The sequence below is a fragment of the Pieris rapae genome, chromosome 19 (assembly GCF_905147795.1).
Source record: "Pieris rapae chromosome 19, ilPieRapa1.1, whole genome shotgun sequence".
Lineage (NCBI taxonomy): Eukaryota > Metazoa > Arthropoda > Insecta > Lepidoptera > Pieridae > Pieris > Pieris rapae.
Genome location: NC_059527.1, coordinates 885,393 through 1,029,571, shown reverse-complemented (window position 1 = coordinate 1,029,571; position 144,179 = coordinate 885,393). Strand labels below are relative to the sequence as shown.

Here is a 144,179-nt window from a genome sequence, read left to right as displayed (position 1 = left end):
GTTTCTATTGCATTTAGAGGTACATAACCTCCATACTAAAGTCCTTTTATTACTCGTATTATTCTATATAGAAGGTTATATGCAAGGCTATTGAAAGCCTCCCCCATATACCTATAGATAATCAATAAAGGAAAACCACGCGAGATTGAACATTTGTCATTAGCTCACAAAAGCACCGGTATGCGGATAGTCAACCATTGTGCGACGTAATGTATGGGAACACAGCTTTGTGCTCGCAAACGTTCGAAGTCGACGCACGTTATATTGTTTTAATTCGAATTGTCATTTTGATATAGTGTGGCATATAGTATTAAATTCTTTAGTAAATTCTGTCGGTCTTCGAGGGCTAAATAGTTTGGTATTTGATTGGGTTATATTTTATTATCCACAACCCACCATTGGTGTTTTAAACCTAAACTCGAGTCCCGAATTATTTGTCTTACATGATTTATCATGATGACATTTGTATAATAAAGCCAAATTTATATAGGTTTTTTTATTTCAGATAATGTCTTTACAACATTAATTTCATAAAATCATTCTAAATGTTATTTAGAATCTATTATTTTAAGTATTTATATTTAGAAGAATCTAAAATGAAAGAGATCTGCTGACGACACAGGGAATTCCAGTGTCGTCCACACTTTCTCTTTCCACTGTAAATGTATATATGTAATAAAATATTATTTCTTTCTAAATAGATATATCATATGTGCACTTATTGAGGATAAAATATCATGGGCTCTTTGTATCACTAATCAATCTAATTTATCCTGTTTTACTAATAATGGTCAATTCGTTTACGAAATAACCATTGTCATATTAATTTAGATAAATGGCATTTATTGAAGATTAATGATTGTTTAATTTGGTTAACAGCGGGTTACTATATCATCTATTAACTGTAACTAAATAGTTATTAAGTAGTTCGGTAGCTTAATAATATATAGATTATACGAGGAAACATTTATTTTTGTATATTAATTATATATTCAAAAACTATTGACTCAATTTTATTATCACGCCTCGTTTTATTTATATAATTTATTCTATATAATAAAACATGGCTCTCAATAATATTTAAAAATATATTTTAGAACTATATATTTTCTGTAGATGCTGACACAATTAACACTTGCTTCAAGTCACGCTTTACCAAGACTCCACACATGGGAATAAATGCGTTCAATAGACAATAACAAAAGCAATCAACACAATAATATGCAATTTGTCTTTTTTCATGGATCAAAAACATAGATTTCAAAAAGAGAAATAAAAATGTATCATTCAATTTACACACCCAATGAGGCCGTTTCAATACACCTGATTTAGTTTAGAACTTTCGGATATATGTTTATTTTATGCACCCTAAGGCTTTACCAAAAGTTAAGGTTTCGTTTTAATAAGGGAGCGCTTTGTGTGAAAATTGTAGGAAGAAAACGTAGAGGTAATTCGTATAATCTTATGACTTACTGGCTTTGAGGGAAAAGGTCTACCTTTAGGATACTATATGTTGATTTAGTAGGTTTTTCAAATAATTAATTTTCTATTTTCTAAGTTTATATTTCAGAGACTCTTTATGTTAAAATAATATGTTGGTTTGCGTAGTGTATTGTAGTGTGGTCGTTTCCAAAAAATTCTGCACTGGCACCATACTTTGGTCATCATAATATACATATTACATAATATAGTATATTATGAGTTTAGAGAATATTATAAATGAGAATGCACTGATTATATATTTTCATGTTGTCAAACTGTCAATGTGAATTGTTATGATATTTCTACTGTGTAAAGTTCTTATTTAAATACATAAGTTTATGATATTAGTTGTGGTTTTCTAACTTTAGTATAGATATATTTTTATGCTATTCATGATAATATATTCAAACTTTCATCAGCATCACTTCGATGGCTTCTTCCACAGTCCGCTTCACAAGACACTTTCCTTTGCGAACTAGCGAACTTTGGAATCAACCCCCAGAGGGGGTCTTTTCGGAGAGTATCTTCTCCCTAAAAGGCTGGCATAACATCTACTAAAAATGGGTGTCCATGACTTTTTGGCCGTCCACTAGGCTCCAGATTATTTGATTTAAAAAAAAACAGATTTCATGTTAATACAGATTTTGACAGGGAAATATTCAATATAAATAATTGAAATTGCAACTATCTAAAGATTGAATGGAAAGGACAGATGCGATTGCATATGCATCGCTTTGAAGACGTTATCGAAAATTCAATATCAGTGGGTTCGGGATTCGATTCTGACGTAATCTTGTTTGGCGCTGTTCGCATCTGCTATCCCCCTCGTAGCATTTTCAAGCGATTGCCTCCTCTACTGTGAAAACAGCATTACACGATTACTCCTTGTATATGTCAAAACGAGAAACAAAATTAAAAAAAAAACTGCCTCCACATCTCGTCCTATAAATGAATTCCCTGCTGGGATGTAGCCGCTTTTTCGTATTTATTGATTAATTTAATTTCGAACTAATTAATTTCTTTATTAAAACAGAAATAACATAGTACATAAAAATATATCTAATAACTAACCTTAAAATTTAATTATTAAAAAATATTATTAAAAGGAGTCCCTTTAGGCAAGGTTCCGAAGATACTAGCAGCGTTCCCCCTTTGAATAGCTAGACTAATTCTTTGTGCGAGGTAGCTGCCAGCTCTTCGATCTCCTGTGATGTCGACTAACCTTTTTGATAATTCCCTAAAAAGCTTTAATGCGTTAGGACTCGACACCGAATGGGACAAAATCATATTCAGAGCCTAGACCCCTGTATTTGCAGACTTTAGCTTTTTCAGCCGCATCACAAGCCGCACCAGCTCTCTTGTTAGTTCCATGAAGATTGGAAGGGGCCAGTGTGTCTGAACAGGTGGCATCCCATTAATTAATTAATTTTGAACTAATTTTATTTTCAATAAAATCAAATTCTAAAGAGACGAGAGTAACGCACTTGTAAATGTTCCACCAATGTCAATATCGGGGCGGTATCAGATGAGCCTCCTGCCCCTGCTTCACCTTCGCATTATTATATTATAGTGTTAGTGTAATATGCCAGAATTGCACTTGTTGCTAGGAAGTAAAGATTTACAATCTAAATGCACTCTGTCCGGCGTTCCATTAGCGTAATGGACCAGTTCGCGGTAAAAGGCCTTAAAAGTTCATCAATTTAAAAAACGATGCAAAAATTCAAAAGCTTGATAATTTTTTGATATATTTTTAACTTCAAAAGAGTAGCTATAGCTATATTAAAATACTCAGTAATTCTTTACATTACTTAAGATATGTTACAAATTATTTTAGTTCAATTTGAACCATAATGCCTATGAAATATTCTTCATGGAGAGTTAAGTTTGGTAGTGGGATTATGTATGCTAATGAACTTAATATGTATGTATAAATTACATACATATTTAGCTAGGATTTGATTATATAATTCAGGTAAATGTAAAATAAATTGAAACCAGAAAATGCTAATCAAACCTTATTTTTATATTATGTACTTAACTGGATGGTTGGAGCTTTTTTAGTTGTAATTTTTTTCTTGCATATTTGAAATTTTTATGTTCTGATATAATTTATATTATGTATGCGTATATGCGTCATACTCGTGAACGGGTGCTACTTGTGGTGACTGTTCGACTTGAATTTGTGTATGCGGTGATATTAGTTGTTTATACTACGTATTTGCGTGTTGTTCTCATAAGTATGTTAGTGCGTGCTCCTATTTCACCATGCCTCCTGCGAGAGGACTAATCTTTAGGTTATATTTATTTTATTATTCTTTATTACTTAAGATGTCATATGGAACATGGTGTAATGGTTGCAGCTCCTTACAAACGATGTGTAAAAGAAAAAAACTTGGTGATTAAAATGAGTGGCGGAAAATTTATTGCCAGTTCTTCTGTTCCGTTCTACGGCCTTGATTTGAGAACTGGAAGTTATGATTTGGTTTATTAAGTACAGTGTTTAAGGAAATATAAATAAATAAAATAAATATGTTAAAAATGCAAACCGTTTTCAATGCACACAGTTCTAATATTAATTTTATTCATTCCTAAGCTACTTAGAACTTAGGAAGTGAATAGAAGTAATCCGTGCCATACAAAATACGTCTTGGATCCGGGGTCCGATGGGAAATTCATTGTATCGATTTCCGGTGACTCAATGCGGATTTCGATCGAACTTATCAGAACCCTATTTGAATTATGCCGTATATAGAATTTCCTGGAGAAAGTCTGTGGGGACTTTCATGTTTATACTAAGCGTAATAATAGTAAAAGAGCGTACTAATTCTTAAAATACATTGATAGCGTCAGCCTTCTGCCCTTATGCCCCCTGTTCTATAAAAAAGTATCTTTATAAAATGTGCCTTAAACCAAGCTTAGCGATTTTAGAAAATAGGTCTTAGTCCACGTTCATAATAAATTAATTACTTATTGTTTATAAGCACGAAAGTGCTTAAAAACCACTACTAGATTCTAATATAATAGCCATAATATTTCCTGTTGCGCTCTGTCCGTTCTTTGTTTGTTTTTATTGTATAATCAACTCTTAGAAGGCAGGACATGTTAAAAGTGATTTTGTTTTATTGTTTGATTTTAGGTTTCTTCAAAAATCCTTAAATATTTCTGGAGATACAGTTATGAACGCACTTCCGGACTTTCGTAGATGTATTTTTAAAATTAATTATCAAAATCTGTCAACTCCACCAGACGAAGATATTATGTGGACTATAGCCATTAAAATTCAAGTTTTTAATTAAAGAAGATTTAGAGGAAAAGTTTGAACTTATAAATACTGAGGTTTAAGGCTGTCGTGGAAGCTTACGGCGTTGAAACTCGTTATTAAGGCTACATTTTAAGTCCAGGCTCAATTTTATTATTTCACTTTGAGGTTAAAATTACTATTTCTGACTACATTTATTGCAGGTTATAGTTGTAACGATCACATTTTTGGTCTATGGGCTTCATCATAATAAACTCTTCCAACATAAAAGGCAAAGTAATGTCATCCTTACAGTGTTCTTACATGCACAATTTCTTAATTGCACACACACACACACACACACAAGAATTGTTTAGTATGGCAAGACCACGGAATTGGCTAGGTACAAACACACGCGACACGCAGATAATAATGCTACAGGAAAGTGCAAATAAACCTTTTTAAAGTTGGATTATCAATTTACCTGTAATGATACAACTAATGTGGCCAAATATTTCTCCAAAGTTCTTCAAAAATATTAACTTAAATAATTATAAATTAATTTTCATATAGAACTAGACAGACGTTTGGACACAATGCCTTATATTAAGTGAGAGCCTATTGGAGTGCAATCTTGTTTCTTGAAAATAATTCAGTCCTTTGCTATTTACGGCAAGTCGTGCAGAACGGCACCTGGGGAAGGTGAACAGCGAAGACATCACACTTCAGCGTGCTTCTAGATGAGCGCTGTTTGAAATTAACATGTATGAAGTGAGGGAAAAAGTACTGATAAAAGTTTTCTGTTCGCGGAAAATCTGATTATTTAACGTCACTGACGCGTGACCTAGATAGAATATGATCTATGCGAGCTTTAAAAGCACTCATTTCAGTTACGAGTATTTTCTGATAAAGAACGAAACGACACACGTAAAAACAATATTTGTTAAAATTATTACTTTTAATGGTAGTGAATATGCTTTTTGATATACATATATAACAACAATCTTACAACTTACCGTAACTTTGTATATTATGTTCTTAATACGGTTTAATATATCTTAATTATTGTGGTTTTTATTTTGTTATTGCTTGTTTGCTAGCTTGTTTATGTCATCATATCATTAATGTGTATGTGTGTAAATGTTGTCTTATTTTCTTTAACAATGTATAAACCCAAGTTTTATATAAATTATGCAAACACGTCGTTATGAAAACTTATAATTAAATAAACATAAATAATAATAAATAAGAATAGTAATTCATTACAGAATATTGATCGATATTTTGTAAAAGTGTTGGTATGTTTTTTTTATTTTGTTAAGAGCAATTAAAATGGCAAAAGTTTCAAAATCCTAAAATTAGTTCTTCATTATTAAACCGAATTTCGTAATCGCTGTAAAATGTTACGACCATTAAAACATTTTTATCGCGAAAATTATAGGCGTTTCGAAAACGCTATAAAATCTCTTAATTTCTTTCCAATTACCTTTAAGTCATAATGACAATAATTTCATGCGAAATAATTATCCAGAATTTTAAGGTACACCAACTTGTATTTATTTCTTTGTAGTTAACTCGCTTACAGTCCTGGATTTGATTACCCGCAAAAAAATCATTCAAATTGAAAGGCATTGTTCTTCTTGATTAATGAAACAGACGCTGATTTGTTATAAGACGGGAATACCACTTTGTTACAAGACGTTACACTTTACAATATGTTCTATATTTACTTGTAAGAATACACAGGTAATCTGACCATACCTGTTTCAAAATGTATGGATGAAGTGCCAATTAGCTATGCAACACATAAATTATTCGAAAGATAAAAGTTCCGAATAAGATACTTGGCATTGCATGACAAATAGCGCTATCTGACAGTCGTGAAACGCAAAAATACTGTTTATCTTACAAATAAGTAACAAATAGCTTATTTGGAACTTATCCGGACATTGTGAAACAGGCCCTTAATGTTTTAAACTATTGTCACGACCACGCGCATTTTCACGCGATGGAAGTATGGAGAAAAAATATATACAGATTGCTTTATTTTAAATAGTTGTGGTTCTAGTATATTTGTAACTGCGAGGGGTCAAGTCACTAAAATTAAATTTCATCTCTTCCCTGATTTTTTAGAAATATCCTTATTCATTCACAAAAAAACATAAATGTTTTTCAGTCAGCGGGATTAGACATCTGTCGAAGTACACATGGGGAGAAATTGGCTGTGCCAAAAATTTATCTGGATATAGGAAAAACACTATGGAAATCAAGTTTTATAATAATTTTCCAAAGACATCAAAAGATTTTCCTACTGGAGTTTTTTAAAATCAACTTAATTTACTGAAAAAAAATCTAAAAAATGATTATTTGCGCGAAACGTTATCATTAATATTAATTTCATATCGCATATGCACACAATGTGATATTTTATCACTAGAAATAATAATACAAGAATTTACTATAATTCTTACTCATAATGTTTAATACTCTATGTAAATTTCCTTTTAAGTGAAATTGCATTCCATTATCTCTGGTAGAATATGCAAAGTTTAGATTGTACCACCATAATATTTTTCTACCACGTTCTTGCAAATAAATTAATATTATTGTGTTTCGGACTTATTTACAATTACCGGAATACAAATAATAAAAATTTGTTGGGGTTGTGTTGTCTTCATGAAGCTTCCAAATATGTACTACATGTATGTAGAGCAAGTAAGATCTAATTAATTTAGTGAATTTAAAAGAAACGACGAGCATGTAGGATTTGAGATATTGACCAATCGCCGTTTTATTTTTGCATTACGATAGATGAAAAAGATGAAGATGTATATTCTTATTGAGTAGAAGTTTCTAGACACTATTATCTTTTCATACGTATTCTTATTAAAACAATGAAATCGTCAAATAAAAAAAAACAAGCAGAAATGCCGAAAACCCGATAAAATTCCACGCACAAAAACTATGTCACAAAAATAATCTCTTGTATATGTAAATTGAAATGATACATCAAACAACCCTTTTTATCATCGATATTCTATTCTAACATTTTTTGACTTTGTGTAAAGAAAATAACTTGTCTTGTTAAATCGAAGGCCGATATAAAAGTTATATAAAAAATAAGAAGTTATGAAATCTAATTACTTTAAGAATATTCTTACAAATATAGTAAAAAATAGAACGCAACTCAAGAAAAACAAAAACGTTTTTTTATTATAAATCTTTACTCATGTCATCCTTTCATCTTTCTTATTTTTATCTCTATGTCTCTGTTACCTATTCAATCAATCAATCAAAAAATTATTTATTCATATAGGTAACATAATGTACACTTATGAACGTCAGAAAAAGGAATATACATAAAATGCTTCTAATTATACATTTACTGCCAGTTCTCAAATCAAGGTCGTAGAACGGAAGAGAAGAACTGGCAAGAAACTGGTCGTGGTTTTTATCTCGCTAGCTAGATTTAAAATTAAAACGATTTTGATACCAATTTAGAAGTTGTATTAAATTCAGCGCTAATAATATTGAATCAGTATGCAATAATTATTTTTAAATTAATTATTAGTATAGTATTTTTACATTTCTTAACAAATCAGAGCTTGACTTCAGATTTTACCTTTAGATATAAATCTATATAGTAAATACAATTTAATGCAAGGTCATTGACCTTAGAATTAGTAAATTTTGGATTAAATTGAATATCAAATGTAAACAAATGAAAAACAAGTGTATTTGTAAACCGTTTCGTACGCAAAAATCATGACAGCGTGAAAAAAACGATACGAAACTCAATTAAAAAAAGCGCAGAACGTCGGAAAAAATTTAACATCGCAGGGTTTTCATCAGGGACGTGTCGATCTCCCATTTTTGTTTATTCAACTTTAAATTACTACGGCAAATATTTTCACAGCAAGTTTAATAGGTTTTGGCAATGTATAACAATGTCCACTAGTCAATTTAGATAACTGTCTTTGTACAAAATCTTCAGTTGTTTTGATTAGTTAAGGTGCATCGCATGTGGTTCAATTTGATCACTAGTCTGGCCTAAAGTAAATAAATAAAAAGGTCGATCACGTTACACATTACAAGATCATCATCAGATGATAAAGTATGAGAAGCGTTGTAATATAATATAAATTGTATATTCCAAGTATAGAAATTAAAATTAATAGTTATATTAGGTTTAAAGATATTTATTCTCATAATAGACATTAGTCACTTATATTTAATATTTGAAATTGTAATAATAATAATAAAACTTAACAATTATTCTTATTTTAGCCTTCAATTTTACCTATTTACTTCACACCATATTACACAAGACTTTGTTACCGATATTGCTAAGTTTCAATAATACTATTATTATCATTTCCTACTGAGTTTTAATATATTCTTTTTTTTGCGATTGAGGCGCAAACTAGCTGATGTGGTTTCTGGCAGAATGACCAGCGCTGTGGAACACTCTGCTCCTCAGCATAATGCTGAGCCAGGGCCATTTACAGCCACAGCACACACGCAATATATGCTTGAGACGGGCCGAAGGGGAAAAGGAAAAAAAAAATTACCTCTCTTTATATCTTTTATTTAATTTTTTCTCTTTGATTACAGCTGTGTTGTGTATTTATGTGTGTGTGTTTTGTTTGTAATAAATGATATGTCTATGTCTAAATAAAGTTTAAATATAACATTATATTATATTGGTTTAACCATATGAAATAATTGATTATAATATTCTCATAATCAATTTTTACTATAAAGGCGACATATTATCTGTGAATCTTGCTAAATACTTAAAAAAACTATATAGAAAGAACCAAGGGAAGAAAGAAACGAAATTGCTCTAATAGGAGGAAAAGAGAAAGAAAGTCATAACTAATGTTTAAAATAAAGGAGGAGGCTTATATCGATGATGTACCAATCAATGGTATTTATGTAACTTAGGATGTAAGGATAACATGAAAATTCTGTATATAACAAATGTGAACTTATATTCTTCACTAGCGACACGTCCCGGTTTCGCACTAGTGGACATTTATTTTTATATTATTAATTGTATATATTGATTGATATATTCTTTAGTATTGTGGAACATTTTGTTGTTCTATCATCAATAGTTTTCGCAGCGCGATGCAATGAAAATATGTTATAGGCATTTTTTGACACTAATTATTTTATTTTCTTCAATTAAAATAGCTTATATTCATCAGTGAAAAGGTAGCATTCCAATGGTGAAATAATTTTAAAATCGGCCCAATACTTTTTGAGACAAATCGTTACAAACAAACTTATATACAAATCTTTCCTCTTTATAATAGGTATAACATGTAATTTAGATTTGTAATTTGATTGGCTTAACTAATAGGGCCTTTTAAGAATAAAGAATACAGGCTTTGAAATGATGAAGGACCCTCAATAGATATGTATTTGGTGCATTTGCGTTAATAGTTTATAAAAAATGCACAGAACACATAATACAGATGACAAATGACAATTGACAGTATCTTACACTTAACAGCCACGTTAATGATAATTTTATAAAAAAATATTATTTCACCTAGCATCGAGAACATAATTGGATTAAAAAAAACAAGTGTAATTACATGAATTAAGGTTATATTTCTTACTTCAGCGGGTAAATACAAAATTACAACGTAACCATACTAAGAGCAGCTGTAACAAAGCGATTAAATTAAAAGAAAATGGGGAAAAGCGAGCCAAACGGAAAACCCTTGTAATTTCAAACCGTACAAAGAACGCGAACTAACGAGCGAGATTCTGTTTTTGAAATATTTTTTTATTTGTGACCTACTTTTTAACGACCTACGGTTAAACTTTCGATACGTTGTAATAAAAAATATTTGAGATAGAAGAATGTATGCATAAGTGGGTTTTCTTTTAAAATACATTATTTATTGCAGTTATAAAGTCATTTCAAAGGCCGGCAACATAGCCGCGAGCCCTCTGGCATTGATAATGCCATTATCATTTTACATCAGATAAGCGCCCTGTCCGTTTGCCTCCTGTTCCATAAAAAACCTATTTTGTATAGGTTATATCTAGGTGGTACTGCTACAATTATTTGAAACCTGGTAACTGTGTGGAAAAAATGGTAACTGTGTGCTTTCTGGCAATGTTGCTGTCCCTTTGTATCACTGAAAATCAGATGAGCTTCCTGCAATTCCTTGCCCTCCATTGCTCCCTTTTATTAAAAAAACTTAAAGCAAATGAAAAACAGAAAAAAACGAAATTTCTTAAAACTGTCCCTTAGGTAACCTCTCTTGAGTCCAACCTAATCCAAGCCACATTTACTAATAACACTACATACACGTGGGTAACACTGAAACTTTTTAGAACTGGCCTGTTAGAAACATTGCTAATAAAATATGACGTCTTTGAATTTCAATTTTAGAACGCTTTGGTAACGGAAATGGCGGCAAATCTAAAACTCTCGTTACACGTGAAAATAGACCTAATGCAAGAAAATTTTCTGTCAATGATTTATTATGAATTTCGTTCTGGGTTTACTCAAAAACAAAGCTATGATAGGCTGCGATTAGCATTTCTTAATGATGCCTCATCTGGTGCCACTATTTAAGATTGTTTTTACGAGTTTAAGCATGGACGTAGCAATCTCAATGATAATCCGCGTGAGGGACGTTCTGTGCAACGTATGATAGAGGGAAATAAGAGAGGAAGGTATGAAGTGAAAAAATATTACACGAACATTAAGACGTCAGTAGCTTTGTACCTGATGGAATCCTCATACTTTAACCCACTACCAGAAACACCTTCACATGGGCAGGGGTCGCCAAAGTTAAGATTAGTTCTACGGCGGTAACTCAAATGCTGTATCTCGTCACAGTTGACGACAACTCGATTTAATGCTACGAACCTGAAAACAAAAGACAATCAGATCATTCAATCTTTCCTTTCGAGGTTCGGCCATCTAAGGTTCAGAAAGGAAGAAGTCAAGGAAAAACGATGATTGCCTCCTTCATCACGACAATGCTTCAGAGCACTACGCACAAAGAACTGTTTAATATTTAACTATGGCAGGTGTCGAGATAATGAGACCTGGCGCCCTGCGACTTTCATTTATTACCAAGAACTAAAGATAAAATTTGAGATATTCGCATTACGAGTCCTAAAGATACGGTGAAAGCGTTCGAAAATATCATAGAAGAGACCCCTAAGAAAGAATGTGCCCACTGCTTTTCACAGTGGTTCCATCGAATGCAATGTGTAGAGAGGAACGAATTACTTCTAAAAACAATAAAAGTATTGGCAACTTTCTATATTAAGTCAGTGTTACCTAGGTATTTCTTTAATGATTTAATTTTAGATTAAATCAAGCTCAATTTTTGATTTAAGTATGAGTTAAAGAACTTATACGCTATCCCTAGCTTAATAGAACGCTATCAAGGTAAAAACATTTCTCTAATAGAAAATAATCCGGCGTGGCCCATGCCCATTGCCTACAAAGTAGGATTAAGACCGACCGAAAACAATTACCTACAAACCAAAGCGTCAAAATGGACCATAGCTGGTTAAAACCGCTTCCGACCGGTTGTAACACAATAAAAGGCAATTGCTGGATTCGTGTCACGTCGCCCATTCCGGGATCGGAATTAGGCTATCTAGGATTAAACCTAAAACCTAGTATTCCACCCGACGTAGATGTAAATCCCTATAGTGTACGAAAGGAAATTATATCGTATTGGTTGATTTTTTTTTATCTATATTAATACGTTACGAGCTAGGGGATCGGATAGAAATTGTCAATTAAGGGTTTATTTCTAGAATAAATCACTGAATTACTCACAGAAATGAACTAATTACACAAATCCAAAATACAAACCTCATGAATGGTCAGAAAGTCCATGGTAATGGCTACTAATAAAGCGAAAAGTGAGTTTTCGTTACGAAATACAAAGGTATATATTCATAAGTGAAGTAATATCATATGTGTGCAGAGATAAAGCTAGCCATGGATTTATTTCTCTGAGGAAATTATCTTTTCTTTACAGCGCTCTCCATAAAGGCAGACGCTCATCCAATTATAATAAGCTCAAAGAACGAATGAAAACTGTTGTAAGAAGATTAACAGCCTTCTCGTTGCTTGAGAAATAGTTTTCCAATCGAAGATTAATAAGCGATAACGTATAATAATGAGTTCGAATAAATGATGTGGCATTATACATTATTAAAGCAGTGTTAATATTATTCCACTCGTAATACTGGGTTAGGTTGTGTGTTAGCTTATTTAAATGTGCGACTTTGAAGTAGTGAGTTTAAACTCCAACTGCGTAATATATCAATTTCTGTATATCGATTTATTTTATTTTATAGAACAGTGACAATGCCAGAAGGCTTGCGAGTATGTTGCCGGCCTTTTCGGAGTTGTCTTAAGACAGCTAACACATGTTGTGTTTGACACAAATACCACTATAGCCCATAATAAAAATAATAGGTTTCTGTTATAAATACACATTTATATTTCTAAATATTTTTTTATTTTTGCGCTTTTTTGGCAAAAGCCTCACCAAATCCCGTAATTCATGTCTGCACTATGCTCCCTCCAGTTTCTTTAATTCGGTCTATCCAGATTCTTTTTAATTTATTCTATGGGTACAAGGTACATTATTTAGGTAAAATATAGGCTATATTAAAAGCACGCAGGAATCCTGACCTTAACTGTTGTAAATGTATGTACATTTATGTGCTATTAACAAAAATGATAACACTTAATATTCTTACACCAACGAAAGCTAAATACTTGGTATGGGCTACCAACTATTTCCTCTGCTAACTTTGGTGTAATATGCAGCAAAAACTACAATTTTAATCAAAACAATGCCTCATCAAAATTTTCTAGAAGCACCAGACGTAAATCTAGTAAATTAGTTTCATTATCTCCGCAGTGCAGGTGCAGTTCAAATGCAATTGTTTGACTATCTCCAGCTAGACTTTGGAACTATTCAAGTAATTTATTAAAACTCCTATTGCACGTTAAGTTCTTAACTTAATGAACGGTAATGGCCTGAATTCACTTAGAAAAAAGTTTAATAGTGGCACTCGTTTGAATCAATAAAGGCGACTGTTTCTGCGTTATTTTTTGCGTGGGGAAATGTTCTTATGTATTCTCTTCATGGCGATTGCATGTGTTGTCTTCACCTCTTTTCTGGAGTCAATTAACAGCGATAACTAATCTCTATCCGTCCAACTGTCGCGTCTCAAAACACTGAAATAGATATTAATTTTATGTCAAAGTCAAAAGTTCATGTAACACACTGTACACTTATGAACGTCAAAAAAGAAATACAAATTGAATGATTCCAATTTTACATTTACATACAAACAATTATGAGTGACCAAAAGGTTTTAAAGGATTTTCTTTCTTTTAAAAGATATACATATGTGTATATTACAAGAGAACGATTCAGGTGCAGAACTGTCCAGATGAATGTAATTTGACATTTGCACATGATATCGCGGCACACAAATTGTGACTTTTTGTATTAAAGCTGTTACATGCCAAGGGTTCTTGAATATACCAAAAATATTGTAAATTAAATAGTGAGTGAATGAAAGATAAAAGAATGGAAATGTGAGTTGTTGAATGTTGTTCACAGAGTTATTTCTAACACAGTTCCATTTTAAACACAACCCAAGCTGTTAACCCATTGAGTGATGTTCACAAACGTGAGACAGACGTATAAAGTGCATATTTACCATATTTTTTTTGCCGCGCACCAACTCTATGTGGTACCAGCTGACCACTAAAGTATTTCCGAACCAATTCGACTTAGGGGCGTTCAAGAAAAGAGCGTAAAACTCTTAAAAGGCCGGCAACACACTCGCAAGCCCTCTGGCATTGAGAGTGTCCATGGGCGGCGGTATCACTTAACATCAGCTGATCATCCTGTCCGTTTGCTCGTATTCTATAAAAAACGCATCATTTTCATATATTTTATTAAACATGCCTTGTCTATACTATATATATACTTAATATTATAAAGAGGAAAGGTTTGATTTTTTGTTTGTTTGTATGAATTGAATAGGCTCCGAAACTACTTGGCAGATTTGAAAAATTCTCTCACTGTTGGAAAGCTACATCATTCCTGAGTGACATAGGCTATATTTCATTTTCAAAAAAAAATAGGCATCCTTACTAAAATTACGATAACTTTAACATTTGTTTATTATTTGATACAATTCTAACAGATGGCGCTGAGTTAAAGGTAGTTTAGTTTAGGTCCGTGTCGTGGTACCAACGTTTCACATAAGTTCTCCTACGGTTTCCCTTGATTAATTTACTACTATGAATTATAACAAAACCCTTAGCCACAGCAACGCTTGGCCGAGTCTGCTAGTGTAACATAAACTGTAGATTATGTATGATGTGGTGAACTTAAATAAATAAGTATTCAAAACAAATAACATAATACATAAAAATATACCTAATAACTTACCTTAAAATTTAATCGTCAAAAAATATTATTAAAAGGAGTCCCTTTACGCAAGGTTCCGAAGATACTGGCAGCGTTAACAAATAATAAATAAACACATATTAAGACATGAATTAAAACCATCCCCCAATTCAGTAAAATCCGACCAACACACATCTTTAAGCCAAACCCGTGGCCGAGTGGCGTTCTCAGTCGGTACTTAATTAACTGACAATTATAGGAGTATTTTAAATTAATTTTTGGCACCGAAAACATGGCTCGAGAGGGATAAATAATTTATCAGCGAACACTCCATTGCCCTCATATAATTAAATGACATTTCACGTATGGTGTAATCAAGAGGCGATAAAGTAATTGGTAAAAAATTATGTAAATGTAATCTAACACCTCACACATTCTGCGAAATTGTGTTAACACTGTTGGGAAAGGGATAGTTAATTTAATTAAAAGTAGTTAGTTAGTATTTAGACTAATATATATATATATATTTTTAATTTTAGTTTTGATTAATTAATATATAAAAAATACAGATATATAAAAAAAATGCGGGGTTTAACCTTGGTGTCTAAAGAGCTTAGAGCAACACCACAGTTCAAATTTTAAATTCCTTTAAAAAAAATATCATCACGACAAAAACGAAACGTAAACATTACAAGAAACAGAGAAAAATTAAATCGTTCTGATACCTCATATATAATATTACATCTATCTTAAATTAATGCTGACAGATAAACACATCCCACGTTGGATAAAAATACCGTAATAAACACAAGGGGTTACCATAAGAAAAAAGATACAATTCTACATTATTTATTTTAGATTACAATATTATGAATTATTTTTAGTTAAAAACCTGTGTAAAAGCAAATAAAAAGTTAGTTTATTATTCGTTTTATGGTTAACTATAAAATCAATAAAATATAATCATACACTAGAAATATCTTTTTTGACATTTACAATAGACAATTTTACAGATAGCTTCTTCAATGTACGAAAAAATCATGCAAATTTTCTTTTGTAAATGTCATATTTTCACTTATCCCACACACAATCGTGACGTAAGTACAAACAAAATTAAATGCACCGGCGAAATTCAACAATGGATATATAATTAGACGAATTTACTCGAGTGAAATAAGGGTACTCATTTACCTGGTGAAGATTCCTTCTTTGTTTTCATTAACGTAGAACGTAGCGTTCTTTAGTATTTGATATGTTTTTAATTAAAATTATTTATGAGACATCCGTTAAGGGGTCTATGAAGTTAGCATAATACACAAAAATAGAGGTTCCGTTTTTCCTGATAGCTTTGAGAAAGATTTTTGAACAGAAAGGTCCGTAGTGAACTGTTTCATATTGTTGTTTTATTAAGACTGTTATGATCAGGAACTGGCAGAACATTTTTCGCTTTCGCATACAATCAGGAACTACGGAAACCAAAGCTCTTGTGTGCTCTGTTAACTTTAACACACACCGCGATAAGACAATACAAGGTAAGTACGCTTCAGTTTTACGAACATAATATATTCGAATAGTAAATGTATGAAAGGAAAAATTAAAACTAACGTTTCCTGTCTCATTAACAACATCAAGAAATATGTAAATTAAATTGCGGTGCCTTGAAAATTATACATCTCGTGTTATAAATAACAACTACGCTGAAACGAAGCGAAATAATTGCATATCATAAATTAGCTTTGCGCTAAGTTATCGCTTTATAGGGCTTATATAAGAGTGGAATTTTTGTGATATTAATAACTAATTTTGCTTATCTTTTTGTAGATAGTACCGGTGACCACAGAGATGGTACTTTCCTCGCTCAACTTATCTCAATACAGCGAGGAATTGCTGCCTGTGAAAGGTACATTACCACAGGTATGAAACTTTTGAAGTGAAACTTCTTTACGCACTCAGTACTTACGCAGTAAGCTGGCGAACGCGTGACGTAAGCGTTACGAAAAGTGTGATCGGGCAAGGCGAACGAAGTTAAGTGGGGGATATAGGCAAGAGACAGCAGTTAATATATGTATATTTACATACATGTATATATTGTATACACACATATACAGATGGAGCGAAACAAGTTTGACTTCAGTCGTGTGGTCATAAGCACTCTAGTTTTTTTTATTTGTTTTTATTATTACTGTATAGGTTATGAAAATTTTAAGTACTACAACTCTATATTTGATTATAATCATTTGATTTATATGAATTATTTTACGCATAATAGATTTAAAACCTGTATTCATCCCGAAAGCATTTTAAGACATTAAATTGTATCAAAAGTTATTTGATTATAAGGTTGAAAGTGCATGTTAACTCATTTAATATAAGAATCTTTCCCTTCGTATCCTACTTATAACACGGACATTTTAATCAAAGAAGAAAGAGCCTTCACGCGAATATTCTGGAGCCATTTATCGTGTCACGTGACATGTCATGTCACGCAGACAGGCGGTGACGACGTGCCGCGTGAAAGATTGTTTCGCCTCTCATAATATGATATCTCACTGCTATTTAACCCGAATATAAAGGGAAATACTCATGAATAGAAATATAGAATAATTCACATTTAAAATGATGTTGACTTTAAAACCATACAAATCATAATTTATAGTTATTTACTATAGAGGTAAGTAACGTAACGTAAAAGACAAACCTAGATCAAATTCAAATTCAAAAATCATTTATTCATGTAGGTAACATAAGGTACACTTATGAACGTCAAAAAAAGAAATATAAATTAAATGCTTTTAATTTTACATTTATCATCTGCCAGTTCTCAAGGGCGTAGAACGGAAGAGAAGAACTGGCAATAAACACTTCGCCACTCTTTTTAATCGCCAAGTTTTTTTCTTTTACACAACGTTTGTAAGGAGCTGCAACCATTACACCATGTTGCATATGACAGGTTGAGTAATAAAGAATAATAAAATATAACACATATATAATTCGTGGACTGTAGTATTAGAATAAAATCGCTGCTGAAATATAATCGCCATCATTTTAATTTATCATATAATATGCTAGATTGCTCTTCTTCTCTTAGTGCCTCTCCATTCTTGGAGGTTGGCGGTCAGTCTCTTGAAGCGTGTTTTGCCCTGTGCCAGATGCAGCATTTATTCCACAGTTGCAATACCCAACCACTCCTTAACGTTGCAAAGATGATTTCTTCCTTCTACCATCTTCTTGAACTCATACCATTTAATGTTCCTGCCAGGTCTCTACGCTCACATAGAACTTTTAATTTTCAGACTCCCAGAACCAACATTGCCTTCCGCGAGCCTTTTCACAGGATGTGTTCTTCTTTAGATTCTATCAAAACATTGACCCTTTTTCGCACTCCACTACTGCTTTATTTTTAAGAATAAAATGAAGCAACTGTTAATGTCTTAACTCTGCCATGTATATGTGTTGTTGTCATGTTTTGTTTTGTTTGTATCATATGGTTGTATAAGTGTAACCTATTGTGGATGCATCTAGTGTGTTTGTTTTGTGTTTTATGTTTGACTTTGTTTTTATTGTAAGGATGTTTCTGTTTGGTTTCCGAATAAATAAATACATAAACACGCCCTTTACTCTGGATTTTAACCATTATAATTAGTTGATGGAGGTTGTAGCCGTTGGCGCAACACATGACCTAAGTACGCAACTTTTCGTTGTTAACTAGACATACCATAAATAATTGTTACTTTTACCGTTCAAACTTTATTTACCTGTGCCGTGAAAACTCTCCATTTTACGTCAGCTAAAACATTCAAAAGCGAGCTTAACCTACTTTCAAAGCCTATTTATTTCGATAAAAATAATAAAATGACAAATGTCTGTAATCTCTGGAATCTGCTTTATAAACATTACCCAATACAAATTAGAGGCTTTAGGCATTTCCGACCGAAACTCATTTACGTGAAATTCCAATTTATTAGGATTCCTCAAATTTTCCTTTGGGAACGTGTTTCAAATATTTGAATACACTTTTATTTATTATTGATAAGATACAATCCTGTTTACGTAATCCAAAGTGCGGGATAATTTTATGATTTTGAAATCGAATTTTAAGAAAATAATTAACTAATACACACTTTTATACTTTATACACAATTTATTTGAATTATAAATACAAACTATTGCACATTTATACAAAAATAAACAGTAAGTTTCTTGGCTAATTTTCTTTAATAATTAATATAGTTTCGTACAAAGAAGGTATAAAGGTATAAATAATTATTAAGAATAAATCAGTGCCCGTATCTAAGTAAGTAGTAGTAAGTATCCTTTTTTGGTGTAGGTCTCAGATTTCTGTATCTGTTTCATGATCATCGATCAATGTAATAGGCAAGTAGGTTATTAGCCTCAAATGCTTGATACACGCCGTCGACTTTTTGGGTCTAAGGCAAGTCGGTTTCATCAATATGTTTCTTCGAACGATTGTTAAATAAACAAGACAGAAAGTCATTGGTGTACTGGTAATCGAACTTGCGACCTCAGAGATGAGAGTTGGACGCTAAAGGTACAAGGGGACACTGCTAGTAATATGCCAGTAAACCTAGAAGTAATCATGAATATGAAATAAACGACGAAATTGCAATTTTTACTTTTATGAGAATAAGGTATAATAAAACGACAAATACATAACATTGTTGTTTTATGAATTAATGGTACAACAGTGGGGCTTAAGAGAAGACGTAATGACAAGGATGTGAGGTAATGCTTAGATGCCTTGGCCACGGAGAACGGATGATTTGGAACCACCCGTGGATGGTATATTGGGTTGGGTAGGCCCTGTCGTATATGCATCTAATGCAGGAGGTGCGAGAGAAGGGTCGAGTTAAACCCATAACCACGAGCAACCATGGTTAATATCATGAAGATGAAGCGGGAGAGGCAGGTTAGGAAGAAAGAAGATCCGTAGTTTGCATACTCATAAGGGAAAAAGGCATGATGATATAATTCATACTACAGTTTTGTACTTGACTTAAAATCGGTACATACTTTGAATAATAGAATATACTTAATGACATAATTTTAAATGTTAATTTAATTAATTTATTTAAGTTTTCATTAAAACTAGTCTCCGAATTTGCTAATCTCGAACCATTACTGTTGTTGTACACTCGAGGTATATAATGTAATCAATTCGAGTTTATAACTTAAAGAAGTGCTTTTTAAAACCTCTTAAAAAACCATAAAAAAGACTTCGTCAGACTCCAACTTCTTAGTTAAAAATAAACATTATAAAGAGACGTAAAATGTAATTTACAAGTTGTTAAAATCGCCCGGATACGAAGCGCATAAGTTCCGTCGTCAAACAAAAATATGTAATAAAACCTTTTATTTCACCGTTAATGAGTTTCTGGACCGCTCCACGCTGCAGGATTAAAATTCTTATACTATCGGTTCTCGATTTAAAATCGATTCGCTTGTGAAACGAATTGAACTAAACCTACTAATAAGTTAACGTAAGTGATAGGAATTTGTGATCTCGTTTTAGAGTTTATATTACAGCAGGCAGATGGGTCCTGCCCACCTGACGTTTAGTGATACCGCCGCCCAGGGACACTCGCACTGCCAAAAGACCCGTAAGCGCGGCTTTGTTTGTATAGACAAATACGGAACTTACATTCAAGACAAACCTAAACGAGTTACGGAACGAAAACAATATAAAATCTGATACAAGCCTAGAGTTATTGGTGAAAATTTAAAAAAAAAATTAAAAATTTAAGTAACATTTTAGGTAAATATAAATTATTATTATCAAAACGTTCTAAAACTAAACAAACTAAACGCTCATTTAGAATAAACCTCAAAAAAAAATTAAAAAATTATGTACAAATAATTATAAGTTTAAATACTATAATATAATAGTTTAAATACTATATAATAATACATAACTATAATCCGTAAAAAAGTGTTTTTCTTTAAATGTGTAAAAGTTATGTAAATAAAAGACAATACTATAACCTCAAAAAAATTACTGCGTGGTAATCTGTATATAGAACGATACGTTGTATACAAATAAGGAGAGATATAAGTCAGGACCTTAAGAAGTATAGTAATCCTAATTAAATTTAATGGGCGTGGCATGGCAGAGACTAACGCCCAACAGGGAACTTTATTAAGATCCCACAATCTTTTACAAACTTATATACAAGGGTCAATCAACTTTTATTTGTCCTGTAAGTACTTTGTTTTGTCCCTGACCAATAATCGCAGTTCTAAAGAAAATTAAGTGGTTTTTTGGCATATGTCGCATTTATCTTATTATTAAGCAAACATACGAGTAATTTTTTTAAAATAAATCACTATTAAACTGGAATTTTAATGGTTGTCCAGGTGACAAAATATCTGGATGTAGCGTTTTTTATTTGTCCCCCAGTAGCTATTTACAATGAAACATTACTTTATACAAAAAAATATTATATGGCAATTAATTACGCTTGTACATAATTATTCATTACAATGTTCACTAAGATGCTAGCATATAGATTTTTGTTTGTTTCATAATTTTACCGAATTTTTTGCATGTTCGTTTTGGTCCCTATTATATTTTATTATTCCGACTTCCACCGGACAACGGTAGAAAAGTTCCGAAACCGAAACATAGATGGAATGATCAGTGCCTTGACAATAAGTCAGTCGATTTATTGACAACACTCATCCAACCGTCATTTTGATTTCATCATTGCCGCGGTGTCAGTCGGTCGCGCGCGTTTTGAAAAAGTGCGTGGCTTTTTTGTGTGTCTACCGGACAACCAGCACAAAAACGTTATTTGATATATCATAGTAAATAAAAGTGAAATATATATTATATTTTATTTATATTTTTCACTGTGCGTAAGACGTAATTCAAAATATCATTATTTATTATCAGAAAGCGCAAAGACTGATAAATGTCACTCGGACAACCAGTCACTTAGACAACCAAAACCGTTGTCCGTGGGACATTTTGGTTGCCCATAGGACATTTAATGATAGAATCAGCATAGAGCAATACTTTTCCTTTCAATAATAAAGTCACGTCTGTTATTTATGGAAGACAAATTGAAATCCATCCTATATTAAGTGAGAATAAAGTGACGATTCACAATTATACTGAATTTCAAATGGTTCAGAAGTCTATTTAGTTAGTTGTCCAAGGGACTATTTCGGAGTCAAATTTACTATTTTATTTAAATAAATCGTTCTGCTCTATGTAAATTCTTTAAATATAAATAATTATCTAAAGAAAAATGTTAAAATATAAAAAAAAATCAAATAAAATTATAAAAATAAAATTTATCATTGATGTACACTTAAAAGTTGATTGACCCACAAATGTTATAACTTAAGATAATCACGTCAAAACATTCTAAATCTAAAAAGCTAAACAAATAAGATTTTTTAAGCAAAAATCTTTATCAATTTAACACGATTAATTTAATTTGTAGTAGCTATTTCATTTTGTATAAATAGTAGGGGCTGGCGAAATGCAACGTTGCTTGATGGGCTGAATCTTTTTGCTTCCGCACGGAAGGTGGTGGTATTAATAAATTGCGACTGATTAGAAGCGATATTTTTAAAAACATTATTTAACACCAATTATTCCTTTCTGTGTTGGCCTAGCTTTAGCTACTCTAATCTGAGGTCGTTATTCTGATCCACGGCTGTTTAGCGATTAACTTTCAATCTTGTATAACTAAAATTTAACTTGTGCTTGAACGTTAAAGGAAATTAAATCTTGTGAGGAAGAACCAAGTTCCCTTAGAACCATAAAGACGACGGAGCCTGTCAAGCTGTTGAATACTGGCTGAATTCACAAGAATTGCACTATTTATAATTACAGTTAAATGCTTCCTATAGATTGGATGAACAGTTTTTTCAAGATTTCTTTCTTTATTATAAACGTTGCCATACTAAATATCTGCTAAAATGTTATTTTGGCATACTAAAAATACGACGAAAACAATGTACTAATCAAATACCCTAGTTTCATACGAGATATTGTTGAAAGTTCGCCTTGTACATTCGAAACCGCAAAACAAAGCGGGAGAACAAGTGAAAATACCATTGGAATAACAGAAAACCTGGCGCCGCGGCGCAATGAAAGGTGGAATTATTGGAAATTTATAGCTTACTTTGTTTCCGTTCTCATCGAAACTCCTTTGAAATTTATAAGCCATTAAAGCCTTGCCGTTATGTGTACTGGCTACTTTGTGGCTTTCCCTTTGACGCCATTAAGTACTTTGTAATTATATATTTGTAATATACATTACCAATTCGGCTTAGGATCCTTCTAGAAAAGAGGGTAGCAATTCCTAAAAGGCCGGCAAAGCAGAGTTTTTTGGCAGTGTGTGGTGGTCCATGGGAGGTGGTATTACTTAACATCAGGTTAGTTAGCTCGTTTGCCTCTTATAACATAAAAAATATACAGCTATTAAGTACTTTAAACAAAAAAGTACTAGTAAACTCTTAAACTGTTTACTGTGTTTTTATACTATAATTGTATTTTAGAAAAGATAGCTTGTATAAAATACTGTAAATATATAATTATATTTAATTTGGTATACTTCAATAATTTATTTATTACATATTTAATTATTTTATTTGCAAACGAAACACATACATCTTTACAATAAAAATAAAGTTAAAAATTAAACATAAAATAAACACATTGGATGTATCCACAATAGGTTTCACTAATATAACTATATGATACAAACATTATAACCACGATCATCACTCAATGGCACTAATGGGTGATATAAATTAAGAATTAATGTACACGAATTACAAATTAATGAAAATATAAGCCTTTTGTCCGACCACGGCGGCGGTATCACTTTACATTAGGTGCCTGCGTTTCTGTGAAACAAAGGAAAATTGATTGAACATTAATTACATTAAATCCTTTTTTGAGTTCAATGATGTACGTCAGTTTAAGGTTTTTAGTTTTACAACAAGGCTACACATTAGTACACATTGACAGAACAGTAAGGCATAAAAGGGATTTTGGAAGTACGCTAGACATAGCGATGGCACGAATCGGAATTAGATAACGAAGAATCAAAATTACATTTATATTTATATTAAAGTAACACGTTAATAATGATTACTCATGCTTGACAGAATTAAATAAAGTAGTTAGGAGAGAACCCGAGGGAGCAGTGTTTTGTTTTCGGCACGTGACCTATTCGCTATCCGGGGCAAGTTACGACCTAAGTTCCCGACAACATACGATTATACTCTTGTCCAAACTTGGGACGTTTGGCTATGAAACACGTCTTAAGATACGCGCGTCACTCGTATTACATGTCAAATGATTTTTTCCCTTTCTTGGCCGGCACGGTTACGTCAAATGTTTAGGAATAAAGATCTAACTGTCACTTTGACAACTCATAAGTCATGTCTATAGTCTATATTTTTAGACGCTATTTCTTTCTTTATTAAGTAACAGAGGTTTAGTTTTTAAATTTCAATACCACGAAACTAGACCTAATCATATCAGTATATTATATTAAAGATAATATGAGAACTTGTTTATTGTAAATTGGCACATAAGTCGATAAGTAGTATTAAGATTTATTGATAAATGCAACTTGAGTATGTTACGTTTGTATATATTTATATGTGTAAACTTATATATTGTAATAATTTGAATAATTTGATCTTCGCTGGTTCAATGACCCCAATGCGTAATCGGACGTGTGCGGGACACGGGCTGCAACTTTGACAACTTGTTTCCCGCCATTTGCTTTGATTTGCAGCAGTATAGTTATTGTAAACTATGGCTGTAATTTACTTGTATACGTTGTTATTAATATTTCCTCAGATTAAAGAAAAAATAATTGTGTATTTTCAAAGCGATATAATTTTTTTAACTATAAATAAAAGCCCCGTCCATCACAGATAGGAAGTTTAATTTTCAATTTTATAAATCTATATATTTATTTCACAGTTTATTAGCCACAACTTTTATTTAAATATATGTAATAAAATGTTATTTCATTCTTTTGAATTTGGCGGGCTTCGCACTTTTACAAATTATCTGTGGAAATCAGTAGGACGCATCGGAGTGACGCGCGACGGAATGGCGGATGACGTGCAGATTATTTAGTGCATTGTATCAGTCTAAAAAGATGAATTGATTTTAAAAGGATAAACTTGAGGAGACAATAAAAGGGTACTTTAAATATCGTTTCTTTGAAGTTTCAGGTATGGATAATTGTTATTGTTAGTCAAAAAGATTGTATTATTATTAAAGTGTGATTAATAAACAAGATCTTTGAACTTTCAGAGAAACAAATTTGTGGTTTTTGAAAAAGCGCAACTGAGTTTTCATGGAGTAGCTACATACTGTTCACTTTTAATACTACAGCTTTCTTAACACTAACGGAAACGATGAATTACCTAATTTGTGCATTTTGACTTGTCAAACATATTATTATTTAAATCTAGCATTTTAAATAAATCTACGACCCAAAAAATAAAAATACTTATATACATATGTTAATAATGTTCCACTTTGTGGAACAAGCTGCCCACTGAAGTGTTCGAACCAATTCAACTTGTGTCCCTGAAGAAAAGAGAGGTCGGCAACACACTTGCGTACTTAATGGCAATGTGAGTGTCCATTGGCGGCGGTATCACAGATGAGCCTCCTGCCCATTTGCCTTACATAAAACATGATTGATACCAAAACGAAACCTCTCATGAACTTGACTTTTTCATATTTCTCCCCTAAATTGATAATAAATTCATTCTTGAAACCACTCCAACTCCAGTTGAAAGCCGAAACATTTAGATAAAGAGAAACCTTAATATATAACGCACACACCATTAAACCTGTTATATCTGCAGCATTATTCATGTAAATGCATGTCTTCCGCAGCTATTTGTTAACAGTGTCTTGGGGGAAACAGTACGGACATATAGCTGTGTCTAAAACGATTGGGACTCTGCCAACGTGAATATTTATATTAATTGTTGACTTGTTCTAAGGTGCGTAATAATCAACACTTATCTACAAACCCTTAAACAGAAGTGGTACAGTTTAAAATTGAACTTTATTTTTAAAGGATCGAAAGAAGGGCAACACACTCCCAAGCGAATTTAGAGAATTTTCTGAATTTGAATTCCCAGGTTAAACGTAAATTAATGAATAAAGCTTTTTATAAATTTGACCAATACTTAAATGATCCTAATACTTGGGACTGATTTGCTCCAAGTCAAACAATTTGTGTGACTTAAAACTAAGTGATTAAAAAGAGTTTGCAGCTCCTTACAAACATTGTGTAAAAAAAAACTTGGCGATTAAAAAGAGTGCATCCCTTGTAATTTATATATACTGTGTTATTTGTATTTCTTTAGCAACGAAGTGTAAATAAATAAATAAATAAGAGTGGCGGAGAGTTTATTGCCAGTTCTTCTCTTCCGTTCTACGCCCTTGATTTGAGACCTGGCAGTAAATATAAAATTAGAATCATTTAATATTTATTTTTTTGACGTTCATAAGTGTACAATATGTTACCTATATGAATAAATAAATTTTGACTTTGACTTTGAGTTGCGGAATGTTTCTTGCCCGCTCTACACTACTTTCCACAACTGAGCGTTTTTCAAGGCAGTTTTTGCCGCGCACCACCACTTTGTGGAACCAGCCGCCCACTGAAATATTTCCGAACCAATTCGACTTAGGGTCCTTCAAGAAAAGAGCGTACCAATTCTTAAAAGGCTGGCAACTCACTCGCGAGCCCTTTGGGATTGAGAGTATCCATTGGTGGCGGTATCACTCAATATCAGGTGAGCCTCCTGCCCGTTTGCCCGCTGTTCTATTAAAAAAATTCTTTATAATTGCATTTTGCGGCACTGTTGAGTAGTTAGTGGCTTCAGTGTGCGACTCTCATCCCCGGGATCGTAGGTTCGATCCCCGGCTGCGGATATAACATTAGTTCAAATGGTGAAGGAAAACTTGACGCTTGTCAGGCACTGAATGTTGATCATCAACTTGACTACTAGAAATAATTAATGGAACAATACACAAATCTGACACGGAACTGAAAGGTATATGCATATATAGTGGTAAATAAAATTACCATTTTGTAATAAAGTTTTTAAATTCTTTTTAATTAAATTCTGAATATAACTGTTTAACATATTTTTCGAGCCTCTAAATCCCGTCTCAGCCTGTTAAGTGGTCTTTAAGACGTAATACGACTTTGCCACCAACAGCTTAACATCGTTTTGCTCTTAGCTAATGTTCCGTTATGGTAGCTTCAACACGCCTTTGAGTTTGTTACTGTTTGTCCTTTATTAGGTTATGGGAATACGGAAAAGTTTTATATAAAACTTATATGTAAGGAAAAAAACTAAACGTAATATGTTTTTGATTTAGGTATGTTTTAATTATGATGAGATATGTGAAATGTGACTGTTCCAAATTTAAAAATCTGTAAATTACGTAACTGTAAGTTCCATGTAAAGTGGATACTGAGCTATTATTTTCAAGACATTTGCATCATCATCATCACAAAATAAAAGCAACAAAATCCACCCGTATCACCTTGACGTCTGACATTCAACAACAAAACGCTTTTTGGAACCGTTATGCCTTAGGATTTTTCTAGATCTTCTCTAGAAGAATCCTAAGCAAACCTGAAAGGACGACAACGCACTTGCATATCTCCTCGTATCGCCGGTGTTCATGTATAGTCCTGTTCCTGTTGGTATAAAAAAATATTTTACGTGTTTAGTTAAAATAAATTTATTAACATTAAATATATTTTACTAACTGTTATTTTGTTTTAACGCATTAACAATATACTATTTTTTTTATTTTATAAAAGCTGTAAGTGAAACTACAAAATCTCAAATATTACCTACGTTATCTTAATTAACGAAATAAAATCGAACCCAAAAGGCCGTTTATTTCATAATGTCTTCCACCTCGATAGCTTTGGACAAAGTTTGGGAACAAAACGTTAAAGCAGGTTAATTTATCAATAGCTTTGTTTAAATTCTTAGAGTTCTATCATAATGAATTTAAGGCTCACCTCTGGAGCCTTTTATACGACGCGGTAATGCTACATTAAACTGCTATTAACTTAAAAATCACTGCTATTTTTAACAGAGCATGCAAAAATATAACTTAGATTCAGCCACAAATTGTTTTTGTATTGTTATTTTATATACGATATCAAGTAGTACATTCGTAATAAGCATAAATGTCTATTGGCAATGATTGCTACTTAATCACCAGGCCTATTATAGACAAATTTGAAAATTATGTAACATAGTATAGGAATAATTTAATAATTAGTTCTAATATCAATAAATGTATTGATTGTATATTATGATATAGATCAATTTTTTGTTTTTTTATTTTTCTAACCATTAAGAAATAAATTTAATCGATTCAAGACCAAAGGTTATTAAATGTATAACCTTATGGCGGTCCTTTAAAGAATAGTATTTTTGATTTAAAATGGTTTAAAATCATTTGGCATGTCCCTCAGTATTCATTAGTCAGTCGTCATTTGTAGAGAGATCGTTTACAGTAAACACGTAATAATATTAACTTTCAATATTCATCCGAAACAGTTAACTAAAAGTGGTATGGAGTGGTGCAATTCTGAGACTTGAATTTGCAATACTGGGCATATCGATCTGGCCTATCATAGACATTTATGACTTCGCTGTGATATCGGAAAATCACAGCTATTTAAATAAGTATGTACACCATTCCTACAGTCGAAATCACAGCTATTTTAATATACCTATACCCATCCCTATTGTCTATCAATCGTTACCAAACTTTGAAGTTGGAAGAAACTGTTAATACTTCTTCAAAATTGTTTTATTTGACAATTGCTTAATGAAATAAGCTTGTCGTTTGTGTTGAAAACCCAATTAAATGACTGTAAGTATTTAATTTAAGAACTTAATTATATTTACTTTGACAAATATTTATTTTGTGAAGAAATTAATTCATGAATAAGATTATCACTTTATTAGAACGGAATTCTACAAATAAATTGAAAATTAATTAATTATTTTCTTTCTTTTGAGATATTTTAATTTATGATACTTAATAATGTTTTTAAATATAAGAAAGAGTATAGACATATTCTTCCTTTCACTTTGGAGAAGAGACTCTTGGGCCGTGGTGTTTAAGTCCACAGGCTAATGAAAGATTCATGGTGGCTAGACAGTACTGGTGACCTACTGGTGCTTTCCTAACCAATAAAAAATGCTGTCAGCGTTAAAGGTACACTGCGGCAGAAACAAAACTTTTAAAATTTGTTTCAAATCAAATCAAAATCTGTTTATTCAATTTAGATGCGAATTAAGGCATGAATGTCAAAAACGTTTACTAAATTCGCGAAAGAGCAAAACTACGCCATCCGTTCGCAAAACTACCGGGAGGCCTTGTTCTGAGAAGTTTCAATTTTGTATTTATTAAGTGTAATGTATGTAACATATGTAAATAATTTTACATTCCTAGAATACTTCACGAAGTTGTATAAAATATGTATTAGTACGTTTCCATCGTAACTTCGCAACAAATTACGTAATGTAATATAAAATTCTTCATCGCCTTCGTAATAACCTTTTGCAGGTACCTTGGCACTATCCCAACTAGTACACTGTTTTAATGTTCCTTATTTACTAACTACTGCAATGAATTTTTCTTAACTCGAAACTTTAATCTTGAATCCTTTGACTGCCTCATCTGTTTGCTGGACCTCTTAGGTTTCTTTCCCTTAAACCATAGCAAGTACACAAGGCTGATTCACCACTTGCCTAATGGTCATCAAAAAATCATGTGGAAACTGTCGAAAGTCGACGGTGTGTGTCAGGCACAGGAGGCTGACCACATACGTAGCTAACAGATTGAAATCATGAAACAGGTACAGAAATCTGAGGCCCTCAATTAAAAAGGTTGTAGCTGTTCAATGCTGTTTAAAGTACCAAATAAAAAAGCTAAACGTATTATATATACTCGTTAAATGATTTATCTTCTCAGGTACGGAAGCTTAGACCATTCCTTGCATAGTTTTCGCGTGGCTTAAGAAACAACCGTTAGCGTATCTGATCGTTATTTTTTTTATTAATTGTTCATTTATTTAAGTTGTGCTTCCCTCTCCAATAAAGCAAGAAAATGCTGCCAGCGTTGAAGGTCACTTAATATCAATTTTTTATTAGAATTATTATTACTATATACGTAACAAATATTGTTTAAAATCAAAGTTTCACCCAATAATATCACACAATCTTTTATACAGATTCTTCTCTTATATTAGCTAGGTAGCTTATTTTACTCGAGAAACCATCTCAAGTAAAATACCTTAAACGAATAAACATATGCCAATACATGAATCAATACTACTTTGTCATATATTATCCTTTTCTTTGCTGTGATACGAGAGTGAAAAAGACAAAATATGTAATAACTAAGCGCACGTTCACCGTCTAAGTGAACTGACGACATCGTCCAGAATGTTCGCTGCCAGTGGATCCAGAGAGGCCAGTTCATAACTGGAGGAAGATGGAAGTATGTAGATTTGACGCCAAATGCACATACAGCACTGAGTTACCGGCTAGTACACTAAATAGAAATTTGAGTTAAATGTCGTGTACTCTTTTGAATTAGACCATCATATAAATACGAACTTTTCCAATAAAGCTAGGGTAACTGGATGTGGCCACGCTAGCCATTGTCCCCTTTGACTCGAACCACTTTTAATCTTTTAACCCTTGCCTGTTTAAAATGCAATGTAACCTGCGGTTACCGTTCACCTTTGAGGAAGGAAATGAATTAAAAACTAATTAAATGAGTTTATAAAAATTTTATAGGAAATTAAAAACTCTTTTGATGCGTCTTTACAAAACTTCGGAGGTATATGAGGTTTTTCTTTGAGTTAATTTTCTAATTGCCTTAGTAGACGCGTGGTAAATGTTGAAAAAATTTAGCTTTTTTGGCCATATTGCCAGGAGAGAACTGAATGGTCTCCAGAAGTTGGTGGGGATGGTAATGACAGGAGATGGCTGGTTGGTCTGAACAAAATGAGTCAATTATAATGCACTGAGACTAGTTGAAGATACAGTGGTTGGGACTCAGTCTCCGTATCGGTTAGGGAATTTTAAGATCTTCAGTAATGAGGACCTCGAAGAAGAGAGGAAATATTTTTGCAGAGGACTGAATTTATATATTTAACTGACTTTCCTAAGACAAGCAGCCCAGTTAAACGTGCTATCCAAGGTCGTATGTTCGAACCCAAATACAATGGATTTATAAAGGCAAAGCTAACACTTGTTTGTCTTTAATGTACAGTGATTAACACCATCGCAAGGAAACCAGCCTCTATAATCCGTGTATCAGTCAAATTAAACTTTATCTATTTAAAAAAGATGTGAGCCCAAGATCTATTCCATGGTTTTATAGACACTTTATTAAATAATATAAATTTATTAATTCTTCTAATTCCAATTTCAACTGTATTTCATTAAATATATACTTATATGTTTTTGTATAATCCAAAGACAATAAGAAGTTATGGTGTTATTCTGAAATATGATACGGCCATGAGCCACAGAAGCCTTGGATAATATTTTAATCCGGATATGCGACACCTGGTGACGACGAAACCGGATATTATTTCCTGTTAAGCTGACTGGCCTTTTAGGGCTCCAATGTGTTGCCGAAACCTAGGAATCGAAAAAACATAATATTTCATAGATGACATTATCTATATATAACAATTAAATAAAAATTTTAATAAAAGAAAATGTACCTTTAACGTTAGCAGCAATTCCTCGCTATTGAGATACTTATTCGTTGAGATATATAAATATATATATAAAACTTTCAAAATTTCCCGTAGGTTCCCCCCTGTTCTAGAAACACATACAAATATAGTAATATCACGGCGGGTAAACACAAAGTTTATTACATATGCAAAATCCATATTAACGCTCACTTGCGGCGGTCTAACTATTCGGGGAACAATCACGGAAGTAGTAAAACTTGTATTATGTAAATATTATCGCCGAAGCCACAGTCTCACTCACTTCCTAATAATTTCACGCTGTTCCTGGCTTAATGGCTTCTAATAGTTACATTATGTGTAATGTTTAAGGAACACTTCTTTATAAATAAAAATTGTACTTTATTACCTACTAGCTGACCTGGCGAACTTTGTTCCGCCTTAATGGCAATAAATAAGCAGTTTGGGTTTTTTTATTGGAAAAAATACAAAAAAATTAAATACCTACATTAATCATTCATTATTATTTCTGTATTTTAGTACATAGGTTGCTCTTCCCTTAAGTACCTTGTGATACACATTTTTTCATTTTTTGTTTTATTATCAGGCGCAAAAACAAACAACGCTGATGGTCTTCCGACCCGTGAACATGCCACGTATAATTGACCATGGGAAAAACATGAATGTTCTAGATTTAAACCACAAACTTTTAAGGATTGGCCTTGTGATTTGTTGATGGTCATGGCAAATGCAAGACGTATCGGAAATTGAAGTCTTTTAAATTCAAACGGCATATCGGTTGGGATCATCGGGATCCTCGGAATAAGAACTTCCTCACATTTGAATTTTCCTATCATTATCGTAGCGTAAATTACATTGTTCTTCAATTTTCTAACCACCAAACGCATACCATTATGTAGTTCAGGTCATCTACATCTTTATTCTTTTTCTTCTTTTTTATCAGTAAGCAATGTAACTCTCATGTTTGTTGTCAGCTGCAGTTTCGTCACATAGCGCCATAGATTTGACGATTTGAGGCAAGCGTTTATTTCGTCGACAGCCGTAGATCTTGGAATTACTGGCAGTATTTGGCGGAAATCGCCAGACAGTAAAATCATTGCTCCTCCAAAACATCTCGATTCATTGCGTAAATCTTTTAATGTTCGGTTAAGTGCTTCCAATGCACGTTTATGCGCCATTGTGCATTCGTCCCAGATGATGATTTTCGATGCCGCTAAAACTTTGGCCATTGCTGAGTGTTTTGCAATATTACACGTTGGTTCTCCAATAGTTTGAAGATTTAACGGTAATTTTAATTCTGAATGAGCCGTACGGCATCCTTCTAACAATGTGGCTGCTATTTCAGAAGAAGCAACTGCAACCGCTATGTTGGATCTCGCCCGAACAGTTGCTAAAACTAATGACATGAGGAATGTCTTGCCAGTTCCACCAAGGGCATCTAGGAAATATAAACCACCATTTTCATCATCGTTTGCCTTCATTAAAGTATCATAAACTTCCTTTTGTTGGTATTTCAACAGGGGTACATTCGTTTGAACTACTAAATCTAATTCCTGGTGATCATATTCACGTTCCCGTTCCAATACTCGATTAAATGCGTCATTCGACAACAACAACAAATAGAAACATTCATCATTCTTTGGATGAACTGTATACATACGACAATACCGAGTTTTATAGTTCTCTTCACTGTTTATACGAATGGGCAATAGCACTATCATTATAATTAAATTGTAAATTGTAAAAATAATTAAACGTATTTATTTAATAGAAATATTTTGAATATTGATTTCTTACAAATTTCAAATTGTCATATATACGTCATTACATAGCTGTCATTATACGTCAATTACATAGCTATCATTTGCGTTTTATTATTCCAAGTCTGATTCTTATTTGTTATACCACTTTTTATAGTGACTGACGTTTCATGTCAAGTCCCACGGGAACGCTGTCGAACGGGATAAAAAGTATCCTATGTCCGTCTCCTGGCTCTAAGCTACCTCCATACCAATTTTCACTCAAATCTGTTCTTTCGTTCTTGAGTTATAAGTGGTGTAACTAACACGACTTTCTTTTATATATATAGATAACACGGTACTTATGTAACGCATTTTTAGATTGTGCATAGATTGCCATTTTAGTGCCTCGTATTACGCTGGGATTTCACGTTGTATTTCTATACTGTGACATTTATACGTACGCACTTTTTTGGTAAACAGTTTTAAATATTCGTTCGTTAAAAAACGTCATTTTGTACGTTTGGACATACAAGCGTGTTATGCGGGAATAATCCTACAACGGGGTCCCTATAACCAGGAAACTACCACACAACTACAAACTACCGTGTTATACATTTGGCGTGCATCTCTTTCCAAGGGTGGCGAGTTTAAACCATAGCTGTGCACCAATGCATTTGAATATTTCTTAATACTTGCTCATACAGTTCACGTAAAGAATGCCTGTAATTAAAAAAATTAGGCGTGTGGATCATTGAAAGATGCTAAACGCAGCTATTAAAAACGAAGCGGAAAAAGGACCTAAGTACTTCCAGAAAAGAGTGTACCAATTTACAAAAGCTGGCAACGCATTCGCGAGACCTCTGGCATTAAGAGTGTCCATGGGCGGCAGTATCATTTAACGTCAGACCCGCTTGCTCTTGTTCTAATAAAATAAATGAAAAAACTGCTGTAGAAATTTGAAGGATTGTAGCAACAACCCTACAAATTTTAAGTGTGGGACCAAACGTCTATAACTAAAAAACTTATATTTGAAATTTGATATGTTACATAAATTCATGTTTTCGGTGGGGACCTGGATTCAAATGCAAAACCCCACGATTTGCAGTAGTGCTATTAAACCTTCAAGTCATTTGAAAATAATTTTAAAAAATACACCATATACCTGTTTGAACTATATGGTATACTTAGGGTCTGTTTCACAATGTCCGGATTAGTTCCAAATAAGCTATTTATTACTTATTGGTAGGATAAAAACTAATGTTGCGTTTCAGGACTGTCAGATAGCGCTATTCGTCATGAAACGCAAAGTATCTTATTTGGAACTCATATCTTTCGAATAATTTATGTGTTGTATAGCTATTTGGTACTTTATCCATACATTGTGAAACAGGCCCTCAGAGTAAATAAATTGTTCGCATTCTCTGAAACATACTTAAGCCACGAACTGAAAAACTGTTCCAGACACTATTCTAGACACGTGGAGAATATATCTTGAAGTTTAATCACCTTCAATCTTAGTAAGTAGCTGGAATCGTTTGCAACAGTGCTTTTATTTCGACACTTGGAATCTTGATGCAACTATGTTTTGAACTTTGAATCTGTTTTAAAGGAGATTGAAATTTTTTCAATCAAATTTTCAGTCACTATTATTTAATTGAACTATGAATAATGGTATAAAATAAATCAGTGGCACTACAACTTTAGGGTCAGGCCTCAGAATTCCATCTCAGGTCTGTTTCAAGATCGTCAATCTAAAAGACAAGCAGGTGATCAGCGTCCTGTGAGCACGCCGTCCTCATTTTCTTCTTTAAGTACATAGAAAGAAAGTCCATAGGAGCATTGGGATCGAACCTACGTCTCAGGGATGAGATTCGCACGAACCACTGCTCATTGTCTGCAGATGTCATTTTAAACCGACATTTAAAATTGAGAGGCCAATTTTTATGAGTACCTACTTCATTTCCACCAAAAGTATTACCGACATCATTACAGATTAAAGGCGCTGGCCCGCGTTATTAGTAACGTAGGATGCATAAAACTATTATAGTCAAATATCTAACCCGATACTAACCACACGACTTCATCCCACAAACTAAAATTACTTCGGCATCTTATTCTCACGATATAAAGACTAGTTTCGCGTAACACGTGTCTCGATAAAGTGGTTGTTTGTACGAGGAGTGACGTAACCAGCGGAGCGTGAACCCTGATAGAGGCGATAAAACTAATAGAGTTTTGGCTAACATGTCGTTAATAGAATTTGCGGTGTGTTTGAGCCGAAACCGAAAATAGGTTAAGGATAAAAACGAGTTTGATATTATAACATTATATGGGAAAATATATCTATTTTCAACATAGAATGTACAGTATTTACAATATTCTTAAACTACACAGTAATAATAATTAAGATTTGATAAATAGATAATGTAAACAAAATTAAAAAAACATATGTGCAATTCACACATGGTAGAAGTGAAACCTTCAAAAACATTTTTTTTATTATTAATCATATATAAATTAATCATTTTCCATTATCTAAATGTGTGTGTTCTTTTAAAACAGTATATTTTAATGATAAATTTTAATTTATAAGTTTAATATAAATTTTTAATTTGGGAAAAACTAAAACATCGAAAGTTTGAAATTCGATCAAATGAAAAAGCGGCAGTAAAGAGAGGCTGTATAATGCCTGCTATCTCATTTTCTCCCACGTTAAATCATATGATGAATTGATGTTTCTGTCTCTCTTTACCGCTGCATCCGGTTTGAAATCACGACGATTCGAAAGAAGTTTATCTATCTCATTTTCTCCCACGTTAAATCATATGAATTAATGTTTCTGTCTCTTTTTACTGTCGCTTTTTCGTTGCATCCGGTTTGAAATCACAACGATCTAAAGCTAAAGAAGTTTCACTTCAAAAATGTGTGTATACTTCTGTACACGCGTCTTTTCAAAAATTTCATCTTTCGCCTGATTCTACGTTTGTAGAAAAAAGTTATTTACACATCGAAAGTTTATTACAACAAATTATCTAGTTTAATAACGTTTATTTAAATATCACAATGACATATTTCTACATAATTCAAGAAATTGTTTTTTTTTTTATTTTAAAATGTTGATTATGTTTACTTCAGGGTGTCCACCACCACAACCACTGTCATCGGGACGAAATTTTTAAACGTTTTAATAATTTTGATTAATTTTTTATTCTTGCTATCTAGTTGTATATTTCAATGTTATGATTTCTAATAAAGACCGTAAACACATCTTTTAAACAACATACTATTAACTTTCTTTTCTTGGAAAGCTTATTAATATGAAGCTGATGTTATAATTCGAATGAGAGAGAACAATTTTGTCATTCAGTTGCGTCTTTTGCGTAAGTCCTTCTTCTTATGCGAGCGGCTCTTGACAGAGCCGTCGTGATCGCTATGTGGTTATAATTCAATTCAATTTCAAAAATTCTTTATTCAATGTTCAATAAAAATTAAAAGTGCTACATGTCCAGTGTACATTAATTCCTGGAATGTAACAAACTTATAACTAACACGTTTTATTAAAAGCCGTATTGCTTTTTTAAAAAACTTATGAGAAGGAACAGATAAAAACTAAAGTTATAATATTTCGAGATTTAGCATTAATAATGAGGTAAACTGGGAACTATGCAATCTTTAGTTGAGATTTGCGATTTTTGATATATCTAGATTTAACTAAATAATTAATTATAACTAACAATAAAAATAGGGTATAATTATAAAAATAAAAATAAAATGCTATGCTATGTGGTTATAGAAGGGGCAGATGTGATGTGCTTCACGACGTTCCGCCATCGTTGCCTATTAGAGGTCATCCTGCTGCACTCATTCAGTGATTCTCCTACAGCAGACTTAATCTGATCAGTACAGCGTGTAGGTGACCTGCCGTGCGGTCTAGTGCCTTCCACCTTTCCCGGGAAGACAAGGCGTCCTATGGACTGATCACCACGCCGAGATACGTGTCCGAAGAATGTAAGTGTGTGTAGTAGTGTAAATGTTATTTATTCATGTAGGTAACAATGTATACTTATGAACGTCAAAAAAAGAAATATTAAATGAATTTAATTTTACATTTACTGCCAGTTCTCAAATCAAGGGCGTAGAACGGAAGAGAAGAACTGGCAATAAACTCTCCGCCACTCTTTTTAATCGCCTAGTTTTTTTTTACACAATGTTTGCTGCAACCACTACACCATGTTCCATATGACATATTGAGTAATAAAGAATAATATAATAAATTAAAAACAAAGATTTGTCCTCTATCAGCAGGAGGCATGGTGAAATAGGAGCACGCACTTACATACTCGTGAGAACAACACGCAAATACGTAGTATAAACAACTAATATCACCGCATACACGAATTCAGGTCGTACCAGCCACCTCAGACGCTGCTTAATACCGATTTCTTATAGCATCCAGAGGTTTGTACGAAACTCGGTCCACGAAACCCCGAGCATTCTCTTCCAGCACCACATTTCGAGACCGTCCACGTAAGTTTACTAATATTTTTATTGCTTCTAATGTTAGGTGCGATACAGATCTACATGATTTTGTATGTGTTTTGTTATCGTAGAATAATCTATCAAAAGCATAGTATCAAATCTTGATGTGTTTTAAAAGCTCTATATTTCCAGAATCAGAAATATGAGTGTCGTTAAAAAGCAATACTAATGAAAATTTAATCACCTTGTTGCCAGCGACGGGCAATTAGCTGTATTGTTCGAAGCAATTTCCAATGTTTGTTTCAATACAGAGAAAACCTCTATAATGGAGTGCGTGACTTTCGCCTGCTTGGCTGAATTTGCCTTATTTGAAATAAATTCTATTATTTGTCTACGGTCTGCGCTACCACAGAGAATAATTGACGACGTTTGTGGTCACTTTATTATGATCTGTAAAAATTATACGGATTTAAGCAATAATAATGTTTGTTTATTTTTATTATTTATTTTTGATATCAAATAATAAATATTTTTTTTATAATGGTAAGTCTAATTTCTTTTCTATGGCTAAGACTTTTCATAACAGTGTAAGATTTACATTGTTTTGACAAATACGAAATGATAATGCATTTTTGATTAAAAGTCAGTAAGTTAGCTAAATGTTTTATGTTAGTATGTATAAAGGTAGCTAGGCAAAAAGGAGTATAGGATGTTCTATCTTGTTATAAATCACAACCCATTTTTATCTTTGTTAAATTGGTATATTTCTTCACAAACAACAGTGATTAAATTACATTCTTATACAAACGCTCAAGGGAAAAAATACATGCTCACTCATCTTAGAAATCTGTTCTGAGTGATGTCTGTTTTCTTCTTTTTCTTAGTGTCCTGTATTTATGTTGCCACATACATCAAAATCGTGTAGAAAATGCTACACCATATGGCATAAAGTATGTACATTTTTATTGCGTATCTACGATACGCTACAGGAGAAACGAAGTTCACGGGGCCAGCTTGTATACATATATAAAATTGAGACATCCTTATCGGTTTTGTTTTAAATGTGGTTCTGAAATAAAACATTAAATCTTCATCAGGTTATAACCATGATTTTAAAACATTTTTAATAGTGGACTTTTCCGTTTCCAGAAGTTGTATAAACCCTTGCACGGAAACAGGCTCCGTCCAATATTTTTGCTGGAGTTTTGTAACAATACACGTCACAAAGTTCCGAGCAGGCTCTACATCTGAACAATATCGCTGTCATAAGTCAGCCTTTTGAGAAAAATATACGTATCATGCGTGTTGCAGACGTCTTTTGAATGCACAGAAATTCAAGACGGAAATTGTTTGTGTATATGTCGTAGTGGAGTTGTAGAATTAATAATTGTATGAAATCATAAGGTCTGAGAATACGTATTATACAATATAAAAGACTAAAACACTAATTGGTAAATGTAAAATAGTTACATCATTCACCGTTAGAGGTGCTGATATATTTGGTTTGATGTGGCAACATGCCACGACAGAGATGAGGTATAAACTACAAGTTGTACCGCCGCCCATGGACACTCAATGCCAGAGGCCTAGCGAGTGTGTTGCCGGCCTTTTAAGAATTGGTACGCTCTTTTCTTGAAGGACTCTAAGTCGAATTCAATGATAACTTTTTTTTTATAATCTGAGCATTATGCGTGTACTTTTAGTTTTTATAAGTTGACTTATGGTATACTTATCGATACTGAAATAAAGTATTAATTTACTAGTTTTATTCTCATCTCAAATTCATTTACAAAATGTTATATTAATGTAACATTTGTAGATGTATTATAATTATAAATTTTCGTGGGAAACGCGTTTAAACCAAGTTAAATTTTGAAACAAGTTCCCTTTGATGTACAGTTCGACTAGTACGGATAAAAAGCAAAGCGCAGAGCCCATATTTATTGTTTAGCTACCGAGATGTATCATGACAACAAAGCGATAGGAAGTATGATTTAGAGTCTAGAAATAATACTGCATTTATTCAATACGTTGTATATTCATGAAAATTGCTATTTTGCTATATATAACATAATAATATTATAGCAATACTTTTACATTTAAACACGTTTCTATTTCAATCTTATTTTTGTAGTAGTGCGGCCTTTTTTGCTGTCATTTTTCTAAATTTATTTTTCTAAATGTAAGATTTAATAACTAGTCTTGTTATTCAATAGATCAAATAAATAAAATATAAGATGACATTTGCATGCCTATTCATATGTGGCGGATTTTTGTAATTTATGTGACTAATTGTAAGACTATTCTAGCAAATAAACGATTTGAATTTGAATTTGAAAGAAACTCTTGTTCGTTGAAGCATCTGCTGGCCTACCGACACTTGTGACTGCTACTCTGGAAATGTTATGATAATGATAGGTCTCATTTGCACCTTCCAGGCTGGGCATAGGAGCATAGTGGGGTATCCCCATAGTAGCATTAGTCATAGTCATAGTCATAGTCATAGTCGTAGTCATAGTCATAATATCTTTATTCATTTAGGTAAACATGTACACTTATGAACGTCAAGAATTCTGGTTCAACTATGTGTATTGCAAATTTAGAAAGAATATCCGAACTTTAGCACACATGCACAATATATGACATAAAAATAAGTTGAAATGATAACATTATTTGTAAGTCGCTGTGTAAGTGATACGTGTTTGTGTTTTCAAATTAAAAATAAATCCTTACCCGAACGACTAGAGTCAAGATTAAAATCGATCACCAATTAATGAAAATAACATCGAAAATCGTAATTAAAGGAGAAATTTTGAAATTTTCATGACGTAGACATTAAGGAAAGTTAATTAAGTTCACATTAAGGCCGTCAGGGCGGATTTAGACGTCACTTAACGAATTAATGAAGATCGGACGGATTTGAGCTCACCTTTTGTTGGAATTAATGGGCCGGGGTCATAACAGTGAAATAAAAGTCTCTGGAAAGCGTAAAGTAGCCGGAATATCTGGATACGTTCTGGAATAGAATTTATATAGGTTTTAAAAATAGAGTCATTGTTGATCAGACATAGAAATCAACCATGGACCAAAAAAGAATTTTGAAATCAAAATATTCTCTTTTCTAGACACAGTACATGCAAATGTGAATGTTGTATAGTTCTTTTGAACCAGCCTCGGAACTCTGCAACTTCTTATAGCAATTAAACTGATGTTTAGTTTTGCACATTACATGTATCCGAAATTAAAGTCAAGTATACAGACAAGTCGGAAATATATTCGAACGTACAGAATACCGGGGCTTATTCTGACTTGACTTTTTCTAGACAATAATAATAAAAAAAAAAAAAAATTTTATTATTATTGTCTAGAAAAACTTGGTCCAGCCGTCTTCAGGTTTCGTGCTTAGCATAATGTATATACAACTTAACTTAAAAACAGAAGGTATGTGTGGATTAAAATTGGATTATATTCGCTATAAAGTTAGGGCGTGTCCACAAATATCTCTTATCTCTCTATACTCTTATCGAAACTTTTTTAGTTTAAATAAGTATTTCAATTTCCTCGGAACAACCTCAAAACAATAGTTCGGACGGGACTGTATGTAACATTAATGATGGTGATATTAACTTAGGAAAGTCCAAGTTCAGAATGCATTTCCTGATGGACTTAAATAATAAAATGTCCTCCTAACTTTTATAAAGAACAGTTTTCTATCGTGCAGATGTTTATGAATTCATTCTATTAACTATAATACTCTTACCGCAGAACATAAAGAAATTTAATTATAAAGAAATCGGCTTTACTATACAATGATGTAATCGATTTGGGAGTACCCTTCAAATATCGTGCAACATCTGTTTCAAACTTTGATAGGTTGTTGGCCCTTATTTCTCGGAGATAAGAGGTATTAAACAAAAATTTGGCACGATGTGCTTACCACATGGTAGCCCATCTTTTATGATTTTGTTAAAGAATTTCTTCTAGAAATTTCAATTGGATTTTAATTATAGTGATTCGATTGACGAAATAGTTTCTTGCGTATTACGTACTTGTTTATCAAAGCAACGTTTTTGCACAACTTTGACATTTAATAGACAGTTAATTAAACTTGACAAAAGATTAAAAAAAATTATAGGGTGGGGAAAAAGAAAAAGTAATCTTTTTATAGGCCACGAGGAATTTAATATTATTTTTCTCATTACGATAAGTTTTAATAACGCTAATAGAGATAATAATGGATTACCAAATTGGGGCTCGAACATAATATGACCAGTGAAAATTCGGACGAGAATTTACGCTATATCTTTGTTTTTGAAATATTATTAGTTGTTGGCTCGTTCATTATTGAATAATCGCTATTTATTATAAAGCAATTTACTTACATAACAAATGATATACCTACCTCGTGAATCCATCCATACATTGGAATTTACATGAAATCTAGCACTTTTTACTAGAAAATACAGTCAGCGGAGAATATAATAGCGATATCAAATATATTTTAATAGATTTAAATTTCGAACGCGATTGAAGCTTATGATTAAGTCTCTAGAATAGAAACATCTTTCAGATTAATTTGAGTATTATCTGTTGCGAATGTTTTCACAATAATATGTTGAGGGAAAAATGCAATTAATTTTATCAAAGGCTCTTTGGGGGAGTAACATAATAGTTAGGAATGTCTCATTTGGCGAACGGAATTGCTATTGAAGATTTTAGATTTACTTCTTTTATTTCTTTGTTTTTGTAACGGTACTCAATTTGTAAAAGGTTTTATGGGTATTTGGAGATATATGCACTGTATGTACAGCAGCGATGACTGAACTTTATGCCTTAAGAAAAAGCCCATTTTCTTCTGATTTCGTTGTATTATTATTTTGCCTATTGACTATTTATTATTGACTTAATTAGAATTTTGTGCCAGATGCAGTAGAAAAGTGTATTGCACTTGATAAAGAAGGAACGATTGTAATAACGTGAGGAAAAGTAAAGAGACAATTTTATAGGCAATGAAGAATGGGGCAATATATGTCAGGCAACGTTGACTTATCACCTTTGGCCATAAGCAAAAACAAATATCTTAGAACTGACACAGAAATCTGAATCGACCTAAAAGTTCGCCATGGTTCTTAGGCGTTTGAGTACTAACCTCGCATTAACTAAAGATAATATTACAAAGGTTAAACAAATTTATTTATATCTGAATACAACTAAGGTCAAGGAAAAGTAGGTCAACTTTAAGGATTTTCAATTACTGGAAGTGAATCCCTTGGATTATAAATTTTAAGTCACCTGCCAGTTGGCGGGATTAGGGGAGTCGGTGACCTGCTTACATTCGACCGGGCTTACTAAAAGTTCAGAGGCGAAAGAAACCTATTTACTTTATAGGTACCATCGAGATTGTATTTACATTTTTAATATAAAGAGTTATACATTCATAAAACAGTGGCGATTTCTCTTTAAGACCTACGATTTCTAAATCTGCAATCTAATAGGCAAGTAGATCAGCCTCATGTGCCTGATACATGTCGTTGACTTTTTGGGTCTAAGGCAAGCCGATTTCCTTACAATATTTTCCTTAACCTTCGAATGTTAAATGCGTATATAGAATAAAAGTTCATTGGTGCACAGCCAGGGATTGAATCTACGGCCTCAGGAATCAAAAGCTCATTGCTGCCACTAGGACAACACTGCTACACTGCTATATGTACTTTCAAATAACAGATTTATAATAAATAAAATGTTGAATATTAACAATTTATGTCGGTCTGTCTTATCCGCACTTCAAAGACTTCTTACGAAATTATTTGTTACTATTATCACTGTACTGTGTTTTTAAGTGTTACATTTTGTGTGTGTTACTTGTGTTCAGGCCAGAGATTTGCGTTTTAAAGTGTTATAATATACACTTTATAAGGCTTTGAATATCTCTAAGATTTAAAGTTTTATTGTATCTCCATTTGCAGACCTTTTTTACATTTGGTAGATATATAGGCAACAGTATTTATTGGTCAAGTGTCGGCCTGATGCAATCATTCCAGAGGTGGAAGTTTCGAATCTCGGCTGTGCACCATCGGATTTATCTTTCTATGTACACAAAAGTATCACGTCTAAGGAATAGATTATGATATAATCGAACAGTCAGGCACAGTAGAATAATCGCTTACATGTATATGAAAATGATCAAAGAAACGGATGCTGTCTGAGACAAATATATTTCTAGTGAATTGTAATTATTTTTTGAAATATCATAATATATTTGTTTACGTAGTTCGTCAAGGCGGATTGAAGGTAAATCCACATATTTATAAAAGAGATGACCCATTCAAGTAACGATAAATCATAGCAATATTTATTTATTCGTTAATTATTTTGTTGATCACTTATAAATATATAACTATAACCACAAAAGGTTTACAATCTTTAAGGGCACAGAATTGACTTCTCCAAATAATATTTGAGTCGTTCTAGAATTCTTAACAGCGACACATAATAAATTAAAAACTCACTAAACATACTAGGTAAACTTTTTTCTTCTCCTTAAGGCAATTGATTTGAAGTTATACTTTTTTGGCGCGTTGCGTTAATGAAATAGTAATACGCACTCACACCGTCACAAAAAACCGACGCCCTGAAGGCAACTATAGTCAATTATTTTTTTTATTTTTGAAGTTATACTTCTTTTGGCTATTTACAGATAAATGATGAGAGTAATTTGATTCAATTTTTAGTGTCGTCATTTCAACAAACTTAGAATATGGCGAAAGAAAAAAATTTTGAAAAGATTTTTATCGTATTACGCCAAAGAAGTATAACTTCTAACGCGTGTACATAAGTACACATATTTTTTATATTATATGAGCACAAATAATCAAAATTAGGGACCCTTTATTTGAAACTGACCCATTACAGACAGATCAAACTTATCAAGACGTATCTCATATGTAAGTCATTCATAATTCAAACCATTGTTTGGATCTATAGGTATTGTTTTGTAAGAGCCTTGTTCAATGCTATTACCATTTTAACGTGAATTCAATACTAATTATTCCTGCATTGGTGTTACATTAGTACTCATTAGATTCATGATTCATATTTGGAGTGATCATTATAACATTGCCTTAACAATTTTCTCTTTCTATTGTAATAAATGAAAAAACTAAACCAATGAAATTGTAAATTTGCGCAATTGTTAATTGTAAATAAAAAAAATACTAAAGACATCAAAGCCGGTTATGTAAGCTATTTAATACCTCCGACGACTACATAGTCGGGGAATTATCTATAAAATATTTATTAAAAAAAATATATAAACTCCAGATTTTATCCGCATGACCTTGATGGCTGTCTGAAGTCTCCCACGGTCCACTTCACTAACATTTCCTTTTGCAAATAAGTAAACTATGGAATCAACCCAAAGTTAAGGTAAGAACCACCTTAGCTAGGACTGCATCATATGCGGCTGTTTAGTTTCGGATCTATGCCACATCACTTACAATTTATGGTGTTATAGTTTCCGGAATGAGACGACCATTTGGTCTGTGGTGTTAGGTACTGGCTAATAAGACCAGACTAGCACCTTCCAAAAGTTTCCGCGGCACCTCACGTACCACTTTCTGTTTGTTGGAAAGCCAAACACACGCATTCCAGGCCTACGGGGGTATTCCTTTCCACTGAAACAGCACCTGCACAAAGAACCATCTGTCGCGCCAAGGACAAAGAGATGGAAAGTAAGTAAAATGTATAATGCCTTGGTTAAATTCGCCAAAACAACTAAAGGATTGACGGATATTTTTCCTTTCGAACCGCAGTCGGCATCAAAGCTCTTATAAACATAAACCTTGATTACTAACGATTACCGAATTGATGGAATAACATTTAATATTTATGACGTCTTGATTATGCGTGTAAAGATTTAATTTAAACAATAATAACGCCTCATTCAAATTATAAGGCTGTATTCATATTGACTTTAAATTTATAAGAGCACAACCAAATCTTTACGTCTAAAGTTAAACGGTTACTTGAATCGTAAATTTGGTTACTGTTTAGACTTTAGTGGTTTCACTGCTTCACCAAACCGAAGACGTGTGTCAGGCACTGGAGGCTGATCACCTACTTGCCTATTAGATTTAAAAGTTTATCATTAAACATATTCAGAAATCTGAGGCCAAGACTTAAAGAGGTTGTAATGCCACTGATTTATTTTTTTAGTAGTTTCAGCGTGTCTTTTAACCCTGAATTTGTTCGAATCCCGGTTATCCAATGGAATTTTCGGTCGGGCGAAGAGCGTCGGTAAAATGAAGACTTACTCGTACGTTGAAAGAAAACATGGTGAGAAAACCTACATGTCTTCAGCCTAAAAATTTACGACGTATCAGCAACAATTAATATCAGTCCAGACTATCAGATACCTAGAGGTTGAAGCATCACTGATTTTGGTTTCTACCGTTGTTAAGACTCTAACGCATTATTAGATAGCATCATCATCAAAAGACCTTCATCTAAATACTCGACTGGCGTTAATTATTAATAATTAGGTGCCTCTACCGGCGCTATTATTTACAACAAAGTCACTATAAGGTAGTTAAGTATTATTAGGCAAGTATTGAGGCACTTTTGTTACGATACCAAAACTTGTATGTTATGTTATGTTTCATGGGGCAAAGCATCTTAACACTGAGGCCCACGCAGTCCACATGACAAATAACGAGTGTTAAAAACATGAGGTCGGAGGAAAGCCGAAATTTTATGAACACTTCCCAATGTCCCGGGGCGCGGTTTGATCGAGTTATGCATTATTAATGAAGCGGGACAAGTAATTATGGGGCACAGATTCACCGCCGCAGGCTGTTTTGACTTACGTGAGGTCGATTGAGATATCCAAATCGTAATGGTGAAGAAACGGAAATAACTTCTACAGTTGCTATGTACTTACAAAAAAACAGTTTCCGGGAATATTAAGTACTTTTTTTGCGAACGCTACTGTTAGTTGCTTAGTTACTGAAATAACTAACCAAAATTTTTTTTTAATGTAACAGAAGGCAAACGGGCAGAAGGCCATGCCATGTGGATTGCAAACGCGCTGCCAGCCAGTCGAATTTGTTCGGAAATACTTCAGATGACAGCTAGTTCCACATAGTAGTGGTGGCACCACAAGAAATTGCTTTAAATAACGCTCAGTTGCGTAATGATCGAAGTCGAGCTGATACGGATGGTAATTCGTACTTTGACTTAAAGTTGTTGTACAAAAAATTATTGTTTCATTTCATGAATTCACAAAAATTATAGATTATTTATTAAGTATCTAGATGATGCTGTGGAAATTTAATGACGTTACAGTATTTCAACAAACAAAAGAAGTAATTTAGTACTGCAGCAACCTCAACTCGCACGATTCTCCGCAGTCTACCCAAAACTATATCATAATTCTTGGACAAAGGATACAATTCAAAAATAATAACAATCATAGTGCAGTGTGTATGGCTATTGCTAATGAATTGTTGTTATATCTGGAGTTATACTAATGACTTTTATACACGTGATTTGGAAAATATTCAACTAAATCGCAGTAATTAAAGATGGAAATTGGATTAGCCTTGTTAGATTAATTCATTTAAACTCTTTATTCTCAAGAAAAATCCTATACCACCATTGCTTATTGACCATCAGATGTTAAATGCATCTAAAAGCATTTATAGCGATAATCTATTAGTAGCACAAAAATTTAATAACGCAGAAAATTTAATAAAATTGATAAATATGCCTGCGGTTATGAATTCCACGTAAAATGTCCTGTAAAACATTGTACTTTTAATTAAAAATATTAATACTTATTAGTAGAATTTTCATAGAACATTGTAAATATAGGGTCTGCTCTCTATTACACAAGGCGCAATTGCGAGGGCCGGGCGTAGAGTATTAAGAATAGGTACTATTTACAAAGAGTAATATTTGGAAGACATTCTTCGGTCACGTATCTCGGCGTGGCGATCAGTCCCTAGAACGCCTTGTCGTCCAGGGGAAGGTGGAAGGCGCTAGACCGCGCGGCAGGTCACCTACACGCTGGACCGATCAGATTAAGTCCGCCGTAGGAGAACCACTGAATCAGTGCAGCAGGATGACCTCCAATAGGCAGCGGTGGCGGAGCGTCGTGAAGCGCATTACATCTGCGCCTTCTTCTTCTACTACATAGCGATCACGACCGCTCTGCCATGAGCGAAACGAATGAGAAGAAAGAAGATTTGGAAGAAGAAAAGGAGATAAGTATTAAGACGTAATCTTCGAGAGTTTTAGATTTGCCGTCAATTCACAAAAACAAATGAATGCAATAAACTACTTTTGTTGTATACTGTTGTGTAATGTGTATAACTGGCCAGTTCTAAACCCATTCAGTGTTACCCACGTATAACGCATTTAGGATTTGCTTTATTACCTCAGAAATACTCTTAAAGTCAGACACACAGATTATTATCAATTTACACAAAATAAAATATAATAAAACCGTCATAAAATAAACAATGAATACTTCAACTCGATATCCGCTATTCGATTTCGTCTCGATTACTATTCGAGTGGAACAAATAAAAAATCGATAAATTTTATTATCGGTCTATAATTAAAGCTTTCGTTATTTATGAACGCAATAATGTCTTGCCTTCGGAACTACTTTAATTACACAGTGAACATTATTATTTACAATGTTTTGTATAACAGGGAAATAATTGTTATAACACTGCGCTATGGAGTTTAAGCTCCTATTATATATTTATAGACCAGTTTTCTTCAAAAAACTTTGCGCTGTCTTGACTTAGACTCTAGCCTTTAGTATAGCCGTGCATCACATAAATAGTGTAGCAATTTTAGCCCGGCTTAAATTTTTCTAGATAAAAACACCGCAAATTCTTCCTTCCTTACCTTCCTGGAACCACGCCTATGAAGGAAAAAAAGCATTGGAAAAAGGCCTTTTTATCGTTAGCTACTTTATAAGAAACAAAATTATTACTAATTAAAATAATACGTACTATTATCTACATGTAACAGAATTTTAATAATAAAATTAAGTGTTATGTAGATTTTATTACCAGTACCATTATTTTATAAAATGGAAGACATTAGCTGCCCATTCCTGGTGTGGGCTAGTGCACTTTTAAGTAAATATTAATTTTTATGTGAGGGAAGTTTATTTTCTTCTGTCTATCTTTCAGATACAATGGCATGAGCTCTAAAAGCAAAGAAATCTGTTTGTTTTAGATTTTAGATAGCTTAGATCTTTAAGTATAGTCGCAATGTTATTTTATTGCAAATTATGTGTTTATTATTTGATACAATTCTAACAGATGGCGCTGTATTAAAAGTAGCAACGTTTCCCATAAGCTGTCTACATTTCACATAAGTTCTCCTACCGTTTCCCTTGAATAGTTTACTACTATGTATAACGAAAACCTAAGCCACAGCAACGCTTGGTCGAGTCTGCTAGTATATACACAATATTAATATTGAATCTAGCAAAGTCCTTAAAGTATAAAGTCAACTGTCATAAGATGGCAAGAATAGTTCAGGTCATAGACAAACTGTAAAGTCATAAATAATAGAATCAATCTGAGAATATCTGAGTACGGGCGGGCTATAATCTCAGCGGGCAACAAAATATTGCTTCACCGTTAATTATGATGTTCGGATCTGTGGTTTAATTAAAAATATATGTTTGTGAAAACGATTAAACTTATTGACTTTTGATTATTTATTGCTTGTTCTATTAGAAAACATGAATGTTTAGGCTGCGTGGAATAATAATTGATTATGATTTGAAGTAAGTTTTGATTAATTAAAGTGTAAAAAAATCTAATCAAGACAAATTACAATTAATTGGAAAAAAATTGAAAAGAATAAAAAAAAAATGTTTTTTCTGTTATCATCATATCCTTCTCCTCCTCCCTTAAGGCCGGCAACGCATCCATGAAAAATGGGTGTCTATGGGCTGCGATAACTGCCTTTTAGGGCTCGTTTCCCCCCCTATTATATAAAAAAAAACAAATTTATAGTTTCCAGCTCATTCTTGAGGACGTAGCCTTCGAAACCTGTCGGAGGCAGTCAGGTAATTAATATCAGTCAGGCACAGAAAGCTTATCAAATACTTGTATTTTTTTTGAAATAGGGGGCAAACGGGTAGGAGGCTCACCTGATATTAAGTGATACCGCCGCCCATGGACACTCACATTGCCAGAAGGATCGCAAGTGCGTTGCCGGTCTTTCAAAAATTAGTAAAAATGTATATAAAAAACGATACACAAATCACGTAGGCAACGATTTTTAAATCTATTTAAAATGTTATTTAAATAATAAATTAATTGTGGTATATCTGTTTTAAAACAGTACAGTTTTTACTATGACCCTACAGATATTATTAGATTAATCAATTTCATATTTAATCTATACAGCTTGTCGTCAAAACAATGTAATGCTCCCCTGTTTTTGTGGTGATGTTGAGATAAGATTGAGTTTGACCACACACTGTATAATCGGACATGGTTTAATGAATCAAGAACACTGATCGTAGTGATAAAGAGGCCACCAACAGCGTCCGACCATAATCTGATGAAGTAACACTGATTTTCATTCAAAGTATGGTGGTAGGGTTATTTTTTGCAGGTAATAATAGGTTCCTTGATTGTAGGTAGACCTAAGAGCCCTCACGAACCGCACTTCGTTTTAATAGAATTTTTTATTTAGCCTACCTTTTTAGTAGCTACATACCAACAAATGGAATATTTTGCTTGGGACCGTTCGCTTTTTCAGAATAGGAACTAGTTTTTAGGGTGATTTTCAATTTTCGCTTCATAAAAACCATCCTCACAGTTCAAGTTCTTAGCGCCATATTTTTAAATTCATTTTTATTTATATAGATTACTTCAAATGTGTAAATTCATTAAGAAATAAATATGATATTAATCACATTTTTGGCATGTTTTGTTACACTAGTAATATACTCCATTATTTTTTTTAATCATTTAGTTTTTTGTAATACGCGAAAACTGCTAAGACTAGAGTACTTGTATCTAGAGATTACCAATTATGTAATATATTATAAAATATTTCTATTTCGCTTACCCAAGATTAATAACCATAGATAACAAATAGAACAGTCGTCAATAATTCTGCGTACAATGTCAATAGTAATTTATTACAAATATTTTAGCGTTTATATTTATTATCTGCCGTTTTAACCAATAAAGTCAATATACAATTTAATTTTGTTACGATCTAGAAACGAAGAAATTATTTTAAATTCATGTTATGTTTGATTTTTATATTACTAAAAATATGAGAGTTTTATTATCTTTAAGTCCTTTTATTCTAAATTGATTTAAAAGTTAAACAAATGTATATACTTATAAAGCTAATCATAAATCTATAAATTAATCAGTTGGTGAGCTGTCAAGGTGTGGTTGCAAAGTTTTAAAATATAATTTATACCTCGATAATTTATTAATGGTTAATTAATGTTGTTTGACTAATATATACTACATTTTAACTGTATTATTATTTTTGTAGTTACTCTATCCTAAAAAGATATATATTTTTTTATTATTTTCTTTACCAAATAATTGAACCTTTTTTGTATGTATATGTATGAATTTTTATTGTAGTATATAATTTATGTTATCTGTAGGCATACGAAATAAATAATCAGAAGAAGGATTAAAACCAGTGGAGTTTCATACTATTACTACTGCTTTATATATTTAATGTGTAAATGCGACTCGACTTGACTCGAATTGCTAATGAAATACATTTTATTTATGATTTTAATACTAATTAGAACAAAACAAGCATACTTAAATTAGCAATCGTAGAGTCGTTCATCAGTACGCCCACTCCTTTGTCCAAGCTAATTCGGGCGCGGTACAAGTTATAGAAGTCTAGCTGATCCGTGACTAGTGGCTTTTCAGAAAATATTAAATGAAGAGGAATCCATGTCCTCTTATCCTGGATTCATCCTAGTTTTCACTGCGCGCTTTGTTATTTAGTATTCTATATATGTATCTGCCAAAAGTTCAAAGCGGATACAAAAAACGGGTATTAGAATTATACTCGTAAAATCGTTTAATAATTAGTCTTAGAATTCGAATTTTAATAATAGAACAATAATGTATCATGTCGAATAACAATACTAATAATCATGTATTTAGTGGGAAATAAGTCGTATCGCATAAGTCCATAGTATATACCACACGCGACATGTAAGTCACGAAGTCCACCAAGCCAAAAGCAACTTGATAATATCGTTCCCGTTTCGTTTGACCTCACGGGGACCTCTACGAATGCTGGTCGTACTGACTGCGTAATTTTACTCTTTTGACCTTTGGCTACTGGACTTTATTGAAATGCATTGTGGATGTAAGATTTAATCGTACTTATTGTGATAACTATTATACCAGTAAATTGAAGAGACCAATTCAAAATTTAAAAAAATTATATTCGATACCGATAATCGGTATCGGTATAATATCGGCGATACTTTTGGTTTAGGTTTGTCGAAATATCGGTATTGGCCATATTTTAAACGATAGTTTTCAAATGTCACGCTTTAAAAAAATCTAGAGCGTTGCAATAAAGACACGGACTATTTAGTTGGCTTTTAACTGCCTGTTTTTCGATGCCAAATTAAATAAAATACAAAATAACAAAAAAAATATTTTCTTCCCAATAGGCCGTTCTAAGTTAGTAATTAAAATTTTATCTTAATTAAAATTATAATGATAAAATTAGCATATAATTTATATATAAAATAAAAAAATACTATTATATTAATAAAAAGGAATACGGCTAAAATTTATATTCAGTCTTTTTGAGCGATCTGTCAAACCCAGACATTGTGTACGGCCCATTTCCACATTACGTTATACGAATGTATCGATGTCTGTTATGTTTGTAAGGTTTCGTATTATATTTAAAAATTGTCCTCAAGTAATTAAACAAAGAATTAGTTTCTGAAAATTCAAAGAGGATGTTTGCAGAAAAGTCACGCGATGTCATGTTATACCGTGCGGACAGAGAAATTAATTTCCCAACAAAAGGACCCCCGCCGGAACTGAACCCTTGACCTTATACTTGATGAATTACCCTTTTGTCGTCGATAAGGGCATTCGCGATTGATTAGCCGACATTTCAGACCCTTTCAGTTGTGGGGCGTCTTGGTTGAAGCCTTAGGTGAGGCGCTCGTGGCGGAGGGTTGTGGTATGGAAGGTTAATTAATGTTTTCCTACGTCTGCTACTTTTTGTAGTGTTTAGAGCCACTACTTGCAGTTTATATTACTTTGTATCATGAAAGAATATTTTTGTATTCAAAGTCAACATAATTAATACAAGCAAAATGAAGTTTATCAAATCTATATTTATAATTTTTGTCATTTTAAGAAGGGCAACCATTATGGACCAAAATATGCCTCAACAAAAATTCAAAAATCATTTATTCATGTAGGTAACAATGCACACTTATGAATATCAAAAACAGAAATATACATTAAATGCTTCTAATTTTACATTTACTGCCAGTTCTCAAATCAAGGGCGTAGAACGGACGAGAAGAACTGGCAATAAACTCTCTGTCAATAGTTTGTATTATCATGTTTTATATCTCATAAATATTTTTATTGAAAGAAAATGACTAAAACTCCCATTAAAATAAGTACATAGTTATTTACACGAGAATATTTTATATTGTTTTGGTCTTTTCAAAGCAAAAGTGATGTATTTATGTTAACTGCACCTGGATAACTGCCACACCAAATGGTTCTATAATATATTCTAATTTATTCCCAAAAACGAGGTGGGATTGTACCATAAGATACAGCGGTTTTGTTAGCGATGTGAAAGTTCTAAATATTATGCAATAGATATATTATATGTCGAAGCCTGTTGGAAGAACCATGATGCAGCTATTTTTTGGCTATTAATGAATAAATTTTTAATGTTATAATAATTGCTAATATCGTTTAAAATAAGCGAAGGTATGAGTTTTCTGTTAATTGTCATGTTCCTTTCATCTTACTTTTTTCTCAGTCATCTTACTTTTTAAAAATTAATTTAATCTTTAATTTTTTTGTCTACTTGTTTTCGATTTCATATATATTGTTTATCCATGTAATCTGTTTTGACTTTGTATATTGTCTTAGTGTTTTATAATATACGTTTGATAGCTGTAAGATTACTAATAAATAAATAATAACTTCCGAATGATTTTTTATCAATTTTTGGCATTTTTTACCACATGAAGTGTTGCTGTGCCCCAACAAACAAACAAAATTTATTTAAGAACTCTTAATGAACCTTCTGAAATGATAAGATGATTTACTAACACTTCGATATAGATATAAGTAAAACCTAATTATTAATCATGATAATAAATTCTAAAGTAATGTAATAATAATATCAACACAATGTTATAATAATAAATTAAACTATTTACAATTAATTGTTGTGAAACTTATAGCACCATGCCATTCAAAATCAAAATGCAATGGATATTGGCGTGTATATAATTGGTCTCTTGGTCGGTAACTCATGTTAGTATCGTAGAGTGATAGGTATATGGCGCAATAATCCGTCCTGGGTCTTATTTGTCTATAATTTTGATGGCGACGAGTCTTTGTGATCAGTCCATCGCATTAGTGATTGTCTGCGCTCTGTTGTCTTCGGGGTTGCAATGATGAGCTTCTTAACCTTTAGGTTCTCGTACCCTCATTGTGTGACCAAAGTACGAAATGCGTGACAATCCGACCCAAACAGAAATTTAAAAAAAAAACACCTCGTATCAAGTCGCCTTTACTTCGACCATACCTTCAACAATTAGTCACAGTATAGTGATACACCTGCGCACTGACATGCGTACAAACGCATTGTTGTTGCGTTTACTTTTAATTTACTACACTCTTTCTTTCGAGCACCGTTTTGTAAAACTGTGACAGTTGACAAATCGTAGGTTTTGTTGGTCAGAGTTGTTATTATTTTAGGTATTTTGTAAATGTTAAGAGATGACACAGATAGAAAACTGTATCTTATTAAAAACTGAACGTCAAAGAAACTCAAACCTTGAGATCTGAAATTCTTACGCCATGAATTGTTTTCTTTGAATTTTTGTTTTTAATTTTTAGTAATACAGTGTTAACTCTTTATAACGAATTTCAAGGGATCGAGCATTCGTCGATTATTCTTCGTGATAGACAGTATTCCTAATAGGGAGAGAAGAGACTTCGGGTGCTTCAAGAAAAGAGCGTACCAAGTCTTAAAACGCCGTTAATGCACTCGCAAGCCCTCTGGTATTGAGAGTCCATGGGCGGCGGTATCTCTTAACATCAGTGAGGGCTCCTGCCTCTTTGCCACCTTCCTTTCCTTCTCTTGTATTTTTTGGATAAACCTTAAATATAAGCGAACCGTAAAGCCTACATAGACGTGTAAAAACTGTGCCTATACGCACTTTAATAAACACTAGTTAATACTGGAATACAATTAAATCAGATGAGGGTACTTAATTTTAAATTTCAAAGAGAATTTACCCTCAGTAAATTAAAAGCAACTTCTTACTAATATTAGCAACTCTAGCTGTACTGGACATCGCTGGATGTCTGCACATAATCATTTCCCTTAATTCTACCCTTGAATGGAATTGTAAGCAAGCCATAGCTTGCGCTATGCCGAGTCTAATCTACCCTACGTGAGTAAATAAAACATTATTTTATGTGCCGTTTAACAAAGAACGAATTTTTCTCATCTTGATGTAAGTCATGTGAGTCTTTTAAAATAGTGTAAACAATCAAATAAATAATCTAAAAAATTTTAAGTTAGCAGATTTTTTTTAAAGGCCTCGCAGCATAGCGTTCTTATTAGGTGTATATAGTGTCGATCAGCCCGCAAGTTTCTATACGAATTGAAATTTCTCCATATAGTAGCGAGTATTCCGTACACGTGGACACGGTCGACTTTCTAAGCCTGAAGGCATCTCAACTTAAAAAGAAGACTAGCATGTATGTCACAGAATATCCTAAGCCAAGGATGGTAGTCATGTTAAACTTTCTTCAGGGGATATAAAAAAAGACAAAATACACAGTTAAACATAATTTATTTCATATTATTTTAATTATCACAGATCCATTTATTTAATAGTCATCACGTTAACAAAAATATATAGTCTACAGCGGTGAGGATTTTATTATACAAATTCTGGTTATATTTTTACTACGTGTTAAATTATTTACATTTCTTTTTACATATAAAAAGTGATTTAGGTGTCATAGTATGCTATAACTATTTTATTATCGACATGTTTAAAAAAAAAATTAAAGAACCTTTCAGAGGCTGTGTGGAAAGAGAACTCAAACTCAAAATAACTATATTCATATAGGTAAACAAGTACTTGTTAAGTAAGTGTACACTTATGAATGTCAACAGAAAATATGTTATATTGATTCTAAATTAACCAGTCCGCAAATCAAGGGCTTAGAGTGGGCAAGAAGAACTGGCAAGACACTCCGCCACTCTTTTAATCACCAAGTTTTGAGTCATATAAATTGTTTGAACTGGACCAATCTCTAGTGGGATTCGAGGTCTGTGTTGTATTAAATACTTTTTACCATAATTATATAGAGATTTAAGAGTGCTATTAAGAAATTCGTATCGTCATCACTTTTTATATATAAAAAATATATACAGACAGGAACTACGTCGGGTATATAAAAAAATCCAAAATAATATTGTAAAAATTTTCGATAACATTTTAGTCTTTAAAACTTAATATAGTGATTACGTACTATGTCCTATGTATACGATTTTTGCAGTAATGTAATAATTGCCAATCAGCAGGGCTCCTCTGTAAAATTTAATTATTTATATATATTGATAATGTCGTCAATTTCGATAAACGCTGATGGATTTCTTAATATATCGTGATACGAAAACTTAATATAGAAATTGAAATTAAAGTAACAGAGTAACCCTGAGTAACGTAAGCATAATTTAACACCGCCTGGTGGGGAGAGTAAATAGTTAATAGGACAGAAGTATATTTCTTACATGTTTGCCTCATCATCATATAAAATGAAGTATAGGCAAATGATTCAAAGCAAGATACGGATTGGTAGATGGAAGTCGTGGTTGTATTGAAAGTGTACCGGCATCACCTTCGAGGAGCTTTTTAGACTAGCGCAAGATATACGGCAATTCAAGGTGTTAACATACAGCTTATTGCAATTAAATTGCACCAGAAGGAGTAAATTCTTGAAATTAAAAAAATAGCCTTGAATAAAAAAATTAAACGATATATTCTTTAAATTAAGCGAGCAAAACAATAAGTATTCTATCTCAACGATTCGTTGCCTAGTGTATGTTTTACAACTTGAAGTACAAAATGTAATGTTTGAGTAGAATAAAGTATTTTTTATTTTATTTTTAGTTATGTTTCTTTAAAAAATAGCATAAGATCTAGTTTCTTTCACACATATTTGCCAAAGTTCAAGATATTTGATATATGTATAATGAAATGAAATATGCCTCAGAAAACCTCCCTTCCAGGTGGAGTTAAAAGATTCCTATGTATTATTTCTTACTATATAAATGTACTAGTCAATCTGTATCATATACCCAGTTAAAATATAATTTTAATATCATAACCCATTGTAGTAAATGCATTTAAGTCTTATAATAAACAATTTTTACAATAAGCTCGGAATAGTGCGTTTAATTTGCCAAAAAACTATTTTGGCACGTATCTAATTACGTAACTACGAGCTTACAAGTTGCCATAGCAACGCGTTCAAAATGGCGCCGTCACCATGGCAACCTAAACAAAAGACAACTACTAAAAATGCATAATTAATGCGAGCTAATAGTTACGTACATAAAACAAAGCATAACTAAATCGAAATATTCCAATACAATGAACACTCAAACGCTTATAAAAAATAACAAAACATCCGACAAACGGCTACATTCTTTAAAAGATTAGGCACTATTATTGCTACTATATAATTTATCCGCTTATCTACAGCATCGATAGTTTGACAACTACCACGATTTTACACGGCCAATGGCCGATAATCTAAGTAACATTTAAACTACACAATAATTAGCAACGCCTCAATACTTCCATCCTTTACATACAATTACATAGAAAACCCATACCTCTGTTCCGAAGCCTCTAAGTATTATTAAGTCACAATTCATAACCAAGACGGCCTGTTCTGCAGCAGATCTGCTGCATCGTGGCGGTCCATCTGCCGCAGCGCGGTGGCCAGCGAAGATATCGCGGCGGCGCCCCGCTCTCTACACTCCCAAAGCTCCAAAATAGCCTCGGTAGGAGAACTCTTGGTCGCAAACCACGTGGTGTACCTATCGACCCCTAGTCTGCTCGCCAGAGCCCTCCAATCGTTGCCCCTAGCGTTCGGAGGGTCCAGAATCGAGCACAGTTGACGTTTGATCCTGACGTTCAACTTAAAAGGGCCGTCAGTCTCGTTCACCCCAGCTTCGTTGACGGTGACGTTCCGTTTCACGCTTCCGTCGTCGCTCGTCTCGCTCCGGCACATTCGGGATTCTAACAAATTTTCTGTGATATTGAAATTCCTAGCGTCTACGCGCGGCGAGCGTCCTCTCGGTGAATGGGTCAGATCGTCGATTGCTATTCGGAACGTTTGTTTGTAAGAGGGATTCGTCCTTTGACAGGCGGATACAGTGAAGTCGATATTGTCGCAGTCGTATGATCGGTCTAACGTGAAATTGCAGTGCAGGGCGTTGTAGCTAGACGCCCAAATGTGGCCGAAAGGTATTTCTTGGTACGCCGCGCCCGGTCTCGCTTTCCATCCGGGACTGACATGCTCCAAAGTTAAACATAAATTGGATCCGCCATCTTGGAATAGCAACGTTTTCGGTCGCTCCAATAGAACTCCGCCGGATTTCTTTTCCTGTTCCTGACAGTAATAAGTGGCGCACGGGGTATCTTCGAATATATAGAAGCGGATAGTGTACTCGGTGCATGAATCATTAATTGTGGGTTGGGCGTACACGGCTAATTGGAGTGCCTTCACGGCCTTTCCATTAAAACTTTCCCCGACTAAAACAAATGTGGATAGCATATCGGTCACTAGGAATATTTTGTCGGTGTCGAGTTGGGTGAAGACCGGAGTATTGATCGTCTCTTGGCCAAGGTTGACGATTTTCTTCCAATGTGGCTGTGCGTTGTCTTTGTTATTGTCTATGGCGTATAAAGCCAGGTTCCAGAAGCCGTGCTTTAGGCTCGCACAATGCGGTATTTGTAATATAACCGACTTGTTTAATTGAAGTCTAGGCGGGCCACATTTAACTACTGGACTCAGTTGCGTGATACCTGCGGGCAAAAAATTATTTCAAGTAACGCCTTGGGCTACGGAGTTTTACATAAATTGCTACTTCGATTTTATTGTAATTACGGATTGGTTAAATGGTCGCGGATGTGGTTTTTTTTATTTTAATGATGGGCACTAAACAAATATTGGATAATAGTTTCCACATGGCAATTTATAAAATTTCGTCCATTATAAGCGATTAGAACTGATCGAATCGAGATTATTTATAGCCCAAAAAGATGCCTATTAAACTTTTTAGTAGATTCCAAAATATTGGTTTGAGGCAAAATCTTTAAAAAAAAATTCGTGCATTTACAACTGATTTTAGGGCAGTTTTTGCGACGCAATACCACTATGTAAAACCAGCTACCCGCTAAATTATACCAATTTGACTTTGGGTCTATCAAGAAAAGATCGTATTTTCTAAAAGGCCGGTAATGTACTCGCGAGCTCTAAGAAATTGAGTGTACATGACCGGCCTTATCACTCAAAGTAGTAGTAGGAGTAAAATCTTATAAAAAAACTTTAAAAAAGCAAGCAAAATATCATACCTTTTCCAAGTCTCGCTCTGTATCTGTCATCTTTGACAACGGCCACGTATATTTGCTCGCGACGTCCTCTACCAAGCGCTCCTTCTGGTATCGAAAGAGCTACCCCAGCTGGTAGGGAAAGCCTGGCTCCAGAACTCGACACTGATAACGATTGGGAAGTGGGTGAATTAGAAACCAGTTCCGCTAATTGTAATGTGACGGATTCGTTTGTCGCGTCGTACATTGAGCCAGCTGTAACAAAAATATTATAAGAAATTGCAACGGACTTTGAATTATTTAAATTGTATATTTCTTTCTATGTTTCGTTAAAGTTTGCACTTTTGTATAACTATTATGTTATCCATATTTGGCCATATCTGTAGTATAATTGTTTTTTGTTATATAATTTATGTAAGGAGTACGGAATAAATAATATTGAAATATCTCTTGTACTTTTACTGGTACGTTCGTAAACCTATAAGTCTTCCTTTAGTAATACAAATTGTTTAAATAGATGCTATTTTAAGTAGTTGTTTTAGTCATAGTATAATATCATAAGTATTAATTTTTCATTATATGACACAAAATAAGGTGGATAGAAGAAATAGAAGCGGACGCAGGAAGCGAATGAAGAAAGAAAGCCATTTGGAAATTTGAAAAAATAAAAAACAATTTCTACCCGTAACAGGGTTCCAGTATAGAACCAAAAAATGTAAACTATATATTTAATACTTGTAAATGAAATAAACTGCTGTAAGTGCTTATATGAAAGAGAAAACCAAATGGGGTTATAATCGAGTCTAGTGAATTCCAATAGTTGCGAGTGACTCACCATCGTACATCAGTCGGAAAGGGTGAATTTACGATTCGTGGCAAAGATAAGGAATTTATTGGCATTTAAACTCTATTTATTAAATTGTTTAACTAATCAACGTGTTATTGCAATGTCATGTTTATAGGTTTAGACATCAATGTAATAAGAGCTGTTATAATTGCTCGAAATATGAAGATACGATAGTTTTATTATTTTTCGTTTTCAATCTAATGATAATTTATTAAACACGGAATATAGGATTAGTATAAACTATAGTATCTTATAATAATCTTGAATTCACACAACAGTGATTCATACCAACTTCAATAAATGTTAAAGCAAAATTTCTTGCTTCTGAAGTAAAGTAATTTTATTCACAATAATTAAATTACTTTAATAATACTATGGAGCAGTGTTGGCTTAATAGCCGGCGTACGGTTATTTTGAGGTCGTAGGTTCGATCATCTCCAGCTGTGCACAGATAGACTTTCTGTCAAATGCGGATGTAAGGAAACCAGCTTGCCTGAGACACAAAAAGTCGACGGCGTGTGTCAAACGCAATACACAGATCATCAACTTGCCTATTAAATTACTGAAATGGTCATGAAACATATTTAAGTTTTTTTTTGTTTTTTTTTGTGTTTTTTTTTTTTTAGAATGCCATATCAACTTACAACTGGTAAAACAGCTGGAGGCGGAATGTTCCGACTCGCTGTAAGGCTTCGTGTCATATTCATCGCTGTGGCCTTTGCTGGACGCGCATGGGGTCACTTGCTGGTCAACTGGCGATGCGTAGCTGGAAAATTACTGGTTTTGATTATCTATGAATAGTTAAATCGCTGTAAAACACTGGCCAGCTGACTTTTATTAATGCAGGTAAATTTTTGCATCTATAGTGTTGTTCTTAGTTATGCCTATTAGGAGGTTTATTGAAGGATTAATTATTTAAAATAAAATACGTTTATTTAGGAAAATAAGATCACCAAGGTATCACTTATTAAATTTGAACCTGTAGTCATACAGTTAGACATAGATATTATAAAAGAAAACACTTATATATGCAAAGGCATGTTAAACAAATATACGAAACAGGAAACATAAGTCAATTGAGTATTAATAGATAAAAAAAACATGAGTGTGCACTTATTATTATTATGTACACGCGTTATAAGTTAAGGTTAAGTTTGGCGTTACAACATAAAAATCTTTTTAAAATTTAATCTATGCTTGAAGACAAATCGACACTAAAAGAAAAAAGGTATTTAATACAGTGAAAGTTTTTTATAACACCCCATCTATGCTAAGTTCATGGTGACGTTGTGCATAGTAAAAATTTACTCTCATTTTTCCCTAACGCGCCAAAAGAATCATAATATCATAATATCAAAAATAAAACTAAATTTTAAATTAATTTTAAACACAATTAAAAGGAACAACCTATATTGTTGTTACTAAAAGTCAGTTACAAAGTCTTCCCGCTTTATAAAACATTACATAACCCACCCTCTTTAGTAGAGAGTAGGTGCGAATTAGGGTACATGGAATAGTTGTAATATCTTTTATCTATAATTTATATATGACAGACACGTCTTATATAATTGAACAAAAGATTTTGCTAAAATAACTTAATTTGTAAATGTAAATAATTACTATTTTATTACGCAATAAAAATCACGTTGAGCGGTTAATAATAATTTTTGCCACATACCTATTAGTCAAATGCGGTACATCATAATGGTGCTCCGTCCGTGGGTCTGGAGGTGGATGCTCATATCTAGGCGGACGGTGCTGCATCAGATCTGGACCCAGGGATAGGGACTGCTTCTCCACCGTCGGGTATATTTCTGGTTGGAAGTCTGTTGATTGCAAAAATATATTTTTTAAATCATGTTATTTGAAATTTCAGTTTATAGAACTGCACTTTGATAGAAATAAATCTGTTACAGAACAGGAAGTAGTTTTTTTTTAATTAATTCATATGTAGTATAATATTAAGCTTTAATCTAAATTCGGTAGCTAAATAAAGATATGTATTATTAATATAAATGTGGATTTAAAACCGAATTAAAATGCAACACAGAAATATGAAATCATATATATTAGTTTTTAGTTTACGCCAACATTTAAATAAAACTTCTATTATGCAAAAACTATTATGTATACTTATTATGAAATAAAGTCCTAAATGTGTCTCTCCCTGAACACGAATGCAAAGCACTCGAAACGTCCAGTTATGTAATAAATTAAATGGCCGGCAACGCAATCGCGAGCTGGCTTTGAGTGTCCATGGGCAACGTATCACTTAACATCAGATGAGCCACCTGCCTGCTTGCCTTCTATTCTATAAAAATAATCGCCATTATTTTAGCTAAAAATATCGTTTACCTGTTCTAGTCATGGTGTAGAGAGAATGGTCCCTGGTCTTCCTTTGCAGTAGCTTGTAAAGTACCGCAGCACCAGCTAGGAACACCACCACAGCCACCGCAATACCAATGTACAGTGGTATGTCACTATGAGCAGCGACTGGAACAAAAAGACAATTTAACTTCTCGAACGACATTCTCTCCTTGATCCAAGGTTTATATATAATATATAAACGATGAGATATAATTCATCATTAAAAAAAATCCGTGGCGCTACAATCTCTTTAGGTCTTGGCCTCAGATTTCTGAATCTGTTTCATGATCATTTTAAAATCTAATAGGCAAGTAGGTGATCAGCCTGTGCCTGACACGCGCCGACTTTTTGGGTCTATTTAAAGTCAAAGTCAAAAATAATTTATTCATATAGGTAACATAATGTACACTTATGAACGTCAATATATTGTCTATAAAATTTTTGGTAACCCTTTTTACACAGCTTTTCTTTAATACCATTAACATATATTCATTTACATTATGCGTATGTTCTATTCTAGTAAACTTATCACTAATTTTGTATACATAAAATATATTTTAATGGTTAAAACGCTCATAGAAGGAAATCCCAGTCTGCACAGCAGGGGATCGAACCTACGACCTCAGGGATAAGGGAGTTACTTAACAAACACTGCTCTTAATTATCTTACGGGGAATTAAATATATTAAGCGGAAAGTATATGTTCTTTTTAAGCCTTAAAATTAACATTTTAAAAGCAAAGTCTTATATCAATAGTGTAGAGTTGAAAAGTTTCAGATTTCTTGACACGCGATTCTTCATAAGATGCCTTCAAGTTACACGGAACGGAATAAATTACAAAGTTTTAACTTGCCTTACAAGGATATATTGCTACGTCACCGCTTCTACAGTTTGCGGAAATTCTTTTAAATTGTGTTTGTTACGAACGGGGAAAATTAATCATAGTATCAATAATTTAGTTTTCTATTTAATGAGGCGCTTGATGTTATTATGAATTACATCAACGTACCCAATTGGGTTAGAAAGAAAACAAGAAAAATATAATAGTTTATCAAAAAAAAAATCTAAAATAAATCTAATTTGACAGGTCTGAAACTTGAAATTCTGTACTCAGAAAAATTAGGAATATTTGTCGTGTACTGTTTTTATTATGTGTTATATAAATTATTTTTAATGACCTAAGTAACATTAAGATATAGAACGTCGATTTGACAAATACGGTTAAAATTTAATCAGTCATTTCCAAAATTTATTAAAATTCTCTAAGAATGTTAAAAACCAAACAAATTAGTTTTGATTTCTATTTAACAGAATATCGCAAAAACTGTATTTTTTTTTGTTGGAAATAAATACTTTAAGTTGCATAAATTATTTTTCTAAATCCATATTTAGTATATGTAATGTTTTTAAAATTGAACGTTATTTATATAATGACATTTAAATATCCAAGACTTTGCGAAGCTAATAAAATGTCTGTCAAAGTATAATCAACAACACCTGTATGATAAGCTTTTAAAATTTTACGAGTCGATCGTAAATGTGAAATATGTTCTTGAAAAGCTCTCTGCGGCTTAAGCTTCTCATGCACGATGAGATTTTGTGGTCTCTTACTTCCGATAGGTAGCACTTACAGATGTTAGTTAATATTTTAATGATAGGTTACATTTTTAATGAGATTTTATGCTCTGGTAATAACTTGAAATTACTTAACATACATGTAGGTACATAATAAAAATATCTATTTTAATATTAATTCTGTGTGATGCAAAAGTTTTTAAAACTTAGTTATGTGTTAAGTTTTTCATTTCTATTCACAAGCTTCCGTATTAAGCCTTTGATTATATTTTTTTTTACTTGGCATCGCGATTCGACACTCTTAGATTAGCTTTTGGTTTTTTTATATTGTAATTGTTTTACAACTGCAATTTTTTTCTCTTAATCTATGTTATTTGAATGTATAATATAATGTGTATGTCGGAGAAATGGCGCTGTTATCAGCTGCCATTGTCATTAAGTTAATAACATCAATGTCAAATTATAAATTAAATTAAATTTGTTAGTTTCTTGTACTAGAAAGTGTTTATTATTAATGTTGAAGCAATTTGTATGTTTACAGAATATGTAATGCAACAAAATGTTAATAAATAATTACATTTAAATAAAATCTTCCTCATGATAGGATTATAAATCATTGATAACATATATCTTTCTCTATGCGTCCATCGCACAACTTTAAAGTCGCCCCTTGTATGTGTAACTTAAGACATAAGTGACTGTATCTCTAGTTTCTTGGATGAAAACTTAATGCTGGGTTTTATTGCCCACGAGTATGCGCATCAAGTTTCTATAGCTTTTAATATTTATGCCGTCCTTTTAACGATTGGTCCCGGGGCGCATTTTAACAAGATTTTTGTATTCTAATTAACGTGTTGATTTTTAGAAACGAATCTTTACTTATGTATTAAATTAAGTCTTTTGTAAAAAAAAAATATCCCTTTGCTTTAGTATGTAAAGTTATTTGTGAACACATTTTTCTCATATTCTAGGATTACAGTGGTGAAATTATCATCGATACGGTAGTTCATAACAAAGTTTTGGTAATTTATTTATTTAGTACTCCTGTACTACTGTAAGTAATACTGACCTATTTTAATAAACTTGACACAAATTTATTTTGAGAAAAATCACCTAGACTTTCTTCCAATCCTTAAATTCAGAGGGTTAAAATTGTAGCTCCAAAAAAATATTTTAAAACATCTGTGGCGATAAGAACTCTTCATGTCTGGGCCTCAGATTTCTGAATCTGTTTTATGATTTGTCTAATAGTAGGTAAAAACAAAACATGAGTCTTGAGAGATTTTCATTACTGCTATTAAAGTCCAACCAATAAACAAAAAAATATTCAACTGCAAAACTCATACCGCCGAAGAGAGATCTGTTTTATCCACATGTCAAACAAATATAACAATTCTACGCAGTTTTCAAAAGCATGAAGCATAAAAATTCCTTTTATAAAAGCTCGCAAACATAGAATCTAATTGTTGTAGCGTTTATTTACTTTCGCAGTGCAGTTAATTCTATGTACGCGTTGTCACCCCGACCACGTTTGACCCACTTACATATATAGGGCTGTCGACTCTGTTTTTTATAGAATTTATTGCTACAGATTCGTTTCGGCATTTTTTTATATAGAGCCCTTAGCCTAGTACCACGTGATCAGATAATCTGTGGCCAAGAAGCAGGAAAATATATATTCTCCCATTTCCTAAAAACTTTATTTACTTGAACTAGAAATGATGGGCGGAGACTGTTTCGGAAATATCCTCTTTTTTTAGTAATAATAGGGGTAAAAAAGGGCATACATTATCAAAAAATATTATTTGAAAATAGATTATCAGAAACAATGCATCTTATATTTTTGTCGAACCTGCATCCACGGAAACAACAAAATGATTGTTTAAAACCGTTGTAACCACTTACAAGCAACATCGTACTGGTTGAATTTTGTATGAGTTGGCAGCCCTACCGCATTGCAGTGATCTCGCGAATTCAATACTCACGTGAGGTCGCGAATAGTTTTTGGGGCAATTTTCTGGTAAATAGAAACCGGGTCAGACTCGGAACATTATACAGAACATTTTAATGAAAGATATTCTGCATTTCAGTAAAGTTAAAAATCAGGACGTGTGGAGTATCAGGTATAATAGCTGACATTCTAACTATAAAGAATGAATAAAATGTGTTGTGTTTAAAACCTTCTTTAGGTATACAATTTTAACGGACATACAACGACGATTAAAGCCTTGACTTGTTTCAGGACCTATCCGGCCGGCCATCGATAGCCAATTTGTGACACTTTGAATTAATTTTATGACGAAAATTTATATGGAACATGATTTTGAAATTAACACGACATATTTTATCGCAAGCCAAGTGTAAAACCAATCTATTTCAGAAAAAAATTGAAAAAATTACATTGATTTAATGTTTTACAGAACTAATTGTTATTAGGAGGCAGCGAGCCTCAGGGCTCCAGTGCACAGAAATTCGTGTTGGGGTCTAAAGCTAAATTTGAACATTTTTTGTTTTCCACCTTTGGCTTTATGTTTAGTATACTTAGTGTTAGCTGAAGGAATATATATAATAAATACCTGATTAAAAGAGTCCAACAACTTTGGTTGAATTCATGAGACTTATTTTTGAAGTAAGATAATTTAACAATTTTAAACCGGATTGTAAAGTGTTCCGTAATTATGTACAAACACTCAAACATCAAATGTCTCCCAAGCGAATATTTACATAGGGTGACCACAAATTGTGCATACGTCAGAGGCATGATGCAATATGGTGACCATAAATCTCAAATATAAACATATAACTTTATAGTCGATGCGTAAGATATAAATCACGCATCCGCCACTTGCGTGCACTTGGTTTAAGGGTTGCCATCGTAATATATAACTACAAATTTTACAAGTTTTTATTTTGTATCTTATGCCGTATATCCTTTTTTATATAATAGGGGGACAAACGAGCCAGTGGGACGCCCTCAAAGGGTCACCGCAGCCCATAGATATCCATTTTTAATGGGTGTGTTGCCGGCCTTTGAGGGAGGAGTACGCTCGAATTTTGAATAGTTGGAGGTCGTACCTGTCAGGGAAGACCCCCACCGGGAGTCCATTCCACACTTCGCTAGTTCGCAAAAGGAAATACCTTTTGAAACGGACTGTGGAAGATTTCCAGCCATTGAGGTCATCCTATTTGAGCCTATTTGAGCCAAAAAAAGCCTAAATCATTTATATGAATAAATTACGAGTACATTTTTCTCAACCATCCACGTCCACGTTTTTAATTACAACTATTTAATATTCTTGTATTAATTCTCTTGTCTGCTGTGTTTGCTCAAATGATTTCCGTTTAATTTTATCATAACAGTGGTTATTACTATTACTTTGTTCTTAAAATATAATATATATTTCAAGAATAATCATCCCCTACAACCGTTTAAAGTTCTAAGATTTCTTTATCTTTTCATGATCATTTTGTCAATCTAATAGACAAGAGATCAGCATCCTATGCCTGAGTCACGTTGTCGACTTTTAGACAAGCCGGTTTTCTCACCATTTCCTTCACCGTTCGAGCTAATACCAAACATAGAAAGCCCATTGGTGCACAGCCGGGGTTCAACCTTAGGGATCAGAGTTGAAGCTATTATTAAAAACTTAAACGTGAATTTATTAAAACGTTTATTGAGTTATAAAGTTTTTTATTTAATAAAAATGCATTACTAAAATGCTGTAATTCGTAATTTAGCGACAGGTAGCCCTAAGCATATTTGTGTACGGTCGCCGTTAACTAAACGTCGTAAACGCAGTCGGAATTAATTTGCGTTATTTGTGTATGCTTATCCGATTAACCTGTAAACTTGTGTCGCTGCGAGACTTAAGATCTTACGAAGGTGTTTTATTATGATTTCACATTACTTTTAACGACATTCATACATTAAAAAATATTATATAGAAACATTCAAATTTGAAAAAAAAAACAGGGCAAACAGGCCACTACAGCCCATGGGCACTTAATGCATGAGGACTCACGGATGTGTAGCTTGGCCATTTAAGAATTTGTACGCTCTTTTCTTGAAGAAGAATCCTAAGTTGAATTGGTTCGGAAATACAGTGGACAGTTGGTAATAGCACGGCAAAAACTTCCTTAAATATAGTTTAGTGGACAGCAGACATCGAGGTGATACGGATGGAATTTCGTATTCTGCCTCGACTTCCGATAATAAAACTCAACAGGTATTACCTGATTATTAAATTACTCTTCTTTATTAGTGGCTTAACTTTTATTTTGTTGGCATATATATACCAAGGTCCATCCACCATTTATAGGTCGACGCCCATAACCGTTCAACATACATTAAGTTTATATAAATTGCCTGTTGCCTTGGACGCAAAAAAATCAAAACCATCTTTCAACAAGTCAGAATATAAGAATCCAATTTTCGAATACAATAAAAAGTTAATCGCAAATAAAACTCGAGAAGGGCCTGCGCCCCGCTGTCCCATCCTGGGGATTAATATTGAAATTTGTACATAGTGTAAACATTTGTCAGCGCCAGTCGTGTAGGTCCGGAGAGATGGGAGATACAGAATCCAATCGAAATTTACAAACCCTTGTTCGCTTCGGCCATAACGTGGTAGGAGGCATCGAATGAAATTCTCCAATTCATTTCCTACAGGGGAATGTAGCACTAACGTCATTAATCATAGAGGTGGTTGCGGTGTATTGGTTTGTGGGGATGTTTGGATGCAGTCTGCGATCGCCCGCTGTGTTCTCTCAACGGAATCACAACAAATTATTTACGGCGTCCACCGATAATGAGAATCGTACACGTCTCTGTTTGCAATTTTTTTTTATGTTGCTATATTAATTTAGTTAATTTAGGTACCGAAATTCATAGGTTAACCTTTTTCATTGTCCGTTGAGTGAATTGGAAAAAGTTCTATGTGTTAGTGTCTAGTCAATTTCTTGAATTTTGTTTTCTCCTAATTAATTTCATGTTTGTTTTTTGTGTCGTCTGTAAATTTTAATCACATTTGTTCACTCTTGTCAATTTAGAGTCACCTATCAGCTATATGGCAGGAGTGTTTTAAAATAAATAAATAAATAAAAATCTGTGTGTGCGGTGGGATTGTGGCCAAACGATTATCCACTTCTCTATCAAAAAGAAAGGAATATAACTTTCCTCTAATAATATATACATATAATACACTAAAGATATATTTATTACATCCTTAACTCTTAACTGTAGGAGTGTTTTTATAAATAAACTTATTTTATACATTGTAAAGCAGAAAAACAACAAGAAAATCGCATATAAACAATAAGAAATAAAATCAATATGCCAGACGTATATATATAGAAAATGGACTTGCGATATTACTAAGTCAACACGATACTTTGCAGTTCACCTATGTCGCACATTATATCACGACTAAACATTACTCTTTATGGTTATTAGTGTACTCAGGCCATTTTAGTTTCCGTTCGAGACATGCCATACGCATATTTATATTATTACTTCAGTTTATCACATCGTTATTTGAGGCTCGAACTTCAAGAAATGCAGTATCATTAAAATATTATTTATTCGAGACAATAATGAACGATCGGAATATGGTAATAGTGACGATTTACAAGTGATTAACGGTCAAACGGAAAGATTAAACATTAGCAATTCAAAGGAGCTCGACACAGCAAAAGGCCATAACTATAAATGTTTAGACAACAAAAGATGAAGCGACTATAAAATTTCACCATTTCCCCTTTGTGTGAGCAATTAGGCTAATGAAGAGGGCAGAGTTTCAGTGCAAATGAATAGTCCTTTCCCAGAGTTCTTCGCATTCACGGGCTCACCTTTCATGTGGGTAATTTACTGATGCCCGTATAGCTTTACTTGAATTAGTTAGCAGCGGTGAATCCGACTCATGACTGCAAACCACTCCATTGAGCGTCAACATATTTCCTTTCATATGAAATTTATTTATGACTCTGCGATATGATTTTCTCTTTAATGAAATTTGTTTTATTATAAAGATTAGTGTTATGGATGACCGAATTAAGGAAAAACTGTGTAACGGTGATAGCATTGATAGATGACTGTCGCAGTCTAAGCAAAATTCAACAAGAAATAATGCGAAGAAAATAGACCGCTGAAAGATGATAAGCAATAAATAACGATCAATCTCGGGGAAAAGATAAACAAAAGCAATTTATACGCAAATATGTCAGAAATTGCTGATTTATATAGCGCGAAAAGAAGGCACTGGAGATGGGAATCGTTGAGGTTAACCAAAATGCAGCTCGGGGCTATTTATCAAAACGTTCGATAAACAAAGTAGGAAATTGAATCCGAATCAACGGGGGCCACGCATGATTTATTGGCCTTATAACAAAGTATGGATTGATCATTCCATTTGGTATATTGGTTCAGGACCGCCATGGGAGCTGACCGGCTGGTGTCATTAAATATTTAATAGCCATTCATATTTTGTACTGCCCGCGTAAACAACAGCGAGTTCATGGGTATGAATTTTTAAAAAGATTTTCGTCCAATTAAATTCCCTTAAATAATTTGTAACAAACTGTCATTTGTTTTTTCCCAAAACAAATGACAGTTGCACGCTCGTAGTAGATAATCTTAATTTGGAGAACTAGGTAAAAATACGATTAGTTCAAAAACAGTATGGCTTGTGTCCAATTTAGCATCAAAGGCATTAAGATATGAATTTTTAAGTCAATGTTACGTAAGTATACCATAAAATTTTAGGCTTGTCTATATTTAGACGATATGATACGAGCCAGATGGTCACGGAGCCCGATTTTAGTATCTCTTGAATCTTTTAACGCGACCGCCCAGAGACGGACCCTTTGTGTTTCTTATCATGTAATTCGGTCCATAAAATTTTGACTGCTGACGGAAGGTGGGACGGGTTTCAATAAGCATTACCGTTAGCCGTTTAGTTCATGTACTAGGGATTTCGTAGGGAGCTCTGATCAAACTTACTTTAAAATAAAGAATAATGAATCGTAAAGCTCACACTCGCTGGGAGAGAATATGAGACTTTTTTTTTGTACGACTTACAAAGTACAGCATCAACAAGCTCCCAGATTACCACCTAATAAATAAATTCCCCTATCGAAACTTATGAGTTTTCTCGACTCTTCGATAAGCGATCAATTTGTGAAGCATATTTAATATGATTAAATATTTACTTGTAAAATATTTTTTGCAAACGGTTTACTGTTAATTTCGTAAAAATAACCTAATTGTATAAATGTTTTATTATATTCTTTGTTGAAATTTGGCCATACATGGGGTGTAAATAAATATCTATCTCATAGTTATGAACGAAGGATGTTTATTTTTACCTCGGCATCTGGTAACGAAACACACGTTCAGAATAATTAACATGTCTTTCGTGTTTCATAACTTCTCTCAAGACGGCATATGGAGAAGTTTTAATTTCGTAATTTCTGTTGGTATAACTTTGCCCTGATAAATTTAGTTCCACATGTTAATTGCAAATTATAATATAAGGCCATTCAAAACATAACTTATAACGTAAAAGAACCAAGACTTGCAAAGTTCTTCTAGCGTAAAAAGTTCTGAGATCCATGTATATCGGTCAATATATTCAGTTTCAACTGAAAGGACTGTCTAAAGTTATTAGCTAACCTAACAACAACTTATAGTAATCATATCAATATTACAAATCTTATAAGTTTTAAATAAATACAATGACTTGGGCATCGCACGGATACATTATGTTTCTGAGAGGTAATACATGATATATTCAATTAGATTATCAAGTTCAGGAGTATAGGTAGTTGAAAATGGCGTGAAGTGAAAACGATAGGTACGGCCGTCCCAAATTTTCATACAAAATTGTAAGACTCTTGTCTAATTTGTTATGGAACAAAATGGACAATGCAATCATACCCAAAAGTATTATTAATGTTTAAACATATTATTTGCAATGTATTAAACACGAAAAGAACTTCAAAATTCAGCATAATTAGTCCCAAATACTTGCGTAGTATTTAAAAATTCACTGCAGTCATTTAAGATATGTGACCTACATTTTTATATGTACTCTACGCTGGAGAGCTTTTGAATGAAATTCGTAGAATTTTAAGCTTTACATTATGTATGAAGTATTTTTAATACTCAGCTATGTCTGCCATTTTATTATTTATTAATTTAGTGTTGAAGTCGGGTTGGGTAGGCCTCGTACATACCACCAAATCTAGGACAAGTATTCAAAGTTTTCTTCGTGGTTCAATAAATATACAAAATGATTTGTTGCAAATGAAGAGAGATTTTTTATTTTTGAATCTTTCGTAATTTGAAAAACTATAATAATCACCGTAAATATAGTCGGCAGAAATTGTTGATATTTTTTTACATATATCAAATCACACACCTCCATGGACTCCACAGAAGTCGCCAATGCAGTCAGCGTGTTGAACCTGGGCTCCAGAGCAAGTGTCTCCAACACAAGACCTCCGCCTGGACTGTCGGCAGTCTGAGCCACATTCAGACCATTCAGTCCAGCTACCCCAACGGCCTGAGGATCCAGGGGATGCTGTAACAAAAACGTTGTAAATGGTATTTTCTAAAGTAGTTTCTAGAATTGTATTTAATTTTTTCTTACAAACATCACACATGTTGCAATCAGACTTATAATATATGAAAGGATATAAATGCCATAAGAACTTAAGAGGTAACGCTAAACAGAACCATGCAACTTCCTCAGCAGTAGCCCGCAATATCGCAGCACACAACTCACTAGAGAATTCATTGTATTGAAGTCGCATGGGTCCGCCAAGCATCCGCGAATATACAATACATAATGAGGAATAAATAAAATAATTACAGCAAATAATTAACACAGCAAGGTTTCTAAAACGACACGTATGCATAGTATTGGTTATTGACGTAAACACGTCTTATAATTAGATGGAGTCGGCTGCATGCACGAAAAATATGACGCATGCATGCATATATGTTTTTCTTTTCGCTGGGTAAGTTGGTATCGCCGACATGTTATACTGTAGTGAAATATTGGTATTAATATAGAAACCATTCCGACCCGTTTCTTACTAATCACCAAGGTTCAAAATCAGCAAAATTTTCCAAATTCTGTCTTCAAAAACCAACTTTGGAGTTCAAGCACCTCTGATTCGATTCTGAATATAACAGACTAAACACTACTTATCCAGAGATTGACATATTCGGTAGTGGTATCTGATACTCAATCCGCTGTTTCTCTAGTAATTTTTTGCCCTTATTGTCATGTATTTTAGAAAATTTCGGTGTAATTAATATAAAAATAATAAAGTAGCATTTGAGTAAGCAGTGAAGTGAAATATCATTCGAAAGTTAAATAATTAACTAAAATATAATGAGTAGATATATTCAAATTTTGGGTAAAATTCATATAATTTTGCGGTGCGGTCGCGTTTAATATTCATAATAGAGAATCAAGGCACAGAGCAACTACTAACAGTACAGGTTATGAATTAACAGTATATTTTGTTAGATTTATATTTATAAGGAAATAAAAGTTATTGCAGCTTCAATTTTTCAAAGTTACTGGTCATGCTTATTAGTAAATGATTTTCACTATAATAACCTCTTGCTTGCAACATATTTAATACAATAATACTATCACGCTTCAATCCTGGACATTGATTTCATCTTTATATGTTTCGTGTTTTTTTTTTCATATAGACAAGTGGATGATGAGCCATATGTGCCAAACGCTGTCACGGGTAAAGCCTCACAAGATGATTCCCATAGTTAATTTTTCTCAAAAAAATCTAGATTTAAACTTTAATCATAGGTATTTAGACCAAACGTAGTTTTCAAGCAATTATAACGTTTACAATTTAAGTGATATACAAGGTTTAAATACAATTATCTGAATGCAATAAATAGATACTACATTACAAGTCCAACATTTAATTCTAACAAAACTCATTATAATCAAGATATGCATAAGTGTGAAGGCGTATCAAACAAATTTATTCGCATTAATCACATCGCCTTATACAGAGATTGAGATAGGTGGGCGTTTTTTAATATTCCATCTGCCATAAATACACTGTGTTGAAGGGTAGGTATTATTAAGAATTTAGATCCTCGTTTATGTGCTATTTTTGGAAGATAAAAGCTTTTTGTAACTGATTTTGTTGTCGCTTGCGTTGTATTGTTTATAATAAGATATTAAAAGAGAAATTTTGTCGTTTTAATAATGTATGTTTATAATTTATGTTACTATTTCTATACTTATTTTAATATTCTGTATTTGTAACACAATTACAGAATATTAAAATAATTTTAACCTATATAATAATATTAAAAAATGGTTAAACAGAAAATATGTATCGCAATACAGCAAGTACATATACAGCATTAAAGGTACCAAAGCCAAGCTCTCAGAATTTGTTTTAGTTAACTATTTATTAATATTCAAATATTATTATTACTTGGTTATGAGTATTGTAAATACATGTATAATAATATATTATGTGGAATAAATAGAATGTCACCAATAAAAATGAGAAAAATCTATCAACACCGATATTTAATACATAAATTTCACTATAAAGGCAATTTCATCCGAGCTTATAAAAACATCTCAATAAAAACGAAATTGATCCGAACCGGATAGCATGCAATTTCATTAATACATTGGATCATGCGATCGGCCCATTTGCGAATTTGATACGAGTAATGATAGCTATAGCAGTCTGTTGAATAAACAGTGGGGAAAGGTGAAAATTAAATAAGGATTATTGGGCATTTCGCTTGATTATGGTTAAATTATGTTTCTTAATGGATGAAACCTTAGAGATTACAGCGCCACCATTTTTAACAGCAGCTTTTGTGTATAACTTACTTAATTCGTAATAAAACAAAGTATATGTAACCAATGAGAAATAAAATAAAATGTAGCTAATCCTATACACATATATAGAAAAAAATAAAACATAGATATAAAAAAAGACAAAACAATCGACTTATTGCGTTTTTTTAAGTGAACATTATAGAAATATTTCCAATAAAACGAGAAAATAATGATGTTATTACGTATTTGAACTAACAATAGAACCAAACAAGACTCATTTGACCACTGTTCAGAGTTAATGGACAATAGCGATATTAAAATATCGGAGGGCTATTTATATCAATAACAATATCATGATTTGTAACGTATGATGTGGTAGCGTGTTTATGCGTTTGGCGCTATTTTGTTCGTAAAATAGTTATGAAAGCTTTGTGTAATTTAAATTTAAATCAATTAGGCTATTTTGGAAACCGCAGATTATTTAAGTAATTTTATATTAAGAGCAGTAGTAATACTTAAAACAACTACGTTTACGCTGCATATTAAGTCACAAAAATTTTAAAAGGTTGTCCTAAAAAAAACTTCGTCTACGACAAAGGTATCATATTTATTATGATTTTATTCTTGGCGGCAAGTGTAATATAGCATAGGTAAGAATATAATATGTATTTAAAATATTCTTAAATAAAAGTAATTAAAAAAAGAAAATAAAAAAGTTTGGTTCCTGTGGCAGTGAACCGGCCAGCTCCTTTCCTCTTGTTTTGTGGCTACAGACGAGTATATTAATTAAATTTAATAAGCCTTTATTAATCCACATCTTAATGAAAATTGTATATCGTAAATGATATATGGCATGACGTATATGATGTAAAAGAATTAATTACTTATATTTTATAATATTTATTGATATAATTTTTGAAAAAATATTATTTTGAACAAACATAAATAATTTCCTTAATTTTATCTATTGAAGCACCGAATTATCTTTAATACGTTTCTATTATGAGGTACATAGGCTGGTGGTAAATAACTACACTATTTATTTGTTGAATAACACTATACTGTAGGAAAAAGTAAATTAATATTCACTTTATTAATATTGTAAAAACTGAAAATGCATTTGCTATGAATGCAAAGAGCGTCGAGTAATGTGAATTACAAAAGCAAAGGCAAGATGTGTAAATTAAAATAAGCCTGCCCATAGTGCAAATAAATTATGGTTATAAAAGGAATAGTTCACTTGGCCCATAGCACACGAACAAGCGATGTACTATAAACTATATTTTATCCAAATATATATATACTAGCGGATCCGACAGACGTTGTCCTGTCTACACGTCTTTAATTTAAAAATTTCAATTTTTAATAAGCCATTTTGATGAAAATTATTATTCAAATGTTATGACAATATCTAACGATCCAGCACATGGTCACACACGATATAACACAATGATAACAAAACTTTTTTTAAATTTCGGGACAGACTAAAATTAAAATTCGAATATTATTACACTGCGATGGTAGCGCCGTCTGTCGGATCCAATGTAAAACATTCCAAAATCAACAACAACTAATAAATTGAAAATTAATTAAAAAAACATTGTCCAGCGGACAAAATTGTGAATCTAAACCATTCCCAGATCCCCTTGAACACACACAAAAAATTTCGTCTAAATCGGTCCAGTCGTTTAGGAGGAGTTCAGTCACATACACACGCACACAAGAAATATATATATTAAGATTAACAAAAACACGAGTAAGACGATTTTGATATAAAGCCTTAGGATATAAATTTAAAGGCCGGGAACGCACTCATGAGCCTTTTGGTATTAAGAGTAGGCGGTATCACTTAAACATCAGGTTCGCCACCATATATACAATAACATGAGTATGAGTAAGACAATTTTGATAAGAATTTAAAAGCCTGTGAACGTGATAGTTCAATTATGATCATTTTGGATATGATATGATATGTAATAATATATTATTTTGTATGTTTGTATGACAAAAGTTTTTTTATACAACAAACAGATGGCTAATGCCAGAGGAACTCTCGCCTTGTCGGCCTATTTAAGAATTTGTGCGCTATCTTTAAAGGTTCTTTAGTCGGTTTAGTTCGGAAATTCAGTGGGTCGCTGGTTCCACATAATAGTGGCAAAAATTTGCTTAAAAACGCTGAATTTTGGGAGATAACGGGTAGAATTTCGTATTCTGGTTTGACGTCCGATGGTATTAATCCGGCAAAGAAATAATTTAAATTTTCTTTCTTCGATTACTCAGACCGAGTAACTTACGCCACACCCCTATGTGGGTGTTACAACGCATACTAACATTGCATTTCTTATTAATTAATGCACGCATAAATCAGTCGCGCTTCGTTATAAGGACTCTCACATTTTTATGGTTTCAAGTAAATAAATTGTAACGCCCCATCTAATGGGACGAAACGTATTCGAGACACCGGAAGTTCTGACAATATAATTAAGTGTTCTTAGTTGTTCCGTTAAAAATGTGTAGCTTTTTGGACACCTAGTACTATTTCAAGAATTTATGCCCCAAGCATGTTTTTTGAAGTACCTACTTGAAAGCAAAGGAAAGTTGCATAATATTATCCTCTAATAAAAAGCCTTGACCTAGCTTGACTATACACCACTCAACACTGAGGTCGTGTGTTCGATTCCCGACTGTGCACCAATGTACTTTTCTAGCGCAAATAGTGCATACACTTATTCGTGTGATGAAATATCGTGTAAAAAACCGCTTGCACAGGAGAAACATACGACAAAAACCTAAGAGGTTGTAGCTTAGTTTTTAACTAAAGTATCATAAACATCTATCTCTTTCTGAACAACGTGAACACAATTTGACAGAGAGATACGAAAAAAATTACAAGCAATTTGCCTCCAATAATAACTATAATTTTAATAAGTTATATCCAATTATAAGTCTTAGAAGTCTTTCAAGACCTAAAGGGGGTGGGGCATCGGGGTCATACGATATTTCTACTAACGTCTGCCATGAAAGTGATTCAATCAGTATTATACATATATGGCATTTCTATAAATATATTTTATTGAACAGGCAAAGGAGGCAGGAGACTCATCTGATATTAAGTGCTTAGAGTGCGTTACCGGCCTTTAAATAAATATAAAGCTTCAGATTAGATACAGACTATGATAATAATATAATAAATTATTACATTATTATTATAGATACAGACTATTCTCATTTTCATACTAGAATTTAAAATTACGATCCTGTCACTTGCATAAAATCAGTGAGCACAAAGGCGGTGTGTCACTTAGCAATTAGTGCGAACAATGACTCCAGCAGGTCGGTGCTTACTTCTTGATTAGGTTTTATTGTCTACGTGGTTGGTCCAGATACTGTACAGCTTTTATGGATTAAATAGTGTACTGATTAAATTCGAAGTGCTAACTTTTGTCTCATGAAACAAAGTAAATATTGAAAAACAATGAATTGAGAGAATGAATTATGTTTAGGAGGATTTCATTTTTTTTTATTTCTTTCGTTACATATAAAAATAAATAACAGGTATTAGGGATGCAAGTTTTTATTTCGTTTTTTATTACTAAGGTTGCCTAGAAGAGATCGCTTGTTATCTATAAAGCGATGCATCGCTAATAAATAAAAAATAAAAATATCTGTGGCGCTACAACTTTTTGAGATCTGGGCTTCAGATATCTGTATCTAGAGACAAGGTGCATTGCTGGGATCAAACCTACGACTTCAGGGATGAGTGATGAGCTACTAGGCCATAGCTGCTACCACTATAATTAGTAGGTATATATAATTTTATATTGATACTGTAATAATAAAATCATAGAAAAGGTTTTTTAATTTATTTTAACGGACTTTTCAGAGGTATTAATAATAAAGGCGAGTATTGTAGGAACATGAAAGTTGATTTAAAAGAACATGTCTTCGCTTGGGAGCTGTGTTATGAATAACACTTCACTCCATCCGGCAGGCCGTCATTTTACAATCGCCATGAAATATCTCTTTGATCTTTTTGTCTATGAAAAGACCTGGAATTGCTTTTAGGGCCCTATTAATGGATGAATGTAATGTAAATGAAACTTTTAATTTATTTATTTATTTACACTTCGTTGCAAAGAAACACAAATAACACAATACATCATTTGAATTTTTTTGGCTTGAGTTTTGCTGTGAGAATTTAAACGCGAAACAAAAACATATACACTAATAAAAAACATATATAAGCACTAATCAAAATACTTGGGGGCAATTTGATTGTTAAGGGGCAATTCGAAAATTGACGTTTTTTATTAGGTTTTCAAAATTAACTATCTAAAACCTATCATTCAAGTATGTGAAAAAGTCGTATTTCAATACGAAAGTAAAAAAATGTATGGAGGGGCACATAAGAATTTCAGAAAGGCATGGCACATTTCTGAAGCACTACTCTAGTAAAACTAATTTTATTTCGAATTAACTTAGTATATAATAACTCTAGTATTCTACAGTTTAAGAGTGAATAGGTAAATATATAAAGCTGATAAATTAATTTATAAATTAAATTAAGTGTGGGACCGAACGTCCTAACGTAACTAAAAAACTTATATTTGATATTTGAATTTTACATCAATTCATGTTTTTGGGGACGCGGAATCGAATGCAAAACCTTACTTCTGCAGTAGTGCTATTAAACCTTTAAGGCATTTGAAAAGAATATGAAAATACTACCCGTTTCAACTTTAGTATACTAAAAGTAAATAAATTGTTTTAATCGCATTCTCTGAAACATACTTAAGCCATGAACTGAAAAACTGTTCCAGACACTATTCTACTTACTATTTAGTATACTAAGAGTAATATAGGGATAAATAGGGGCCCAAATAGCATGAATACGTGCCTGTATTCACGCCATTTTGAGTTCAACAGAATTAAACAGCGGGATTTTTATGATCAGATCTGAAGATAGAGTTAAACGTTATTGCGCACGTGCTCATTACAGCTGAGGGCTTTAGTAAAGAGCTATTGTTTTTGAGGATTCAGTTAAAGTAATGGTTAGCAGGGGAATACTTGAACTATGAAAGTCAACAGGTACATTGAATACAGACATCTTTTTAGAAATACAAATTTATAAGTACACGTATGAATATATTAACTGTGATAAAATGTTTGATATAATATACTATTTACAATAACAACATGAATAGTAATGATAAATATAATATAAATATAAAGTTAGGTCCCATTAGCAGTGTATTTTATAAAATTTAAAATATCGGTGAATGAAAAAGTACATTTATTTGTATTGGTTTCAACACTAAAACAAGGCATTATCTTTTATAAGCGATTTCAGGCAATTTCTACAAAATCAGCTAATAAAGCAAAAAAGAAGAAACAAAGGAAAAGGTTGGAAGGGAGGTATTGACTAAGTTTAATCTATAGCTCTATCTCTAAAATATCGTGACGAAACCGACTTGCCTTAAACCCAAAAAGTCGACGGCATGTGTGATATAAGCTGATGTGATAAAGGCTGCATATTAGAGTGACAAATGATCATAAAACAGATACAGAAATCTTTTCTTTTTTACAGCAAAAAAAATAAATTTAACTAAATATAACGTATGAAATATTTAATTACATTAATCTGTTATGAATGAATAAAATATTATAGCAATACATATATTACGTGTCCCAATTACCCAGATTAAGGTCGAAATGCGGACGTAAACAAATCCGGTTTAAAATTAATCTTATGTGATTGACAAATAAGACACCTAGAACTTACCAATCAACAGCTGTTGTGTATTATCATAAATTTGTAGATCCATGTTGTATCCATCTTCAGGGTTGGCATAAAGAGGAATTTATTCGGTTAGTAAAAAAAATACTAAATATAAATCAGTCAAATGGGTGCTTTTAAGGAACACATTATTGATTTTTTATTTTGGCTCTAATCACATATGGTAAAGAGGACAATCAGATGCTTATGAAAATATGTAATGGAAAGGATATATACGTGTGAATATGACATGAGAAATTAAGCAGCTCTAACCAGATACATGCAAATTCCTCACAATCGAGTAGCCCGCAAAATCGCACACAACTCACGAGGAAACTCTTTGTATTGAAGTCGCATGGGTCTGCCACGCATCCACAAATATACAATGTAAATGCATAATTATGTAGGAATAAATAAAGTAATTAACACAACAAGGTTTTTAAAACGATGTTGGTACCTTAATAGCTTAAAATAGCAACTATTAGGGATTCAAATCGACCTTATAGTAGTTATTGTATAATATGAAAAAACTTCATACTAAGTGATTGAATACTAAGTATACGTAAGACAGTTTTGGTAGCCCTACCTATACGATAATACGATTCCTTTGATTCTGCTTATTCCTCATAAATCAAATGGCCAAGCGGCATAAAGGAAGCACACTAATTATGAATTTATCTTCGCCATCAAAGAGAACTAATGACCTACGTATTTGTGGAGGCAATCTCGCTGAATAACAGTTGATGTATGGAAATAATATGAAGAACTAATGAGTTCTGGAATGATTGGCGTGCCTTTATGTTTGTCCGGCTTTTACGATAATGCGTATACTGAAATGGTATGTGATTTGTATGTGTAAGGGGAATGGTTCAAGTAAAGCATGCAGACGTAAGACAAGTTAGCATCGATATTACAATGTATGTTTTATTTATTTTATGGAACAGGGGTAGACAGGCAGGCAGGCTGACTTGATGTGATGTAATACCGCATGCCAGAAGGCTAACCAGTGCTTGCCAGCCTTTTGAAAAAGGTTCGCTCTTTTCTTATAGGATCATAAGTCGAATTAGTTTAGAAATCAGTGGGCAGTTATACGAGTACGTTGCCGGCTTTAAAATAATTGGAACTTTTTTTTTATAGAACAGGGGTCAAACGGGCAGGAGGCTCACCTGATGTTAAGTGATACCGCCGCCCATGGACACCCTCAATGCCAGAGGGCTCGCGAGTGCGTTGCCGGCCTTTTAAGAATTGGTACGCTAATTTCTTGAAGGACCCTAAGTCGAATTGGTTCGGAAATACTTCAGTTGGCAGCTGGTTCCACAGAGTGAAAGAAGAGGAACTCTCTTATTTAAACTACAGATTTAAATATTTCACATGAAATACTAACCGTTTTGGCACAGTACACAGTCAGACGTCTTCTGAACACTCTGTCCTTGACACGGGGCTCCACCGTGTAATGCATGCGGCTCTGTGCACGTTCTTGTTCGACGTTGACCCGATACTCTTCCATTGCATCGGCATTGCGTCCAGGGACCCCAGGCGCTCCAACCACCGTTTACTGAGAAAGATGTGTTGTGTTAACAGATTACTCCAAAAATGAGAAGGCTATCAGAGAAGTGCATCTAATAAACACACACACTAGTAAAACTTGAATCGAGATTATAGCATATGGACTTAAATAATATTAATTCCGCTTACATGAATTCAATGACTGATATTATAAATGTATGTGTAATTTTTTATATAACAGGCGCCAAACGCTCAGGAAGCTCATCTGATGTTAAGTGAGGCCGCCGCCCATGGACACTCACGTAGCCAAAAGGCTTGTAACTAAACAAAAATGTATTTAACAATATATGGATTAATGAATAAGTAATTATTGATTACAAAAATGAGCTCTCATCCCGACTGTGCACCAATGGACTTTCTATTTCCGCATTTAACATTCGCTCCATCGGTGAAGGAAAACGTCGTGAGGAAACATGCTTTAGACCCTAAAAGTCGACAGCATGTGTCAGTAACAGGAGGCTGATTACGTACTTGATCATAAGACAAAGATCATGAAACAGATTTAGACATCTGAGGCCTAGACCTAAAAATGTTGTAGAGCCATTAATTTACTTTTATTTTTCTAAAAATACAACTGACAAATCAAACACGATTCCAAATAGAGTTCGTTATTATCATATTACGTACTGATTACAAAGTTAATTTATATTTCTATTTATCCGTGAGGCTAGTAAAATTTTATTAGCGAATGCTAAGCAGTAGTCCTCGCACGTAGCTTCTCGGGCATAAATACAGCAATTAAAATCCTTTAAATAGACTTTTAATTTCACCCTTTACGAGACCAAAAGGACAACTAGTCAGCTATTACGAGTGAATCCATAAAAATACTAGTTTATGATATTTCGGGAGTACCACCCGCCAAGTCGTTTGTAGACATAAAATTTTAATTAACAATTTTAAGTGTAAACCCGCATTTGGATGTTTTAAAACACTACTGCGTTTTAATCCTGTGAGAAGCGGCGGTTTTTATGGCCCTTACGAAATATAAATAATTAAGTAGTTAAAATTAATAGAACTATTTCCAAGCCGCAGTTATCAACCTGACAAGTCGTAGATATTTATATTAAGACATGTTGTTTTCTTCGCTATATTATAGCCTAATATAATAATTATACTTCGACTTCTTCCTAGAGTTTTGTATGATTGTAAGAAGGTTATATTAGTAAGAAGGTATAACAGGTTGGCTGAGAACTTTAACATATGAGGAAACTGAGCACATTTTAATATAAAGATGATATTATAATAAATTTGTACAATTACAACATTGTTGAATATGAAATAATAAAAATAAAATATTTATTTTGATTTATTTTAACAGTCGCGTTATTTTTTTTATTATCATTTACCTTCCCCGGCTACTTTATCGTCGATTAATCTAAGCATCCTTTTTTTCACCTTTTCACCTTCACCACTTTTTTTCAAGTAGAGGCAAATTTTGCAAGTTGAAAGTTGATGCTATTTGATAAATTACTTGGAGTCTTATTAGCTGTTTGTTAGGTAAGGCGTATCGGATTATATAAATTAATTTTCTCTGCCTTTGGAAGATGTGCGCGTTATCGGGTGAGTGCTTAAACAGCGGACACGGTCTAATTTCAAAGACATGCAGAGGACGTCAAACCTAAAGGAGGAAAGATGTATGAAAGTGGTTCGCAATTCAATTCTTTATTTTAGTCTATGCTTCCACGTATTTTAGAATGAATAAAGATATCTATAAAGAGTATAATCAAATGGAGAATGTTTCGGTCAGTACCAAATGAAGTAATAAACAGTTTTAATTAAAACTTTTCAACACGCACGCATTAGGCTACATTATCTTATTTCTAAATCAATGGCTGAGCATGCTAGCTTGCGTGTAACCTAAACGACCTGGGTTTATTTAACCGCTTGTTAACGCTAGCTTAAAGTAATAGTACGGAAATAAACTGTAAACCTTAATAAGTTTCTTTATTGGTTGGATTTATGGGTTATGCTTTTGTTGTTCGAAAATTAAAAAAAATAATCTGATTTGAATTAGTTTTATTTAATTTTTGCGTGCTTTGCAACACGGGTTACGCTTTTAAAGCGCGGCCACACGATGCGGTAACGGTGCGGTGTGGCGCCGCACCGCAATTATTTCGAGCTGTAGGGTGCCATACGGGCGTTGTATATTGCGGTGTGACAATATATTAACACCCCTCCCCGTCTCGTCCCGCAGGTCACTAGTCCGGTGCCCTTGCGGCGCAACGCGTCGTGTGACATGGTATAGTAATTTGTAGGTAGGATGACGTTGCGGCACCGTACCGCACCGCATCGTGTGGCCGTGCTCTTATTATGACTGAATTTAAAAAAGGAACATAAAATCTACTTAGTTAATAAGTTGATTTTAGGATATAATAATACATTTAAAAGAGAATTGTTCCTATAGCATCATTTCAATACTGTAAGGTCAAATAAGATTATTATAATTTTAACAGCGTTGACTAGTGCTTAGCAGACTCCCTGAGCCGTAGGTTCACTCTCCGGCTGTGCACCAATGGACTTTCTTTCTATGTGCGCGTTTAATATTCGCTGGAACGGTGAAGAAAACACTGTGAGGCTTGCCCACCTGGGGCGCCCCTATTTTATTGTTAAGGAGGGCTAACAAAATCACCTGGATATAAGACAATGTAGTTTTGAAGCTGACCAAACTGTAACCTAATAAACATCTCTAAACATATACATAGTTCTGAGGCCCAGGTATAAGAAAGTTTTATTATTCTTTAGATAAATATTTTTTGTTACCACCAGGCATCTCGTATTAGCAAATTTAAACGATAAATATAAATGGTACAAAAAAGTATTAAGACGCAACACATGGTAAACAGGAGAAATTCAGGAAAAATTGCCTTCCTACCATTAGCATAAGCGTCGTTTTGGAGATTTGGAAAAAGCTGAAACTGGCGATACAACCCCAAATTACACGTAATGGCGATCGTTAGGGTTACCTCCATTTTATAAATTGTTATATATTCATGCCACATGTCGAAATTAGAATTAATGGGCCATTCAGTCATTAATTGGAAAAATTTTGTAATTATAAAATGTGGTTAAAAATATTTGATTTAAAAATTATTATTAATACGACATAATTATTACGTATTGAATGAATAAGAAAATGTAGTCATGGATTTAAAATTTATTAGCTATAATCAGAAGTTCCACCGGCATTTATTTGGTGAAAAGACTTATAAATATAGAAGATTTTTTGGTAGACGTATTGTAGATATTGATGTCTTCTATTAACTGTGTTACTTTGCTTAGCTGTAAATAGTTTATAGTACTATGTCTTACAAGGGTATATACGTTCTTAGGACTTAAAATATTTTAATACACTGTCCTTAATTGCTTAATCCAATGTATTTAAGAAATCTCATTAGAAAAGACTAAATTGTAAGTAAGTTAATATGTCAAATTGAGAGCCCCTTATCTTTGAACTATTCAACCTTTTTATTATGTGCAGTAGTTATTTCCTTCTATATTAAAAATATATGTGCGACATCACCATCTGAACTATAATATAGCGTTAACATAAAATACAATTTTCTACCTCATAATTTGAGAACCTTGTCATATAAAACTCCCAGGCGGTTTAAGCCCAGCATAATAGTTTACAAACTGTGGCAATATGCGGCATAATGACAAGCGACACAATAAACCACGCTCATAATATCACCCGAGACGCCAACTTGCTGTGACTAAAACGTTAAAGGGGTCTCGTAATAAAAACTATTATATACAAATATTTCTGAGTAGAAAACGAAATTTTAAATAACTAAAACTCAACTTTTTTAAATCTGTTAAGATTCCGATGGTCTAAATTAGATTAAATTTTAGTAATTATGTTAATAAAGACAGCGTATTTCGATGTACCGTCTCGTTCTCCAGGATTATTATTTTATTACAGTTATGTAATATTTAAGTCAGCGACTTTAAGCATCTAATACAATCTGACCTCTGCCTACAGCTTACATAACATTGTATTGCTGCACTTTAATTTAAAAGAAAATTACAACACTTAAAAACCTAATAGTTTCAGACCTCAGATTTCTATATCGGTTTCAGAATAATTTGTACTTTTAATAAGCAAGTGGGTACATGCGGTGCTCCACGCTGTCGACTTTTTGAGTAGAAGGCAAGATTCCCTCACGATGTATTCCTTCACCGTTCCAGCGAATGTTAAATGCGCACAGACAGAATGTCAATTGGTGCAAAGTAGGGGATTGAACCTAGGACTTCAGAGATGAGTCTGCTAACTAGGCCAACACTGCTCTCAAAATTATATTAGAAAGTATATTGGTACACAGATCTAAATTCAAAATTCGAGCGTAGGTACTGCTCCCTTAAAGGCCGGCAACGCATCCACTAAAAATGGGTGTCTATGGACTGCGATGACTGCCTTTTTGGGCGTCCCGCAGGCTCGTTTGCCCCCTGTTATATAAACATATATAAAAAGTGTCTTACTAAAAATGAAAGCGTGCCGATGATTAAAAATAAAACGAAACCATTGCAATTTCGAACATCGAATTGCAATTTCCGGCAATTACAAATTAAGCCATACAAAATAAATGTAAAATCCAATTTAACGTTTATATCACTAATATACATGTAAATAAAAACTAAAGCGTTTAACCGAATTGCCACCCATTGCGTATTCGTATAAAATTTGATTGGGTCATTACGCCCGGGTTTAATATGACTATGAGAAATAAACTAAGCTTAGGAAGTGTTTGGGTGAAGTTTAGGAATGGATATCGTGTGATATGTTATATTGTTATAGGGGACATATGATGGAAATATTCTACAGCTTTTTGGACGAATGGCATCTTTTATAACGATCTTTTAGGTCAGGTCATATTGATTTGATATCGTAAGGATTGGAAGAGTTCAGAAGATCTAATTTTATGTAGCACGGAAACTTAGCCTTAATTCTCCTTTTTTGTTGAACAATTGCAGCAAAACCGTACATTCTAGAGTAACCCAATGGAAAGAAAGTGAGCAGCGTAAGAAACTTCTTTTAGCAAGATATTCAACTGTCTATTATTTACTTAACGACGATCAGGAGGCTCATCTGATGTTAAGTGATACCGGTGCCCCTGTACGGTGGTCATTCTTGTAGGACCCTAAGTCTAGACCTAAGAATTAATTTGGAAATACAGGGCAACTGGTTCCACATTAGTAGTGGTGTGCGGCAAATGCTGCCTTAAAAAACCCTCAGTTGTGGAACGGGTGGAAATTAGAATTTTGCCTCGTCGTACGATGATCAAACTCAACGGTAGTAGTCCGAACAACTCCTCCTCCAACAAACAACGCTACGAAATATCTGGTAATAGTTTTCTCTTAATGCTCAAGTAAAATAATTTAATTCATCCGTCAGTCTGACTATAATTTCTAAGAAATGTGTATGTAGCCTTAGCATTAACAGACCCTAATAGGGATCGTTGGAAATCAATTAAGCGTGGCATTTGGTTTTAATGCTAATGGATAGAGGCCAAGTAATCTTCTGGTATTCTCGTAAAATCGAACTTTTTATGTCGTAAAAGGGTAAGAGCGTATTAAATTAAAAGTATTTCTATGTTAAAATTGGTAATTTTCAAAGTTTGGAAACTTTCTTTGGATTTATTATTTGTTTCAAGTAGTTCATAGCGAGTTGTGTTTCAATTATTAAACGGAATTAATTGATATTTTTTACTGTATTACGGTTGAAGTAAGGCAAACAAATAGGACTATACTTGTTAATTATTTCGGGCGAGTAGGTACTTGATTTATATTAAATATAAGGACAAAAATTGAAGAAATTTGAAATTTAATGAAGCTTTATTAATTAATCTATACCAAAAATGGGTTGGTTATTAATATTTGTGGGCAAACATATGCAAAAATGGATTTACTGCATATGTTTGCCTACAAATATTATGTAACAATTATACAATCAAGTGGTCTATATGACATTTACTTTAATTAGCATGTAATATACAAAATTCAGTGTCGTATTATACATTTAAATATTTTTCTGAATAAATTTTTCTACGCCTGACTTTATATGTATTAATTTTTATTGAGCAGTCAAAGGTTTTGGCAAAGATTGTAGTTTGCTGCCTGAATGTACCTTGTATAAAAATAATTTCATGTATTGTTGGCTTAACTTATATTTCCTTTTTATAGAAGTCAAAATATATGCGAATATGAATCATATTTTATGATTAAAAAAATAATACTAAATAACTTTACATCGAAATGAAACCGTTTAATTTAAAATTACAAAATCAAGCCACAATCAAGTCTAACAATATAACGAGCCGTCAAACAACACCGCTATTTAACTCTCATTCCACCCTTGTCTATAATAACCATACTTCATGAGATCAAAGGGCGATTCGCGATTGCAATTATGCGTGTGCGCATGGGAGAGTCATTAGACGCCTACGCCATCTCGCGGCGCCTAACTGATAGCGATCAACACCTTATGACTCGACACGTCCGAGTTTCTATAAGATCATTTATTGAAGAAATTATAATTCCATCTAATACGATATACTATCAGATACAAAAACATTAGGTCTATACAAATAAACATGTTTAAACCGTGTCTGAGCAAGCTCAATCGGGATACCATAAATTTGCTTAAATGCATATTAAACTTACGTTTAAGCAGTTAAGAGAAGTAGTTCTATCTATATTTGTATCGTCTATATATAAATTAATAAAGCCTTAATTATAAACCGTTAGTAACCAACAATTAATTGTAAAAGTGGTTATTGCAAACAGTTTTAAGGCCCCGAAGCTCAGGCCTCTCTATTTTAGCCCATTCTGCTCCATCTCTATTTTGGCAGCCATTTGCCAAAATTTTCCAGTCTGACATACAAAAAGAGTTTATTGCCAATTCTTCTCTTCCGTTCTATGCCCTTGATTTGAGAACTGGCAGTAAATGTAAAATTAGAAGCATTTAATGTATTTTTTTGACGTTCATAAGTGTACATTATGTTACCATTACATGAATAAATGATTTTTGAATTTTGAATTTGAACAATTTTCCGGTCTGACAAACGACAGTTTTCCCTTCTGACATACGATGTACAATTTTCAAACTAGCTTCCTCGCGAAGTTTTCGTAGCGTATGCAATAGTTGCGTGCATACAAAAATCAGAGAATACACAACCAGGGTCAAGCAACTAGACTAATACGTTCTTAGCAGAATAAATCACAAAATAACGAACCGGTTTTCTAATTAACCCAGCGCTAACCAAGAGAACAATAGCGGTTAAGTTCAGCCGAAACCACGGCGCAAACTTGTTTACCGAATTCCATAGACAAAGCTCTAATTGGAACAGTTATTCCGGTTACACTCTGAGACCAATTAAGTTTATTAGAGGGTCAGGCCTTTGTGGGGGACGTACGTGCGATAATTGTTTGAGCTAAGGTTCTATTCGATTCACAATTACAGAACAGTTACAAATATGAGAAATTGTATTGGAAAGCGCATATCATGTTTGTTTTCTTTAAAAAACCTCTCGTCGCTCGCTTTTCGTTTCGGCTAGTAAAACACGATTAATGTAAAGTACATAATATAGTTGATCTACTAATATTAATTACATTCTTTATATAGAAAATTATTTAAAGTTTTTCAAGAAATATTTTTTTATAAATAACTGTACGTAATAACTTACCATATACTGTAAGTGTAGCAGGCTCAGAAATTCTTTTACCGGCTATATTCTCAGCCACGCAACTGTAGTTTGTCATGTCCTGAAAAAAAACTTAATCTCAGTATTGTTTAAAATTAAATTTATATTTACCACTCATTTTTATGATGTTTATATTATTTTTGGTATGGGCACCTTATATATGTATTCTTAAATATATTCTCTAAGTATACAATTTTGTATTGTTCAGACAAAACATTTGGCATTAAAACTATATTATATTATTCCACCCTTCCATCAAACTCCATTAAAAAGCGATATTGGTACTATTTTTTTATATGACAAAACAACATTTTCCGGGTAAGCTAGCAATGCTTAACAATCCAGCAAATATACAAGGCTCTAACGAATCAAAACAAAAATAGATAAACGTTAATGATACAATATGGCGTATGTTTAAAGTCTTCGTTTTATACATTTTTAATCTGTGAATTAACTGTACTTCACATCGCCCAGAGCAAAATGAAGTACACAAAATATAAAGAGCAAAACATATTCAGTGTAAAAAACGTCCGACGTATCTCCATAAACATTTAATTAAGAAAATGGTACACGGTAATGTTACAGAGCGGTTGACACTGGTTGCAATTAATACATGTCTCGCCGCAAAGGGTAATTAGCGGAGTGCTTTGTAGGAAACGAGAGATGGTGTTAACAATTTGCAATTCTATCGCGGTGCCCGAGTGACACTGGGTCTTGATTACATTGTAATAGGAATTGACGATTGATGACTTTTAATTGCAGTGTTTATAAAACGGGATACTTTTACTAAGGAGCGATGTGATTACCACTAAAACATTCTGGACTTGTAAGAGACAGTTTTAAAACGTTTATTAGCAAGCGATTAGTTATTTAAATAAAAACCTAACTACATATTTGAAAAGTTGAATATTTTCAACTTGAAGTTAAATATTTCAATATTTTTTTTCTAGATTGAAACCCCTCCCTACACCACCTGCCAGCTAACTAAGACTGACAACTAACTAGACTAACAAGAACTGCATGCCGCCTATACACATAAAATACTACATGTTCCCCAAATATGTGTGTAAAGAAGTAACTTGTTTTGTATATAATGTTAAATGATAGCCCATGGACAGTCTCAATGAGCGAGTGCGTTGCCGGCCTTGTAAGAAATGTTACACTTCTAGGACCCCAAGTCGAATTGGTTTGGAAATACATTCGTGGGCAGCTGATTCCATATAATGGTAGTGCGCGGCAAAAGTGCCTTAGAGACGCTCAGTTGTAGAATGGCGGACGTCAGCGATATACTGGTGGAACTTAGGTTAAGATATTCAGGACCAAAAACTCTCGTTTCATATTTATAAAAGCACAAACATGCTCTCAGGGCGCACTCGAACTAATTTACTTAAGAATATTCCGAGAAATATAAAATAAATTTACTTTTATCTGCCTCCGAAGTGCGATCGCAAAAAAGGCGACGTGACACCGACGCGTGTCGCAATTAATAAATGTCGTTCGCGACTAATTAGTCGCAGGACAATAATAAATCAAGGTTGAAAGGATGTGCGGTCCAACACGAGGTGATTGTTATCTTAAATTGCATATTATAAAATGAAATACAAATTGCATGTATGTTAAGATGAATGGGATAAACTCAAATCTATCGGATTTTTTTACGCTTTTCACTAATAGATAGTCCAATTCTTGGTTAAATTTATGTTTGAAACTTATTAGGATTACTTTCGAATTCTCATTTGTATCGTTTCGAAAATATCTTCACTGGCTTCAAAAGGTATGCGTTAAGATGAGTAAATATTATTTTCATGTAACAAACTGCAAACGACTCATCTGATGTTAAGACCAGTTGACAATTGGTACTCTCTTCTTGAACGACCCTAGGTCGTATTCATTCGGAAATACTTCAGTGGGCAGCTGGTTCCACATAGTGGTGGGCGGCAAAATCTGCCTTAAATAAGGCTTCGATGTCGAGGTGATACGGGTGTATATCATATTCAGCCTCGATGTTCGATGATGAAACTCAGCAGCAGGTACTAGCAAATAACCTTACGTATGTACTTATTAAAAATACCTATATTTTAAATATTTAACTAAGTAGTTTGCTTCAATTAAGCAGCTAAAATTATAGTTTGTAAAAAGATATTTATGAACAATCTAGAGAGTAATAGAAATCAATCGTATCTAGACTAAATTTATAGCAAATTTCGTACAACGCTTAACGCACCGCCATATTTATAAAGTTCATACATCATCCCTTTTGAGTTATTGCGCTTCTGACATCACATGTTTAATTATACCGGTGCTCCGTAATTGGCACATTTGATGACTAAAGCGCATGATAAATGTACCACAATTTTGTAGGCTGTCACAATCACGGAGAAAAGCAAAATCACGAATAATGCCATCAAAAGTTACAGACACGGCTCAGTGACCACGTGTGTCACTGACGCATGTGTATGACTCACTGAGTGCTTAATGAAGCTAATTCAGCTTTAGATAATCATCTGAAAGGATTTAAGTGTTGAGAACTAGAGGAAAAAGGTGTTGGTATCCGAACCCAATAGGGAAGCCAAATCCTCCAAATCAGATAAGCAATTTGGAAAAATGTGTTTTGAGAAAGTATCTAGCGATACCGACTGGCCCACGAGTCGATGTAGTTTTTGGAAAACAAATGTAAAGGGGCTTACGCGAGCTGATATTGGTAAATTGGCAAGCATCTGACATAAATTAACAAATATTAAATCCCCTCTTAAACAAATGGAATATCTCGATTCTGAAGCATGATTATGCTTGTTTTTTGACTAAATTCAATAAACATTACTGATATTAAATCTTACAGATTTCTGTAGTATTACAAATATCGCAAAATAATATTGACAACGGAAATACTTTATTATAAGGATTTTTATTGACAAAAATTTGCGAAGAAAACATTTTCAATAAGTCGTTAAATAAATTCAATTATTTTAATAATTAGTGTAGATTTTTTTACCTACACAGTAAATATATACTTATTATACAATTTGATAGTCGGTATTCATGATTGTAACACATGTTAGCATTGTTTTAATTTGCGGTTAAAATTAATTACAGTTAAAGATTCCCATGTTTATGACCTCATAAAAATATAGCAATGAGATTGATGAGCACAACGATAAACTTGTAATTAAAACGAACGGTTGATTTAAAAGGTTAATAAGATTTTACTTACTTAATACATATACTATGATAATTACAAAATAAACCGTCTTTGGACGATTCTTAAGTTCTAATATCAATTATAATTTCATGTAGTTATAATTTCAATTATTTTAGTAACATAAGTTAAATTAATATAAGTATTAACATAAGTTAATTGAAATTATTCAAAATCAAAATACGTTTATTCAGTTTAGATGCGTCTTAGGGCATGCTTATGAATGTAAGAAACGAAAAAGCAAAACTACGCCATCCGTTCGTAAAACTACCAGGAGGCCTTGTTCTGAGAAGAACGGGCAAGAAATTCGGCAAGTTTTACTCTCCCTCTACATTACAATAATTCAAAGGAAAATGTAATAAAAATATTGTCTCGTATATCGTGCTTTTTCTTTATCGACTAATACGTGATCAGCCTTTGTATCTATAACAGGTCTAACAGCTCCTTGCCAACGTGAGTTAAATAGATATGATAGTGTTAAGTGATACCGCCGCCCATGGACACTCTCAATGAAAGAGAGCTCGCGACTGCGTGGCCGGCCTTTTAAAAATTGGTACGCTCTTTTCTCGAAGGATCCTAAGTGGAATTGGTTCGGAAATACTTCAGTGGGCAGTGGGTTTCACAAAGTGGTTTGCGGCAAAAACTGCCTAGAAAAACGCGCAGTTGTGCAACGGAGGATCGAACCTATAATAAGAACAACTAACCTCTGATCAAATACGATGAAGACTAATTTTAAAAGCATGCTTTCTCTACAACTACAAAACAATGTAACAATATTCAACATGACTACGCCCAAAAATAATAACAAAATGCAAATAAGATTATGTTTCATACAATAGCATTCTCGAGCTTGATCCGACTCGGAATAAATTTCATGAACAGAATTAGTTTTAAAATAAAACAATGGCGAATGAAAGTTTGAGTTAATCACGTTACAATATGAAATATTCCGTTTTTAATCAACTTAAAGAAGTTATAAAGCTTTTCACGGATAAAAATGAATAGGTATTACCTACAAATCCTTACTGAACGGGATATCATAGATGAAGGAGCATTTTGAATTGAAATAAATAATTATTTAAGTTTTTAACTCGCGTAGTGTAACTGTATAAAAATAAATAAAATAAATATGTTGCACTACAGCCTTTTTAGGTCTAGTCCTCAGATTTCTATTTCATGATCATGCCACGGAACAGCCTCCTGTGCCTGACACACACCGTCAACTTTTATGGTCCGTTTTTCTCTTTTCTATCACTTTCCAGCGAATATTAAATGCGCAAATAGAAAGAAAGGCCATTAGTGTACAGCCGAGGATAGAACTTATGACCTCGGAGATGAGAGTTGCACGCTGAACCACTAGGCCAACCTCTATATAATACAGTCAAAACCGTTTACAACGACACCGTTTAGAACAAAATACCGGTATTATTGATCACAATCAAAGATTATTTTAATGTTGTCAGATGTCGCTGTAAAATCAAGAACAATCACACGTAAGTCGATTGCTCGAAATAAAGACATAAACTCAGTATCGAAATCAGTTTTGAATAATCAACAGAACCAAACTACCTTCGAGTGGTTTTTATAGATAGGAAGAGAAGCTTATTTACCTGTAATGAAGCCCTCGATATCAGCAAGTTGCCTTCAGCAGAAATAAGTACGTTATGGTCTTGCTGGAGTGGGATGCCATTCTTTAGCCAGGATATCCTCGGAGCTGGTGCGGCACTTGGTGGCGAACAGCGTAATGATGCTGCCGACCCGGCTTCCACTGATGTAGAGGCGGGTGATATTGCAAACTGCTTCTTAAGATCTGAAAAAAGAGAATTACATTTTGATCATTTTGATTTCATCTCCAATGTATCTGTCAGTATGTTTATTAGTTCCGTAAAATAGAACTTATACATTTAAAAAAACTTGGGATGAAAGCTAAAATATTATCTATGCCAAATTAGCAACATCTTGACGCAGGAACCATTCATGCAAGTTGCAATAAAAATCTTATCGGTTCCATAACTTACTAAAAATATTGCTTAATTAATGATTATTAAAAGCTTTTAAGTACAAAGATTGTTTTGGTAAGATAAGCTTTATCAAAAGGTCACTACAGCCAAATTAAACGCTATAATTAAAAAGCTGCAATAAATAAATATACTTGCGAAACGAAACATATTTATATGTTTTATAAATATAGTAACGTACTTGGCGCGACATATATTTTTCATTCTTTACACCGCATGTCCATGCAGATTTCAACTCCAAATGTGTCGTAATAAATTATAACGTCCTGAATTTATCTGTTTTGACTTGGAACAAAGCTTTTAATATATTCTTCTGACAATTTACACCATCTGTCTTGCTCGGTGTCTTTTATATTGTACAGGATTTATGGTTAAACGCGAACATAATTAACAAGAAGCTCTTAAGTGTTTTAATTGTTCATATAAATAATTTAGGACTGCGTCGCAGATGGATTTACGCAAATGACGCTAACTTGTAAGTATTAATAATTGTGATCTATATATTATGTAATACTAGTAGACTCGGCAAAGCGTTGCTGTGGCTAAGGTTTTTGTTATATGACATAGTAATAAACTATTCAAGGGAAATGGTAGGAGAACCTATGTGAAAGGTAGGTACATACTTTTAACACAGCGCCATCTGTTAGAATTGTATCAAATAATGAACAAATATTTGCAATAAAAAAATATTGCGGTTATAACAAACTGCACACGGTGTGCAAATTTGATAGACATCGGTGCGGTTGTTTAGGAGTCCATACAAACAACGTGACACGTAAATTATATATTAAGGGCCTTATGTCAAATTGGTTCCAAAATACTCTATCGGGCAGCTGGTTCCACATAGAGGCATTGCGGAGTCCGAAGTAAAATCTTTGGGAAGAAGAAGTGGAATCGACTACCGGCGGGGGTCTTCGAGAGATACGACCTCCAACTATTCAAAATACGAGCGTACTCCTCCCTAAAAGGCCGGCAACGCACCCACAAAAAAAGGGTGTCTATGGTCTGCGATGTCTGACCCCTTTTTGGGCGTCCCGCGGGCTCGTTTGCCCCCCTATTATGTAAAAGATAATTCCAAAAATTGATGACGTACCGTAGTATCTTTAACGTTGATATTTACGTCACGTATTCTTTAAATATACATATATAATATTTATATAACTAAAAATAATGTACTAACATTGTACGTAGTCTTCAAAACGTAACTAATAATTTTCTACTAAATTTAAATGATTCAATTATTAAGTTGTATTTGTATGTAATACATTTTGCAGATTTCGTCACAAAAGCATTGTTGAAATCATATCAAAAGATGGAACTATTTCAATCACAGAAATATCCAATTTCAAGATTAGTGTTTTCAAAATGAACAGACTTGAGTGCACGCCATAAATCTGAGTGGAGCTCGCTCCATTACTCTCCCGCGATATGTTTGTTCTGCTGACAACCTTTGTACGAATCTCTAGGACTCTGGTATAACCAGGTATAGATCTAACGTTCATACATTAATCTTCATATGGTATTTTTCCACCCTTATATCTTCAAGAGCTTATATTTATAGACAATCTGGACGAAGTTTTATACATACAAACATATATCTAGCTAGTTTTTGGTTTAAGAATACCTTTATTTCTCATAAGAATTGTATAAATAATTAACTAACTGAGAAACAATATATAAAACTAAGATTAATAATAATTAGAGCACACAGATGTACGTATATATAATTTATATTATAACAAAACAAAACAGAAACAAAAATGTGGGTAGACAATAAACTCGATCAGTCAACCAAGCAAAACATAGATGTTCGAATTATTAGTTGTAATCCCTATTATAATTTTTTTTAGTTAGACTACTATGTTAACACATAGAGATCTAAGTAACATCTAAAAGTTAGGTATTAACGCATATCACTCATTGTGTTCTAGTTGAATATAGTAATTCGTAACAAAACATTTACGGAAGGCTATTTTATAATATGCGCTTATATCAAACTGCGTTTAATATTTACGATGTAAAAATGCACCGAACATGCATTGTTCGTCTCTAAATATAGTAGGGTTGCCCTGTACTAATCAACCCTTTTGCATGGGTAATACTTTGAATCCCCTATTCATTATACACTTATATACTGTAATTGTATATGGTTTGGTTACTTAAGTATCTTTAGGTGAGATACTTCCGTAACCCAAACATTACATAAATACTTAGTTTATATAAAGCAATTTGCCAATAAATAACCGTTTTTATAAAATTATTTAACATTTACTTAATAATAGTTTTTCAATATTCGTACTTACATAGTATATATAATAAATATTATAAGAATAATTAAATTAAATAATTAATTCAATATGTCAGCGTTAACCACTAAGCCTTTTTAAGATAAAAGATTGACCAGTGTTTGGTTAAAACAGAGTATTAGTAGACTGATTAGAAAGAAATATTTGGCAGCTATCTCTTACATATGTCACTAAGGGTATAAATATTTTTTTCAATACAGGCCGTAGTTCACCTATCAATCACAATACTATTTCCTAGCAATTTCCATTACAACTCGCCTCGTTTAATTGGTAAATGAAGAGCAATTATGCTCGTGGGACTAGAGCACAATAATCGTCGATCTTCGATTATTTTTTTATTAGTTTTTATTAAGATTGACGTGAGAACGTGTTGTTATGCAATTTAAAAGCGGAAGCGAGCTATTGATTTTGTATAATTCTATAATTTAATATGGAAATTGTGTAGGGAAATGCAATTACTGGTTTAATGAATTAATCATTGCATTGTAATTAATTTTTTATAGGCATTAGCAATTTTGCTTACGAACTAACTTTGCTTCAAGTAGAATTTTTTATCGTAATTCTACAAATACTTAACATATACAACCAAAAACAAAATAAAATAAAGGTATACATATTAAAGGTTGGACCCAAAACCTAAGCCTTAAAACACTTGCACAGAAACAATAAAAAAACATTTACTAAGAAAATAAACAGTTTGGGGTGTGTTTGGGTATTGTGTGGTATGTCAGGATACGTATGTATTATTCTAATATAGAATAGATTCATAGATTAAAGCTTTTTAAATTTAAATTTGTTTATCGAACTACGACCAGTTAAATCAATGTTCGATATCTTATGGTGTGAGCCAAAACTGTGTGAATACTGTTCTCATGCTGTTTAGGAATTTTCGCCATGTCGGCTCCGCGGCCCGGAAATGCAGACAAAGGTGGACATAGGACATCAACTAGCTTCGCATACAAATGAATTCGGATCCTTTGTGAAATGTGCAAACACATTTCTTTCGTGAATTTGAAACAAACAGTATAATTGCAGTATTTTGAATGATTCTACTCTTTGAATGTTAATTCTTAATAAAAGAGTAATCATTACATATACATATATGCTGTCACTCATAAAATATTTTAACTATGTTCCTTTTTTCTAACATATTACGGTTAATCTTCACTTGTAGCATCTGTATTATTTTTTAATAGATATATTCAAGAATTGAAAGTATCGTTTTCGAAAAGTAAATAATGTATTAAAACAATTTACTTGTTATAATTATTACCAAATACTCGAGTTATTATTTGAAGAATATAAAAGAATATTATTTCAAAGCACAATTCCATTTACCCACTTAAAGAGTCTACGGTTATTAATCGGCTTATAAAGAGAAAAGTACTTTTGTACTTCTGTTCGTAATAGATATTAAAATATGAAATTTTATATGAAGTAAAAATAGCAGAAAATGCTTTTTATGGTGGAAATGCCTTTAAGCACCAAAAGATGGGAATTTGCAGAGCCATAGTCACTCCAGGTGCTTTGATTTTCAGAAAACCGGATGAGATAAAACTATCTCAAGTATTTCCAATATGTATTCTTCCTTAGGGAAACTAGAAGGCGTCGACGAAGCAAGGACTACAAGAGTGACAGATCAGCGAACTAAGTATATATACGATTTTATGTATACCTAGAGAACCAGGTATTTGTTTATTGGGACCGAACAAGTATTTTTTTATTGATAAAGCTTGCCAACGCTCGGCACACTGATACATTGGTAAAAACAAACAAAATAAAATTTTTAATGTGACAAGCACTTAAAGGCAAACACGACATACATTTAGAGCTCATACAAATATCACTCGAAAAAATTATTAAACAAAAACATTACAAAAAAGAAACAATTACAAAAAACTAAACAAAAATCGATTTTAAAGTGTGAGGGGAGCAACTAAGGATATCCAGACCTAGCTCGATAAGTTAAATACATAGGTATTATAGGGGGGAAGGGGGTCTTTAATTTTCTTACTTGACAATTACCTCGACATTAATAAATAATTTTTTTACACATATTACCTACACATTGTCTAACGAAGCGTAACCAATTCTGGTAATACTTAAACGGTTCCGTTAATGTTCAAGTCAATATGTATACTAAATACTTGATTAAAATTAATTCCATAGAAAATGTAATTCCTTTTCTTTTGTTCAGATAACTTTCTACGTATTCTTGGCGCTTGATTAGTTTAGTCCAATTTTTAACACAACCAATGTGTTTTATTTGTTTTACTTGAAGACGACTGGACGAAATCGTATATTTTTTAGTACATAGTTGTATTATTCAATGTTTATGTTAGCCGGCTCATCTATAAATATAATATTATTCTAATGTAAACACCACCGCTTCTGCATTGTACCATCATTGCGCAATGAAAACTGTCCCATAATTGTAATTGGATCGCTAAAGGCCCTATTTTGTTAAGATATCAAGTTATTATAATTGACATTTCAATCAATGATATTTTTGAATGTCATATGAGTATGCGGGTGTTATTGTTCCTCAAAGACTCATTTAGGCTAATATAAAATAGATCGTTTATTGATATGACAACGGAATAATTCAGTCAAAATTTAATTAAATGCCTGCCTCACGATGTTTTCCTTTTATAAGTCATCAGTGTAAACGAAAAACTTGGCGATTAAAGAGTGGCGGAGAGTTTATTGCCAGGTCTTCTCTTCCGTTCCACGCCCTTGATTTGAAGCATTTAATATGTATTTATTTTTTAACATATATTAAGTACACATTGTTTTAACTATATGATTAAACTTTTTGACTTTAACAATTTTGACTTTGGAATTGGTTCGGAAATACTTCAGTGGGCAGCTGGTTCCACATGGTGTTGGTGCGCAGCAAAAATGCCTTAAAAAAAGTTGTGAACCTTAACACATGCTGCTTGTCCATGTCCATGGACATTAGACACTCATATATTATGAATATAGTAATATTACAACCTTGAATTAATCTCCACTACATTTTTACTCTTATTTGAAAATTCTAGTAGACAAATAGTTAAATCTAGGACGATTTGATACCAGCATTCAAGTTCTGCATTTTTGTACCCTAGGCTTTTGGCTGGGAAAATAGTGATCCATATATGTTTGTCTACCCTATATATGTATGCAGTATTAACGTGATTCAACTAATCTGCTAGGAAATCGTTATATGACGCTCATAACATCTAAATATACGAAGACGCCACTCGCCCTAATTGCATACTGTACACGCTTTAAATTCTCGTTCCGACAGTTTTAATTGTTCCACGAGCTTTAAATACGCTCAGAAGAGGCAACTACACGGCTATTAATGATAATACTTAGCGTAGGAGATAAACGTTTAGACACACGCGGTTCCACCTTACAGGAACATACTGACATATATGTGATACGCTGTTTTGATATTTAATTACGTAATTTAAAGGTTCTTTATTAAGTTCCATATTGAAGTATGTTTAAAAGATTTCCTGGGTTCAGGGTTTGACTGTTATGCTGTATTTAATTTAAATATATTTAAGTATATACTGAGACTTTATCATCAATAATTAATGTTAAATATTAATGCACTTAGGCAATGCACACCGATTATACAAATGTTCGTATAAATAAAGAAGTTAGCAGTTATGTTACAAACAAACAACTGTGACACAAGAATTTTGTATATAATTTTAATGGTAAATTAAATTTTATTCAATTTTAGATAAGTCTCAAGAAACTTAGGTTCACAGCTTATTGGCGTGAAATGTAGATACTTAATTTGAATATGCAGATTAACCAGAGACTACAGAAGACCATAAAGTTACTTACTATAACATAAGTTAACATACAGTCTAAGATTGCTCAGATATTAACTAAACAGACTAACAAAACGCTTAACTTAGTGCAACGAATTTACTATGTATCTATAAATATATTTACATAACTGTTACAAAAGTTTTGTCAATGACAGTTATTAATTGATTTTCGTATGTCAAATATGTAAGAATACGACAGTATTAATAACTAAATCGATCGGGTGTTTTGGGTGCTAAACAGAGCGCCAAACGCCGTTTCTATAAGATTTATTTTACAGACAATTTGATTAAATCGGTCCTTCCTAAAGAGGACTAGGTGTTCAGTAACAAGTTTTGTAAAGTAAGAAACTTCTGGAGTCAAAGTTGTTCGAATTAGGGTAAAACCGGGATAGATGCCCCACTTTTCGAAACTGTTTCATTATTTGAATACCAAACATATTTGCTTAGATTGACCCTGTAATATAGTTAGTTTAATCATTCATAAAGCTTTAGAAACTGTATTTAATTACCTAACCATTACTGGTTTTGTAAAAATGTAATTCTTGCGAAACACATTTTTTGGGGATAGGTGCCTACCTATATGGATAGATGCCCCACTATAAAATCACTTAGGAGGATAGATGCCTGTGATGCGGGATAGATGCCTTTTTAAATAATCGACAAGAATACATAATCAAAATGTAATATTTATTAATTATCTTCATATGTAGGTAATATAAAATGCTTAACCATAATTATATTTATGCATGTCTTTAACAAAAAACGCAAAAAAACTGTTTAAGCGATAACATATTAAAACTATCATATAGAATCATCTCAAACGAAACATTCCCGTTTTAACGTAGAAATAATTATTTAACATTTATAAAAATCAACATATTCTTATTACATATTATTTATATCTTAACATATTCTTATTATTAACATAGCTTCAGTCTTGTTTATCTTAGATTCTATTTGTTTCTTTTTCTTGCCAGCAATATCCCTTTTTTCTTTTATTTTTTCTCTAGAATGGAGAATATCTGCCGATTGTTTAGCTCTCCTTGCTAAAGTCAGAGGAATTTGTGATATTGGTGATGCTTCGACTAAAAATGTAGATGTTTCTTTTTTTTCGTTATTTAGAGTCACTTCTTCTCTGCTAAGACCTTTAGCCCTAGCGACAGATAAACCTTCTGCTTGCCTAATAGACAATTCTGGATTTCGCTCAATAAAGCTTTCGAACCATTCATTCCCAGCTATCTGGTTTTCATTATCAAAATTGTGTTGAATCTGCAGCTTTTCGGCAAATTGGTATGCTAACGTACGCAAAGAACGTCTATCTGGGGGAAATACCGCGTCGCTAAGCTTCAAAATGTGCGCTACCAACCTTTTTTCGTGTTTAAAACCCAGGACAGGATGTTTTCCCAAAGTCAACTTAGTTTGGTTTTTAATAGCGTAACGCCTTCGCAATGTTCTGGATGGAATCCCAAATTGCCTGGATATTTCATTGATCCCCAATTCTTTTTTATCCAATTCATGAAAAGCTGACTGTAGCTGCTCTGTTGTCCAAGAAACTACTCGAGCTCATACGCCCTCCTTTCTTTTGTATTTCCTTGGCATGGCTCACCTACAATAAGCAAAGTAAGTATAAATAAAACACTGTGTCTACAGTGTCTACACTCATTTCATTACATTCGAAGTATGAAATTAAAGATGGATACATTTTTTTTGTGTTTTCTAATATTCTACTATTAGGAAATACCAAAATATTCACGACTATGACTTTTAAATACTTTGATAAGGCTTTTGCAGTATAGAGGGATAGATGCCCCTAAAGTCAACTATCCCTTGCAAACTCGGGGCAACTATCCTTTTCACTAGGGATAGATGCCTTTGAATATTTTATAAATAAAATAAATGCAAACATCAGTGATTGACTCTTAAATGTGATCTCAAAGAACCAATGTATTAAAACTATTCAAATAAAATGTAATCATTTAACTGTTTATAAAGATATGGAATAGTGAATACTTACGTTTGAAATTTTGAAGCGTTCGTCGCGTCCGCTGCAAATGTAATTCGACACATAAGGGAGAAACGTCACTCTAGCACAATAACTCGCGCATCACCTAGATGGTCAGTGCATGTGGCGTGTATGTAAACAACGAATTTGCTGTTTCGTTCTCTGGAAGTTGATTTTTTAGAAACGAGGCATCTATCCCAGCGGGGCATCTATCCCGGTTTTACCCTAATACCTGCGGCTAAGTTTCATCTATCGACGCAATCTGGCAATGTGTTCATGGGCACTACACTTAACATCACTTAACATCATCATGTGCCTGTTTGATAAACGGAGCCGTCGCATTGGTCCATGAGTTCTTAATAAAGGCTATAAAACGTTCTGTATCTCACCGATGTCGTATTGGACACCAATTGCCCATACCAAATGCTTATTGTATATCCGAACTAATGCGACTTAGGGTCTTTCAAGAGCGTACCAATTTTTAAAAGGCCAGGAACCGACACGCGAGCCCTCTGGTATTGACTGGCCGTTGGCCCGTTACAACCTTACATCATAAGAGCCTGGCCCCGTTTTCCCCCTGTTCTATAAAAAAAAACATTAAGAATCGAGCGATTATTAAACTAGTTCTTATGTGTCGTAAGTGATTCCAGCGTTTTGAGATTCATCTCCTACACTATGCATCTTACGGAATCGAGAGTGCGCGTAAAAGTGTCACAGCTAAGTCTTCTAAGCAAAGATTTACGGATACTTACAGTCTTTATACGCAGTTTAATGTTCCTACATGTGTTGGCCTGTGGTGGGTGCAAGAACAATATTGATAGCCAAACAGCTGTTTTATCCTTATCTTTAGGTGAATAATTTTCCTTGAATTTCACTGAGACACGTATTCGAAGTTTCTTGTTTCAAACACAGTACTCACTAACTACAATTGCAATTGAATTGCATTTCAATTCGTAGTAGCGTTTAAATGCCTATACCTCAAAAAGTTTAGCGTCTCTGTATACCCATGTCCAAACTGAACAAAAATGATTTGGGGTTGGTAGGTAGATCTTATTTGAGTCAAAACTGGTCAATGGAGGAAGTAATGTACCATGATAGAGGGATATGAAAATGACTGTGAATAAAATGAAAAATAATTTACTCATGGTTAGTTCAAGTAATTCAAAATTCAAATTATGAGTAAGCATACAGCAAGAAGAAACTTTTGTGCTACTGAGCTCATTTTTGACCCGTGATTTATTTATTTCGCAATACTACAGCGAACATAAATTATATACAAACAAAATACAATTATACTAAACATATAGCCAAAGTATACATTTACTCAAGGATAAAAATAAATAAAATTATCAAATGTGGGTGTAGTGTGATGGTTTGAAAGTGGGTAGGTACCTGTATGTGATTTAGGTGTGAAACTATATAAATAAATGTAAAGCATAGGATGGCAAACATATATTTGACGTTCATAAGTGTACATTATGTAACATACATGAATAAATGATTTTTGAATTTGAATATATGTCAAAATTTTGCCAATTAAGTACTTAAGTTAATAACTTTCATTATACAGGGGGGCATTGAATATTTACTAACAGTAGCAAACACAATATAAATTAAATTCGCACCCAAAAGCATTATACTGACCATTTTGATACCATGTAGGATTGCGAATTGTGCTCAGGAAATGAAATGCTGTGAAGTAATTTATGGGCCACGAACACTAGCTATGCTCTACTTATCATTTGCGGCCATCACAGTTCCATTACCCCGAATCATAGTTAGGTTCACGATAATTATACTGGTTAAAAAATTTATTTAAGTTTTTGTTATCTGTTATGGTTCAAAACCTACACTGCCTTTTAAGTTATTTTGTTTGAATCCCTTTAGGTACGATAACTTCTAAAATCTATTTAAAATATATAAGCATTAGAAACTAATAGGAATTATTATTACATTAAATATACATGTCTTGTTTGCATTTATTTGAATGTAACATACACTTGCTGGGGATTCCATATATTCTAAACTATATGAAATAATGAAAAAGAAATATATAATTGTAGTTAATAGCCTTAAAATTTAATTATTAAAATATATTATTAAAAGGAGTCCCATTATTATTATTAATCTGTTTTATTACATTTGTTGTTGCTTGATAAATTGTTTTCCCGGATATTGAACTGAAAATAAGCGTCATCCACATTCAATCCAAATGAGAGACCGAGGTCGGGTTATGAAAATTGAACTTGTTAAAATTATGAAACGAGAGGTGATTTTCAGAGCTTTGGAGCTTTTCAAATAAAAACTGGATGAAATATGGAGTTATAAAGCCGGTTGATGACCCTCTATTGAAACTAGAACGCAAAAGCCCAAATAAAATTTATTAGTTTAAGCCCGCGGATAAAAAGTTTTCATAACTAGATATGTAAGTATGAACACATTGGTTTTTCGTTAAGTTACTAATGAAACAACACTGTACACATATCGTGTGATTAATAAATAAAAATAAAGTATTTATTTCTAATGCGAAAATTATTTAATTTTGGTAGAAACATTTTAACAAGGTTACATTGCCACCAGGGAAAAGAAAGAGGGATAGTCGACCTCTTGCACTATGGGCTGATGAGCTCAGAGAAGTCAGTGAAAAAGAGAGATAGATGGAGCCTATTGGAGGAGGCCTATATTGTATAAGAGGTGCTTGGGAAAATAATATTATTTATTTATTTATAATTATTTTTGTATCAAATTTGAAGTCGTGTATCAAGTATAGGAAAGATTTGTATGTAAAGAGTTGTATCAAAAAAAGTACTAGACCGATTTTAAAAATTCTTTCACCATTTGAATGCTACAATTATCACGGATTAATTAATATAAGCTGTTTTAATTGCACGAAAAAATAAAGATTAAGAACTAAAACTATCAAGGTTACATCCAAGGTGTAAAAATTACGATTGTTAATGTTTATTAAGTATTTGTTATGTATCATTTAGTTTTAAATAATCATTTCTCGTACTCAAAGGGAGCCAGCGATACGCTATTGCTAAATACATTATTATTTAGGCATGTCCTGCATTTACTGTTCGTTTATGCCAAATTGTTTAAAAAATAAATATCCTAAATGCGAAGATAGACCAGGCCGCTAGTCTTTTATAAAGTTTTTTTTTTAAATGTAATAGGCAAACGAGCAGGAGGCTCAATGTTAAGTGATACCGCGGCCCATGGACACTCAATCATTGATTAAAGGCTTCATTATTATTAATATAACAATGTTAAACTATTTTTACAGAATATAAAATTAAGGAAAATGCGGGTACGCGGGTAAGTGGTATAAATATATCTTATATTGATTAAATCTAACGGTTGTAATCAGGCAGGTGCATATCAAATTATTCTTTCCATTTAATATTCAATGTGCTTGTCTCCAAAAGCGATGTTAAGCGAAGTAAATGAATGCTATGTAAATACAGTTGCATCATAAATATGCATTCGGTAAATTAAAATAAATGACTCAGGTAATATATTTCTTACTGTAATAGATGTTAATAACTAACGGTGAAAAATGGCTATATTAATTCACGCATATTTTATTTATAGACTTAAAACTGAACGTGTAATTATTCGTATATGCGAAGTCTTGGCCTAGTGGCTTCAGTGTGCGACTCTCATCTCTGAGGTTGTGGGTTTGATCCTCGGCTGTGTACCAATGGACTTAGGTGAGCATTTACATTCGCTCGAACGGTGGAGAAAAACATAGTGAGGAAACCGACTTGTCACATCAGACTTCTGATCATGAAACAGGTACAGGAAGCAGAGGCCCAGACCTAAAAGTTTATACTAGTATTGTATTTTATTAACATAACTTTTACACATTTAAAGAAAACACACAACGTCGGGAAAACTTTAAGATTAACTTTAAGATTATGTAAAATATTTATAAGTTTATAATAATACATAGCTTCAATCTATTAACAAACTATTCCTATATATCGTTAAGTCTTTCTTAACAAAAGTGACAAAAAAATAAATTATTGTTTCGATATTATATACGATGAAGACAATTACTAATATAAATTATACTTACCAGTGTAAAACTTACCAAACATAAGAATGTGTTTATAACAAATGAGTGATTTCAATATATTTACAATAAGTAAATTTATATAGAAAATATTTAAAAAATAACGTCCAACAAAGCAAACCAGTATTAACAAAACATTATTTAACGATTTGAGAGTTATAAAATCGATAGAACATCCACGAAGACACATGAAATAGACAATAAATCTACAAGACGCCAGACATTTATTTAATATCCGCTATGATTTATCCAACATTGAATTAAATTGAGGTCTCTAATGGATTTTATAAGTACTCGTATATCTTACAATATTTGATGGGCAAGCAACCCATTTGTCATGTCAAAACAAATTTCCAAACGATCGTCGGTACGGTAATTGGATTATTGTGTTTTTTAAATGTGTACTTAAATGGCTGAGAAGTGTTTGTGACAAACCATTGTAAACCTATTCGTGGGTTCAAGTAAGAGCAGAAGTTCGACGACCTAAAGAAGAAGTGAAGAAGAAACAACAATGTTGAGTTCCGGTCTGGTTTGCTACAATTTAAAGAATGTTGGCACTACATATTATTTATCAATACGCCCATTCCCCGCCTAATTATTAATTATTATTATTACCTTCACCACTCTCTTCGCATATGGGTTTAACATCTCCCTTCTCTAGTACCTCCTGGAGTTGGTCCAGGTATTTAAGACAAGTCCTAACCAACCCGACTTCACCATCCACATTTGCCTTGTATATCCTACTTAGTAACCGCTTCCCTTTACAAGAACGGCGATAGACAAAGTGCAAAAAAACCTATGAAGAAAAAGGAAAATTCACGATTCAAATTCACGAATAGCAGTCTCGCGAAGACACTTATTCGTGTATTTAGTGTATTTAGCCACTAGTCTAACATAACATTTAATTTTATTTTATTAATAATTTTAATTTTATTCCTGTTCTATAAAAAAAAACTGTAGTTTGTTAATGAATTACTGGCATTAATTGATATTTTAAAGATTTCTATACTACACTGTTGCAGGACATAATATTTTTTTTTCGAAAAGTTAATACATTATAAATAAAAATTAAATGTGACAATATTTCTCTATTCAGTAAAAATACATGTGACAGTGTTTCCAGCTCTTTCAAATCAAACTTAATTATATAAAAAATATAATAATAAATTTTTTTTTAATATTAGCGTCTGCCTACATATTGCGTCTGGCAAATTCAGTCCTTACGATGCGACCGACATAAGTATCATTTATTCGGAGCAATAAATTACAAAAGCTTTTACGAAGTGACTGACAAGTATTTGAAAATAGGATCACTATGAGACACCATTCCAAGAACTATTTTTTTATTTGAAGTTTGTTAATGTCATAAACTTCCTGAAGCTTAGAGGAAACAAGAATATTCATAGAAAATTTAATTTTAACTCAAGGATCGTCACGGTTCAAGAAAGTAGGTTATATCAAAATAACCAACGGAAATACTCAAATTATGAGCTTTTACTAAACATTGCATCACGTCACAGAATATTTGAAAGAGTTGGGTGGAGTTGCTTTGCATTATACACACACACAGATATATATATATATATATATATATATATATATATATACTAGCGGATCCGACAGACGTTGTCCTGTCTATACGTCTTTAATTTGAAAATTTCAAACTTTTTTTAATAAGCTAAAACATTCTGGACCATTTTGATGAAAATTATTATTCAAATGTTATGACAATATCTAACGATCCAGCACATGGTCTACACTAACACAATGATAACAAAACTTTTTTTTAATTTGATCGCCGCGCTAACTGTCGGGACAGACTAAAATTAAAATTCGAATATTATTTAAAATTTGACAGTGCGATGGTAGCGCCGTCTGTCGGATCAAATGTAAAACATTCCAAAATCAACAACTACTAATTAATTAAAAAAAACATTGTCCAGCGGACAAAATTGTGAATCTAAACCATTCTCGAATCTCCACGAACACACACAAAAAATTTCATCAAAATTGGTCCAGTCGTTTAGGAGGAGTTCAGTCACATACACACGCACACAAGAAATATATATATTAAGATATATATATATAGAGTTTTGTGTATATAGTTATCTCTATAGGAATTACAAAGCTTGCTTTGACTGTCTTCGCAAGTCTTTGGTGATGAACGGATCCAACGGTGTGCGGGTAGATATTAAGCAGCCTATTTAATTTATTATAAATATCTGTAGTCATCAGTGTATAGTCTGCTTGCGTTTAGCGAAGTCGGTCCTTACGGTCGACGACAACATCCCTATTTCTTTTTAAGACCAGCCTACTATCAAATTGTGTAACCTTCCTTTCAACTTACTGATACTCTGTTGAAATATGTGTCTATATTTAAATTAGCAGAAATTTTAAAATAAATTTAAAAAATAATAATACGATAAACTCAGTCCAACTGTTCTAATTCTACTACCAACCATTCACACCGGATATGATTTTATGCGATTAGTATCAAACATTTATTGACGTTTTTATTGGCATCGTTTGTGTTTCACCGATATTTTATTTTTAATATTCATCGGTTCTTACAGGTGTCGGGCTGTTTAGAACCAACGTGACAAGAAGTCGTAAATTTACAGGTCATATAATTCATATGCATTTATTAAATGTTCTTAGATTTCAATTTATTACATTATACAAACTGTAATCTGTAATATATGCGTGATAATATATTGATGCTTTATTTGTAAAGCTTTTATATAATAAAACTTTAACGTTTTTATACTTATAGTAATGAATCCGTATATATAATTATTATTTCTGTACTTTGTGAATTTTACGTCTACGGGCGAAAGACGCATATGCGTATGTCAAAAATGCATTGAATTTTCATACAAAATCTAAGTAATTCCCCTTTCCTCACGAAGTTTCCTTCAAAGCATTAACTAAGCAGAACCGAAGAAAATTATTTATTTATTTATTTATTGAGTACTCCTACAGCTAACATAAATTATACATAATGACAGACAAATACACTGTGAATATAGCCAAATATGGAATACATGATATATTTAACAATAAAAAGATTTAAAAAAGGGGACAAATAATTGTGATTTAATTTATTTAACTAAGCTTAAGTAATTAGTTGTGTTGTGCGATGATGTAAAAGTGTGGGTATGTACGTGATGGTGTGTATGTGGGGTGTGCTCATGATGTGTGTGATTTTGCGCTGTGGGTATTCCTAATACATTTTTTAACCACATTCCGCGATAACCCAAACAAGTCAAGGCCCAAATAGTGGTCATTGTATGTCCGGGCAGCGCGATACAAAACTGAGTTTTTAGCATAATTAGTATTGATTTGAGGAACGTGAAACAAAGCACGACTACGAGTGTAGGTAGGAACGATTAAAACATAAACAAAAGTTTACTTACAAGCTAGTTCCACAATCGCTGGTTGACTCCTTATATCTCCCCGACTGCTCCACGCATGACATTTGCACGCAAAACGATCTTCACCAAAATACTCCTCCAAATGGTCCCTAGTCACATTACACTCGGCTTCCACAATTCTGATCCCACTTTGAGGGTCCACGAACTCAAACTGAGTGCTTCCCACTGACCTAACATCGTTACACATAAAGTACACTTGCAATGCATTTGCCGCACGACACCGCAAAGTCGCTGGTTTATTTCGCACAACATATGCATGTTGAGGTTCTAGTAAAAACATTGGTAACTCAGAGGAACTCTGTAGCAAATGGTCTCCAGAGAGAGACGGCAGCTCGTCTGCATCATCTCTGTTATCATGGTCGTCATCCTTGTGACTCTCGTGGTCGTAATCTTCTTCCAAGTAGTCTCTATGTGGTGGGGGATTCTTCTCTGAGTTGTAGGGGTCCAATGCTTCAACACCTGCAGGATGTGCATATTCTGGTCTCAGGGGAATTGGAGGAGTTTGCGTTGTGGTATTCTCAGGGTCTGTTGAGCTCGACTCCTCTGAAAAAAAAAAATTACAGAGATTATTATACTAAGCTTGAACGAAAATAAACACCCTTATAATACGTTCTAATTGTAGATAGTTAATAAAGTCGCGTGCCAGTTAAAATAAACGACAACTGTCATAATAACTCCTCCCTTGAGAACACCATCGATTTCTCTCAAAAGTCCGCACCTGGTTGACGCCTCACTCGCGCCTGTTTACACGCAAAACATAGATATTTGGATACTGTATACCCCACTTTACCAATTTCACATTCAACATCCGAAATGTCACCTAATATCTGTGCAGGAGGGATGAATTTTGAATTGACAAAAACTGAAGCACCCTCGGCAAAATTTCGCTCAGAAATCGTTATCAGCACATCAGTGTATGTTTCTCCTCCGACAGTGTTGACAGTAATACTCTAGTATTGTGTTACTATTTGAAATGTGGAATGGTACGAAAATAAACCGCAAGTCACGTGAGACGCGGATAACTTAATTAGTTTCACTTCCGAGTTATTTCTATTTCCGATTCTGTGGGGTCGGGTGTGATTTCCTGAGAGCTATTTTTCGTTAATGAGATTGGGCGTTTTTCATTGATAACGGATATGGAATTTTAACTGATTTTTCACGGTTGACTGACCAATAATTTATTTGATGATCTATCCGTTTAAATACAAAATAAATTTCTAACGAGAGAGAAATGTTATCCAAGAAACCTTCAATGCAAAATCCAATAAAAGATTGACATGCGTATCGGTTGAAGTGAAATACCAAGTAGGAACTTCCAAGAACGGTAACATAAATATTTACGAAGGTAACTTCTCTACCTGTTGTATAATCATGAGCTTGAATCAATAATTCTGAAACAAAGAGAGGAAGGCTAATCGCTTGACTAAGGTTTTTAACGTTATAAAATGTTATGGTGTATTGAACAAAGCGATAATAAATTTATGCGTAATGTTTAATATGGAGAGGTTAATTTATTTGTATACATAATATACCTAACAAATTCTGAGCTGACTATATAAAATAAAGCAATGACAGATTTCATGATCATCAGTCAATCTAATATGTGATCAGCCTGGACACACATCACATCGGGTTTAAGGTTACCTCTACAATGTTTTAATCATGAACGAATGTTAAATGCGCAAATAGAAAGAGAGTCCATTGGTTCACAGTCGAACCAACGACCTCAGGGATGCGGGTCGCACGCTATAACTGCTGCTCTCATATTATTAAATATCAATTAAAATTTCGGTATATATTCTTTGTTTTCTTCTATCTCTCTACTATACAAGGGCATTACGAGTTACCGATATTGTTCTTCATAATTTAAAGGAAATCACTCATATACTTAATATTAATGAATATAAGCATGTTTTTCATTATTTCTGTTCTTTGTGCATTATAGGTCTATAGATAGGAGCGTTAAAAAATAAACAAAAGTTTTATCTCAATATTTAAAAGAAATCACTCATATAATCTTAATTAATGTAAAGACCATACTACCAAATAATTTAATCTAGGTACTTCAAGTAATTCGTTAGCGTAACAGGTACATTCTGAATTTGAATTTTGGATGTAATTTTCTAAAATCCAATCAAATGAAAAGCGTATGAGGTTTTAATCAATATTCCCATGTCACACACTCGTCTAGGCTGACGTGGGTTTGTCAATTAAATATTCTATTAGAGGCGTTTGATTAACGCTTATATCGGAGCTTACTTAACACATTGAGCAACCTCTACATTTTAATTGGTTTTAGCTGACTGGTTTCCGAGTATATTTCTTTTGACTTATGAAATTTTACGGGCCGTAGGGCACGCGATAAATCACCGTTACTGATAATTTATAGAAATAATTTAGTGTTTCAATTAACAAATATAAGAGCATTGCACAACAATAGTGTGCATTTCAACAAAAATAATTCAAAATTCGTATAAGATATAATATAAACTTACTGCACATTACCGATACCTGTTTACGAAGCCAAAAAAACTTAGAAACTTAGAATATCATGCCGTGTTTGTTTATTTTTGAATCGTCATGATAATGATGACACTTTAATTGAAGGCTTTTAGTGTATTTATCGCAGCGTACCAATTCATCAATCCTAACCCAACTCCGCATACCGACTCGCCTGTCTAAAACTTGGAAAAACTGATCGTGGTTGGTAACACAGGCGAAAGATCACGTGGCAGTTGGCCAACTAGATGGACGGATCATGTGAAGGACTCACCGTCCTCAAATGTATACACTGATATGAGGAGCGCTGTACAGAAACCGGTGCAAAAAGATCGTCCGCTCCAGATGTTCCTTGCTGACCTCGTGATCAGCTCATACATGAGCTACCGACTGAAGACAGAGAGTTTAAATTTATGAATAAGATAAATGTAAATTAGTTTAATCTTCGAAAAGCGGTCTTTAACTTACTTGTTGATAGTTGACAATTGAAATTAATTTTGAGTTTAATTTACTTCGAAATTCGTCCATAACAACACATTTACGATAAAGATTATTTGTATTGTTAAAACTGACGTCATTTAGACGCTATAGGTAGGCTGAGTAAACAATATATTTTTATAATAGAATTTGATTTAATTATATATAGTCTTAAAGAGCAATGATATGTCCTCAACATCGCAAAATTTCTAGCGAGCATTGTCTTAAATTCGAAGCCCAAATCATGGAAGTTTGCCATGGTTACTTATAGTTTTACCACTTATTATAACAATCCCTTTTTGTAATTTAGGTTAGACTTAAATTACTTATTAGTCTTAAGTTAGACTAGAAAGAAATGTTCCATGATGTCTTAGTGAAGACACATGTATATAATTAAAAAAAAAACTTAGTTTTAAACATTTTTGCTTCAGGTATTTCTATAAGCTATCATTACCGTTATTGTATTAGCTATTAATTTAAAGTTCAAATGGGTTCTGTCGACATCGCCCTTTATCGACGATTCACGATTCTTATAACTACGTGTTGTTATCTGGTTACGAAAGCGACTATTTAACGTACACGCCACAAAGCGGCTTAAATAATGATTTAAGTTACGGCCCATTATCGTAAGTTGTTTGTTTTTTAATACATTCATTTCAGTTATTTCCGATAGAAGTAAAACTTTCTTATGGATTATATGTGGTGTTATTACAAATATAATAAACATTATTTACCGAAAGGTCGGCACACTCGTGAGTATTTTGAAAGTGTCCATAGGCGAAGAACAAAACATTTCACCTGAAATACAGTCAGTCAGTCAGTTTCAGCGTCACTTAAAAACAGTGTTGGCCTTGTGTCTTCAGCTTGCGACTTGCATCAGTGAGGTGGTAGGTTCTATCCCCGGCTGTGCACCAATGGACTTTATTTTTAAGGTTCGTATGGTGAAGGAAAATATCGAGAGGAAACCAGCTTGCCGCTGACCCAAAAAGTCGACGTGTGCACAGGAGGCTAATACCTGTTAGATTGAGGAATAATCATGGAATAGATTTAGTCTGAGGCCCATACCTCAAAATGTTGCGCCACTCATTTCTTTTATTTGCTTTACTAATTCACTACACAAACTTAATCAAGTAGTTATAACTAAGGCACGTAAATAATTAAATTAAATTAGTTGTTAAAAACATTGTGTAAACGCATTTAAAATACATTTTCGATCATTACATTAAATTACACATCGATCACGATATGTACAAGAAAAAATAGAGCAAATGAGGAAATTTATCTTACACGCAAAAGATTTCCCAACATTTGTTTTCCTACTTAAAACATCGCATACCAAAAAGGCGGAAATCGAAAACAAATGGCTTATCGCCACAAATTGAAATATGCCTCTTCTGATGAATGAGAAAATTCCAACTACTAATGAGATCTAAAAATAATGTCATCGCTTCTGAGATCAAAGGGACCGCGGAGATGTGGCATTCTTGTAATTTAAGGATAATGATTTGAATTTAATGATTAATGAAACATTTCGTTTTTAAATACCACGTAAAGTTTTTATATTTTAAATCTCTAAAAATTTTAAAATTCTTTGCCGTTTTTGATAAATTGTTTTTCAGTTTTAATTTTGACCTGATTTAGAAGATTGTGTGGAAATTCTGTAATTACCATATATATACTATATTATATATATGGTAATTACAGATATATAATATAGTCTTCGTGATGTTCTAGGGCCAATTGCAGGACTTATGACATATAATTATTCAAACCCACTAGCCCTTTCCTTTATTTAAATATATATTAAAGATAAAGATGGACCACTAATTCGAGTTAAATTTAAAGTGGAATTATACTAAACTTTCAATTTACAAAGTACCAAGTACTGACCTAAAGATGTCCCCGTTAAATGAAGTGTTAAAAAACACTTGTCAGTGGAATTCAGTTTGGAGAATGCCATACCTTCCACTAGATAGGAGAGCTTATTGATGAGAAGTACTTAATCACCATCTCGAAATCCTCAAATGCACTCGAGTCGCCGCCGGCTCCACAATGAGGAATCGTACTTCTAGTAATGCGTTTTCATCTAAGTGACAGAACGAACTTAATGGCTTTTAAATCTTTGGGATTTTTATTTGACTGAAAGGAGATAATTACTAGTTTTTGCTAATGAAGTATCTTTGTGGTTTCAAGATCTTAATAACTTGGTTTTATATAAAAAACGCTTATCAAGACAGGTTAAGCTGGTGTTTCTTCGGCTTCTAACAAGTTAATCAAAATTGATTTGTTATACAAATAATGACATTGATAAAATAACCACAGACTAGGCTTAAATTACTAATTTAGTTACCCAATTAAATCGATACATTCCGTAAACTAAATGCAATTCATGATAATAAATTATAAGACTACGAACAGGTGTTTACCAGTAAGCAGGTGTCATTAAATCTAAAATAATTAATTACTAAAGAATTTTATTGGGCATTTATAAATATAATATCTCATACATGCATTAAAGCAATTCCATTAAGTGAATGGATTCATTAAAAAGTATAATCAAATGAAACAGACCAAATATCTCTGGTTTATCATAGTACTTTACTCTGTTGAGTAATGGTGGGTCATTAAAACTAACACCCACTTTTTATCGCTCAGCATTACAGATGTAAGTAAAAAGTACTTGAACCAAATATAGACGAATAAAATTAAGCGTATCGGTCGTTACTCCCTAACCATTTAAATAGAACAAGTTGTAATGACGATATACACTAAAGAATATCAATAACACAAAACGATGCAAAGAAATCATACCGCTCATGAATAATCGCAAGGCATACAATATTCTTAATGAAAATATGGCCTGGAAATGCAGTGAAATATCTCTTTCCATTTAGCACTTAAAGTATTTCTCAACTACAAATAAAACTACAATCGCTGGAACACTGCGAAGCACGCAATATAGTGCTCCATTTCAATCGTACAATGATGGAGATAAAGGCGAAATAAATCTGAATTCTGATACATCTGTTCAAAGAGCATCATAAAACATTCAAGGGGTGCTCGCATCCGTTCAGGAGACGCCTCAGTATGCAGTTTGCTCGTAAATGCACTCAAGAGGAGACATAAAATGCACTACTAGTTAATGGCAATGTGGGTGGAGATTAAAAGTAAATCAAATGTTATAGCTTTGTCTGTGACTCATTATCAGACCTAAGTAGTGCTTGACCTTACCAATTGCTTTCTACCAGCAAAATAAAAGAGGTTCTCTATATGTATAGATTTAGTTTTATTCTGTCTTACTACTAAAGTTTTCACCGTTACTGACGTCGTTTTTATTTAAATGAAAACACTTTTTTAACGGATTGAAACTACGTATTATTATAAACTTATAATTATTTTATGAATGTTGAATGTCAAAAAGTTGATTGAGAGTTTTGTCTATATAAACTCCGGGGAAATAAATACAGATAATATAACTTTTTCTACAGCTGTGATGCTTTTTGACATTCAACACCTTTTATCTTCAGTCACCGTGAGATTTTTAAAATTATGTAAAATAATTATAAGTTTATAATAATACATAGCTTTAAACCGTTAAAAAAAGTGTTTTAAAAGACAATATTATGTCAATAAAGTCGTTCTATTGCTATGCCTTTTGTTTGAACTAATTTCTCCCAATTATTGGAAATCTACATATGATTTATCTGTAAAGCGTAAAAGACTAGTCCGGCTTTATTATTTGACTTTGACAACTACTAAAAACAAGAGACCTGGCAACAATAAAAAGCTCGTATTTAATTTGAAACTTACATGGTCATTCATGAGTCAATTTCACAATTGCGAGGCATTTGAAATCGTGAGCTGATTTTTGCGAAATAGGATATTCGAGTTATCTGTGACTCAGCGATTAATCTAATAAGATAAGCTGTGTCAAACCACGCTCCGTTTGATTTTAATCTCAAGAAGACTGGCTAAATACATTAATATTTGCACGCGAAAGCAGACGGTTAATTTTATGGTTAACTAGGATTATCTTGATGTTTAACTGTGCTTTATTATGTGGGACATATCATACACGGTTATTGTTTTCATACATTTTGAGAGCTAATAATATTTTAATCGTGATGAATTTTTTTTCTTCGTGATGAAGTAAGAAATTTTAATAAATTAATTTGTCTTTATTTTATGTCATAGTTGGCAAAATGTGCAGGACGCTCACCTAATGTGAAAAGGTACCGCCGCCCATGGACACTCACATTGCCAGAAGGCTCGCAATAGCGTTGTCGGCCTTTTAAGAATTTGTACGCTCTTTTCTTGAAAGACCTTAAGTCGAATTGGTTCGGAAATACTAAAGTAGGCCGCTGGTTCCACATAGCTCAAATTAGCTTCTTATAAAATAGTTTTAAATTTCTAATTAAAGAAATGTATGTTCTTTAGTATATCTTAGTAAATAGTTGTAATGGTAATGAATAGTAATAAGTTATGAAAAAATAACTTATTTTATAATGTTTTGTTATATGGATATATGTATTTAGATAATTTTCCGTTCTAGCGACGCCGTACCAAGATATTAATTAATGAGATATAACGACCAAAGATAACAGATAATATTTTGATTTAAGGAACCGCCCTTCAAGAACAAAATTCAATGTAAATATTTTATAGTAACGGAAGTCGCCGTCCCCATATCTAACAGGATCATAAAAAATAACGACCCGACAAAGCTTTCTTGTTCCAACAATGTATCAACAAGGTGCAAACCCAAATCCAAAAATTACCTCCGAATTCTCACCCTAAAAAAAATACCGACCACACCTACAAAAACTCCTTGAATAGCCAAGAAATGTAACACGATACATACAAAGAGTCGTCGAGTGCCCGTCAAGAGGTTCCCAAACAAGATAATCCCTTTGTTAGTCGAGTTATAATGGCATCAGAGACTTCTATTATTTTCTGTTTCACAGCAGCTGCGATGTTTAAGTTTCGTATTTCAAAGTTAATGTTGCTTTAATTTCTCTTGCACTATCTTGTTGCAATAAAGTCGCTATTAACAGTTTATTGTGTATTTTAAATACACTTTAAGTGAAAAAAGTGAAAGATCTACGCGATACGGGCCGAGTGTGTCATCGTTTTGACATCAAGTGGGGACTTGGCAAAAAACAACGGAAGTTTTACGAAAGATGATAAAATAAAATTCTAATATTTGCTTGTTATATTGTGATTATTTCTATCTTCTTATCAAAGTAAGATACGTGTAAATAACAGATTCGGTAAAAGCCAAGTAAGTGAATGAATTTCGTTTAAAATACGCTAAAAATATATTAAAAAAAATACTAAACAAAACATTATTTACTAATTGAAAGCTTATGTTATAATATAAATCTATTGACCTATATATATACATTCATGGAAAATTGGGAACATAGCAGCCATAATAGAAAACATCTTAAGTTGTCTTTAGATCTCTTGTTAAAAGGAGGACCAAAAATCAGTGTTTGTTTATATGATCTTAATCCAAAATAAAAAAAATGCGAGACGCAGAGATTTCAAACATACGCTACACATTTCGCAAAAATTTCTTTTCCAACACAAACTGCTCAAACGCAAATAGTTTTATATCAGTTTGCTTAACTGAACACACAAGGAATCTAGAACTTTCAGATTCTAACCACAATTCCGAACTCACGGAAGAAAAATAAAATTCTGAAGACAAGTTAAATGGGATAGTCATGTTGGGAAGTGGCTGGCTGCGTCACGATTATTTTTTGCGGTCTCCACTTCACCTTTCTAATCTATTACTTTTTTCAACAACGGATTTAGGGCTCCATTAATACGTCTTCTTTAAGTACTTAAAAAGAACATCAGAATGCGTTTAATAAAAACTTACTGGTGTCATGTTCTAAAAAGCTGCACCACCGGTAAATAATTGATTATATTTCTCTAAAAATATTATTCAGTTTTACGCTATATATATTTTCTCTTTATTTTACAAAATAATATAATACAATATGTTACATTAGAAAACCGCTCTGGTTTGTATTAATGTAACCATAGCAGTCTTGTTTATGAGCGCGACAAATGCATGTTAAAGTAGTTTTTTTTAATTTAGAATTTATTTTGGTTAGTGTTAGGCTATCCCTATACATAACACCGTCTTATAAGCCGACGAATATTTTTTTTTTTGGAATTAGCAATGATGAAAAATCTACAGTTGCAATCTCTGTATTTTTAGAAAATACTGGGTCAGCGAGAGAAGCCTCTCCAAAAATTAAAGATTATTTGGAAGCACAGATGTTTAAATTTCCACCCTAAATTGGATATAATTGTAGTGCAAAGTTATCCGTTTATTTGACCTAGTTGCAATCTCTTGCCGCTTCAAAGTTTCTACTATTAATATTGCGGTTTCTTTTAGTATTGGACTATTCTATATTATTACTACTATTATTACGACTATAGATCGTACTTATTGTTTGGGCTGTCATATATAATTGTAGGTATAATTATCGCAATAAAAGACGCGATAAGGTTGCTATATGATACGTAACGTCTTTTATTCTCAGTTAGGTATCTTTTTATAAATTACGTGTACGCAAAATTAATACAACTTTTAATATAATACCAATAAATAAAAAATGTTTTTTCTATGTTAGCTTACGAACTTTTCAGCCCAACTAATAGAGCATTGAGACACCAGCCTGACTGGTTTAGATGTAGTGTACCTATATATATATATATATATATATATATATATATATATTGAAAACTATAAATCACCTTATGTACAGTCCAAGCTCATCGGTTTGAATTGAGATATGATATATTACTGAACAATTGTTGACAGGTATTTGAAGGCGAATTAATTATTTAATAATCCGTAATTCAATCAATTGTTTTATTAAATTTAAGCCTTTGAAATTCTCATGAAGAGAAATGCTACTTATTAGTATCAACAGTACTTAAACTCTCCACATACTTACTTCAAAGTTGAAGAAAACGAATCAAGGAGTTTTTAGATGACATCGTACCTTTTCTTATCTCGTTGAAGATTAGGTGCCAAGTCTCTTAGTGAAATTTCGGCGATATCTCTTAATTTTTTTACCAACCCTCACACTTTTTACGAGTTAAAGTGGGTCCGAAGTTATCTTGAGCAGACATCACAATTTTTTGCAGGCAGTCGACTTTTGGGGCTAATAAGTTAGAACTTTGTTTTAAAAAGTATCATTGCTAAAGAGGCTTTTTAAGCTCGCAAAAGATTTTAGACCTCTTTGAAATTAGAAAATCATAATTATTATTAATTAACCTTTCAGTATAAAATTGTGTCATACTTGTTTAAAAATAATAAAAGTACCTAACTAACAAACTAAATTTTAATTGAGAGACCCAGAGTAAACTGGTTGAGAAACAATTGCTACGGTAAGACACAAATCTACAATATCAATACATTTTATTATTATAAAGCCTTTATTGCTGACACCCAGTATAATATACTAACACTTATTTAAGCTACATAAAAACTAATTCTAATACATAAATAAAACTCAATCTTGACCTGCTTTGGCTAATCAGCGTGTCCTGTAAATAATGTACTTAAATCAGTGAATTATCATCAAAATCAGTCAATCCTTACCGTGTTTATCAGCAACCACTGCGACCACGCATAGCAAGAGCAGTGCGCTCCACGCCATGACTACTCAACGCCGTGCATCACCTAAAACAATAGAATGTTGAATGACCAATATTTGTCGAGGCTGGGCCAATGTTTGTACAACCATTATAAATTAGAGCTTTTTATTTGTTAAGTTAACAGGTACAAATGGTCTGAGCTAATTGAGTTTTACTTTACGAATTGTAGGGAAGCAAACAATGGGTAAATTAAATATATATTTTATTCAAAGGATTTAGTATGACTACTATTAAGGATTTTCAAAGTTATTTTGACTATAATATGTCTAGTTTAGTTAGAATTTCAAAGATGAGGCTTGTATAGACAAACTTAGCTGGATAAATAAATTCGCAAGATGCATACATATATCGCTTGAAATAAACAAAGACAGAAAGAAATATATACTTAACTTTAATGAAAACGAAACTGTTTAAATATGCAATACTAGTGATGAATACGAGTAATTTTAAACACTAATAAAAGTTTAACATTTAAAAAAAAATTAGGACAATACTAATCTTATTTCTTAAGCCGTAACAATGCGGTTTGGTTAGCAACTGCGTAACAAATTAGTCCCTTTCGAGTAAATAAAAAACAAAGAAATTTGAAAAAGAAATATGCCCTCGAAATAATAGAACAGAGGCTAATGGATTCAGCGAGCGTGAAATTTTAGATAAATCTCAGTTTTTATTTGGAACCGCTTTCAAAAAGAACAACATTGAATCTCGACTTGTATTAATTCAAAAAAGTTTTTAAAGGGTGACAAAAAGAGTCGAGTTTAGTCAAATGTGTTTTTGATCTCTCAAACCCTATAACTGATTTTAATAGAGAAAAATATATAATAAACAATTCTTACTTCAAGTCTTAGAAAGCTGGACAAATTTTATAATATACGTCCTGATGAACTATTAACATAAATCTAACAGATTACAATATCACCAATTTAGTTCCTTTATTTTACTTATAATAATATTATACAACATAAATTACCAGCAAATCGATATACTTAATGTGACTAAAAATTCTTAAAAAAATATTTAAAAAACTCAGGTATCTTTTACTAATAATGGCTTTGTTTGTTCCTTCATATTAAATATATTTTTTAATCTACCAATCAATTACAACTGTGATTTGTAAATCTGTGCTTTATGTTTCTGTTTCAATATTGTTCGATATTGTTTAGTGATTAGCTGTAGGAATACTTAAATAAATAAAATAAAATAAAAAATAACGTAATTTCTGCATGTTTCTAACGAATACATAAATATAGCTAAACTACTGTTACGCAATGATGAAAGCGATGAAGGCTGTTTTTAGTTTGTATAATACAGTTTTTAGGCATATAAGAATTTGCGATCAAAAAGAGAAAAATACGATCTTTCTAGAACTGTACTTATTTTATATTATAATTAGCGTGTTAATCACTCGTCATAAGTGGGTCATTCAAGCCGTGTGAGGTCTAACAAGGTGTCAGATAACCGCACAGTAGCGTTTAAGAGCTATAACATCATCTGATAGGAAGATAAGACCCAAGATTAATGTATTAAAGCATATTACGGGTGATTTATACAGCTCTTTTGAAGATGACGACATTATCTAACATATACAAATAAAGTCATTAACGCAACGATGTACGTATAAAATTATGTTTTGTAGTTTGAATCAATGAAACCAGAATAATAATTACAGAAATATAAAATTGGTGACATGCAGATTTTTGCATGTTTCATCTACACAATGAGAAAACAATCTGAAGATATTGGGGCGTGACAATTGACTATTGTGGGTGAATCTAACCCAAGGGTTGACCAAGACTTAGCAAGGGCAGTTGGTGAGGAAAAATTTAGATTTATGGGATTATCTGTTGCACGCGGTAGCCTCTATGACAGCACTGCTCTCAATATATCAGACATCAAATATTCAAGGTAAGTTAACGTTTAACTCCTGCCCGTTTGCCTGTGCCCTGTTCTATAAAAAAAGTTTCGTTTATATACATCGAACGTATACACAACACACATATGAAAGTATTCAATGTACTTTGTTATAACTATTTATATCGTACAAAAGGCTTTTAATGCGCTACCTGAAAGCTCTTAAAGCGTTTAACTGTAAACCCACAATTTACGTAACTTTCCCGTCATTAGTTGGAGTTATGTACACAACGGAATTACTGAGCAAACCTATCGGTTACTCGCCTTTTATGGCCTGCGAAATTTGATCAGATAATTTTAACAATAGGCGACGATTTAAATAAGGAAAGATAAATTGTTTACCTTAAGGCATTAAATTGTATAAATCCTTAATATCTTTAGTTTATTCGTATACATTGACTTCTCTGGTGTTATTCTATCTCTATCTCTTTTAGCACGGGTTTTCTGGCAGAGATTTTAAGCGATAGAGCGGCACTCATTACCGAGTTTTATGTAAATAATGATTATTACAATTAAATTTGAACAGATATTAACACGAGTTTGTCTGTTTCTTGGTTATACCCATTTTAAAAGTTTTAATGTGTTTAATGTGTAAATGTTAGAATATATAGTTGGTCATTGGCTCTTAGTTAATGTATGAATCTATAAAAAAGTGGAGTTGGAGTTTCTTGATTCTTCTCCATATGAAAGTACCCTTAACATTCTATAATGTCAAATTTAATGAAATTATCCCTGTGTTTCATCGAAGTTATATGATAGAGCGTATAATAAAACAATAATTATTTCATGCGATTAATACAGTGCAGAATTTTGCCAAACTAGCGTTTGTTATCAACATATGCAAGCAAAGAGTACTCGAAAGAATTTAACACTATCGCACGTGTAATTAGTGTTGCACCAACATAGAGTATAAGTTTTGTAGTATGTTATATACATATTATATATATATAAGTGGCTTTACCGAAAACGGGTTAATACTGCACAACACAGAGTAATATAAATAAGAATAACTAACGTAGACTAAAACTACAATAACAAAACTCACACTCTCATTTGATATGTAATTTTTACAACTGTTGAATTAATGTTGCATAATTATTATAGTGTATATATAGACACAATTCATAATCTTAAAGTATATAGCTAATATCCGTAGCTTCTTCAACCATAACTTAATATTTAAATAAACCATAACTTAATATTTAAATAAACACATTAATTATTGGAGTACTGAACAAAAATCTGTTTACAAACATTTTCATAGATACATGGCCAGGGACCTAATTATAATTAAATAACTAAAAGCAATGTTTCTCCATGAAAGTTGTGTACCAGATTTGTAACTGAACAAATGTGTAAAAAAATATACTTTATATATGCAATATCTCATATCCTCTGCTATTACAATTTCATAGCTGATAGATCAAAGGAGTCGACAATAACAGTTTATAAAATTCCTTACGAGTATAAAATAACATTGTAACATCAAAGTGCAATCAACCCATTATGAATCTAATTGTGTTTCTGTGTTCCTTGTATCAGTTCGAAAATGTCATAGGAAAATGTATACCATAATATGGAAATTAAAAATATTATATGCCTTCGATATCGAAATATTTTGTGAGTGTAATTTTTTTTAGTTTCTTGTACCAGATTTTGTTTGTTAGGTATTGAGTTAGATATTATTACATTAGCGATATTAATATTGCAATCACTACCGAGTAATTACGCCTTGGCTTTTGTGTAGAATATCTACGACTAATTTTAAGACAGATATTTGAGAAATGTCAATATAATAACAGTCACCGCCTTGTAAACGTTATACCTAGACCTCGTTTTAGGAAATCGCGTTATTGGGATATCCTCGTAAAACGGTTGCTTTGAACAAATCAAAAACTAGGAACAAGAATTTATTTACTTTAATTTTTTAACACAATTGAAACCTGACTAATCATTTTTATAAAATAAATTTATATTGAAAAATCTTCGCGTTATTACTATACTTTAGTACATTTTCAAACTCATGGTATAAATACGTTATGAAAACGATACTGATTATAATTTGAATAACGCAGTATAAATGTATTCTTTACGTACGCATTGCTTAAATCACCCAGAATGTGCTAAGTGACAAGTGGTTTTAATTCAAATATAAAATACTCAAGTAACAAAGACTGCAACTAGCATGTCATTCCGCCGTTTGTCGGACGAAACGGAACGGAATAGCACCTATTAAAAAGCTAAACATAGCGCCACTTCAAAGACCACCATTCAACGGTAAACTATTGTGATGGGAGCTCTCAAATCAGATAAAAAGGCTATATAAAAAATGCCTAAATAGGTTAATGTCATGTACAACTCGTCACGGAGAGATGGGCGGCGATAGAACTAATAATTTTGTAAGTTTACGTGGCGTAGGGCCTCGTTAGTGGCGAAAGCGTCTTCAAAATAATGACAATAGATGTGTTCAATGATAGGTATACTGGGTAAAATTTACAATTCAGTACCTCGATTTTGAGGTCTTAGGGGGAGGGGAGGGGGGGGGGGGGGGGGGGTGGAGGGTATACTTATCACCCCCAACCAATTTCAAGCACCAGAAACAGTAATTTCAATAAAAAAAATAAAAAAACCAAAACATATATACCTAACATTAACCGGACCCATCGTCCTCAAAGTCATCCACATAAGCCGGTCGTTTACCAAGCATAGTTCAAAAGTTTCAAAAAAATGCAAATTAAATAACGCACATTCACAAAAAAACAAAAGAAATGTAAAAAGTAGCGGATTTTTAACGGCTAATCCGTACTGTAACACTAACACACTCTTCTGGCAAAATCCAAATTCGAAATGGCCGATTGCGTTTAAAAAATGAATAGGGATGTAAAAAATATCGATTTTTAAAAAGTCGAATTTAGAGCGCGATTTAAATATTCGATGAAAATCTTCCACTTTCCATTATTATTTAAATTAAATATTAATATACTAACTTAACCTAACTGAACCAGATAATAATTCGTTTTTTGAACAGTTATTTAAATTAAATATTAATATACTAACTTAACCTAATTGTACTAGATAATAATTGGTTTTTTGAACAGTTATTTAAATTAAATATTAATATACCAACCTAACCTAGCCGAACTATATAACAATTCGGCTTTTGAACGGCTCCGGCGCGAAGGAAGAGCAGCCCCCACCCGCTGTACCAAAGAACAGGCATTTCATGCCTGTCCTTTGGCACGTAGCGGGTGGGGGCTGCTCTTCCTTCGCGCCGGAGCCGTTCAAAAGCCGACAGTCAAGACCGGACCACGTGGATAGTGGGGTGCTCTGATAATTCTAATTAGGAATTCGGCTTTTGAACGGCTCCGGCGCGAAGGAAGAGCAGCCCCCACCCGCTGTACCAAAGAACAGGCATTTCATGCCTGTCCTTTGGCACGTAGCGGGTGGGGGCTGCTCTTCCTTCGCGCCGGAGCCGTTCAAAAGCCGACAGACAAGACCGGACCACGTGGAAAGTGGGGTGCTCTGATTCGGTTTTGGGTGATTTTTGAATATAAAATTTAGAAAATAAAGTAAACACTTTATTGTAGTAAAAATTAGCTTTATAAGCTGTAGGAATAAAAAATAAATTCTTTATTATCATCGATTTTTAGTAAGAAATAGCTTTAATGTAGTAGAAATAAAAAAAAACAATTCTTTATTATCATCATCGATTTTTCATACTAAAAACAATCGATTAATTTTATGCAAAATGTCACATCTCTAGTAAATCTCTAGTAACCAATAGAAAAGTAATAAATGCAACCAATAGAAAGGTATTGATTGGGTAACCAATAGAAAAGTTCGAAAGTTAAAATGGCGGATTGTTTACAAATTTGTAATGTTGCACAAAACATCAAAAAGTGTTTTTAAATATTTAATTAGTGTAAATTACAACTCAGATACCAAAAATGACTCCAAATGTCACGGAAGTGTTCAAATCAAGGCCCCCGAGACCCTATCCAGGGGTCTGAATAAGCAAATTCAAGGTAAATAGAAAAGTTTACAATGGCGGATTGTTTACAAATTTCTAATATTGCACAAAATTTCGAAAAAATTTTTAAATATTTAATTTATTTTAAACTACAACTTAAGCAGCAAAAATTACTCCAAATCTCACGGAGGTTTTCGAATCAAGATCCCCCGAGACTCCTACACACTCAGTTTAATCACAATCAAGGTATTGAATATAAGATCCAACCCGACAAATGTTATGGAACCAAGAGTTCTAAATTTGAAAAGTTTAACAATAAATCTACTAATGAGATTCGCATATCTAAATATGGACATATCTATGATCTATGAATTGGTAAACAAAAAGCCTACTTAAACTTAACCATTTAATTATAAGGATAAGAATAATAGTCGCAGTACCTTAATAATAACATACATTTAATATTCTATTTAGCTACACTTCGTTCTAATATGTAATCTTATCACTTATCAAGGCAAAAAATCAACAGTTTATAACCAATTACGAGTAATTAATCGTAGCTGATTGATCACCTATTGACTTATCTTGTAGAACTTTATATGGACAACAACCGGCTTCCAAGTGTGGACCAACTTTCTATGTTTCTTATACTAATTCGGAAGTACAAATCTTAAGAGTAAAAAGTATTGAAATGTAGTTAAGTGTTTTTTATTTAGCATTTAATACGTACTTAATTAATAATGCGTATATTGTATGCACAATGTCTGATGAATTCAACTTATTAATACCGCACATACGTAATGATCAATTTAGTATGGATTATTAATCTTTCAGGTTAGAATTTAAAATCCATTATTGCCAAATTATAGCGGAAAGAGCGGGAATGTGTTGTGTTTGAACTTAGTCGAATATACTAATACATCAACATTACATTACATTACATGTAGATAGGTTATCATAGCGAAATTTATTGCATTTATCACTCAAGAAACTCAGACAACTGTTATTTGATTGCCTTAGCTTAAAACAAAAAAAGGCAGTCAATAAAATCCTATAAAAACTTAACGAGGCGCTAATATGACGTAAAAATTGTAACTTACACTTTAAAAACCGAAATCCAAAACCACTAACACCATTAATTATGTTCACATCACTTTATCAAAGTTTCACTATACACAAATAAGAATACACAATCGCGTGTTCGTTAAATTGGGAGCGGAGTAAGAACCGTCATTCGCGGCGTCGCGTCTCAACTGAACTAAACACAGACTACAGAGACCGGGGGAATGGGGAACGAACAGGACGGGAGGGGAACTCCAACCGAGAAGATAACTTTTGATCTTTTTGGTGCTATAGAAGATTTTAATGACACACTCGCATCTGGATGGTTTGAAAAAGCGCACTAAGTGTTAATGCATGTCAAGGGCTTAGTAGAAATGACGTGTTAGAAAAAGTGATAGTGGGTTTGCGGGTGACATTTTTATAAATAGACCAATATTAGGTTGGGACAAAAAGTGGGATTGATTGCGGACGTTTTACGAGAAAGATTCTAAATTGTTCTTAATGACTAAAATACAAAGCTTTGGCGTCTTGAGAGAGAAATAAAAAAGTTTTTCCGTAAATCCTTCATTACATTAATGATCTTTGTCATTTTAATAAAATATATTACATATATTTTATATTCATCTATTTTTGTATTGTGCTGTGAATCTTCATATGAATAAAAAAAAATATTATGGTAATAAGATAAAACTTGGCCCATATGTGCGTATGTGTCAATACTTAAGTACTAGAACTTAGATAATCTGTGGCAAGGATGTACAAAATGTACTACTAGTCTACCACATAGTGCTTTAGTAACTATGGCAGATACTCGTAGCATCTGTGACTAATAATAATTAGGATGCTGTGGCCGCACGCCATAACTTGACAATTGACTTACAAAACTTTTTACATGCCTAATTAATAAAGTATTTATCACTAAATTTTATTACTTATATAATATATCTGTTAAATATTCCATAACTTCAAGGGAAATTCATTAGATTTTATTTTGTTACAGTTATAGGTACAAGTGTAGGTATATTTGTCAGGCTTTTACATCATTATAAATTAACCGACTAATCTTAAATTGTTGGGACGTTCATTACGCAACTCTTATTTTTAATCACCTCTCAATCAGATGAAGTTATCGCCATGGAGACTAGAGATGGCGCTCTCTGTACAACGAGATTTTGATTGTAAAGCGGCCATGCGGCAAACTAAAGAATAATCTAGAATTACCTTATATTATAGCATATGTATGGGATATTCTGATCTTTCCAAAATCGTCGAGGCAGACGTCTAAGATATTACGCAAGTCTTTTTTGTGATGGTCCCGCATATGTCAGGGGTACAAAAGGCCGCAGCAGGTACAAAGGGCCCATCCTCGCTCAAATTACAATTTAGTCCTAGGGTTGCCAACATTTTTGAAACATCTGACGATTAAAAAATATAATATACATAGTTCAACATCTATAAACTTCTTTATCAGTTCACAAATTACAAATATATAAAAAAATTAAATAATGTCCATCCTTCCAGCAATTCCAATAAAATTGTGCTTTCTTTCTTTCATTGTTTTAATAACGATCTTGTATTTTTAACAATAATATTATTACATTCTTCAACGTAACTTTCTCAGTATCTTAAGATAACTATTGATTTTGAAGAAAATATTGTTATCTTTTAACAAGACTATAAAAGAAGCTGAAACTTCGATACTTTATCCAATATAAACAATTGTTTAAATTTATTAGATTTCCTAACAAGTGTTCTAAATAGAATTATAATACAAATTAATCATATTTACACGACTTTTTTGTATCACAACTCGATTTTCACTTTCAACCAGCTTTTGTACAAGTTCGTTTTCGTATAAGTAGTTGTGTGTAAAGTATATTAAATATCTTTAAATGCAACGTCCAGTCTTCAGAGTCCTGAGCCAACTCTGTATCTTCCAATATACCGACCTCAATAAGGAGTTTTTGTACCATGCTATCTCTTGATTTCGACATCAGTGCTACGGATATTGAGAGAACTACAACAAAATTGCATATAAAAACTTTGGTATCGCTTTAAGAAGTTGTGAAAGTACTAAGTACGGACTCTGACCTGGGGTAATTTCGGTAAACAATAATTATTTCTTAATGTAAGCTTAAGGCCTTACAAAAAAGGATGCAATTCATTGTACAAATATAACGCGTCTGAAAAGTACAGGTTCTGCAGAATTCAACGTATAAAACAAAGAACTTTGTAGTTTTGTGATATGTTAATTTTTGGCAAAACTGGCAACCCTATCAACTGACGCGATCATTCAAGAACTCAAAAAATTTACAAATGCATTGTGTTAATGTAACAATGACACAAAAAGCTTCTGTATGATTCTCATACGTAATAAGAGATCGATCATTATCGATGGGTGTAACGTGAGAGCCTGGTTTGTAAGGCGTAAGTAGATTTATTGTGTAATAAGCCTCCTCAAAGATTACCTTCTATTCACACTATTCGAGTGCGATTAATTCAAACTTTATCCAACAATTGTTACATCATTGGCAACATCTGCACTGTTGCGGTAAAATTTCCAATATCTCCACGTGGTCAATACTAAGTCCTTTTCTTTCTTTAATAATATATAGTATAAATTTGTCGTAAAAATGCTGAACTACATGTATCATACATATAATTTATTAATAAACTTATCGATATTTCTACTGAGGTTAGCGTCAATTGGCGCCAATGAAATACGTCACACGGTCACAGAATACAGCTAGATTATAAAAATAAATTATATCCACAGAGTAGCTGTCAGATACTACACTTTTTGTTGTTGTTGTTTTCATTAGCGAGATGTATAACTTAATTAAATTTATTGTATAATTGAATTATATTACTAAGACCTATAATTTGAAATATATATTTAGAAAATTTAAATATTTTATTATAAAATATAGACACAGTTTTTATAGGTATTAATCATAACTCTCGTTTGACACCTTGTAGTTTACCGTCATCTGTCACCACTTGCTATCATGGCGTTTGGGTAAAAAATGTGTGAAGATAGCGGTCTCTATACTTGTAGCAAGTGTAGCAAAAACTCGAGCATTTTATGTGCACCTGTCATAGACTATAGTATAGTGTACAGTTATCGTAAAAATTACAACTGTCAATAATAACGTTTCAACGTATAGTCCAATAGTAATTTTAAAAGACATCATTAGTGCTTTTATATTAAAAAAGTATTAATAGAAGTAAAATACAGAAATTGTATGGAATACGTTATCTATGACTGCTAATAATATTACATATATTACTAATAACACCACTCAATTTTTATATGAAGAACTTTGTTTGGTTGAACATTGTTCGCATTTAGAAATAAACGAAAGTATGGAACTATACGAACATACATCGTTTTAAAGGAATTTGTTGTTTAGTTTTGATACAAAGATTACTGCCAAATTATACTACATATTGATGTTTTTTAAATATTTTACGAAACTATAGTAATCTTCAACAAACGGTCAGCGTCATTCTATTGTTTTTTAAAGTAATTTAGACGAAAGTTTCTATAATATAACTGAAATCATGCTATTCGTTAAAGTTTTATGCAACGCATCTGACGATTTCATAAAAAATATGATAAATATGACAAAGGCTGTGCCCTTCTTTGGAAAGGATGAATATTTATAATGGCGGGGGTACATTTTTATCGAAGGGACGTTTTACCTGTTTTGGAATTCGGTTTTAAAGAAACAAAAACTCGGTTTCATTAGAGGGTTAAATTAGAATGATCTACCTTACCAAATTTGGTACTAAATGTAGTTTAAATTTCAAATCGATTGTTTTCTCTCTAGTTGGTATTCAGTTATGCAGGAGTCAAATAAAATTACGATGCGTCCTGGCCTTTTAGCGGTGGTGCCATCCGCCGGTTTCAAAGAATATAATAGGTAGTAAAATGTACTCCTATTTCACCTGTCATGCCTATGAGATTGATTCGGAACATATTTCAATATAACATCGTAATTGACACATGTATATGTACCTAACACGAAACAATAATTATTTCCCTAAGAACAGAAATCAAAACTGTTTCGTACTACAAAGAAACAGATACGAAAAAATAGAGCTAAAAATATATTCACGATTGTTCATATCTACAGATAAAATTAACGTACAATTACACGTAAGGAGAATTTTAATTGATTAAATTATGACATATCGATTACAGGCAACGTCTTTATCGAGCCCAGTCATCAGCGCAGCCTTCGGCCCTTAGTGATCACCTTACGCGATAATAATTCGTTTTATTGTGTCTGATTTTTAGTTCGGTGTTTCTCACGTCATGCATTTTATTCCAATTCTAAATTTAAATTGATTATGTCCTTGTGTTTCCAAACGAATTCGTTGTGTTGCTAGAATAAAAAGTAATTATAATAAAATACTTGTAGTGAAGTTAATAAAACCTATCAAATGTCTTTTTGACATGAACCTCCTTCGGAGTTTTTTTGGTTAACGATAACGTTTAGTTAAAAATTTCCCTTAAAAAAAAACATTTTTATTAAAAATCTAATTCGTAATTTAAAACACTGGATGCCCCGCTATCGATTGTATTTTATGATTTTTTCATTTCCACTTGGGAGCGAACGTACCTACTAACATTCAAGACGAAGATTCTTCGTAGAGTCTTTGTCCCTATTTGCGACGACGGTGTTTGGGGTAATCGTAACTATAAAGTACTTTGTAACACTATTGATGACGCAAACATCGTCCAAATCATAAAATGCAACTCAAGGGATTAGGAGTGGGACACGTGCACCCGATACCGGACGACAGAAACTCAAGGTCCTGACTGAACGCCCGATACACGGAGACTGCGTTGGTAGAATGGAGCTGTTCTGAGGACCTGGAAACAATAGGGGATTGAAGTTGGACGCAAGAAACTCTAAATAGCTTGCGATGGAGAAATATACCTCAGGAAGCTAACAAGGGGCTGTATAGCCATTGATGATGAGTTATGGTAAGAGACGTTTATTTTACTGGCATATCATAAAATTTGCCTATACCTAAAAAACTAATTTAAGCGTACAACCAACCAGGCTCTAGAAGATAACCAATACTTATATGGATTTGTATTCGTTTTTACAACTAACCTGGAAGCGCAATTAGAGAATTATCACAAAAAAATTGAAATCTCTCGTTAAACCTGCTCCAACTTAGCGATTAAAAAGAGTGGCGGAGAATTTCTTGCCAGTTCCTATTGCCCGCTCTACGACCTTGACTTGCGTACTGATTGTAAATGTAAATGCAGAATTAATTTAACTTTTTCCTTACGTTCATAACTATGCTCGTTTACCTATATAAATAAAGTTATTTTTACTATTAACTCTAGAACTTTTGGGTAATCAAATCGTTAAGAGACCGGACCGATAAAGATTTGGCTTTTGAATATAAGAAACGCATGTTTGTTTGCCTTTAGCCTCGTGCAATGTATTAGCTAGGAACGAAAATAGAGAAGTCCCTAATGTGTATTCAAACAATTCTCCAACGTGGTCGGGGCACAAAAAATATACAAGTTTTTTTCATATCCCAACTTTACGTGGGTTGTGGTACCTTTTTATTTTTAGGGACATTGATTGATTGAACCTTATGGCACGTTTGAGAACTTGGGGTATTGTTTTTTATAACTATCCGATATCTGTCTAAATTTATTGTGTCTTCATTTAGTTAATTATGGTGCGATAAATAAAAATTTCAAAGATCTTTTGATGGGATTAATTAAAATAGTTTTAAAAACGACGCGAACGAAATTGGACTTTTAACTTTTGGATATTTTGTGCGGAGCGAGTTTTTGCTTTAAAACTACGGAGGATTATTTTGACGTTGAGATTTTTAACTACAATTTTATTTTACGGAAATTGCGTGTTCAATACGGAAAGAATGCTATTTTCAACAGAACGCTTTGTTGGTAATACAATTTTACATCAATTTCCTTCATATGACAATATGTCTGTTTTAAGTATATATATACTTAGTATAAACACGTATATACTATACTATACGTATATTACGTAGTAAGTATAGTATATACTATGCTATACTGTACTAGTAAGTACGTATACAATTTAACTTACGTTACTACGTATAAGAGTCTTATGTCTTTGAGAAAAACAAATTACTTTCCCAACTATAGTGGCATTCTATTAAAGATAACTGTTAATAAAATAAATATATCTAATAACATATGAACAATATAAACAAACTATAAAAATATCACTGCGCAGTACTATTAATTGAACAATGATTTTTTCTCCTTGTCTTTTTAACCAATTCCTTAAAACAAATTTTCAGTAACGTTTCAAAACTTTATACCTTCACCAACAATATCCCAAGTCTCAACCTGTATATGCTGAAACGGAAAATATTCTTATTAAGCAATAATAGTTAAAATTATAAGTGTTACGTAGAAATTATTGTCAAGTGCCGTTAATATGTCAATTGTCACTTTTTTTTAAATGACCCTTTTTATTACTTATAATAAAGTGATAATGTTATTATAATGAAAATTGCATTCAAGCAACACAAAGTACAGTCTATATGTTAAATACATATCACCCTATGTAAATGCCCCCAAATGATTTGCATACCTCAAGAGGAAGAATTTGGAAGTCATCTTCCTGCATTTCACAACTGTTGATTTATTCTCAGCTTAATAAATCATAATCCGGAGCTGTCTGGCTTAGGGCTGACGCTTTATTTGTTTGAATGTGTTAGAGGCCGCACTGCAACTAAATCGCGACGTTATTAAAAAAAATATAATACATATATAGATATATTTGATATCAGATTATTATTACGCTTAGTAATTGAAATCAATTGTTTTATATCTCTTCTCACAATCTCAATATACAAATAGGCAGTGTTTACTTACGGTATATTTGGTTTGTATTTATTTCTTGGTTCATCACATCATACATTATCATATGTACGATAAATATGACATATGACAATTATGGCATATAAAAAAAATATTTTTGACTTTTAAACCATTTTGGTTTTTGTTCACCAAAAGAAATACTAGTAAATGAGTGGATTTGCTATCAGATTGGCTCTTATATTTAAAAAAAATTGATATATATATTTACTTGAAAAAAAAAAGGTTTATATACAGTTATTTACATACAGTTTTTGGTGCCGCGGATTTGCGGTTTCGTCGCGGTTAAAAAATACCACAGTGCGGTTGCTCTTTAGACATGACGGTTTATTTGACATCTAAATGTCTTAAACAAGTCTGTTTATAAACTGTTTTGCTCTCTTTTCATGCGGAAATCTTTGATTTGTGTCGGCTGAATGTAACGGGTATCATTTGTGAGGCGACAGTGAGTGTTATGATTGATTGTTTTTGGTTTTAAGTGTGAGTTCGGTTTTATAATTCCTGTTTTCAGTTTAATTAAGGTCACTCTCTTAGCAGTCCTAGTTACGAAAAGGGTTCATTACTTAAAAGAAATGTCTCTGAACAAAATATATCATTGGAATGGGCAATCAAGATGAAACCGCAGGTGATCTGAGTTATGTGCCAAGTGTGGTAACTTTATTTTTATATTTTGTAGACATTCACAAGATAAATTAAAAACAGACTATGCAACATTGTATGCCGATGATAATATTAACTAATTAGCTATAGGTAACCAAGTACTCTCATTAACTTCAACAAAAAAGACATACCTAGAAGGAAAAGAATGGATTGATTCTTAATTAAAATTATATACAAGTTCGCAAGTCAACTAGAGTGGATAAGAAACTTGCCGCCACTCTTCTTTATCGCTATAAATGTGTTTAATATTAAAAATATACTACAAAGAACGGGCCAAGGAGAAGAATGACAAGAGAAGGCCCTTAAACTAGCGTGGATAGAAGATGGAGGAGATATATGGATAGAGATATTTGGAAAACCTATTCTAATAACGAGTCTAAACGTATATTCAACATTTGTTAAGATTGGAAATAAACGGGATTTTTTACAGTATTTTTTTATTTTTATAAAACACTTATATAGTTGACTGCGGAAACTGAGTTCAGTTTCAGTTTGACGCTCATTAGGTCCATGTGCGTAATTATAAAACACTTTTGTATATTATTATTAGCCTCCCCCTGTTTCTTGATTGATACTTAAAAAAGTACGTATTTAAAAAAAAGTCTACCTGTGCTTTCAATATATTAATGTAACAATATTCGTTCACTGCATAAGACGCTATGGTGATGATAAAAATTCCTTTGCAAGCGATAAAATTTTTCACACCTCGCCCCATCTTAATTTATAAAGAACAAAATTGCATACGATTTTTATGATTAAATTTCGCAACGTTATTAAATTTTACACGCCGCTTTGTTCTTTAAATCTTAACACTCAAAGGGCGTTTTGCCGTGATATCACCTGTAACATGTAATTAAGATGTTATTACTGATGCTTTATCAGTTAAACGTTAATTGTGTATGCATATATATTGTGTATAATATTTTACGGTTAAAATAAGGCAAATTCATCAACTTTTTCAACGTATTAGTTTAGTAACGTTTTTTCTTAGTCGAGATGGAGTCATACTTCGTGTAATCTACTTACGGTAGTTATTTTTTATTAATCTCTGTATCTGAATAGCTTAAGACTTTTAATACCAAAAGTAAACGAATCAGCTTTATCTAACCACGGGTTAGTTTCAAAGAATATATTGACAAACGTAATATGTTCGTTACACTATAAAATTATTTTAAAATCTTCAACTGCATGTTGAAGTACTTAATGCAAATATATGAATTTTACATTTAAGTCTGACTTTTTTATGTGTTAATTTTGTTGTAAAAAAATATACGTTTGATTGTAAACATCCTTCGAGGTTTCTGAAGTCGGTTAAATTAGCAACGTATTAAACGTGAACTCGCAATTTCAGAAATAAGGTAAAACGCAAATGTCACTCGTCACCGCGAGCGCACACGACGTGAGCTTTAAAAGATCAACCGACCTGAATTACGAACAATAGGGCATAAAGCAAAGCACCACTATTATAAAAGCGTTTAATGTTCATTCGAAACTATTTCGAAACCTCCTGAAAATACTAGGTACTTATCTTTACACAATTACTTTACATTATTAAGTGTCTTTCATGAAATCCGCTGTTTTACTAGTAATTTTTGCCAAATAATAGAATAGAAACAGCAAAAAACATCAAAATTTGGAATTGTAATATATATCGATAATAAAAATATCGGTGATTATTTATTATAGATGTTTTTATGCCTATAATACGCCTATGAGAATCGGCTAAAAAGTGATAAGGTCAACCCAAAAAAAAATTTTTTTTAAACAAAATTGTTTTTTTGAACAATCACTTTCAACGTAAAATCCGCCACATAAATAAAAATATTTAGTTTTTCTTTAAATATTTTATGATTTTGCCAAATTAAAATGATCTCTTTTAAAGTATCTGCGTTTTGCTTTTTATTAATACAAATTTCTCTAATATCCTTTGCCTCGCTTATTATGAGTCAGCTAAATCTACACCGTAAATTCATTGTACAATTTATGTATTACCGAATTGATTGACGTGGAATAAGTGATACCTAGATTATCTTATGTTCCAAAATAAACGTATTTTATTTATTGACGTGACAACGTCTTATAAATTGGTTTGCCGGGTGACACTTCAAGAAACTGCGTTACGCTCCGCTCACGTTATGCGCTCACAATGAGAGCGAGTGAGAGGCACGCGTCCCTTCCACTCGGGCATGGTTAGCCCGCCTAAGAGCGAGAGAGACAGACATAAAAAGTGATTGAATATAATTCTTTGTATAAATAAATATTTTAAATTGTTACTATTATTTCATCCTTCTTCCTACTATACGAATGAATATTCAGATTAAAATTATTTTACCACTCAAAGTCGTTGTCACGTAAAACTTTTGCCCGTATACCGACTTTACAGGCAACCAAATTTTTTTTATTTTTATTATGCACAAAAGTGCAAATAATAAAAAAATTGAATTTCATTTGTTTTCAGTTCGTTCTTTCTAGTGAATAATGTAATAATAGTACATCATGCACTGGATATAAGAGCAAGTCAGTGTGGAAGCTGATGGGTGTGGATGCGAAATTGTCGGCCGCGGGGTTCGGACAAATAGCATCGTGAGCTCACCACACCGGTAGCACACGACGCCGCGGGGCGAGCCATTATGCTACGGACATTGGACCGTATATATCTACAATCTAGTGAAGTGAATCGTAATTTTATAAACAAAACAGAGCATTTTTTTAATAAAATATGGTTGTACACTTTAGTCATCATTTTTTTTTATTTCCTCTTACTAGGGGTGCCTAACAGAGATCGCTTTTTAGCGAAAAGGCATCTTGCATCCCTTATCATTTTTATGTATTGTGTTATTTTTTATTGCAACGAATTGTGAATAAAAAAAATTCAATTCTTAAAATTCTTCTGCTCGCAAGTCCGTCAGGCAATGTAAAGGTATATGGGCCGTCTTAACATTTATAGGTGATGCTTCTGCCATTTACCCACTGTTATTAAAAATAAATAAATGTGCTACTACTTACTAAGCGAGCCATGGTTTGAACTCCCTTCAAAACAAATTCTTCCGCCTTCTTTTCTTCTTTCTGCAATGGGGTGCATTATTTTGTATATTAATATAGAATATTGTATGTTTGCAACAAACTAAACCATTAGAATGCTATGTTATCCCTGAGTTAAATATATTCATATATATATGGAACACGTCTGCTCCACAGCTTAATACCGAGGCAGGGCTAGTTACAACCACAACAAACACACATTATACACTTAAAACTTTTTTTTTATAGAACAGGGGGCAAACGGGCAGGAGGCTCACCTGATGTTAAGTGATACCGCCGCCCATGGACACTCTCAATGCCAGAGGGCTCGCGAGTGCATTGCCGGCCTGTTAAGAATTGTTTATTAACTTACATCATTATTTTGTCTTTCCATAAGTTTTTGATTTTTATTATTATTACTTTGTATGTTTCGTTTGTAATGTCTATGTCTATAGATGTTCAGCTATGCGATGCCGGGACAGTAAAACCGTCTATAAACCAGAGAGTTCATATAAAAACTTGGCCTGTAAGTATTACATTTTAAAGTTGTGAAATCCTTATTATTTCCAATAAAAGAAAGATATAGGAAGAGTAACCTACTTCTTCTAAAGTAGATCGACTTTTCCACTTAAATTACTTGGAAGTTGACCGCAATAGATTGCGGTGGACTGCAACAGAAAATAACTTTTGCTCTTCCAAGCTAATTCAATTTCTAGTACAAAGTTTACAATTTACGAAATAAATCTCTCATAGTCAATTTATAATTGGAAAACACGTAAAAAACACATTTATAAATGAAATTAACACAGGATTTGCTTATTTGAATAAGATCACAGAACTTTAGTGATTTCTCTTCTCTGTTTCAAGCCACAAATCGCATGTATCACACATACGCACGCACAAGTATTAATTTATTCAATAAAATCATTGTTAAGTATTTATTGATGTACTTAGGCTAAATTATTTTGAAGAAATAAAGATAAACTTTAAGAGGGTGGTGGTTTGTGCCTGCCAGATATGATGGTTTATTGCAACTTATGTTTGTTGGATTTAAGATTTTATTAAAAGCACATACATACAAATATTAATTGCATGCGTATACAACATTTTTATGAGCAGTGTTAGTGGATTCAGTGTGCGATTCAGTCGTAGGTTCCATCTCGTAGGTCTCGTTTGGCAATCACCTATTAGATTGACTACTTATCATGAAACAGATACAAACATCTTAGGCCCCGACCTAACAAAGTTGTAACGCCATTGATTATTTTACATACTACTTGTTGCTACTTGATATATATAATAACATCCGAATAAATAAGGCGATATTCAAACTCTGCACCAAGAGTATTTTAATCACCATAAATATTCTAACCTAACCTATAGAAAACAAGCTATTAAGATAAATATACCGGAAATCGCAAACATCGAATAAGAGAATATTCATTGAAATCTTGAATGCCTTCTTATTTTCAATAGGCTTTCGAAACTCAAATTAGAAAAATCAGTGAAAGCGACTTTTTATCGGAAATAATTTAAAGTACGCTCAATACATTTTACTTGAAGCAAACGAGAGGCCGTAACGAAAGATTACAAAGGGCAGAGGCAAAAACCTAACGCCCAAATGGATTCACGGATTGAAAAGTATCAAAAAAGTCACGTAGAATATTAGATATTTGAAAGCTTCATTTTTAACTTTAATATCTTAATGTTTCCTGATAAAAAAAATGAATTATGTTGTTGTACACCTAACTACGTTGTATTAAATGCTCGAAGGAAGAGGATTACAATTTGATGTCTTAACTTCTTTAAGGTTTTTTCTGGCTCTATGGTCAAAGTGTCAAATATTATATAAATTCCATATAGGGGTGGTGCGCGGCAAAAACTGCCTTGAAAAACGCCCAGTTGTTAAACGACCGACGTCCAGCTGATACAGGTGAGAAGCTGAATGGGTGTCTATGGGCTGCGATAACTGCCCCTTTTTGGCCGTCCCGCAGGCTCGTTTTGCCCGCCTATTATATAAAAAAATGCGATAGAAGATCCAGAGTGACCCCACTTTGTAACACAATGAAAGATTACGTGGCCGTTCACCAACTAGATGGACCAATCAAGTAAAAGACTCACTCTCAAACTACTATCATAAGAGAGGCGTTGGACAGAAACCGGTGGAAGATTGTCTGCTCCAGGTGCTCCTTTTTGACCAAGACGCTCTGATATGCTATAATAAAGTGAGGAAGTGAGGACAGTTATATGTTTCGGTTTTACTAAATTAAATACGAAGCAATTCAATTGTAAAAATAATTGGTTAGCGACAGTCAAAAACACAAGAAACAGTGATCATTATGACTATACATTATTAAAGTTAAAAAAAATTAAAATAAGGCTTCCATTTTGCGCTATGCTGATTAATTTTCTTAGTTCCTAGCCTCGGGGAAGCGACCGCGGTATAATTTTATCTACAACTCACAATCAACGTCGTCTAAATATATTCTGGTCTGCATCAATGAATATTAATTTTTACTGGGTAATACTAAATTGAAATGTAACAAAGTTTTGTATTTATTTTATTTTGCTCTCAGACATCATACATCTTAGAGGATAATCAGATGCTTATAAAATATCTTCTAGAAACACACACGTGTGAATATGATTTGAGAACTTAAGAAGGCGCAGCGCTTACCAGATCCAAACAACTTCCGGCAATATCGCAGCACACAAATCACGAGAGAATCCTATTTACCTATAATATAAAATAATATGTAGACTTCAGATTTTTTTTATCTATTTCATGATCGGTTGCTGATAGGCAAGTATCAGATCGGCCTCCTGTGCCTGACACATGTCGACTTTTTGGGTCTAAGGCAAGCCGGTTTCCTCACGATGTTTTCCTTCAACTTTAGAGAGAATGTTAAATGCGTAGATAGAAAGACAGTCCATTTTTCGACATGGAATACGTGAATTAAAAAGCTCAGAAAGTATTAACATGAATAGCTTTATATTATAATGGGGTAGATGGAGGTCTTTGTTAAGTACCAGTAACATAATTCTAATTGAAATCACGAAACTCAGGTATTCATTGAAAGCAACAAATCGAGAGTCACGATCATTCCGTTAACTAATTGTGATTCTGCCACAAGTGTGCCGCTTAAACACTTTTAACACCTGAATAACATGGATTACGTAACGCAGACGTGTTTAGTTTAAACTTATTCATACAAATATACATTCTTTGATCTAGTTTATTTTTATTTATATAAAATATTTAACTTTAATATCCACACTAATCGTCTTCTTCTTGTATTGCAGAAGCGGGCTGTTCGGGGTATTTGTTGTGTTTCCCCGAGGGAGTCGGTACGGAATAGATTTAAGGAACTAAATATTATGACATTATCCGGTCAATATATTCTTGAAGCCTTGTTGTATATACAAAAAAACTTAAACGATTTTAAAACAAATGGTGACTTTCACCAGTATAATACGCGTAATAGAACTAATTTGAGTGTGCGACCAACCAGGCTCCAGAAGATAAACCACTCCTTAAATGGAAATTGTATTCGTTTTTACAACAAACTCCCAAGCGAGATTAGAGAACTGTCACTAAATAAATTCAAAGCCCTTGTTAAAAGTAAATTAATTAATAAAGCCTTTTATAAATGTGACGAATACCTAAATGATCCTAATCCTTGGGATTGCTTTGCTCCAGTTCAAACAATTTGTATTAAAAACTTGGCGATTGAAAAGAGTGGCGGAAAGTTTCTTGCCAGTTCTTCTTACCCGCTCTACGCCCTTGACTTGCGAACTGGTGGTAAATGTAAATTTACGATTAATTTAATTTGTTTTTCTTGACGTTCATAAGTGTACATGTTTACGTAAATGAATAAAGATATTATGACTATGACTATGACTATCTTAGAAAATTTCCCTTTATTTGTAATCCTAGAGTAACTCGAACTAAAAGTCTACTATACGTACCTACGGCTCGCTTATCTGCTAGTTTTAATGGTCCAGTGAATAGGCTATCACGCTCTTACAACTTTATTACAAACGCTGATGAAAATATTGATGTGTTTTACAACAGTCTACCAACATTCCGTAACTTTGTTTTGCAAGCTCTTAAATCTTAATGTGGTTTAAGTTTTGAATTTTTGTTTGTTTATTACTGTTATTTTATCTTTTTAGTTTTTATTTATATTATTAGTTAATAGATTTTAGTATTTTTTTTTGTTTATTTTGTGGCTGTTTCTTTAGTTTTTCTTTTGATATAGCTTAAGTTCTAATGTAATTGATGTGTATGTGTAAGTGTTTTAAATTTGTGATGTCATATTTCCTTGTATTTTATAGGCATACACATTGTTTTAGAATGT

The 144,179-nt window shown here is 32.8% G+C and overlaps 1 protein-coding gene across 2 annotated transcripts; it reads right to left on the bottom strand.

Moving 5' to 3' along the window:
• Nucleotides 1-57,339: 57,339 nt before the first annotated feature.
• On the bottom strand, nucleotides 57,340-129,408 carry LOC110997900 (netrin receptor UNC5C). 2 transcript variants are annotated; one of them, XM_045632398.1, is made up of 13 exons: nucleotides 129,266-129,408; nucleotides 122,229-122,309; nucleotides 111,608-112,168; nucleotides 95,565-95,764; nucleotides 90,741-90,819; nucleotides 82,877-83,047; nucleotides 81,499-81,552; nucleotides 73,287-73,448; nucleotides 63,283-63,420; nucleotides 62,606-62,753; nucleotides 61,572-61,693; nucleotides 60,105-60,335; nucleotides 57,340-59,555 (listed from the first exon to the last, which is right to left on the bottom strand). In XM_045632398.1, exons 2-13 carry the CDS (start codon nucleotides 122,284-122,286, stop codon nucleotides 58,396-58,398), a joined length of 3,084 nt encoding a protein of 1,027 aa, XP_045488354.1. In that variant the 5' UTR covers nucleotides 122,287-122,309; nucleotides 129,266-129,408; the 3' UTR covers nucleotides 57,340-58,395. The 2 variants fall into 2 exon arrangements, with proteins under 2 accessions (XP_045488354.1, XP_045488355.1); XM_045632399.1 differs by lacking the exon at nucleotides 81,499-81,552.
• Between the last annotated feature and the right edge of the window lie 14,771 nt (nucleotides 129,409-144,179).

What these genes read in the sequence shown, in the direction of transcription:
- LOC110997900 (XM_045632398.1), bottom strand. Translation starts at nt 122,286, where the DNA reads ATGGCGTGGAGCGCACTGCTCTTGCTATGCGTGGTCGCAGTGGTTGCT. An exon ending in AGTGGTTGCTGATAAACACG is followed by an intron (nt 112,169 to 122,228) that starts GTAAGGATTGAC and finishes TTTTTTTTTCAG; the next exon opens with AGGAGTCGAGCTCAACAGAC. An exon ending in CTACACCATGACTAGAACAG is followed by an intron (nt 62,754 to 63,282) that starts GTAAACGATATT and finishes TGCAATCAACAG; the next exon opens with ACTTCCAACCAGAAATATAC.